The sequence below is a fragment of the Tursiops truncatus genome, chromosome 5, assembly GCF_011762595.2.
Source record: "Tursiops truncatus isolate mTurTru1 chromosome 5, mTurTru1.mat.Y, whole genome shotgun sequence".
Taxonomy (NCBI): Eukaryota; Metazoa; Chordata; class Mammalia; order Artiodactyla; family Delphinidae; genus Tursiops; species Tursiops truncatus.
Window position 1 is genome coordinate 58,972,748 of NC_047038.1, and position 144,179 is coordinate 59,116,926.

At 34.9% G+C, this 144,179-nt stretch overlaps 1 long non-coding RNA gene and 1 pseudogene across 1 annotated transcript; one reads left to right on the forward strand and one right to left on the reverse strand.

Moving 5' to 3' along the window:
• Nucleotides 1-13,147: 13,147 nt before the first annotated feature.
• LOC141278687 (uncharacterized) lies at nucleotides 13,148-93,540 on the forward strand. The gene is made up of 6 exons (XR_012331728.1): nucleotides 13,148-13,291; nucleotides 14,597-14,739; nucleotides 86,033-86,101; nucleotides 88,991-89,086; nucleotides 89,453-89,484; nucleotides 93,470-93,540. It is a non-coding gene; the product is annotated as an uncharacterized lncRNA (long non-coding RNA).
• Nucleotides 93,541-133,895: 40,355 nt separating this feature from the next.
• LOC101325563 (galectin-1 pseudogene) lies at nucleotides 133,896-134,303 on the reverse strand (annotated as a pseudogene).
• Between the last annotated feature and the right edge of the window lie 9,876 nt (nucleotides 134,304-144,179).

The following is a 144,179-nucleotide window of genomic DNA, read 5'->3' on the forward strand; positions in this document are numbered from 1 at the left end:
AAAGCAGAACCACTACTTTGAAACCTCCTCCAAATCACAAGCCCGAATATTTTAACAAGATTATACACACACCAGCACACACACCCACATATACGCACACACATATATACTATACCTATGTACACATTTGTATATATCAGGGCTAATCTATAGTAATCCATCATTTCACAATAAAAATGTTGTTCTTAATAATATTCCCTGATTTGAGATTAAGATTTCATTATAATATTAACATCCATTATATTTCTATGTAGATTTAAAACATATTTTAAATGTTTACATATATTATGTAATATCTAATTTTAATACTACTTTACACAAATATATATTCATTGTCTTTTCCATATTTTGAAAGCCACATGTTCTACAGTGAAAGACAATGAGAGAGGAAGAACAGGGATGAACCCTATTAGCCTTGTTGACCAAAGTTTAAGGAAGATGTGTTTCAACTTTATTTCAACATCTTTATAAACTATTAAATGCCAATAAATTTTTGAGATATGTAGAGTTATTTTTTAAGGCAAGAAAAAGAGAAGAAATAAAAGGAAAGTTTGATCCAATATATTCATACTTAAAATAACCAATAACACAATCACAAGTCTAACTTCTTGGGAAACCAGTCCAATACTCATATCATTTCCCCTTCCACCTCATTTTACAGCTTTGATCTTTCAGTTAATGTTTCTGTATCATTTACAGTCATTCTTTTTACATTTGAGTTTGATTTAGCTAACACATAAAAAATACACATATAAAGATTTATTCACTCAGGACACACTCTTCATTAACGAAGCCAATCAGCACTCATTTATTGAATACCTGCAATTGTCAGAAACTGAACTTGATCATTGCTTCTTAGTTCTCAGGAGCAATGCAATCTACACTGAGTGAAAAATAAAACCATGAGAAAAAAATACATATTCTATACAATAATATATATTGTATATATATGTATGTAATAGCACACATGTGCTATATGATAATATACTACATAAAATACTGTTACTACACAACACAAACTGATCATACTAAGTATGTTGAAATTCTTAAACAACTAGTCAAAAGCTATTATTATTTAGGAATTTATCAAAAAGTATCTAAACACAAAATCCTTCTTCAAAATAAGAGCTATTTAGTTAATCAAAGTTAGACTTTGAAAATATACAATGTGTTCGATAATTTCAACCTACAATAAGAGTGCAGGCATGAGTCAACTCATTGCAAATCCTGAGACTAAATGATTGAGGGGAGTGGAGCCTTTCCTTCCTGTTTTTTTCCAGTATCCATTTAAGAAACTCCTGATCATGAGAAATCCTCGTGGAAATTCAGCTACCAATTCACAAGCTTCAATAAATGATCTTGTTTTTTCTGAAATGAAAATTTGTTCTCGTGGGATAAATGGGTTTGAGATATTGTTGCTTTTATGGAAATTGCAGACATTTTATCATGACACTTCAATGCAGCATTTCTTACCTATTCATATTTATCTTTGGTTCTAAAGATCTTTCCAAGTTTGTAAGTGACAGATAAGAATCGTTCCAAATTTAATCAGTGAAATTCTCAATACTATATTAGAATGTATCTTACTGCATAGATTTGATGTATTGCCTAAGAAAAGAAAAATATATACCCTGGTTTGGTTTAATATGCCTTTTCAGAAGAGCATTTGAATTAGCTAGAAACCATTTTGACATGCACTTCAAGACTATAAATGCTGCAAATGACAGCTTTTAATCAATGTGATAAATAGCAAAGGTCTGTAAATAATTTCTAAAAATGAAAACTAATTTTCCACTCCCACTGCTAGCAAATTTGTCAACTACAGTTTGGTAGAACCAAAACATCTGCTCTTTGAAGCTGTGTAAACTCTCACAGCAAAATGATGCATTATTTTGTTTTCAGACATACATTCATCTCATTGCTAATTTAGTATGTTTATGAAGTACTAAGTCCCTGATTGAAAATTTTGTGCAGTTACAGACAGAAGTTTTGTTGATTAAAGTTTGACAGACAGAAGTTTTGTTGATTAAAGTTTGAGCTTTAGTATTTCTCTCTCTTTTTTTTTTTTTTTTTTTTTTGCGGTACGCGGGCCTCTCACTATTGTGGCCTCTCCCGTTGCGGAGCACAGGCTCCGGACGCGCAGGCTCAGCGGCCATGGCTCACGGGCCCAGCCGCTCCGCAGCATGTGGGATCTTCCCGGACTGGGGCACGAACCCGTGTCCCCTGAATCGGCAGGCGGACTCTCAACCACTGCGCCACCAGGGAAGCCCTCTTCTTTTCTTGTTTCTTTCTTACTGTGCCATAGAACAAGTGTCTTCTTTCTTTTCAATTTTTTCTTTTATTTTGAAATTTTTATTTTGAAAAAGCAAATGCATATAAAGAATATAAAACACTGAATTAGAATATAGCAAGCGTTCAGTAGTTCTTAGATATTATTATTATAAAGAATTATATTGAACATTAATGTGTTTTAATTTTATAATTAAAAATATATAGTTTTTGATAGCATGATGTTAGGATACTGTTTTGGTCAGTGCTAAATTAAGCATCTACCTTGTGCCAGGTGCCTTGTATACCAAAGATACTGGAGTACACCATGGGTATACCATGGATGTAAACATAAATAAAACATAATTGTATCTTAAGGAATTTATTTAGTAAGGGAAATGTCTCAATGTATTTTGTATATCATTATCTTGATTGAATTCTAAGAAGGATTCCTGTAATAAATAGTTTGGGGACTGGAGGAAGACTATTTCAGATAGGAAGAAGAACCTGAAAAAGGATACAAAGACAAGAACATGGACAAAAATATAAATCCAATATTTCTGGATATACACTGCACAGTGTGATATGATGGGACATTGATAAAAAATTATGTTGGGCCAGTCTACCAAGGCCATGCTTAGGGCCTTTGTATTATTTTTTTAACTGCAATGTTCTTCATCCATCTATCTTTCATCTTTCAGTTCCCGTATATCTCTGCACATTTATCACCATTTTAGAAAGGCTTTCCCAGTCATCCTATGTGACATAGAAAGTCTACTCTCTTCCACCCCTACTCCTGCCTTTTATTCTCATCCTGCTGCATTACCGTAAATGTCCTTAAAACTATCAAGCACATTATGTACTTACACATTTATATGTTTTATTGTCTATGTTCCTCAGTTAATGATCATTCCATTAAGGGAGCAACTTTGGTTTATTCATTGCAGTATTCCCTACTAGTACCTAGAGCAGCGCCTGGCAAATAATAGGCACTCAATAAAAATTTTTCTTGAATTATTGGTTTAACTTATTTACCCATTAATCAAAATTTAAGCATACATGCATAATTACCTACTTTAGTGGACACCTCTTCCCCTTTCCATTTCCCTGGAAAACTTGGATTCCCTTTTCTAGGTTATAGGTTCCTCTAGCACAATCTTCTCTTGTTCACTGCTAAATCCTGAGCATATAAATGGAACATAATAGGCACTTAAAATATATACGATGAAAGGATGAATCTACAACCATCATTCCAATGCCTTTGTTGTAAATTCTTCATCTGAGTCTGTATTTTATATACTTATACATTCTACTCAGTCATTCCAGATCTTCTTTAAAGACTATTCTTCTGAGAAGAGTACTTAATATGCAGAAAAAAAGTCAAATTCATAGAAGCAGTAGAATTGTGTTTGCCAGGAGCTGGGGGGTGAGAGAAATGGAGAGTGTCAGTCAAAGGGTATAAACTTCCAGTTTTAAGATAAGTTGTGGGGATCTAGTGCACAGCATGGCGACTATAGTTAACAATACTGTATTATATACTTGAAAGCTGCTATAGAGTAAATCTTAAGCGAAAAAGAAATAGTAATTATGTCAGGTAATGGATTTGTTAACTAACCCTACAGTGGTAATCATTTTGTGATAGATAAGTGTATCAAATAAATTATCATGTTGTATACTTTAAACTTATACAATGTCATATCAATTATATCTCAATAAAGCTGGAAAAAAGTTATAAATGTATCATATTAGTTGACATATCTTTGTTTTAAACTTAGTGAAATCTACACTTCAAAGAAATAGTGATTATATCATTGATTATAACATATATTTTTACTACAAATTAAATATAATCAATGATATATATCATATATCATAATATATATGTATCATTTGATATTTTTATGCCAATTATACCTATTCAAAAATTTGTTCTAACTAGAGGGAGGGACAATTTTAATGAAAACATGAAGCACCTTCACATTCATATTAAAGCATGCTAGGTATTCTATGCTCTCTTTAAGGAAAGGAGTAAGAAACACTTTTTTCTCTCCTTGTTCCTGACCCTCTCCATCAACTTTGTTTCTCTCTTTCAAAGAAGGCTTCATATATTGAGAAATAATTGATTCAGTTATTATGTTAATTGCTTACTTCTTTTTCCTGCATACCAATTTTCCATATATCTAGTTTCAAAACAAAATTTTTTTGTTGTAATGATAGCAACTATTATATAAAGCTTACTATGCCTGTGTTCCAGATGCAGTTCTAAGGACCTTATAGATATTAACTGCTTTAGTTCTCATAACAATCTTATGAGGTTGTTAATAGAGAAACTGAGGCAAGAAAGATTGTATAACTTTCTTAACATCACATAAGCCATTAAGTAGAATCGGGTACAACACCAAGGCATCTGCTCTTGACCTCCACAGTAAACTGCCTTTCCACATGACATGTGCTATCCATATAATTTTGGCTTTTACTACAAAACCCCTCAGTGTTTTTTACTGCATAATTTACCTGATTCCTGAAATACAGACCAAAATTAACCTATCTGTGAGGTTGCAAACTGAACATAGAGAGAGACGTGTCTGCTCCCTAGTATAAATGAGAAATGCTATTCTCAGGAGGTTAATTATTGCAAATTAGGAGCTTTCAGTGGTCTGGAAGCATCAGGAAAAAATGGTAGATTAGTACTGATAAAGTCTTATGAGCTCTGAGGAGAAGCACTTTATACTGGCATTATTGAAAAACTCAGAAGCAACCATGCTTCAGCTGCTTAGAAATTTCAGGTTTCAACATATTAAGAATTCAGTCAAATAAGACTCAAAAGAGCTTTAGGATTACAATAATTGAGTGAAAGGATGACTTTTGAATAACGGCCCCAACTTTAGGAAAATCATTCTATTTTTTTAATGCATTTTTCTGAGTAGTGTATTTATACCTAATTAAAGCATAAATAATTTTACTGTTTTAATATTAAACTTTTTTTTTTAAACAGGATTTTGAACTTTTTTTTTAGATGCTGGGGGTAGGAGTTTATTAATTAATTAATTTTTTTGCTTTGTTGTGTCTTCATTTCTGTGCGAGGGCTTTCTCTAGTTGTGGCAAGTGGGGGCCACTCTTCATCATGGTGCACGGACCTCTCACTATCGCGGCCTCTCTTGTTGCGGAGCACAGGCTCCAAACGCGCAGGCTCAGTAGTTGTGGCTCACAGGCCTAGTAGCTCCGCGGCATGTGGGATCCTCCCAGACCAGGGCTCGAACCCGTGTCTCCTGCATTAGCAGGCAGATTCTCAACCACTGCAGCACCAGGGAAGCCCCTTAAAATTAAAGTTTGATTAGAAAAGAATAATGCTTCACTTATTTATTATTTATTTATTTATTTTACATCTTCATTGGAGTACAATTGCTTTTATTGGAGTACAATGGTGTGTTAGTTTCTGCTTTATAACAAAGTGAATCAGTTATACATACACATATGTTCCCATATCTCTTCCCTCTTGCGTCTCCCTCCCTCCCACCCTCCCTATCCCACCCCTCCAGGCGGTCACAAAGGACCGAGCTGATCTCCCTGTGCTATGAGGCTGCTTCCCACTAGCTATCTACCTTACGTTTGGTAGTGTATATATGTCCATACCTCTCTCTCGCTTTGTCACAGCTTACCCTTCCCCCTCCTCATATCCTCAAGTCCATTCTCTAGTAGGTCTGTGTCTTTATTCCTGTCTTACCCCTAGGTTCTTCATGACATTTTTTTTTCTTAAATTCCATATATATATGTTAGCATACGGTATTTGTCTTTCGCTTTCTGACTTACTTCACCGTATGACAGACTCTAGGATTATCCACCTCATTACAAATAGCTCAGTTTCGTTTCTTTTTATGGCTGAGTAATATTCTATTGTATACACGTGCCACATCTTCTTTATCCATTCATCTGTTGTTGGACACTTAGGCTGTTTCCATCTCTGGGCTATTGTAAATAGAGCTGCAATGAATATTTTGGTACATGACTCTTTTTGAATTATGGTTTTCTCAGGGTATATGCCCAGTAGTGGGATTGCTGGGTCATATGGTAGCTCTATTTGTAGATTTTAAGGAACCTCCATACTGTTCTCCATAGTGGCTGTACCAATTCACATTCCCATCAGCAGTGCATACCCTTTTCTCCACACCCTCTCCAGCATTTATTGCTTCTAGATTTTTTGATGATGGCCATTCTGACTTGTGTGAGATGATATCTCATTGTAGTTTTGATTTGCATTTCTCTAATGATTAATGATGTTGAGCATTCTTTCATGTGTTTGTTGGCAGACTGTATATCTTCTTTGGAGAAATGTCTATTTAGGTCTTCTGCCCATTTTTGGATTGGGTTGTTTGTTTTTTTGTTATTGAGCTGCATGAGCTGCTTATAAATTTTGGAGATTAATCCTTTGTTGGTTGCTTCATTTGCAAATATTTTCTCCCATTCTGTGGGTTGTCTTTTGGTCTTGTTTATGGTTTCTTTTGCTGTGCAAAAGCTTTGAAGTTTCATTAGGTCCCATTTGTTTATTTCTGTTTTTATTTCCATTTCTCTAGGAGATGGGTCAAAAAGGATCTTGCTGTGATTTATGTCCTAGAGTGTTCTGCCTATGTTTTCCTCTAAGAGTTTGATAGTTTCTGGCCTTACATTTAGGTCTTTAATCCATTTTGAGCTTATTTTTGTGTATGGTGTTAGGGAGTGATCTAATCTCTTACTTTTACATGTACCTGTCCAGTTTACACAGCACCACTTATTGAAGAGGCTGTCCTTTCTGCACTGTACATTCCTGCCTCCTTTATCAAACATAAGGTGACCATATGTGCGTGGGTTTATCTCTGGGCTTTCTAACCTGTTCCATTGATCTATCTTTCTGTTTTTGTGCCACTACGATACTGTCTTGATTACTGTAGCTTTGTAGTATAGTCTGAAGTCAGAGAGCCTGATTCCTCCAGCTCCATTTTTCGTTCTCAAGATTGCTTTGGCTATTCGGGGTCTTTTGTGTTTCTGTACAAATTGTGAAATTTTTTGTTCTAGTTCTGTGAAAAATGCCAGTGGTAGTTTGATAGGGATTGCATTGAATCTGTAGATTGCTTTGGGTAGTAGAGTCATTTTCACAATGTTGATTCTTCCAATCCAAGAACATGGTATATCTCTCCATCTATTTGTATCATCTTTAATTTCTTTCATCAGTTTCTTATAATTTTCTGCATACAGGTCTTTTGTCTCCTTAGGTAGGTTTATTCCTAGATATTTTATTCTTTTTGTTGCAGTGGTAAATGGGAGTGTTTTCTTGATTTCACTTTCAGATTTTTCATCATTAGTGTATAGGAATGCCAGAGATTTCTGTGCATTGATTTTGTATCCTGTTACTTTACCAAATTAATTGATTAGCTCTAGTAGTTTTCTGGTAGCATCTTTAGGATTCTCTATGTATAGTATCATGTCATCTGCAAACAGTGACAGCTTTACTTCTTCTTTTCTGATTTGGATTCCTTTTATTTCCTTTTCTTTTCTGATTGCTGTGGCTAAAACTTCCAAAACTATGTTGAATAAGAGTGGTGAGTGTGGGCAACCTTGTCTTGTTCCTGATCTTAGTGGAAATGTTTTCAGTTTTTCACCATTGAGGATGATGTTGGCTGTGGGTTTGATATATATTGCCTTTATTATGTTGAGGAAAGTTCCCTCTATGCCTACTTTCTGCAGGGTTTTTATCATAAATGGGTGTTGAATTTTGTCGAAAGATTTCTCTGCATCTATTGAGATGATCATATGGTTTTTCTCCTTCAATTTGTTAATATGGTTTATCACATTGATTAATTTGCATATATTGAAGAATCCTTGCATTCCTGGGGTAAACCCCACTTGATCATGGTGTATGATCCTTTTAATGTGCTGTTAGATTCTGTTTGCTAGTATTTTGTTGAGGATTTTTGCATCTATGTTCATCAGTGATATTGGCCTGTAGTTTTCTTTCTTTGTGACATCATTGTCTGGTTTTGGTATCAAGGTGATGGTGGTCTCGTAGAATGAGTTTGGGAGTGTTCCTCCCTCTGCTATATTTTGGAAGAGCTTGAGAAGGATAGGTGTTAGCTCTTCTCTAAATGTTTGATAAAATTCGCCTGTGAAGCCATCTGGTCCTGGGCTTCTGTTTGTTGGAAGATTTTTAATGACAGTTTCAATTTCAGTGCTTGTGATTGGTCTGTTTATATTTTCTATTTCTTCCTGGTTCAGTCTTGGATGGTTGTGATTTTCTAAGAATTTGTCCATTGCTTCTAGGTTGTCCATTTTATTGGCATAGAGTTGCTTGTAGTAATCTCTCATGATATTTTGTATTTCTGCAGTGTCAGTTGTTACTTCTCCTTTTTCATTTCTAATTCTATTGATGTGAGTCTTCTCCCTTTTTTTCTTGATGAGTCTGGCTAAGGGTTTATCAATTTTCTTTATCTTCTCAAAGAACCAGCTTTTATTTTTATTGATCTTTGCTATCATTTCCTTCATTTCTTTTTCATTTATTTCTGATCTTTATGATTTCCTTCCATCTGCTAACTTTGGGGTTTTTTTGTTCTTTTTTCTCTAATTGCTTTAGGTGCAAGGTTAGGTTGTTTATTCGAGATGTTTCCTGTTTCTTAAGGTAGGACTGTATTGCTATAAACTTCTCTCTTAGAACTGCTTTTGCTGCATCCCATAGGTTTTGGGTCATCATGTCTCTATTGTCATATTTTTCTAGGTATTTTTTGATTTCCTCTTTGATTTCTTCAGTGATCACTTCGCTATTAAGATGTGTATTGTTTAGCCTCCATGTGTTTGTATTTTTTACAGATCTTTTCCTGTAATTGATATCTAGTCTCATAGTGTTGTTGTCGGAAAAGATACTTGCTAAGTTTCAATTTTCTTAAATTTACCAAGGCTTGATTTGTGACTCAAGACATGATCTATCCTGGAGAATGTTCCATGAGCACTTGAGAAAAATCTGTATTCTGTTGTTTTTGGATGGAATGTCCTATAAATATCAATTAAGTCCATCTTGTTTAATGTATCATTTAAAGCTTGTGTTTCCTTATTTATTTTCATTTTGGATGATCTATCCTTTAGTGAAAGTGGTGAAAGTGGGGTGTTAAAATCCCCTACTATGAATGTGTTACTGTCGATTTCCCCTTTTATGGCTGTTAGTATTTGCCTTATGTATTGGGGTGCTTGTATGTTGGGTGCATAAATATTTACAATTATTATATCTTCTTCTTGGATCAATCCCTTGATCATTAGGTAGTGTCCTTCTTTGTCTCTTCTAATAGTCATTATTTTAAAGTCTATTTTGTATGATATAAGAATTGCTACTCCAGCTTTCTTTTGTTTTCCATTTGCATGGAATATCTTTTTCCATCCCCTTACTTTCAGTCTGTATGTGTCTCTAGGTCTGAAGTGGGTCTCTTGTAGACAGCATATATATGGGTCCTGTATTTGTATCCATTCAGCCTATCTGTGTCTTTTGGTGGGAGCATTTAGTCCATTTACATTTAAGGTAATTATCGATATGTATGTTCCTATTCCCATTTTCTTAATTGTTTTGGGTTTGTTATTGTAGGTCTTTTCCTTCTCTTGTGTTTCTTGTGTAGAAAAGTTCCTTTAGCATTTTTTGTAAAGTTGGTTTGGTGGTGCTGAACTCTCTCAGGTTTTGCTTGTCTGTAAAGGTTTTAATTTCTCCATCAAATCTGAATGAGATCCTTGCTGGGTAGAGTAATCTTTGTTGCAGGTTTTTCTCCTTCATCACTTTAAATATGTCCTGCCAGTCCCTTCTGGCTTGCAGAGTTTCTGCTGAAAGATCAGCTGTTAACCTTATGGGGATTCCCTTGTGTGTTATTTGTTGTTTTTCCTTTGCTGCTTTTAATATGTTTTCTTTGTATTTAATTTTTGACAGTTTGATTAATATATGTCTTGGCATATTTCTCCTTGGATTTATCCTGTATGGGACTCTCTGTGCTTCTGGGACTTGATTAACTATTTCCTTTCCCATATTAGGGACGTTTTCAACGATAATCTCTTCAAATATTTTCTCAGTCCCTTTCTTTTTCTCTTCTTCTTCTGGAACCCCTATAATTCGAATGTTGGTGCATTAAAATTGTCCCAGAGGTCTCTGAGACTGTCCTCAGTTCTCTTCATTCTTTTTTCTTTATTCTGTTCTGCAGTAGTTATTACCACTATTTTATCTTCCAGGACACTTACCTGTTCTTCTGCCTCAGTTATTCTGCTATTGATCCCATCTAGAGCATTTTTAATTTAATTTATTGTGTTGTTCATCATTGCTTGTTTCATCTTTAGTTCTTCTAGATCCTTGTTAAATGTTTCTTGCATTTTGTCTATTCTATTTCCAACATTTTGGATCATCTTTACTATCATTATTCTGAATTCTTTTTCAGGTAGACTGCCTATTTCCTCTTAATTTGTTAGGTCTGGTGGGTTTTTATCTTGCTCCTTCATCTGCTGTGTGTTTTTCTGTCTTCTCATTTTGCTTATCTTACTGTGTTTGGGGTTTCCTTTTTGCAGGCTGCAGGTTCGTAGTTCCCATTGTTTTTGGTGTCTGTCCCCAGTGGCTAAGGTTGGTTCAGTGGGTTGTGTAGGCTTCCTGGTGGAGGGGACTAGTGCCAGTGTTCTGGTGGATGAGGCTGGATTCTGTCTTTCTGGTGGGCAGGTCCACGTCTGTGGACTTATTATGATTTTAGGCAGCCTCTCTGCTAATGGGTGGGGTTGTATTCCTGTTTTGCTAGTTGTTTAGCATAGGGTGTCCAGCACTGTAGCTTGCTGGTCGTTGAGTCAAGCTGGGTGCTGGTGTTGAGATGGAAATCTCTGGGAGATTTTTGCCATTTGATAATATGTGGAGCTGGGAGGTCTCTTGTGGATCAGTGTCCTGAAGTTGGCTCTCCCACCTCAGAGGCACAGCACTGCCTCCTGGCTGGAGCACCAAGAGCCTTTCATTCACATGGCTCAGAATAAAGGGAGAAAAAGTAGAAAGAAAGAATTAGTAGAAGTAGAAAAAAGAAAGGAAGAAAGAAAGAAAGAAAGGAGGGAGGGAGTGAGGAAGGAAGGAAGGAGGGAGGGAAGGAAGGAAAAAAGAAAAAGAAAGAAGATAAAGTAAAATAAAATAAAGTTATTAAAATAAAAAATAATTATTAAGAAAAAAATTAAAAACAAACAAAAAAACACCGGACGGATAGAACCCTAGGACAAATGGTATAAGCAAAGCTATACAGACAAAATCTCACACAGAAGCATACACATACACACTCACAAAAAGAGGAAAAGGGGAAAAATCATAGATCTTGCTCCTAAAGTCCACTTCCTTAATTTGGGATGATTGGTTGTCTATTCAGGTATTCCACAGATGCAGGGTATATCAAGTTGATTGTGGAGCTTTAATCCGCTGCTTCTGAGGCTGCTGGGAGAGATTTCCCTTTCTCTTCTTTGTTCTCACAGCTCCTAGGGTCTCAGCTTTGGACTTGGCCCCGCCTCTGCATGTAGGTCGCCGGAGGGCGTCTGTTCTTCGCTCAGACAGGACAGGGTTAAAGGAGCCACTGATTCGGGGGCTCTGGCTCACTCAGGCCGTGGGGAGGGAGGGGGATGGAGTGTGGGCGGGCCTGCGGCAGAGCCCGGTGACGTTGCACCAGCCTGAGACGTGCCGTGCGTTCTTCCGGGTAAGTTGTCCCTGGATCCTGGGACCCTGGCAGTGGCGGGCTGCACAGCCTCCCCAGAAGAGGGGTGTGGATAGTGACCTGTGCTCACACACAGGGTTCTTGGTGGCGGCAGCAGCAGCCTTAGCATCTCATGCCTGTGTCTGGGGTCCGCGCTTTTAGCCGCGGCTCGCGCCCGTCTCTGGGGCTCCTTTAAGCAGCATTCTTAATCCCCTCTCCTCGCGCACCAGGAACAAAAAGGTAAGAAAAAGTCTCTTGCCTCTTCGGCAGGTCCACACTTTTCCCCGGACTCCCTCCCGGCCAGCCATGGTGCACTAACCCCCTGCAGGCTGTGTTCACGCCGCCAACCCCAGTCCTCTCCCTGCACTCCGACCGAAGCCCGAGTCTCAACTCCCAGCCCCACCCCGCCCGGCGGGTGAGCAGACAAGCCTCTCGGGCTGTTGAGTGCCGGTCTGCCCTGATCCTCTATGTGGGAATCTCTCCACTTTGCCCTCCGCACCCCTGTTGCTGTGCTCTCCTCCGCGGCTCCGAAGCTTTGCCCCTCTGCCTCCCACAGTCTCTGCCCATGAAGGGGCTTCCTATGGAAACCTTTCCTCCTTCACAGCTCCCTCCCACTGGTGCAGGTCCCTCCCTTTTGTCTCTGTTTATTCTTTTTTCTTTTGCCCTACCCAGGTACGTGGGGAGTTTCTTGCCTTTTGGGAGGTCTGAGGTCTTCTGCCAGTGTTCAGTAGGTGTTCTGTAGGAGTTGTTCCACGTGTAGATGTATTTCTGGTGTATCTGTGGGGAGGAAGGTGATCTCCGCGTCTTACTCTTCCGCCATCTTCCCCTCGTCCAAGTGTATAACTTCTTAATGGTTCTTGGTTTATTGATTAATGCTTTAGAAAAATAGTGTCCATATAACACTCCAAGTAAAAACATGCAAGAGGGACCATTATATAGAGAGATACGCAGGCAGCTAATTGCCCTCCCAAAGTCCTCTATTGCTTTCTTCAATAGTAACTAAAGATTTAAGTGACACATGGCTGACTAACTAAACTGTTCATTCCCCAACCTCTCTTGAAATAAGTGTGGCCATATGACAAGGTTCTGGCCAATGGGTTATAAGCACAAATGATGTTTGAAACTTGGGGGCCCAGTTTTAAAAAGAAAGAAGCATACAATTCTTCTTTCCCCAATCTGCAGGTTGGAATGTTAAAGTAATGATGAGCCGTCTTTAATCACTGGACAAAGGCAGACCCTAGAGATGATAGAACAAACAGATGAAAAGTTCTTGAGTTCCTGAAAGCTTCAATTTGGCATACAACCCTAAACCAAACTGCTACCAGGTGTGTGTGTGTGCGTATCTTGTTGATCACTCTATTTTTCATTCTCTTGCTCTGGTGATCTAGCCTATATTGTTGCACACACACACTATATGTTTGTAGGTTTGTTTACAATTGTTTTTTTCTAATCTGTCATTATGGCAACCTGGATTTTTATCTGATTACAAATGATTAAATGCTTTTCGTTACTTGATATTTTCACTTTTGAATTACTTGTTTTTGAATCTAGCTTGTTTAACATTTGTCTCTCAGATTTACAGCAAACAAATATTCTATGTTCTGTTTTTGCTGGTAATTGTTTTTTTATATTATAATACTACATAGAAACAAAACAAACATAAATTGAAAATGTACACTAATCCTACTGAATAATAACAAATGACTTAAGCTATTTCTCAATTTTAGCCATTCATATATATTTATATTGTGTGGGCGTTTCCAAAACTACATATATTTTTTCTGATGAGTAACGATATAATGACGGGAGCAAGGACTTCTCATTTTCTTTTCTTTTTTTTTTAGTGATCCTATTTGTTTGTTTGTTTGTTTTAATTTAAATATAGTTGATTTACAGTGTTGTGTTAGTTTCTGGTGTACAGTAAAGTGATTCAGTCATATATATACATTTTTTTCAGATTCTTTTAAATTATAGGTTATTATAAGATATTGAGTATAGTTCCCTGTGCTATACAGTAGGTCCCTGTTGTTTATCTATTTTATATATATTAGTGTGTATCTGTTAATCCCAAACTCCTAATTTATCCCTCCTCCTCTCTTACCCCTTTGGTAACTATAAGTTTGCTTTCTATGTCTGTGAGTCTGTTTCTAATTTGTAAATAAATTCACTTGTATCGTTTTTTATATTCCAAATATAAGTGATATCATATGATATTTAATTATTCATTAATTCATTTAATATGATAATCTCTAGGTCCATCCATTGTTGCTGCAAATGGCAATATTTCATTATTTTTTTTTCAGGGGAAGAAATAGTAAGCCATATTTGAATTATTTAGAATTTATGTGTCAATTATATCAATGTGGACTTTTTAAAGACACAGTAATATAACTGGGAAAGGCAGTCTTGTGCATGCAGTCTATCTACCACAAATGGCTGCTCGAAAATGGGCCTTGGGCTTGGAACACTTACTTTACAAGAGATAAAGAGCCCACATGCCCTGAGCCAGGCTTATCACTTTGGATGGGGTTATCTTTCCTGTTTCAGGCTCAATTAATGCCGTTTGAAGCTAGAAGCTTGTATGTCATATGGCATCTGGTCAACCCCACTGTTATATCTGTCTTTTGCAGAGAGGAGACAGGGTCCTTTCTACTGAGGCACAAGAAGGGTGTGTGTAGGCAAATTGTCCTGCGTCAGCCACTGGGAGAGACTGGTTGTCCCTGGGGGACCAAAGCGCACTATTGGAGCTGACCCTGATCTGTCTCTTCTTTATGTAAGTAAAGCATTATTCCATCTATTGCTTGACTGTGTTGTGTTTTTCTTGGTGACTGATACCACGATGCAGTGGGCAGAAGCGCTTGGACTTCGTTTCCTGGTGGCTGGTACTGTGATGATTTTGCTATTCTCCCATGTAATTCAAATCCTTCCCTGGGATTGGTAACTGGCTGCATAGTGCCCTACTCCTTTGGAATTGATTTAACACGTGCAAGGAACTCTCTCTGCTCACAATTATTACCAAATTATCAGTACAAATCTGATAAAATGCAGGATGATTGCTAATATCAAATACAACATGTTGGTAGAAATCACAAAAAAATAGCAATAAATATGCTTCTAGTCTCATTGTTTGAAATGCTCAAGAAGTTTTCTATGTCATGCTTGTGAATGATGCCTTTGTGTGTTGCTGTCTTTGATGTTTGGATCTATGTCCATATAGCTTCTTCACATCATGTTGTACCTCTCATGTAACAAATAGAATATGTAGTCTTATACAGACTAGCAGTTGACTACTTTTTCATTTGGGTAGTCTAATGAGCTACCTTTACTTCTGTACTAGCCACATTCCCACAGGCATATGTTTGAAATAAATATTCAGTCCAACTTTACTTTTTATGTGGAAGTTAATGAAGAAAAGGCAATTAAATATTGTGCAACTAAAAGAGTATGGCCTAGGATATCAATAGGAGGATCAATATTCTTACATATAGACAGAAAATGAAATATTCTGGGTCTTGGTACAGAAGATGAAAGGACCCCCAATTCTTTAACATAACCCAGAGTTGCATGAGTTAACATACACCTTAAGTAACAAACTTTACCTTATGCTATTTTAATCTTTCTTCAGATCCAGATCCCCAACTCTATGAAACCAGATTGATGTTCTGATGTATCCTAAAATATTTTATTGTAGTCTATTATGTGATTGACATGGTCCAAGCCCTCAGCAATTATGTAATCAAAAAAATCCGACAAATAAAAAATAAATTTAATTTAACTTTTTAGACATGTGTTGCCAAATATTCTAAAGAGAATGCAGCAAAATTTAAAAATAAACTTTACTTTCTTTAAAATCTACTTTTGTCATATCTCACAGATGCTTCTGTATAATGCTCTTTCATAATCCATCAAAAGTTTACCCCATAGCACTGGCCTGAATGTTTTTCTCATCTTCTATTTTATTTCACCTCTCCATTTTTGTCTCCCTCTACCCATTCTCCCAAATATCCATCACAAAACACAAAGAACCTGTCTAACGTAGGAGAAAATAACAAAAAACCTATGCTGAAGAAAAGACAGAATGCTTTTTAATGGAAGGGAAAAAATTGTCTAGTACAACTCATATGTTAGTAACTTTCCTGACATAATGATTACATATATTAATAACTATGTGCAGTGGAGTTTTAATGTAAAGAGAGATCTTTATTCTTATTTTATCAATTCTATATGCAAAAAGTTTACAAATTTGAAAACTCTACTTCTTTGTCCCCTTTATTTCAACCTATAACTTCTGTATATCAATAATATATTTAAGTGATTTGCATATAAAATGAAATCACATTTTAAAATGTGTATTGACTAATATTCAATTAATTGATAAATTCCCTTAAATATTTGACCCCATTTACATACTAATTCCTTAAATTAGTTTAGCCTTTCAATCTATAATTGCAATTTAATATAGCTAACTTTTTTCAAACATCTTTTTTTTTAATTGGGGTATTTTTGCTTTACAATGTTGTGTTAATTTGTGCTGTACACTAAAGTGAATCAGCTATATGTATACATAGATACCCTCCCTCTTAGACCTCCTTCCCGGCCCCCATTCCACCCATCTAGGTCACCACAGAGCACCAAGTTGAGTTCCCTGCTCTATACATCAGGTTCCCACTAGCTATCAGTTTTAAACATGTCAGTGCACATACATCAAGCTCAACCTCCCAATTCATCCCACTCCCCCGCCATGTCCACACATCCATTCTCTACATCTGCGTCTGTATTCCTGACCTGCAAATAGGTTCATCTGTACCATTTTTCTAGATTCCACATATATGCGTTAACATATGGTACTTGTTTTTCTCTTTCTGACTTACTTCATTCTGTATGACAGACTCTAGGTCCATCCACATCTCTGCAAAAGATCCAATTTCGTTCCTTTTTATGGCTGAGTAATATTCCATTGTATATATGTACCACATCTTCTTTATCCATTCATCTGTCGATGAACATTTAGGTTGTTTCCATGTCCTGGGTATTGTAAATAGTGTGGCAATGAACATTGTGGTACGTGACTCTTTTTCAATTATGGTTTTCTCAGGGTATATGCCCAGTAGTGAGATTGCTGGGTCATATGGTAGTTTTGTTTTTAGGTTTTTAAGGAACCTCCATGCTGTTCTCCATGGTGTCTGTATCAATTTACATTCCCACCAAGAGTGCAAGAGGGTTCCCTTTTCTCCACACCCTCTCCAGCATTTATTGTTTGTAAGATTTTTTGATGATGGCCATTCTGACTGGTGTTAGCTGATACCTCATTGTAGTTTTGATCTGCATTTCTCTAAAAATTAGTGATGTTGAGCATCCTTTCATGTGCCTCTTTGCCATCTGTATGTCTTCTTTGGAGAAATGTCTATTTAGGTCTTCTGCCCATTTTTTGATTGGATTGTTTGTTTTTTGATATTGAGCTGCATGAGTTTGTATATTTTGTAGATTAATCCCTTGTCAGTTGTTTTGTTTACAAATATTTTCTCCCATTCTGAGGGTTGCCTTTTCATCTCATTTATGGTTTTATGATTTTCTTTGCTGTGCAAAAGCTTTTAAGTTTAATTAGGTCTCATTTGTTTATTTTTGTTTTTATTTTCATTACTTTAGGAGGTGGGTCAAAAAAGATCTTGCTGTGATTTAGGTCAAAAAGTGTTCTGCCTATGTTTTCCTCTAAGAATTTTATAGTGTCCAGTCTTACATTTAGGTCTTTAATCCATTTTGAGTTTATTTTTGTGTATGGTGTTAGGGAGCGTTTTAATTTTATTCTTTTACATGTAGCTGTCCAGTTTTCCCAGAACTGCTTATTGAAGAGACTATCTTGTCTCTGTTGTATATTTTTGCCTCCTTTGTCATAGATTAGGTGATCATAGGTGCATGGGTTTATCTCTGGACTTTCTATCCTGTTCCATCAATCTATATCTCTGTTTTTGTGCCATTACCATACTGTCTTGATTACTGTAGCATTACAGTAGAGTCTGAAGTCAGCTGATTCCTCCAGCTCCATTTTTCTTTCTCAAGATTGCTTTGGCTATTCAGGGTCTTTTGTGTTTCCATACAAATTGTAAAATTTTTTGTTCTAGTTCTGTGAAAAATGCCATTGGTAATTTGTTAGGGATTGCATTGAATCTGTAGATTGCTTTGGGTAGTATGGTCATTTTCACAGTATTGATTCTTCTAATCCAAGAACATGGCATATCTCTCCATCTGTTTGTGTTATCTTTGATTTCTTTCATCAGTGTCTTATAGTTTTCTGAGTACAGGAGTTTCACCTCCTTAGGTAGCTTTATTCCTAGGTATTTTATTCTTTTTGTTGCAGTGGTAAATGGGAGTGTTTCATTAATTTCTCTTTCTGATCTTTTGTTTTTAGTGTGTAGCAATGCAAGAGATTTCTGTGCATTAATTTTGTATTCTGCCACTTTACCAAGTTCATCGACCAGCTCTAGTAGTTTTCTGGTCGCATCTTTAGGATGTTCTATGTATAGTACCATATCATCTGCCAACAGTGATAGTTTTACTTCTTTTCCAATTTGTATTCCTTTTATTTCTTTTTCTTTTCTGATTGCCATGGCTAGGACTTCCAAAACTATTTTGAATAATAGTGGTGAGAGTGGACAGCCTTGTCTTGTTCCTGATCTTAGAGGAAATGCTTTCAGTTTTTCACCATTGAGAATGATGTTTGCTGTGGGTTTGTCATATATGGTCTTTACTTTGTTGAGGTAGGTTCCCTCTATGCCCACTTTCTGGAGCGTGTTTATCATAAATCTTAAGCACCGAAGAAGCAAAGTTACTCATTTAAAAGCCAGAATCTTACTAAGCCTATAAGAACACATATGTTAACTCAGAGATGAATTTAATAACTCAAATATTTAAACAACATAAAAAAATGCACATCAGATCACACAGTGATTAGATTTGTTTGTTAATTCTCCTGAATATCACAACTTAAAAGTGTTTTCTTTTTAACAATTCTGTAGTTATAAATCTATTCATACACTGAAGGCAGTAGTTCCCGAGCAGCCAAGATCAGATGATCATAACTCAAAAATAGAAAATGGGTGTGAATTAAAACAATTGGTAAAATAATTGCCACAGCACATAGGCTCTGGACAAAAGTGACTCAACAATAAAAGCAACATAGGACTTGAATGAGACCCAAGACTATACCAGCGAATGGTAATATGAGGAATTTTTACAGTTTTTTTCCTGCCGTGCAAATTAGGTTTTCCAATAACCATGCCCTTCAGCTGGGACTTAGTTAATCATGCTGTTTCCCATTTCTCAAAACTTACCCTTCCATTGAAATAATCCAAAACTAATATAAAGAATACCAGCAGAGGCTTCCTTGGTTTTCAGATGTTAATCCCCTTTTGTATAAACACTGAGTAATTAGGAACAATGAACATAGCAAAGTTTCAGCTTCCATCTTTCTTAACCAATTTGTCAATTTAATGAATATGATATTCTGTGTCTTCTAACTAATAGGCCACAATTGCAATCACTAGTTCTGAGTTATGAATATAATATGAAAGATTATCTTTCTCACTTTAATTGCTTTTGCAATAATTCTTTAAATAATCTCTTTGAGAAAAATATGAAGTTGCAGGAATTTTCTGATGCCTTGAAGTTAGAGATTTGGTAAAGATAACTTTCTTTGGCTTGAATTATTAATTACGTCATGAAAATTTGTAATTTTCTGGTTATGTATTTTAAGGGTTATATTTGATACAATTCAATTTACTTTTATTGTTTCCAAATTTTAGAATGTAAATAGAACACTTAAATATGATACATGTAAATGTCATACTTCTCTCATACTTGGTCCCAACTATCCATAGAATTTAAAGGGGAACCTGGCAGACTTGTGCTAAATGAAGTGAGCTAGTCAGAGAAGGACAAATTCTGTGTGATTCCAATAATATGAGGTATCTAAAATAGTCAAACTGATAGAAACAGTAAGTAGAATTGTGATTGTCAGAGGCTGCAGGGTGAAAGAAATGGGGAAATGATGGTTGAAAAGGTACAAAATTTCAGTATGCTAGATGAAAAATTTCTAAAGGGCTGATGTACATAATGCTTATAGTTAATGTTAACCAAGAATTCCAAGAACAGAGACCTGGTTGAAATAAAAAGGCGTTTATTTGAGGTTTGTTAGGACTGCAGCTTACGAGACACAGATTCAAGAAGCTCTTGAATTGTGTTCCACTGGACTACGTAATAGGGGAAGCTTGTAAAGGCAAAAGAACACAAGGTTACATAAATTGTCAAGAATTACGATTGGAGCTGGCAAGAAGTAAGGGCACTTGTTAAGCAAGAATTGGTAGGGATTTGAAATGATTATGTAGTTGTGAAGAGGGGGAAAACTTTGAAACTACAAGGTTGCAGCTAGCATCTGCCAGCAGATATTGTTTTGAAACAGCTGGTGGTGTCCTTGAGTTTGATATAGTTAAGAGAAAATTCATGTTCTCAGCGTTGCAGGGATGTGTCTGAGACCAGAACTTCAATGGCTACCTGACTTCATTTCTGTATGCCTGAACTATGATTACTCCATTATAATTTCAATTTTTTCTTATTAGTAATACTATATTACACATTTCACAATTTGTTAAGAGGGTAGATTTCATACTAAGTGTTCTTCTCACTGAAATGCAATTGTATTCAAACAAACAAAATTTGAAAACATTTTCAACAATGTAAATTAAATTAATATGAAAATGAAAGTATTTTTATGTATAACTATTTTCCTCTAAAACACTAAGATTATCTAAGTTAAAACAAAGTATACATTATAACAAATTATTAAAATTAAATATGATAATTGAGTTGAAAATTTAATTTAATTTTTTAAAACATAAATTATGTCATTACATATTATAAGAATAAAACCATTCACAATTCTAATGGTCAATGTGCCAAAGTTAAAAAAAAAAGTAATCATTTATGCACACAAGCCCTATAGATATATAAATATAGTGGTTGTATAAATTATTTAATATTAAAAATATTTAATAGTGACCAGGTGCAACTAATCCAAAACCTACAGTACATCATGGGTATCTTTTTCTTTCTTTCTTCCTTTTTTGTCTATTTATCCTTTGGGATATTTTTCTCTTTTTTTTCCCCTTGGATATAATTGAAATGTAACATTGCATAAATTGAAAGTGTACAATGTGTTGATTTGGTAGAATATATATATTGCCACATGATTACCACTGCAGAATTAGCTGACTTCTCCATAAGATCACATAATTATCATTTCTCCCTTGTAAGAACATTTACGACCTAGTCACTTAGCAACTTTCAACTATGTAATACAGTATGGTTAACTATAATTACAAAGCTGTAAATCAGATCTCAAATTTGTATTTTCCTTTTAAGTAGAACTCTTTGAAAAGCAGTGTCCTTTTCTGACACTGCTTAGACACACATTAGAAGGAGTGCAATCCACAACCTTCATAACCTTCAGATGCAATTGTCCCTGTTTTGGGAACATAGGGTGAAACTTGTGAGGAAGGGCTTCTCTGGAGCATAAAGTATTTTAGTCACTAGAGAGGTCCTTTTTCAGCACTGAGCACCAAATCCTGAAAGAAAAGGTACTGAGAAGATGTGGCACATATATACAATGGAATATTCCTCAGCCATAAAAAGAAACGAAATTGAGTTATTTGTAGTGAGGTGGATGTACTTAGAGACTGTCATACAGAGTGAGGTAAGTCAGAAAGAACTGTCATACAGAATGAAGTAAGTCAGAAAGAGAAAAACGCATACCGTATGCTCACACATATATATGGAATTAAAAAAAATATTGTTCTGAAGAACGTAGGGGCAGCACAGGAAAAAAGACGCAGACATAGAGAATGGAATTGAGGACACGGGGAGTGAGAAGGGTAAGCTGGGATGAAGTGAGAGAGTGGCATGGACATATATACACTACCAAATGTGAAATAGCTAGCTAGTGGGAAGGAGCTGCATAGCACAGGGAGATCAGGTCGGTGCGTTGTGACCACCTGGAGGGGTGGGATAGGGAGGGTGGGAGGGAGACACAAGAGGGAGGAGATATGGGGATATATGTATATGTACAGCTGATTCACTTTGTTATACAGCAGAAACTAACACACCATTGTAAAACAATTATACTCCAATAAAGATGTTAAAAAAATAAAAAGATGCTGATGTACTCAAATAATTTGAGGGCTGTAACTTGTGGAAACTTCTAAAGAGCAAGCCCAGAGAGGGACTCATCTATCTCAGAATTTAGGGCAATAAGAAGGAAGAAGTTTCAATTATTGAAAAATATTTTCTAATTTGTGTGTTGTTTTTCCCTTTAAAATTTTTTTAGTAAGAGAAAATGTTCTATCAAATCCTTGAAGTTAAAGTAAGAAATGAGAGTTGCTCAAATAAAATACTTGGAAAAGTTAATTTTTTGGCATGAATGAGTTTTTATTTTTAATTTTTAATTTAACTTTATTTACTTTTTTATAAGTAGGTTCTTATTAGGCATCAATTTTATGCACATCAGTGTATACATGTCAATCCTAATCACCCAATTCATCACACCACCATCTTCACCACCCCGTGTCGTTCTCCCCTTGGCGTCCATACGTTTGTTCTCTACATCGGTGTCTCAATTTCTGCCCTGAAAACCGGTTTATCTGTATAATTTTTCTGGGCTCCACATACATGCATTAATATATGATATTTGCTTTTCTCTTTCTGGCTTACTTCACTGTGTATAGCAGTCTCTAGATCCATCCACGTCTCAACAAATGACCCAATTTTGTTCCTTTTTATGTCTGAGTGATATTACATTGTATATATATACCACATCTTCTTTATCCATTCAACTGTCGATGGGCATTTAGGTTGCTTCCATGACCTGGCTATTGTAAGTAGTACTGCAATGAACATTGGGGTGCATGTGTCTTTTTGAATTACGGTTTTCTCTGGGTATATGCCCAGTAGTGGATTGCTGAATCATATGGTAATTCTATTTATAGTTTTTTAAGGAACCTCCGTACTGTTCTCCATAGTGGCTGTATCAATTTACATTCCCACCAACAGTGCAAGAGGGTTCCCTTTTCTCCTCACCCTCTCCAGCATTTGTTGTTTGTAGATTTTCTGATGATGCTCTATCTAACTGGTGTGAGGTGATACCTCATTGTAGTTTGGATTTGCATTTCTCTAATAATTAGTGATGTCGAGCAGGTTTCATGTGTTTCTTGGCCATCTGTATGTCTTCTTTGGAGAAATGTCTATTTAGGTCTTCTGCCCATTTTTGGATTGGGTTGTTTGTTTCTTTATATTGAGCTACATGAGCTGTTTGCATATTTTGGAGATTAATCCTTTATCCAATGATGCTTTTGCAAATATTTTCTCCTATCCTGAGGGTTGTCTTTTCATCTTGTTTATGGTTTCCTTTGCTGTGCAAAAGCTTTGAAGTTTCATTAGGTCCCATTTGTTTATTTTTGTTTTTATTTCCATTACTGTAGGAGGTGGATCAAAAAAGATCTTGCTGTGATTTATGTCAAAGAGTATTCTTCCTATGTTTTGCTGTAAGAGTTTTATAGTATCCAGTCTTACATTTAGGTCTCTAATCCATTTTGAGATCATTTTTGTGTATGGTGTTAAGGAGTGTTCTAATTTCATTCTTTTACATATAGCTGTCCAGTTTTCCCAGCACCACTTATTGAAGAGACTGTCTTTTCTCCATTGTATATCCTTGCCTCCTTTGTCATAGGTTAGTTGATGGTAGGTGCGTGGGTTTATCTCTGGGATTTCTATCTTGTTCATTGATCTATATTTCTGTTTTTATGTCAGAACCATATTGTCCTGATTACTGTAGCTTTGTAGTATAGTATGAAGTCAGGGAGTCTGATTCCTCGCACTCTGTTTTTTTCCCTCAAGACTGTTTGGGCTATTCGGGGTATTTTGTGTCTCCATACAAATTTTAAGATGTTTTGTTCTAGTTCTGTAAAAAATGCCATTGGTAATTTGATAGGGGTTGCATTGAATCTGTAGATTGCTTTGGGTAGTATAGTCATTTTCACAATATTGATTCTTCCAATCCAAGAACATGGTATATCTCTCCATCTGTTGGTATCATCTTTAATTTCTTTCATCAGTGTCTTATAGTTTTCTGCATACAGGTCTTTTGTCTCCCTAGGTAGGTTTATTCCTAGGTATTTTATTCTTTTTGTTGCAGTAATAAATGGGAGTGTTTCCTTAATTTCTCTTTCGGATTTTTCAGCATTAGTGTGTAGGAATGCCAGAGATTTCTGTGCATTAATTTTGTATCCTGCCACTTTACCAAATTCATTGATTAGTTCTAGTAATTTTCTGGTGGCATTTTTAGGATTCTCTATGTATAATGTCATGTCATCTGCAAACAGTGACAGTTTTACTTCTTCTTTTCCAGTTAGTATTCCTTTTATTTCTTTTCCTTCTCTGATTGTCGTGGTTAGGACTTCCAAAACTATGTTGAATAATAGTGGTGAGAGTGGACATCCTTGCCTTGTTCCTGATCTTAGAGGAAATGCTTTCAGTTTTTCACCATTGAGAACGATGTTTGCTGTGGTTTTGTCATATATGGCCTTTATTATTTTGAGGTAGGTTCCCTCTATGCCCACTTTCTGAAGAGTTTTATCATAAATGGGTGTTGAATTTTGTCAAAAGCTTTTTATTCATCTATTGAGATGATCATATGGTTTTTCTTCTTCAGTTTGTTAGTATGGTGTATCACATTGATTGATTTGTGTATATTGAAGAATCCTTGCATCCCTGGGATAAATCCCGCTTGATCATGGTGTATGATCCTTTTAATGTGTTGTTGGATTCTGTTTGCTAGTATTTTGTTGAGGATTTTTGCATGTATATTCATCAGTGATATGGGTCTGTAATTTTCTTTTTTTGTGACATCTTTGTCTGGTTTTGGTATCAGGGTGATGGTGGCCTCATAGAATGAGTTTGGGCGTGTTCCTTCCTCTGCAATTTTTTTGGAAGAGTTTGAGAAGGATGGGTGTTAGCTCTTCTCTAAATGTTTGATAGAATTCATCCATGAAGCCATCTGGTCCTGGACTTTTGTTTGTTGGAAGATTTTAAATCACAGTTTCAATTTCATTACTTGTGATTGGTCTGTTCATATCTTCTACTTCTTCCTGGTTCAGTCTTGGAAGGTTATACCTTTCTAAGAATTTGTCCATTTCTTCCAGGTTGTCCATTTTATTGGCATAGAGTTGCTTGCAGTAGTCTCATAGGATACTCTGTATTTCTGTGGTATCTGTTGTAACTTCTCCTTTTTCATTTCTAATTTTATTGATTTGAGTCCTCTCCCTCTCTTTCTGGATGAGTCTGGCTAATGGTTTATCAATTTTTTTATCTTATCAAAGAACCAGCTTTTAGTTTTATTGATCTTTGCTCTTGTTTTCTTTGTTTCTGTTTCATTGATTTCTGATCTGATCTTTATGATTTCTTTCCTTCTGCTAACTTTGGGTTTTGTTTGTTCTTCTTTCTCTAGTTCCTTTAGGTGTAAGGTTAGATTGTTTATTTGAGATTTTTCTTGTTTCTTGAGGTAGGCTTGTATAGCTATAAACTTCCCTCTTAGAACTGCTTTTGCTGCATCTCATAGGTTTTGGATCATCGTGTTTTCATTGTCATTTGTCTCTAGGTATTTTTTGATTTCTTCTTTGATTTCTTCAGTGATATCTTGGTTATTTAGTAATGTATTGTTTAGCCTCCATATGTTTCTGTTTTTTACATTTTTTTCCCCAGTAATTCATTTCTAATCTCATAGGGTTGGGGTCAGAAAAGATGGTTTGATTTGATTTCAATTTTCTTAAATTTACTGAGGCTTGATTTGTGACCCAGTATGTGATCTATCCTGGAGAATGTTCCATGCGTACTTGAGAAGAAAGTGTAATCTGTTGTTTTTGGATGGAATGTCCTATAAATATCAATTAAATCTACCTGGTCTATTGTGTCGTGTAAACTTCTCTTTCCTTATTTATTTTTATTTTGGATGATCTGTCCATTGGTGTAAGTGAGGTGTTAAAGTCCCCACTATTATTGTGCTACTGTCGATTTCCTCTTTTATATCTGTTAGCAGTTGCCTTATATATTGAGGTGCTCCTATGTTGGGTGCATATATATTTATAACTGTTATATCTTCTTCTTGGATCGATCCCTTGATCATTATGTAGTGTCCTTCCTTGTCTCTTGTAACATTCTTTATTTTAAAGTCTATTTTATCTGATATGAGTATTGCTACTCCAGTTTTCTTTTGATTTCCATTTGCATGGAATATCTTTTTCCATCCCCTCACTTTCAGTCTATATGTGTCCCTAGGTCTGAAGTTGGTCTCTTGTAGACAGCATATATATGGGTCTTGTTTTTGTATCCACTCAGCAAGCCTGTGTGTTCTGGTTGGAGTAGTTAATCCATTCACGTTTAAGATAATTATCACTATGTATGTTCTTATGACCATTTTCTTAATTGTTTTGGATTTGTTTTCGTAGGTCCTTTTCTTCTGTTGTGTTTCCCACTTAGAGATGGTCCTTTAGCATTCGTTGTAGAGCTGGTTTGGTGATGCTGAATTCTCTTAGCTTTTACTTGTCTGTAAAGCTTTTGATTTCTCCATCAAATCTGAATGAGATCCTTGCCAGGTAGAGTAGTCTTGGTTGTAGGTTCTTCCCTTTCATCACTTTAAGTATGTCAAGGCATGAGTGAGTTTTAATACCACATGAAAATCTATACACAGAAAAAATCTGTGAACAAAATATGTATATCCCAATGATGTCTGTGTCTTAGACCTAGAAAAATTATCAGCTCTACCCTATCAAGAACTGGTCTGTGATATTGGGTAAATAATTTAAAGAGTGTTCCTGTTTCTTCATCTTTATAATGAGAGTAATAGTGTATTTATTATCATTCCCATAGATGCAAAGCCACAAAAGATTCCAGGCATGAGGGAAAGCCACAAAATGTACCTTCTGCTCAGAAATTATAAGATGATGATGATGAAGATGATAATGATGAATCAGTGCCTACTATATTGTCTAGTAAAGTAGTAGTAAAGAACTATTCATTGTATAAGTAAATATTTACTAGTATTACTAGGTGCATATGATCTAAAACCCAGAAATATCTTTTTCAGAGACCCCAGAACCATCTCTCTGAAAGGTAGTCATAAGGAAGATAGCACCGCTATCCAAACTCCCTGTGGACAGCATCACCTGGGTGGTGTGCCTCACTCTAAGTTGTAAAACTACTTCTTGCCATAAGGACATGAGAATTTTATTTTTCCTTTGGATAAAGCCAGTTAACTAACACAGATTGTCACCCTAATTACCAAATGAATTTAGAATTAATTCTGTGATAAATAGTGCTGTCACGTCATCTTAGTTGAGGACTAGTTATTGTTTATCTTGAGAAGATGTATGTGATGGGTTATACTGGTTGACTATATAAAAGGGTGAGGTATCTTTCCACTTGCAATCCTTTTAGTAGATTGCCTGTGATAGCATCACATTCTGGGCTAATGCTTACCCAATCATACATTTTTAAAATTTTCTCTTTCACTTTGTGGAGAAATTTTCAGCCTTGGGGGGATATTTTGTTTTAAATTAATTTCTCCAACAATTCTGGCAATGGGGAAGTGATGTTGTTTAAGCCACACAGTCTGTGGTATTTCATTATGGCATCCCTAGAAAATTAATACAGCCCTCATCTCAAACAAATGAATTACTGGTATTTTAGAATATCATTCCAAGAAAATAAAAGTAAAAATAATTTGGATAGCTAGAAGAAAATATTGAGAGGAATGGAAGAGGAAATGCAAGAATTAAAGACACCTTCCTTTTCACAGAAGGCTTCTCCTCCTTTCTCTGCTCTATCAGCTCCCTCTTCTTTGTTTGTCTTTATCCCTCATGGCCTCAGAATGATTCTAGAGAAGGGGGAAGTGATGACCTTTTAGATAGATGGTTCCCTTCATTAAGGCATTTCCTAAAAAGAGTGATGAGGACACAACTTTGTTAGCTGATAATTTGTTCTGTTTGAGGACACAGATGTGATTACCCACTGGCTTAGCCCAGATTCCACCTCCTTATCATACCTACACCAGATAGCTAGGAGAGCAAATGTGATAAGGAGACCTGATCAGGAAGAAATTGTGAACTTGGATAAACAACTGTCCCCTATAAAGGCAACAGGATGAAGAATAGCAGCACTAGTCACTTGAAAAAAAGGCAAACAAACCAGATGTTAATCAGATGAATGTCAACACAGGAGTGGAAGCCAAAGTGCCATATAATTTACATTTTTCTTGTCTGAAAAAGCCCTTCCTATTTGGACCACCAACAAAGATGATGCTGTTGAAAAGCTACCCAAGGACTCCTGAGTCATTCCCATGCCTTCCTTATCAGCTGATGTTACTCACTTAAAGCCTTCTTTCCCTTGTGCCCCAGAAGTTTGAATTACTCCAAAGCCTTTTTTCAGTTTACTGCCCCACATGTGGAGATGTATACTGGCTACCTTATGGAAGTCTGCAATCAGCCAATTTTGCTCTTTTTATAGAGCAAGAACTTTGGGGTTCCAAAGATCACCACATCAAGGAGTTATTGTGACCAGGGGAAGACGATTATCTGTCACCCACACAAGTATGGAAGATCTGAAGGTGTTAGAGACCCAGTGAAAGGGGTGGCTAAAAGCAGTACTTGAAGTCTTATTGTTATGAACTGGAAGAAGTTGTAGCATTATACCCAGAAAAATGGGTCTATTCTCAGCTGATTTCCATTAGTAGTTTGTTGAGGCTTTCACAAAATTTATTGGCGTGGATCCAAGATCAGATCAAAATAGCCCACTAACCCTAGCCACCTTTAACTTGGCTTTCATGCAGACTCTCCAAAACCAAGTTAAGGAAAATGTGGTAGGATGGCAAAGGCACACTGGTACTCAGATTTTAGCAGCAACTACTCAGTTTTGCGATAATCTAGAGAAAGACAAGGAACACATCAAAGATTGCTGGGTTGGCTGCTCAGAACTCTTTCCTAAAGCAAATAGAATAATCCCTGCTCTGGCCAACCTACGAAGGGAATAAAGGAAGAATGGAGAATGAATGCCATTTTTACAAGAAACCAGAATATTGGAAGACGGATTGTAGAAAGAGACGCTGAAGGATGCAGGAGCAAGGGAATCAGGGAAGCCCAGAAGGCTAGGGAATAATTGGCAAACTACTAAAAGGAAACAGATTTAAGGTATCATAGGTGGGAACTGGTGATACTGGTTCTGCTTAATATGAAGTTTTCTCAGGAATTTCTCACTTTCCATTTGGTGAAGAAAGGACCAATGCAGCTGTCACGTTGTTAGTCATGTTCCTTTTCATTCTTGTTCCTTTTCCTCCTTGGTTCCCATACAGATTGGTACCCAGACTGAGGAACATGCATCATTACTTTCCTCTGATTCTCCTGTAAATCTACTGGGTCCTCCTTGGTTCCCATACAGATTGATACCCGGACTGAGGAACATGCATCTGATTCTCCTGTAAATCTACTGGGGAGAGACCTGCTGTTAGAAGGGCTACCATTTTCTGTATTTTGAAGGCCCAACAGTGGAGCATCTTAAGAAAAGGCATTTTACTTAGTTACCATATGCCTGCTGAAAGAAAAGGATCTGGAGAGAGTGGTAGTCATCCGTGCTGGAAGAGCACCCTGAGCTGAAACCAATTGATGTGTATCATTTGGGCCCTAAGGAATAATGATACTGATTTCATTTGAGATATAGAATCAGTAAAAACCATTTACCAAAAGGATAAGTCATGGCCATATGTAAAACAATATCCTTTGTTAGGGGTTCAATTAAAAATAATAAAATCAGTAATAAAAAATTTAGAAAAACAAAGGATACTTTTTAAAAGGGCACTCATTCTGTAATACTCCCATACTTCCAATAAAGAAGAAAGAGAAATTTGATAAAGATGACCCTTATATAGATTTGTACAAGATTTTAGAGAAGTAAATAATTTGTAGTTCCATTAATTCATATAGTTTCTAATTCTGCAATTCTTTTCTTCTGACTTCAGTACTATTGTCTACAAAGTTTTTCTCTGTAATTGATCTATGTTCTGCATTTTTTTCTTCCTCCCTCCCTCCTTCCCTTCCTTCTTTCCTTCCTTCTTTTTTTCTCTTCCTCTAGGATATGAATCTTGTTTCCTTTTTCTTGTGAAGAGTCCAATATTTATGATACAGGATCTCTCAAAGATTTAGGGACTCTTATTTTCTCTAGTCGTTTACAAACAAACACACAAACAAAAACCTAGAGAGATGTTTTCCTCAGGGGAATCTATAATTATTCAAATTTAGAAACTTTTTGGTAGCCTCAGAAATTAGAGAAAAATGCAAAATTGACACTTTAGCTTTGTGACATTTCTTTGCTTCACAGTAGCAAAGAGGCCCATTAGGCAAATTGCAATATTGCTTAACTGAGGGCATCTGTTGTCAGCTACAGGCCACAGAATGTTACAATCTAGACGGTAACTCACTTTGCAGATATAATCGACTACTAACAGTGAAAAAATTTAGACAATTTGGGGACAAGTACAATATTATACAGTGGATTCTAGTTTTTGCGGAGTAGGAAAAACCGCTGATTTACATGATAATTCTCCAAATTTCTGCTTTGGCCCCTAGAATATGAAGAGGCTTTTGAAACCTGAAATTGGCTATCACCTTTCTCCCAGGTTTGGGGATTCCAAATTTGGGGAATTTTAACATTTGGATATTCCAAATTTTGACCTGATTTATCTGATGCTCTGACTCACTTTGCATATTTAACAATGCTTACTCAAGAGTCTTGTACTCAGGATAAAAGTGGCTCCCTTATAACTTCCTATGCTCTGGTAACTTACAAAATTCTGGAAGCTGAAGTGTTGTCTGGAATTAAATCTGCACAAGCAGACAAGTTAATAGCAGGTAGTAGAGCTATAATTCTTGGTTCTAGATTTAAAGTGAATATATTCATTTATATATTTATGTATATTCACTTTCCATGAATAGTTATGAATTTTCATGAATTTGTTATATATATAACTATATATATGCATATAACTAATAACTATATGTTTGGTATCTGTCATGCTATAAAGCAAATTTTTTAAAAAGATTTTTACTTCAATGGGAACTGAATAATCTCATAGAAATTTGTGGGGGGCTTTACAGTTGCATGCTAAAATATCAATAATTCATTTTGCATAGAGAGCTGTGGAAGCTGTTATTAAAACATGACAGACTCCAAATTTAGAAGTTTTACTTTTAATACAATAAGAAAGATTTTTTCCATTTACAAAAACATGCTTCATAGAAAAAATAGGCAAAATGGATTATAAAAGGGGCTAGAAGAAATTTGACTGGATCATGGGAATTAACTAAAAAAACAATTCCTATATCACAGCTTGATTAGATGTTGTGTCATAAACAAAATCATCTGATTAAAAAAGGTTTATTGTAAGGAGAACGGGTGGCTTATGCTCAAAAGACTCGAACTCTCCAATGGGTTTCAGGGAAGAAGTTTTAATAGGCCAAATTTGGGGGCAGGGCTGCAGGGTGTGAAACCCTCATCTGATTGGTTGGTGGTGAGATAATAGTATGGTGTTCCTGGAATGTCAGTCATCAGCCTTCTTGTTCCAACCAGTCTGGAGTCAGGTACTTGTGTTCAGCCTGAAGTTATCATCCTCCACCTGGGGTGGGGTTGGGGGGCTGCTTAGTTCCCATAGAAGAACCCAGAGATATGTATCAAATTGTTATGTACCTCCCCTGAGGATGAAACAGGACCAGGTTCCCCATCACTGCACTATTGTTTCTTTCTGCATTCCCTCACTCTCTTAATTAGTAGCTGTTTGAATCTGCCTTTTGGAAGGTCTAGGAGGCTGAAAGCCTTTTTCATACAAATAAGAAACAGGGGGAACAGGGGACACTGAAAGGCTTTTGTGCCCGGGAGGGCCCGACAGGGTTCTGCATAGTTTCAATACCAGAGCATTTGAATCCAATAATGAAAGTTGTGTTATCTCTACTGTTGTTCAGGAATTATGCAAATGTTTGCAGATTCCTATACATTATCATACACCCTTCCTCAAATTTGGAATTTGAGGGGAGGGCTGAAGGGTATGTAACCCTCCTCTGATCGGTTGGTGTTGAGGTAACAGTATGGTCGTCTGTTAGACTAGAATCAAGTAGAATGATTGAATCAAACTTTTAAAAAATTCATTGGCTAAGATTCATCTATCTAACTGGTTGAAATGGCCCAGAGTTTTACCGTTAGCCTTGCTAGAATGACCCCTGCACACAAACACAGAATCTCTCCCTTTGAATGTATGTTTGGCAGGCCTTGAATGTATGAATTCGAGTCTGAGATCATGCCCTCTATTGGACTTCAGTGAATCTTCTCATAATCACAATCATTTTCAATACTTAAAAGGCCTTCTTTCTTCCGTAAAAACCCTGAGACTTAAAGCCATAAGGATCTGGAAGGACCTGTCCCTATGGACAGGGATATTTCATCTACACGTAGGTGTTCTGTAAGAAAGATAGACTGTTACCCTGCTGAGAAGAGCCTTTCAAGTGTTACTGATCATCCGTTCAGCTCTCAGAGTTAACAAAAACTCACAAGAATTCCTGCTTCCCCATGTAATGCCAGCACAACAGGACTGGACTGTGGTTCCCACAAAGGATTTGAAACTTAAGTTTTCAAGACTAACTGATACTAGTACTGAACTCAAATGAAAACAAGTGTTCTAGAAAACATATTACTTTTCTCATAGACTGTCTTGCTGTCATAATCACAGTGAGGTTATTTTGATTACTTTAAGAATCACAGTTTACTAGAAAACAGAAATTACTTGTTATTTTTTGTTTTCTTTCTGTCCTCCCAGTAATGGCTCCCACAGTCTCATTTCCCATCAGCTCTAAACTGTCCTGCCAGTATAAGCAGGGTCTGGACTTATAAGTCCAACAATCTGATTAATGACAGAGTAAAAGAGAGATCATCTTCATTAGTAATTTTTGATAATAACAAAGTAAAAGTGACTAACATGCCTCCAGCTACTCAATCCTGAAATGTGAAACACGAATATTTTAACTGGTTTGATTGGAAAGATGATGTAAAAATTCTAATTAATAGAAAAACAGAAATTTGGAATTGTAATATAGACATTGCAAAAGACAGGGCTAATGTTACTTGGTTAATTTCAGGGTGCAATTTCTCTCTAGTCCCAATATAGGTCGATAAATAAATATTAATGCCTGTTATTCAGGGAGATTTTGTTAACTGTTATGATAGTATAACTATTGATTTAGACCCAAAGTAAGCAAAACAAAACAAAAACACCCACAGGATGGGTTTGTCCTAAAGACTTAAAACAGTTAGAGCCATATACATTACACACTAGAATTTCAATCTGTACCTTTCAATGGGTGCCTCATAATAAGACTTTTATACTAGATGATGGCCATGGATATCATTGTGTTTCATATCTCGGGAAATTATTTGTAAAGATAGAACAATTAGTAAAGGACCTAGAATCATATAAATGTGATGGCACTTATGTAATTCTCTAAAACGCAGGAGAAATTTATTAGGCCTTGCAAGAAAAACTTAATTAAAAATTTAGACTATTAGGATACAGAGTTAAGCTACTCCTTATGCTAAGGTGGGGAAAGACTTCATAAGGATCCACCACACAATATTTAGATAGTTATTCATTGAAAGCCCAGGCAACAAAGATATCACAACAATTTGTAAAATTCATGTGTGACTAGGAAAAATTGTTATTCATTGCTAACTAAGAATTTCATTTAACCTTTTACCATTGATATGATATAGTCAAAGGTTATTTCCCAAAGGCAAATAATGTACTGAGTTTTTAAAGAATCAGTAATTCCGCTATTCCATCACAATTTTGATAATTGCTTTGCTTTATATTTCACTGTGTATTTACTGGATATTTAGATGGCTGCAGTTTTCCCAGAGAATGGTAGAAGTAGCAATGGACATAATTATAAAATTGTTACTATTTAATAGTAACACAGGCAGGAGTTGGAAAAGGCAAATAAATAAGAATTAAAAATAAGATACTTAATTCTTCATGTTGAACATAGCTAAGAGACTCCTCTGACCACGACTTCTCTCTTCTTAGAGCATTTGCTTGAGAAAACTTGTAATTATAAGCTTCTTGTTTGTCACTTTGAAATGTATGTAAGTTGTTTTAAAGCTAATTAAGCTTCTTGCCTGCTTTAAGACCCAGGAGTGTCTTTCTCAAGACCTGGGGAACATCTTTGACATGTAATCATCAAGGAAGACATCAGCTGTATCTCTGAGTTTTGTGGGAGGGTAGGAACCTAACATCAGTGGGTGCCTCACTCCAAGTTGGGAAGCTAGCTCTTGTCATAAGGATACAAGATGTTTATGTTTCCACTGGATAATGCCAGTTAGCTAACACACATGGTCACCCCATTGCCAAGTGAGTTTAGGATGAACTTGGTAGAACAGATGCTGTTGTCAAGTCTCTTACCTGAAGACTAGTTATTGTTTATCTTGAGAACATTTATGTAATGGGGAGTATCTGATTAGCTGTATAAAAAGATATTATTTCTTTCTTTCTGCAGTCTCTTTGGTGGATTACCTGTGATATATATCACATTCTGGTTTATAGTTTTCTTTCTCTTCTATCTTTGTGGAGAGGCTTTTAAGGTTGGAAGATTCTGTTTTTAATTATATTTCCTCAACTCAACCTAAATATCAAAGGATATCAAAGTAACAATTCTGATGTTCACCCCATCACTGAAATTGGGGATTTAGATTTAATCATGATCTTCCACTCAAAAATAGTTACAAATCTAAAAATGTACCACAGAATGACTACCTTACGATCTGTGAATATAAAAATCATTTTATTCATGAAAATAACTTTTCTCAAAGCTAAGACGTAATTTTTCCTCTATTAAAGAATTTTGAATCACTGAAATGTATTACCTGTATGCTCCTTATTTCCAGTAAATTAAGTTATGGAGGGAAATGGTTGATTGTAAACTTGGAAAAAAGATTTCATTTGAATTAAAAAAAAAAATATATATATATATATCCCAATATAATGTTGTTATACTTAAAATCTTATTACCAAACATAATCTCCTATAGCAAATTCAATAGTAAAAACTGAACAAAGGTAAGACACAACTATTAAGAAATAATATTGGATGATGGACAACATTGCTTACAAATGCAATTGAAATGTAAAAGAAACATTCTGTATATGATCTATTAAAATGTAATTTATGTATATAACAAGTAAGTTAGTCTTGTGATATGTTTTTAAATTAGATTTTCATTTCTTATTTATTTATCCAAAAAATTGCTAAGTCGCTCCTTATAAATCCCATTTATCTCATGTATTTTCATAGGATGTTCTGAAGAAATACTAAAATGAAAATATATGCCAGAAACTATTTGGTAGATTATGTATTTGACTTAGATATGTGTATGAATAATATTTTCAATGAATTTCAATGTATCATAAGTTCAGAGAAAAGTGTTTCAATTTAAAAAATAAATAGGTACTGGTCTCAGCATAATTTAATAAAAGCTTGTGCTTCTTTTCCATTTTATTTTAATTATTTCCTTTATGTTTCCAGATGACCTTTCGCAAGTAACTCAATTTTCCACTTTTTTATGATAAGTATTTATACTTTATAACAAACAAATATCATGCTGTTTTCTTCATTCATTCATTCACAAATTCATTTTTAAGCTACTACATACTAAATGCATATTAAATGCCACATGTTGTCCTGCATACTTTCTCACCTCTTTGGATATCTAATTGGCATTTCAAAATTTATACCAAAATTGATCCTTCTCTAACATTAATTTTTAAAGTGAAATGTTGTCCCCATTTTATAGAAAGATACTTCCAAACACCTAGTTTTTCAAACTATAAACCTGAAGTCCCAATTCCCCCACCTTTCTTTCATCACAGCCTACAAGTTATGAATTATCTAGTTCTGCCTATTTTAACCCTTAAATAATTCAAATCTCTTTGCTTTTCTGTATCTCCACCAATACCAGCCTAGACCTTTCTACCTAGTCTCTACCTAAGGAAATGTATTCTTTCTTAGTTGTTTCCCTGAGTGCATTCTTCCCTCCTTTAATTTGCTTTTCATACTGCAGCCAAAGCATGTACACAATGGAAATACTAACTCCCCCCACCAGGACCCTGTTTCAAAATTTTAACAGTTTCCATTGGTGTGGGATAAAAACTGCCATCTTAACATGAATTAGGAGAATATACATGATTTGACCCTTGCTCATTTTATTCTTTACAGAGTCTCCAACACAGCTCCTTTTCCACCCTATATTCTTCGTGACATATTTCATTGTTCCTCAAATGATTCATTCTCCCTTCTACCTAAAAACATTCTGCCATGACTTTTCCTCTTCCTGGAATGAATTTTTCTCTCTTTCTCACCTACCTTATTGCCACAAATCTTCAAAGTTCAATTCATTCATGATCTCATTGAGAAAACTTTATTCAAACCTCTAGACTTAAGTCCTTATATTATGACTGAAGTCCTTATGTTATTAAAATAAATATAATATTTATTGGCATTTTAATAAAATAATTGTGTAATTGGTTCTTCAATTTCTGTCTCTTATTCTAAACTTCAAGCTCAAAAAAGTGCTTTCTTGTCTTGTTATAACTGTAAATGCATCTATGCAAATGCAGCTATGTAAACCGTGGTAAGGTTAGCACCTTGCACATAGTAGGTGGTCAATAAATATATGAAAAATAAATATATAGTATAATATTTAATTTATTCTCATTTCACATTTTCTGCCATAAACCTGTATAGTGTAATTTATTATTCCTCAAATAAATGCATTGAGGTATGTAGACAAGAGAAACAAACAAATAGAAGAGTAATGTTTTCTCACTTTTAGGTTTTTTGTTTCTTATAATTTTTAAATTTGCTAGCATCTCACTTTTTTTTTTCCTTCCTCTCAATGCCTATATTTATGGTGCACAGCCTCAGGAATACAAAAAAGATGTGATCACAAGAGTGAAAAAGAGAGTCTTTACTTCTGTTTGAGCAGTTAAGTGAATGGTCTAATGCCTTCTAATGATGTGGATGAAACTACGTACAGTAATTGGTTTATTTTATTTTCTGAAGTGAATATTTATTTTACTAAGTAAACCATTTGATAGTTTTAACAAATCAATGAAATCAAAATATTTAAGTGGTGTTTTAATGCAGGCAGAATCTAGTACAAATAAAGGCTTTTACCTCACACCTGGGAAAAGTTGGGCCAAATATTGAAATAGGTTGTTCACTCAACACAGCCACTTCAAGATTTTTTAAAATCCAACTAATTATAAGCATGTGTCATGTGACCACCTGGTAATTTTAAAATGCCAAAATTACTGTGTTGGGCAAAATGTTTCAGCCCAACTTCTGCCAAGGGAATTTTGTTTTTCTGTAAGAAAAGATGGCCTCTGTCCTGAACTAGACAGCACTTTAAAGATGTCCTGGAATTGATTGATGAAAGAGTGCCATTTCACTTCCCTGATCATCCTTGGTACATCAAGACATGGATTGAAAGAGTTGATAGTTAAGAGAGGGTTTGTAGTCAACTGGGATTTTGTGTCCACTGATATTTCTTCTTCCTTATATTCTGTAACCCCCTAATTTTCACATTTTGAAAGAACTTGGTTGCTTTTCCTTTGGTTCTATTGCTTTAAAGATTTTCCTAGGAATGAGAATGAACAGAGAGCTTAAAAATATTAGGAAGATAAATAACAAATGCATGTTTGGGATAAATGGAATTGCTACTCATCCTAATAGGAAGCAAGGGCATGTTGGGGATGGTGGCCAAGTTCACAAAGGTGGAGAGTGACTAAAGACCTGTGCTTTATTAAGAGCTCTTCTTCTCCTTCCACCTTCCTGATAGTTCTGTCTTGGTTTTGTGTTTATATGTTTTTTTATTGGCTGGCCTATCTTCATTCACATTTAAATATAAAAGTTTTTACTTCCTCCTTTCCTTTTAAAGATTTTCTCAAGAAGATTTAGCCTTCTCTGTATTTTGATCTATATCCTTTTTACTTCATTCATTTCTAATTAGTATCTCCAGATATTATTTCTCTATTGACCCCAAAATTAGGTGTTTCAACTCATAAATCTAATAAATATATTTTCTTGAATAATACATAGACAACTCAAACTCAGTAAGTGGTATGACATGACTAGATGATTTCTTTGCACTCCTTGGGCAATCCTTGAAGCAGGGATAAGGTTAGGGAGATTTTCGCATAATCTAGATTAGGGTTTCTCTACCTTGGCACTGCTGACGTTTTGGGTCAGATAATTCTTTGTTGTGGGATTGGAGGATATTTACTATTGTCCTTGGCCTCTATCCACCAGATCTCATTAGTACCCTGCTTCTAGTTGTATCACAAATATATCTAGACACTGCCAAATATCCCCTTGGGGGCAAAACCACCCTTAGTTGAGAACCACTGATCAAGATGATAAAGATCTATATTAGGACCACAGCAGTGAAAATGGAGAAGTAATAAAAGCATCTTGGAGGAAGATGCAATGAGATTAATGACTGAGTATATGAACTTAGGGAGAAGGAAGAATCTCAGGTTGTTTTCTAGTCTGGTTATTAAGGACTTCCTAAATTTCAGTCTCATACCTTTGTAATGCTTTTATCTTCTATGCCTTTATTTTCATACTATTCTCTTTACCCAGATTTCTCTTTGATCTCCTTATATATGCCTAACAAAATTCTATTAATCTTTGTGGCCTAACTCAAATATCACTCACCACCATTGTGACTACTTTTCCACCCTTACACTCTGAGAATATTTTCATTCTTCTTTGATTCATGAGTTATCAGTAATGACCATATTCCTCATGTCTTTACTGGTAGAAACTTGCATCATTTTTATATCCCTTCACAACTTACTATACTGCATGAAATATAATAAGTGCTTTAAAAATGTTGAATGGTTTACTTAGTGAATAAGATACAAAAAAGAAATTTTTTTTTCAAAGTGAACAATTACTGTTGTTTAGATATTCAACATGCCTTAACATTATTATTTATTTTGAAATAATAGGATAACTCTGCAGTATCTGTATATTTATTTTCAAAAAATTGTTTGGATAGAGCAGGTAAAATATGAATATGAAGTATAATTTCAGGAACATAAAGTATGGAAATATAGAACAATTAAATTTATATCTGTAGAAACCAGAAGTTTATCAAGTAACCCAATAGCCATTTCATATATAGCAAAATAGATGGTCAAAAAAATGAACAAAATGAAGTTAAGTGCTTCTCTAAGAAACAGAAATCTCACTTAACATTAGTTAATACCATTTCCTTAATATTTTCATAGGTTTGAACAGAGAATATAGGCCTGGACTAAAAAAAATGCAAAGAGGGGCTAGGGATAGAGTCTATTTTCCATAGCTTCAAAAAATGAGTCTAAAAATTTAATCTATAAGTATATTTCTACATTTTCTAGAGAATATGTGAAGGGTCGTACATACACTTAGAAAAATATTTATAAAATAAAATTGTAAAATATAATCAATTCATTATACACAGAATAAAGGATTAAAATAAACTTTAGGAGCCAGATATTTCAAAGTAACTTTTACAAAGCTTTGCATCCACGTGTTTGAACCAAGGGAACTGTCTTTCTTCACACACCCTCTTATTCAGCATCCCCACTGAGCTATTGTAAATTATTTCACTAATAAACTTCATCTTGAATTTCTTTAATCCTAAAAAATTATGCTCTTCTTGTTATGAGGAATATGATGGTATTTTGTAGTTATGTAATGTCAGAGAGTACAATTTTTGAGTTTAAAAATAGTCCTTCTATTTTTAAAATTTAAAATATAGAGAAAATGTTCTAGTTTTATTGTGTTGTCTAGCAGAATTCTGGATTATCTTATCAATATTTACTAATTAACTGTTATATAATAATATTTTACATTGTTTAAATATCAAAATACAAAAATAATTACACAAACAGTGAAAATCTGAAGAATTAAATGTCTGTTTTGTCTATAAGACCTCAACAAATGAGCTCATTTGGGATGTTTTGCTGAATTTGGAAAAAACAAATATTACAATGATCTTTTATAGAAAAAAGCCCTCTGTTTACTACACAGGCACGTTATTTAAAATGATCAGAAGAGAGAAAATGAAACACTACATATTTGCATTAATGGTTAAAAAATAATTTCCTCTAGCCACTTAGGCAGAACCATATTCCTATTATGCTAATGTGGTTGTTGTTTTCCATACTCTATTTATCTGCCTCCATATAAAATTCATTAGATCCACTTCAATGTACAGATTTAAAAATCAGTCATATTGTTATTATCTCTACCATGACATATGTAAAACTCCAGCCTTCCTTTTACAAACCCTCTTCTACGTCTCACAATTCACTTTAACACATAACACACACACACACACACACACACACACACACACACACACACACACACACATATATATCTTGGCTCTGGAATACGGGGAGTCATAAGTTGGTAGTTTTTTTGTAATTAAGACCACAGGATTTATTGTTTGACTTAAGTTTGAATTCCTCCTTAAGCATTTGTTATTCATGTGGCCTTGGCAACTTGCATCACTTATTGAAGCATCAATTTTCTCCTTTTTGAAAATAAGACTTATAATTCAGTGCTGTGAGGATAAATGAAAGAGATACTACAGTTAAAGTGCTTAGCTTAATAGTTGGCTCATAGTAAGCCTTAAATAAATATTAGTAAAAATTATAATTAGATCACTGGTATAGTAAACTCTGGGGTTATAAAATCTTCCAGTGCCTGCAATTTGGAAATTCTAGTTAAATGCTGAAGTCCTACAACGTTAATGAAAAGATTTAGGCTCAAGAATCTGAAAATATGTTCATCAGATAAATATGTAAGGGACTAGGACCAGGAAAAGGAAATAGAAAACATCTTTTGAGAAGGGTCTAAAAACCAATTTTACTATATAGAGAAAAGAGTTCTTAACTCTTCAGAAGTAGAGGTTATTAGAACAATTTTCAAAGGTCCCAGGGTATAAAGGGCTGGTGAGAAGAAGAATTAACCCGTGCGAGGGAAAGCAAAGCAAAACAAACGAATCACCTCAACTGATCACCTTCCCAACTGCCATTTTTACAGTTTAGTGTGTTTCAGCTAGAATAGACTAACGCTGCTATTTCCTGACTGCTCTCTTTTACATTTTTTCTCTTCTCCATTTCATTTTAGTCATTATTGCCTGACTGATCTTCCTAATCCATAATTCTGTTTTAAAAAAAAAACACATCAGTTGTACTCCATCACTTACACAGACAATGAAAATTTTCTATCCCTGGTATGCCAGGACCTTTATTATGTGGCCTCAACTTGCCTCTGCAACATTTCTCAACTTTCTACCTTCTGTACACACTACATATTGCTTGCTTTCAGTAAGCTTTCTTTTCTATTGGATGATAAAAATCATATCATTTATAATTACAATAGAGTGTATACTGTGTACCTATTAAACATGGGTTGTGTTAAAGTCAAAGAAGATTATAATGTAAATCAGATTGGGAGAATCAAGAATGGATTCATAGGGCTAAAGCTGAGCTGAGGGCTCCTAAGGGACAGTTAGAATCTAGCTAAATTAAAAAAGGTAAGGTGGAATATGATTTCAGGTAAAGAGAATGCTTTGTATAATGGACAGCATGGCCATAGTAGGGGCTGAGGCTATATATGCACACACATAGGAGGCTTCATATATATTATATATATGACCAAGTTCTTAAAGAACATTTTGTGTTAATGTAGGAAGTTTGAGGAGTCTTTAGGATTTTCTATATATAAGATCATGTCATCTGCAAACAGAGGTAATTTTACTTCTTCCTTTCCAATTTGGATGCTTTTTATTTCTTTTTCTTACCAGGTTTCTCTGGCTAGGACTTCCAGTACTATGTTGAATAAAAGTGGTATGAGTGTGCATCTTTACCTTGTTCCCTATCTTAGAAGAAAACTTTCCAGTTTTTCACAATTTGAGTATGGTGTTAGCTGTGGGCTTGTCAATATATGATATTTAGTATGTTGAGGTAAATTCTATACCTAGTTTCTTGAGGGTTTTTAAAAGGAAAGTGTGTTGAATTTTGTCAAATGCTATTTTATTTCTGCCTCTGTTGAGATAATTATGTGATTTTTATCATTCATTCTGCTAATGTGATATATCACATAGATGAAGAGTCATTCAAAACATGTAAAGTTTCAGTTATACAAGATTAATAAGTTCTAGAATCTATTGTACAACATTGTGCCCTTAGTTAGCAATACTGTGTTGTGCATTTGTTAAGATGGAATCTCATGTTAAGTGTGTGTGTTCTTACCACAAAAGACACAAAAAATGAAAACAAACAAACAAAAGCACAAAAGGGAAAAAGGAAACCTTTGGAGGTGATGGATATGCTTATTACCTTTATTGTAGTGATGGTTTCATGGGTGTATGCATATGTCAAAACTCAACAAACTGTGTAGTTTAAATATGTGCAGTTTCTCATCAATTATACCTCAATAAAGCTGTCTACAGAAAAGTTTGAAATTTATTCTAAAGACAGTCTTTGAAGGACTTAAAGTGGGGAGTTTTGTGATAAGATTTCCATTTTTAAAAGTATCCTAGAGAAGAATGCAGAGAATAGTTTGGAAAGGGTACAGACTGATATAAGAAAGAGAAATAGAAATATTTAGTATTTTAGAAGGAAATATCTAGAAGCCCAAATTAAGGCAGCATGTTAGGAGTGGAGAAGCTGGTTCGAGTCAAAACAATCTAACAAAAAATGTTGAACAGATGCAACGAGATTTGGTGACTTCATAGATGTGACAGGGTGATGCATGCCGTTCAGAGGAAGAAGTCCAATATAATTCACAGGTAAAATTTGTTCAGGCCATGAGGTACTGACTCAAAGGATCTGGGACTCTTCTGGTATAATCTGTTTTTTTGTGTGCAAGTTTCAGGATATCCTTCTTTGTGGCGATAGCTATGTACTGGGTTGGCCAAAAAGTTTGTTCGTATTTTTCTGCAACATCTTATGGAAAAACCTGAACGAACTTTTTGGCCAACCCAATACTTGAAATAAGTGGATGATGTTAATTTCATTCCTAGAGAAAGTTCTCATGTTAAAGAAATGGCAAAAATTTATGATATTTGGAATTTAACTTTTGTCAATCAAACTTAAATGGATGAGATTTGCAACATTTCTACAATATTGATTTTTTTTTCAGTGATTCAAAATGTTCACTGAATGTTGATTTTACAGCATTCATAGCTAAAACTTTATTAACCCCTCTTGCGCTATTGTTGGGAATGTAAACTGATACAGCCACTATGGAGAGCAGTACGTATGTTCCTTAAAAAGCTAAAAGTAGAACTACCATATGATCCAGCAATCCCACTACTGGGCATATACCCTGAGAAAACCATAATTCAAAAAGAGTCATGCATATATACACTATCAAATATAAAATAGATAGCTACTGAGAAGCAGCCGCATAGCACAGGGAAATCAGCTCAGTGCTTTGTGTCCACCTAGAGGGGTGGGATAGGGAGGGTGGGAGGGAGACGCAAGAGGCAGGGGATATGGGGATATATGTATATGTATAGCTGATTCACTTTATTATAAAGCAGAAACTAACACACCATTGTAAAGCAATTATACTCCAATAAAGATGTAAAAAAAAAATCATATACCTCAGTAACAACTTATTTATTGATATTTGACTAACTACAATCATACTAAAACTAGAAGAATATTATTATTAATATTTATTATATAATAAATTCCATTTAAAATTACCTTTATTTGGCAGCACTCACCACTCAATGTTAATATTAAGGATGCTAGTAAATTCATCTAAAATTCTCAATATTGGGACATCATTCAATGTCCAAAATGCTGTATTAGGCACTTTAAGTAATATATTATGCATTTAATTCATTTGTGAGTTATTTTTAGTGAGTTTTTAAAAATCTCATTTGGTAAAACTGAGTGTACTGAGAGTATGAAATATCAAAAATACTTTCAGACAGAGTTAGCTTCAAGGAGATACAATCTGTGAAGTTGCACAAAGCCTGGCACTCAGAAAGGCCACATGTCTGAACTTTAAAAGTCACCCCCACATTCACATTTTACAATTTAAGATTCTTTGTTTCTTTCTATGAGTTTGATTTTTAAGATGCATTTTGCTTTCTAGGTCTTGAAGTAGCATTAAGAATAAGCACAGAGTTTTGAAAAATTGTGGACAATGCTTTCAGTGAACAGATTTTCCTTGGTATTTTAAAAATTTTACCCTAATAAGTTATAAAATAATTTCTTTCTGGGCTTCCCTGGTGGCACAGTGGTTGAGAGTCTGCCTGCCGATGCAGGGCACATGGGTTCATGCCCCAGTCCGGGAAGTTCCCACATGCCGCGGAGTGGCTAGGCCCATGAGCCATGGCCGCTGAGCCTGCGCGTCCAGAGCCTGTGCTCCGCAACGGGAGGGGCCACAACAGTGAGAGGCCCGCGTACCGCAAAATAAATAAATAAATAAATAAATAATTTCTTTCTGCTATAGCAGGGGTGGGCAAACCCATGGCCTACACCCATGTATTTACCTATTGTTTATGGCTGTTTTTTTTTTTTTTTTGAAAGTAAAACCATTTAATTCATTAATGCCTGTAAAATTTCATAATATAACATGAAAATAATTCAGTGGTAATTAGACAATTAAATCCATGGCAGAATTGAGCTTCATGGTGACAGCTTCACCTGGGTAGAGTCATCTAGCCAATAGGTTGACGTTTTCCTCTCCCCGTCACTCTTCTTCCCAGAAAGTGTTGCTATTGCCTCTTTTCTTACTTTCCTGACCTTTCTCTTCAGTGTTCCATGTTTGTGCTTTTGTGCTAACCTTTGGAATTATCGAACAACTTGCAACCAGAATCTGGGAAGTCATGGCTAATGTGTTTCTAGCTAATAAAGCAAAATCAAAGGAAAGCAATCCTCAGGTTATCATTTCAGCACCACATGGGCTTCCTCTGTATTCCACACGTTCAGCGTTGATGATGATTCTTTTTCTTTTTTTTCTTTTTGTTAGTGTTAGTGATTCTTTATTAGATACTGACCTCTTTTATTCAAGTAAGATGATTTATTTGATATTCTGGGGGGAAAAATTAAACCTCTTACATTTGGTTCATTTTTTTTTTTTTTTACATCTTTATTGGAGTATAATTGCTTTACAAAAGTGTGTTAGTTTCTGCTTTACAACAAAATGAATCAGTTATATATATATACATATGTTTCCATATCTCTTCCCTCTTGCGTCTCCCTCCCTCCCACCCTCCCTATCCCACCCCTCCAGGCGGTCACAAAGCACCGAGCTGATCTCCCTGTACTATGCGGCTGCTTCCCACTAGCTATCTACCTTAAGTTTGGTAGTGTATATATGTCCATGCCTCTCTCTCGCTTTGTCACAGCTTACTCTTCCCCCTCCCCATATCCTCAAGTCCATCCTCTAGTAGGTCTGTGTCTTTATTCCTGTTTTACCCCTAGGTTCTTCATGACATTTTTTTTTCTTAAATTCCATATATATGTGTTAGCATACAGTATTTGTCTCTCTCTTTTGAGCTACAACAGCAGATGTTAGTAGTTGTAACAGAGACAATCTGGCCTGCAAAACCTAAAATATTTGAAAAAGTTTGCCAGTCCCTGTACTGGAGAATGAGAAATATTATATATTTTATGTTGATGAATATTCCAGTGAGATTTTTGTTTATTGTAGGATGGGGGTCCGCAACCCCCAGTACCAGTCCCCAGCCTGTTAGGAACTCAGCCGCACAGCAGGAGGTGAGCAGCAGGGGAGCAAGTGAAGCTTCATCTGCCACTCTCCATTGCTCCCCATCACTCGCATTACTGCCTGAAACATTCCCCTCCAACCCCATTCATGGAAAAATTGTCTTCCACAAAACCAGTCCCTGGTGCCAAAAAGTTTGGGGACCACTGTTGTAGGACACCCACACAGCTGGGGTAGTCAGTCTTAGTACTTACAAGAACACAGATATTTCATGTTTGTACTGGGTTGAATAGTGTCTCTAAAAAATCATGTCCATTTACAACCTGTGAATATGACTATTGCGAATGTTGTTGACCCCCACAAAACTGGTTTGTTGAGATCCTAACTCCCAATGTGATGTTATTAGGAGGTGTGGCCTCTGGGAGGAGATTATACTGTATGGGTGGAGCACTCATGATGGGATTAGTGCCCTTAAAAAAAGACCCCAGAGAGCTCTTTCACCCCTTCTACCATGTGAGGACACAGTGAAAAGACAGCTGTCTATTAACCAGGAAGTGGACTCTCTCCAGACTCTGAGACAACTAGTGCCTTGATCTTTGACTTCCCAGCCTCCCAGGCCTGTGAGAAAAAAATGTCTGATGTTTAAACCAGCCAGTGTATTTTATTTTTATTATAGCAGCCCAAACCAACTAAGACAGTGACTTTATTTGTACATACGGTCTTTGCAGATGTAATAAGATTAAAATGTAGTCATACTGGATTAAGGTGGTCACAAAATCCAATATGATCAATTTCCTAAGAAGAGGGAATTTGGGGCACAGGCACATACACAGAAGAAAGATGATGTGAAGATATAGAAACACAGATACACAGGGAAGAAGGCTGTGTGACAAAGGAGTCAGAGATTGGAGCAATGAGTCCGCAAGCCAAGAAATACCAAGGATTGATGGCAAACACCAAAAGCTGCAAGTGGTAAAGAAGGATTCCTCCCTAAAGCCCTTGATCTGGCAGAAACCTTGATTTCAGACTTCCAACCCCCCAGAACTGTGAGAGAATAAGTTTCTGTTGTTTAAGGTGACCCAGTTTGTGCTATTTTGTTACAACAGCACTAGGAAACTAATACAATATTTTAAACAATTTTGATAAAATACTCAAGTACACTTGAACTATTGAATATTTTTTCTAAAATTTTACTGGTTTAAAGTAGAAGACTAATGGTTATTAGTATTATAGCAGAAGAGTTACACTTTGAATAGGCTTGTGCCATATGGCAATTTTACAAAATACTTTATTCCTTTTTAATATAAAAATTGTATTGCATTTTAATTATCAACTATGACTTAGTGGGTCAACATAGTCCTCCAAAGATAAAATAGGATGTATAAATGTTTATCTTAATATTCATTTAGTAAAAGACCAATCATTTTTATGATTCTTAAGAGCACACAAATTAAAGTTATGATGGAAAGTGTAGCTTAATTTCTTCCTTTTATTACTTATCTCTGTTAATTTCATAACTATTAAATTCTTTAAAGCAATTATTGCCAATCACTGCAGCTCAAGAGCAATAGCTACTTTATTTGTTAATTAAATACTTATCTAAGGCACTTCATTTTGAGTGTTAACAAATATTTACTTATTTCTTACTAAGAATAAAAAATTTATTTGTAATTCAGGAGGACAGCCTGGATATCTAAGCTACTGGATATTAAAAAATAATTTTGGAAAAATTACATAATCAAAGAAGGAACATGAGAGCATGTGTAGTAACTATGAGTGTCTTAGCACCCAATATTATCAGTCACTTATCATCTCTATTTCTCCAAGAAATACCCTGCTACATTCCAGAACGTTCTACATATTTTTGTGTTTTAAGGTACAATTGAGTGTATGTTACTACATTTGTCACCATGTAATTTGTGGATCCAGGTATTATTTCAGAACCCCAAACAGCATTTATTAAATTTGCTAAGTAATTATATTTACTCCTGATAATTTCAATTCTACAGTGCAAATCAGCACAAGTGTGTCTAGCAAGTTATATTTCTTCATCTACAGAGCCCCTGCTGTACATAAAGCATCCACTAGTAACTTTCTTTAATTCTCTTAATTGCTTGGAGCAGCCTGAGCCACTCTTTTCACCTAATCTGATACTTTCTGTTGTGTTTCATAAGAAAACATAATAGTCTGGAGAGAGGCCACTTATAATTACAAGAATTGAAATACAAGCACACTCATGTCTAATATAGATTTGGAGTCAACTTTGCAGCATTTACACGTATATCTGTGTAATACAAACATTTCGAGAAACTCTAATGGCCCAGACTCAGAGAGAGGGAAACAATAAGAGGAAAGAACTGCAAAATAAAACAGATGACTAATGTTTTGAAAAGATTATTATGCATTCTTTTAATATTGTATAATGATACTAAAATTCATTTTATAACAAATCTTTTTTGTTTTATTAGGATTTTATAATTATATCCACTTGTATTGCATTTATTTTCCAAAGAATCAGTTATGAATGTACATTCCAATGTTGTTCAACTGGGTGTTCATTGAACATGTTGTTTTTTTCCTACTACTCTTAACTTTGACATTCTGTTTCATCTAAATAAAGTGCATGAGACCAGATTTACCTGATGCTCTTAGACATGCTCAGTCTTTGATGCCTATGTTTAAAATAAATGAATGATTGGATGGATGAATATTGCTCTTAAACCTTTAAAATGCTGAAAAGGTGACCAGTAATATTTCTTGCAGTGTAATATCTTAGCTTTATGCACCACAATTAAATAGGAATTATTTAGTGAGTTCAGCTTATTTTACCTATACAGTATATAATAAAAAAATGTAAGCTAATGTTTTAAAGTGTTTAAAGAAACAGAACTCTTAATATATTCTGCAGAAATTTTACTCAAAGAAACCTAATAGAAGAAGCAGTTTCCTTCCGAAAAGCTCAATTACCATACAAAGTAAAATGCTGTTACTAAAGAAACAGGTTCCCCTAGAACAAAGCAAATGACTACATAATTTGAAATCTAGCTTGTACCTGCATGAGTGAGAGAGAACTTTTGATTCCATTAGTCTCTGTCACTCTCAGCAACATTGTGGGTATTGTGTAAAATTAAGTGAGGAAGGCAACATTGGCTGATGGAATGGCAAACACCTATTTAATAAAATCATTTTTCTTGTTTCCATTTACATTTTTAACTGATGATATTTAGACTGTGGGCCTGCATGTACCAGGAAGCTGTGCAAGCACAGAGGGCTAGCTAAAAATACTACCTATATCATTATTGAAATAGCTGAAAAATCGCCTTGGTCCAATATAAGAGACATTCTTCTATTAATTCAAACGTGTTTGTTCTTAAGATTTTGGAGGTTGTCAAATCTTTTGAGAACCTGATTAAATCTAAACACTCTGACCAGAAAAGTACATACAGATACAAATAATTTCCATATTATTTTAGAGGGGCATGTAGTTCCTAAGCTCTCCTTGAGAGGTGATACATTCCAAATAAAGATGCCTATTCAAAATCTACCTCACGAGCAAAGTGTTTATTACTGTACCTGTAGTTCACTGATATTTTATATCCGAGATTCACTCTTCTTGAGACTTCAAAGTCATTTTCTGCTTAGATAATTTCTTTCACATGGTTAGGATATGGCCATAATAAATCTCTTTTTACTCCCAATTGGCACTAAAAATACAAAAGGGTAATGAATGCATATTATTAAATATCATTTGCCAATGTTATTTTATATCTTTATAATAATTTTTCTTTTGGATATACCATAATTTACTTAACCATTATTCAGCATTTAGATATATTTTCATAAATAATTCTACAAATCTCTGTCTTTTCCCTTAGTGTAAATTCTTAGGACTTGGAATTACTTGGTTAAAAGTGTGAATGTGTTAAAATTATTGATGTATATTACTAAATGGGTCAACACAAAATAGAAACAATTTATACTTCCACCAGTGTTTGTTTTAAGATAAAGACTATTTCTATATATCCTCAGTAACTGGACAATATTCAGTTTTGCCGTTGAAAAAACAATAAGTAAAAAATAAAATTTACTGTTACTACCTTATAAAAGGCATTATCTGGGACACAGAATAATAAAACAGATAATAGATTTTATAACAATTACAAGGCAAATGAAAATCCAGTTTCATTTGACTACTTTTTCTGATGATCTTTGCCAAAACAAAAATTGTACCTGACAAATTTAAACAGGCAAGACTTTACTCAAGGTTATAGGTGATAGAGACCATTACTCAGTTTGAGCTCAACTCCAATAAAACAAAAGGCAATGCGGGCTTCCCTGGTGGGGTGCAGTGGTTGAGAGTCTGCCTGCCGATGCAGGGGACACGGGTTTGTGCCCCGAACCCCGGTCCGGGAAGATCCCACATGCCACGGAGCGCCTAGGCCCATGAGCCATGGCCGCTGGGCCTGCGCGTCCAGAGCCTGTGCTCCGCAACGGGAGAGGCCACAACAGTGAGAGGCCCGCGTACAACAAAACAAACAAACAAACAAAAAACAAAAGGCAATGGTTTTTTTCCTGTTTTTTTTTTTAATTGAAGTATAGTTGATTTACAATGTTGTGTTAGTTTCAGGTATACAGCAAAGTGATTCAGATATATATATATATATTCTTTTTTATATTCTTTTCCATGATAGGTTGTTACAAGATATTAAATATAATTCCCTATTCTAAAGCAGGACCTTGTTGTTTATCTATTTTATTTTTTAATTTAAAAAATTTTTATTTTATATTGAACAATAATTGATTTACAATGTCGTGTTAGTTTCAGATATATAGCAAAATGATTCAGTTATACATATACATATATGTATTCTTTTTCAAATTCTTTTCCCATTTAGATTATGACAGAATATTGAGCAGAGTTCCCTGTGCTATACAGTAGGTCCTTGTTGGCTATCTATTTTAAATATAGTAGTGTGTATATGTCAATCCCAAATCCCAATTCATCCCTCCCCCCCACCTTTCCCCTTTGGTAACCATAAGTTTATTTTCTATGCCTGTGAGTCTGTTTCTGTTTTGTAAATAAGTTCATTTGTATAATTTTTTTTACATTCCACATATAAGCAATATCATGTGATATTTGTCCTTCTCTGTCTGACTTACTTCAGACATTAGTATGATAATGCCATTTGAAGCAACATTGGATGGACCTGGAGATTATCATACTGAGTGAAAAGGCAATGGGTTTTTAAGCAGAGGTGAAAGTGTGAAAAAAATATGGGGAGATTTTAGGAGGGGTTGATTAATGGGAGGTGTGGAGCAGATTGAGTTATTCTTGAATATGCAAATATTTTTCTTGTTTGTTCCTATTTGCATGATCATTAGACTTTGGGACTCAGATGTCTGAACACAGTGAAACTGCAGAGAAGAAGTACAGAATCTTTCCTCAGTTGGATTCTTAAGTTCAGAGAACTTCTAAGTGACATCTGAGGCTTAGTTCAGAAAACATTCCCAGACACTTTATATTTGTGGGATCTGGATGTCCAGACAGACTCTAGCTAGATGATAAAATTTCTCTTGTCCAACATTTATGTTTCTGAGATCCTAACTCCACACTAAGCATTTGAACAGGAGATGTCAGTAATATTAAATGAACATATCACAGATTATTTTCTCATGTAGTATACAATCAGGCAGAGGTGATAAGATATGCATATAACCAGGTGCACTCAAGAAGCATATGATCTACAGATGCCACAGATAGTCATGTATTTGTTTATAATTTTAACATTTTAACTTGTGTTTCTTATTGCCGTCTTGTCTTTGCCTTTTCTATTTAACTCATTAGCTTTCATTTTTTTCTGCATACATCACTACTTTTCATAGTAATTGCTTTTCTGTGAATCTTCTATTGCTTCTCTCCTCAAGGGAAAACATGCTGTTGTCTATTCATATATTTTTGTCCTTTCCTTCAGTTAATTTACTCAGTTCTAGCTGCTATTCATTCTCAAGGTGAACTTTCTGCATTCAGGATATCTACTCTTTATTATAAAGTGACATCACACAAATATTCAACTTTTCTGGGTTATAAAAGACACAGATATTGTGCTATTATGAGGCAAGTGCATTATGCCCCTCCGCAAAAGTGCATACTTTCTTCCTGTCCAAAGAATGTTGCTACCAATTAAAGAAAAATGTCTTAAACATAGTAACTGCATTCAGTTGATATTGAAATACGCAAAGGGACAGAGTTTTGGCATCATGCTTTGTTTCCTATTTTTATTTCCCTTAATAACTTCTGATAACATTTTGAAGTAATTCTATTAATATACACTTAAGGAAAAATAATTGGCACCGTGGATATGCTTCAGTCTTTCTAGCATTTGAGTGAAATTCATTATAATGCATGTATAATGTAACTTTTTATTATTAATATAAAACCTACCTAAAATTATGTACAACTTGCAGCTTATGCATCATGTATTCTTCAAGCAAAGAGGAGACTTAAGCAGTGACCAGGCCTGATGAGGATAAAAGTAGATTTGGAGAGAGAGTGAAGCCAAGACAAGATGCAGGGGGCTCCTGCATCTCCCTTTGCTGGGCAGGCAAAATTGGCTGTCACTTTGCTGAGCATAAGCCTGGCTAAAGTGGAACCATGGAAATATGCGATGGAGGGGACTTTTCTATGTTTCCTGCCAAGTAAAAAAAAGTCTTACTATCTCCCTCCAAACATGAAGGGAAGAGTCAAATCAAAAAGGCACCAGATAAAATGTTGTTAATGTTTGCAGGTCAAGAACTCCTTTGAAAAATTCTCCTAAATGTGGGGGGAATAAATAAAAGAACATGCACTGATAAGCACTGATAATTGTTCTATCATTTCTGTAGCTAAACAAGACACCCTCTCCCCAGCAGCAGGTCGTAGACTCTAAGTTAAAACTTTCCTCATATCAGAAAATTACATGTTAAAAATGAAAATCTTGTTATTTTTTCCCCAGACCTAGATCTTTAGTGAGAGCATAAGAAAAGACTGAAAGATTAAAAGGACTTTTTGAGAAGAGATTTTTCTCACTGAGTCACTCAGTTGAGAATTTCGATGACAATATGAGCCCAGAAATTCTTTTTAAAGACTCCTTAAGTCCATTTGTTAACAAAATAATTCAGCAAAAGTACAATTTAAATCAGAATGTTATTTTCAGATACCTCAGTTGTAGAAGAATTTGTTTGCTAGAATTTAGGTATTCAATGCGCAAGCCCATTTCTACTCACTTCAGCTAGGATTTAGGCTGCTCTTTGCTTACCTAGCCAAACTGTCTTTCTGCTTGAGAGGAATTAGGTTACAAATCTCATCTGCTTGCCTTATGCATGCATTTGGCAGAGAAGTCACCTGCTTATTCCACAAAATGTACCCGGAGAAACAGTTTTTTTCTTTAAGCTTGTTTACAACCCATTATTTATGTGATAGTACCAGGGGAAGAATTTGTATAATTACTAGTTTCTTCTCTGCTTCTTTAGGCAGAATACCATAGGTGCTAAAAACTTATCCAAAATTTAACATGCAATTAAAAATATCCTCTCTATAAGATCTATAGTTAGGTCAAATGTGCATAAATTTAAAAAATTATATGCAACTCATTTGAGTGATCACGTTAAGGAAAAACGTGGTAAACTAAATGAAAGCATCCTAGGAGAAAGGAAGCTCTCAAAACTGGAGTGATTTTTGATGATCATGTCATTAATGATTTTCCAATAAGTAACACTAATTATTTTGGCACTAAGTTCCTGGTTTCCTCAAAATTAAAAGCTTATGTTCCCTCAGGGACATGAACTAAGCAGAGAGAAGTTCATCCTCACAACAGCTGAGTGGGCAAAATATGTCAAAATGTCAGACTGTAAAACTGGAGTAAAAATGTAAGAGAGGGAAATTGCCAGTCCTTGTGCTTTTGTGGCCATTAAATCACGTTTGGTATGAGAGTTGACATTCAAGAGTTCACAAATCACATAAACAGAAATATCTTTATAAAATAATAGAAGAATCCACCCAATACTAGACCAGTGTTTCCTAATTATTTTTGTTGTCCCTCTCCCAGGAGACTTCTTAAATAGTTTTTCCCCAAATCATTGCCCTTTTGAAATTTTGTACTACAGATATATGCCTATTTACTGTATGTACACTTCTGCTTTATACATAAAAAGATTGAGGATTTTTTTTTCCACACACCCTCCACATGGGCAATTTTTGGCCTCATGGGGGCAATAAACCCCGGTACAAAAGCATTCATTGACATGAAAAAATTAATGTCTGGAGGAATAAATTTTTTTCTTCAGATTCTAGATAATTGCCCTCTCAATCAATTTATCTTAGCTAAGGATGACTTTCATTAAAAATCTATTTCTCGGGCTTCCCTGGTGGCGCAGTGGTTGAGAGTCCGCCTGCCGATTCAGAGTACACGGGTTCGTGCCCCGGTCCGGGAAGATCCCACATGCAGCGGAGAGGCTGGGCCCGTGAGCCATGGCCGCTGAGCCTGCGCGTCCGGAGCCTGTGCTCCGCAACGGGAGAGGCCACAACAGTGAGAGGCCCACGTACCAAAAAAAAAAAAAAAAAAATCTATTTCTCCAAAAATTCATTTCTGATTAAACACAAAATAGGTACTTCTGTGAATTATTGATTAGCTTGTTTCCTGCAGTGTCGTTAATCCTAATATTAGTATGCAATCTGTACCATGTACCCCCTCTACTAGTAGTAGTTCTACTACTACCTACACATTAACAATTGTTAATTTTATACTTGTAGCCCAGAATCTTTCTAGGGCTGTATATTTTACTGAATGCTATACATTTTCATCTGAAGAACCCACAGGTACCCAAGATAAAAATGTACACAGTACTTCTCCTTTTATAAAAAGTTTTTAATCAAAACTTTTTTCTTCCCTTATCTGCCACTTCTATTTGTTCACTAATATCTATTGAACTCTGGGATTATAATCCCTCACATTTATTATAATCTCTCACATTTATTATAATCTCTCATGTTTATTCTTTAGCCTAATCACACACTATTTCTGTATTAGATCAACTCTCATCCTCCCACATCTACACTATTCAATCACTCTAACATTGTCTCTCTGCCTCTAGTTTTGCCTACACCAACTCAGTCATTTCCACTGTTACTTGGATAGTTTCACTAAAACAGAAATCTAGCAATATAATTCATTTTCTTTAAAATGACTCCCCATTCCTCAAGAAATAATGTTAAATCTCTTTGTCTGAACATACAAACCTGACACTAGTCTAACATATCTAGCCTTATTTTTAGCCACTTCTGTCCAATGTTAAAGCCCTATTAAGTTCATTAATTATACCAATTTCTGCAATTACTCCATGTGGTTATGATTTTCTGAGACTTTGTACATGACTGCTAACCCCTGCTGGCCTCTTTAAGTCAGCCTCCTGAACCTTCAAAATCCACTTCATGTCTCTGCTTTTGTAAAGTCTTCCTCTACTCTCTAACTGGAGTTTATTAATCAAGCTCATTTTATGCTACTTTAATATTTAGTATTGACTTCCAGTATAATAGTAATCATATTTTTCAAATATTTTTATATGTCTGCCTCCTTGATTATGCTTAACAACAAGAATAATTTAATTCATTTTTGAATCTATGTCAACTGACTCAACTCAATATATACTTAGATATGAATGAATGGATAGAACATCAACAAATGAATGAAAGAAGTTGATGAGAGGCAATATGGCTGGAATAAATGAACTCATGAAAATAAACCAAATTTCACTTGTCAGTGAGAGCTTCCAATACAGTTATTCATATGCCAATAAAATTCATTTTGGGGAAATGGTATTATTTTCCATCAATAAATTAATATAGTTTCTGGATTTTTCAAAAGAAAAAAAAAAGCCAAAGTATACTAATCAGTGAGAAACTAATCATGTTTTCCTAATGAGGAACATAGTAACCTTGTAAATGTTTCAGTTCATAAGCCAGTGAGCCATTTCACAAATTTTAACAGTGTGTTTGCTGGTTTTCTGTATCCTTTTATCATATGCTTAACACACATGAAAACGAATTCCTTAAAAATGACATCCCTTAAAGATGTACTTGAAATATTCAAGTAAAATCAAAGTATTTTCTATTTTCTAGAGTTGATTTTAGCATCTCATGTCACCCCAGAGATAAATGAGCTAATTTTCTGTAAAATCTATTATTAATCCTACCAATTATCCATAAAACAGCAAAATATCTGATATCATGCATTATCCATTTAAATTAGGATAAGTATCTCAGTCAAATAAAAGGGCTTGCTTTTTTACTTGAAGTTTGTCACTGGAGTACTTGGACCTGATGATGTTTTTTTCTCCTAGCCAAAGTCTGTCTAAAACATCTTCTCCCTAAGCCTCATTTTGATAGTTATGAGATATTTTGATTCTTCTTTTGGAAGTAAAAAAGTATCTAATGCTTGTCAAATCTCTAAAACTGTAGTCTGGTATGAGTTTCAGAAAAGAGCAGAATCTCTAGGTGTACAGATGATTAATGAGAGAAGTCTGAGCACTGAAACACAGAGGGGAAAAAGGTTAACGGTGTGTATATGCTTAACTGGAATATTATGGAGAAACTGGAAAATGTCAAATATTGAACAGATATAGGATTAATTCAGGTTTCCTTGACAGTTATTTATATGGCATCTCTTAGGTAATAAAAACATAGATGGCATAAATTGAAAGTAAAGAGATAAAATTTATAAATAAGATTGGTGATAAAGGGGAAAAGAGAAATTGTGTATTAGTAGAATACATCAAGTTTTCCTACCTAGAAAATGTAAGTGGCTTAATTATTATTTATAACACATAAACTTCCAACAGCTTTGAATTCAGAATAAGAAGAAATCTGAAGTAAAAAGCATTTGTGTGGATATAACTATCCAATCTATGTGGTCTAATTAGTTTAACTTCTTTTTATTCAATCTGAATGTCAGAATCTTTCACTCCACTAAATCTCTAGTTCACACATGTCACAAATCACTCTCCTTCCCTTTCCATTATGCCCAGAAAAACTCTGCTCTGAGAGTTTGAGTCATGAAGAGATAAAAAGTAAAGTGAAATGAACATTAGGTTTTGACCCAATTAGTGATTAATTATTTTGTTGATATTTAATATTGCAATGCTCAATTACTCCTCCCATTTTGTGCTTCTCCATTTTTGCAAGAATTTATGTTCTCTCAATTTTCAACTTATTTTTGTTGTTCTTGTCTTTCCTGTTCTGTTTTTAGAAGTGAATCATACAGCAGTGAACATAGCCAAATGTCAGGACAATTTAAAAGTAAACAAAAACAAAAAAACCTAACTGAGATGTATAAGCAATTGATTAAGATAAATGTAGATGTATTATAGATATGTATATATATATATATATATACACATATATATATATATACTCTGTCTTCCAATTATCTTTCTTTTATGACTATGTAAAACTTTCAAGCTACAGTTTATTTTTTAAATGTTGAATCAAATGTATTTCCTCTGCAACACCATGGCTTACTTTATCCACTTTCAGTATAAAACTAGTTTGACTTAATATACAGAAAGCTATGGTAGGAAGTATAGTAGAGCTGTATGTAGGAAGGGTTAACAAAAATGCCCACTGTTTGTAAGATTAAAAATGCATCCGAGGAAAAACAGGAAGATTGCAAGTAATTAGGCAGTCAAGGGTTGATTTCCTTCCTGTACCAAACAATCTACATGATTTCTAAAATCTCCACAGCAAATGTGAACAAAATTATGAGGCAGAGAAAAAGATAAGAAATAATTACACAAACACATCTGCTAGTGTATTGCAACACAAAGTACCTTAAAGAAATTCAAAGGAACTGAAACCAATATGCAATATTGTGACTAAAAGAAAATGGAAGATGACTGATAGAAGATAGTGGATTGCACATTAATAATTAAATACAGGCATTGCATATATACTTAACTCTTAAAAATTTTAAATATGACAAATTTATGTGAAAAATATGAAATAAAATGCATCATTACATTAACCAATGAGATTAAATTATATTGAGATTCATTTTCTCTATTGACAACCTAATTGGTTAAAATGCTTCCAGTTTGGTACTGAAATTCCTGAATCATATCTGGAGCTGTTATACAGTATCGGCTTTGAGGAAGGTAGGATGATCTTAAAAATAGAGAAACAATCTCACCCATTGGATTTTAAGTCAAGTATACAAACGTATAGTCAAAAAGTCATTTTAGGGAAAGTGAATTCCAGACCAAGAAAAATGAAACTATGTCATCAATCAGAAATGGTGGGTGGGGGAAGTGAATATTGGAAAATTGAGTCACTGACATAATTGTTGGACTTCTAGTGAAGAGGTCAATTATTAAATTTTCTTTAGTTTTGTAGATAACTTGACACCGACAAAATACTAAATTCATACAACTAAACTTCCTTTGATTTTCTTAAAAACTACTTTATTGAGGTATGATTGACATGTAAAAAGCTGTACGTATTTAGTTTATAGAATCATATATAGACTCACCACCATTAAGGCCGTAAACATATCTATTACCTCGCAACATTTACTCCCATCACCTTTCTTATTATATTTTTTCTGTGGTAAGAGCACTTGACATTATATTTACCTCCTTAATAAATTTTAAACAATAAAATATTGTTAGCTATTGGCACTATTCTATATAGTTGGTCTCCAGAACCTACTTTATCTTGAAAAATGGAAACTTTGTACCTTTTGACCATCACTTCCCATTTCCCCATCCCTATAGCCTCTAGCAACCATGTTTCTATTCTCTGTATCTGAGTCTGACTAATTTAGATTCTACATACGGTGAGATCATATAATATTTGTACTTCTGTGTTTGGCTTATTTCACTTAGCATAATGTTCTCCAGGTCCATTCATGTTCTTGTAAATAACAGGCTTTCCTTCTTTTTTAAGGCTGAATAATATACTATTTTATGTATATATCACATTTTCTTTATTCATTCATCCATTGTTAAGCATTTAGCTTATTTCTATATCTTAGCTATTGTGAATAGTGCTTCAATGAATATCAGAGTACAGGTACCTTTTCTAGATATTTCCTTTGGGTAGATACCCAGAAGTGGGATCGCTGGATTACATGGTATTTCAACGTTTAAATTTTTTAAAGAAACTCCATGTTATTTTCCATAATGGCTATAATAAATTATATTCCCACAAACACTGTACTAGGGTTCACTTTTCTCCACAAGCTAGCCAACACTTGCTATCTTTTGTTTTTTAGACAATAGCTATCCTTACAGATGTGAGGTGATATTTTCTTGTAGTTTTGATTTGGGTTTCCCTAATGGTTGCATCCCTGATGATTTGTATTTCCACGATGATGTTGAGCACCTTTTCATATACCATTGGTTATTTGTGTGTCTTATTTAGATAAATGTCTTTTCAGGTATATGCCCATTTTAACATCAAGTTATTTGTTTTATGAGTTTTTTGTTTGTTTTTTGTTATTGAGTTATATCAGTTGCTTATATATTTTGAATATTAATCCTTTGTCAGATACGATTTACAAATATTTTCTCTCATTCTCTTGGTTGCCTTTTCATTTTGTTGATTTTTTTTTATTGGAGTAAAATTGCTTTACAATGTTGTGTTACTTTCTGCTGTACAATGAAGTGAATCAGCTACATGTATATATATGTCCCCTCCCTCTTGAACCTCCCTCCCCCTCTCTCCTCCCATCTAGGTAGGTCACCACAGAGCACCAAGCTGAGCTCCCTGTGCTCTATGGCAGGTTCCCACTAGCCATCTATTTTACACATGGTAGTGTATTTATGGCAAACCTAATCTCCCAGTTTGTCTCACCCTCCCCTTCCCCCCCGTGTCCACATGTCTGTTCTCTACGTCTGTGTCTCTATTCCTGTCCTACAAATAGGTTCATCTGTACCATTTTTCTAGATTCTACATATCTGCATTAATATACGATATTTGTTTTTCTCTTTCTGGCTTACTTCACTTTGTATGACAGAGTCTAGGTCCATCCACATCTTTACAAATGACCTAACTTCATTCCTTTTTATGGCTGAGTAATATTCCATTGTATATATGTACCACATCTTCTTTATCTATTCATCTATCATTGGGCATTTATGTTGTTTCCATGTCCTGGCTATGGTAAATAGTGCTGCAATGAATATTGTGGTACACATGTCCTTTTGAATTATGGTTTTCTCAGGGTATAGCCCAGTAGTGGGATTGCTGGGTCATATGGTAGTTCTATTTTTAGTTTTTGAAGGAACCTTGATACTGTTCTCCATAGTGGCTGTATCAATTTACATTCCCACCAACAGTGCAAGAGGGTTCCCTTTTCTCCACACCCTCTCCAGCATTTATTGTTTCTAGATTTTTTGATGATGGCCATTCTGACTGGTGTGAGCTGATACCTCACTGTAGCTTTGATTTACATTTCTCTAATAATTAGTGATGTTGAGCATCTTTTCATGTGCATCTTGACCACCTGTATGTCTTCTTTGGTGAAATGTCTATTTAAGTCTTCTGCCCATTTTTTAATTGGGTTTTTTGTTTTTTTGATATTGAGCTCCATGAACTGTTTGTATATTTTGGAGATTAATTCTTTGTCCATTGTTTCATTTGCAAATATTTTCTCCCATTCTGATGGTTGTCTTTTTGTCTTGTTTATAGTTTCCTTTTTTGTGCAAAAGCTTTTAAGTTTAATTAGGTCCCATTTGTTTATTTTTGTTTTTATTTTCATTACTCTAGGAGGTGGTTCAAAGAAGATCTTGCTGTGATTTATGTCCAGGAGAGTTCTTCCTATGTTTTCCTCTAAGAGTTTTAGAGTGTTTTGTCTTACATTTAGGTCTTTAATCTATTTTGAGTTTATTTTTGTGTATGGTATTACGGAGTGTTCTAATTTCATTCTTTTACATGTAGGTGTCCAGTTTTCCCAGCACCATTTATTGAAGAGGCTGTCTTTTTTCCATTGTATGTTCTTGCCTCCTCTGTCATAAATTACGTGACCATATGTGCTTTGGTTTATCTCTGGGCTTTCTATCCTGTGTAATCTCATGTGTTTATTTTTGCTTTTGTTGCCTGTGCTGTTAGTGTCATATCTGAAAACATTGTCAAGGTCTGTGTTAAGGAGACGATGGATTCATTCTGAGTTGATTTTTGTGTATTGTGTAAGAAAAGAGTCCAATTTTATTCCTTGGTAAGTGGTGTTCAGTTTTCACAACACGATTTTTGTAAGAAACTACTTTTTCAATTTTGTATTCTTGGCACCCTGGTGAAGATTAATTAAACATATATGCATGATTTTATTTCTGAGCTCTTGGTTTTTTTCCATTGGTATATATGTTTGTTTGTATGTCAGTATCATGCTGTTGTAATTGCTACAGCTCTATAATGTAATCTGAGATCAGTGTGAGGGTTCCAGTTTTGTTCTTCTCTCTCAAATGGCTCTTTGGAGTCTTTTATGGCTCCATATGAATTTTAAGTTGTTTTTCCTATTTCTGTGAAAAATGCATTTAGAATTTTGATAGGGATTACACTGAATCTGTAGATCACTTTGATATATGGAAATTTTAATAATACCAATAATGAACACAGGATACATTTCCAATTATTTGTTTCCTCTTCAATTCCTTTCATCAGTGTTTAATACTTTTCAGTGTGCAGTTCTTTCACCTCCTTGGTTAAATTTATTTGCATTTCATTGTTTTTGATGTTATTGTGAATGAGATTCTTTTCTTAATTTCTTTTTTGGATAGCTTATTGTTTGTGTATACAAACACCATTGATTTTTGTTTATTGATTTTGTGTACTGCAACATTAGTGAATTCATTGATTAGGTCTACTAGTTTTGATGGAGATGTCAGCATTTTCTATATACAAAATCCTGTCATGTGCATAGACAGTTTTACTTATTCCTTTCAAGTTTGGATGCCTTTTATTTCTTTTTCTTGCCTGATTGTTCTGGTTAGCACTTCCAGTACTATGTTTAATAGAAATAATGAGGGTGTACATCCTTGTTTTGCTCTTGATCTCGGAGGAAAAGCTTTTATATTTCTGGATATCAGTTGTAATGTCTCGTCTTTCATTGATAATTCTATTTATTTGAGTCTTCTCTTTCTTTTTCTTAGTCTAGCTAAGGTTTGTCAATTTTATATACCTTTACGAAAATTAATGTTAGATTTGTTGGTCTTTTCTATTTTTTTTCTAGACTCAGTTTCTTTTATTTCTACTCTGATATTTGTTATTTCCTTTCTTTGCTAATTTTGGGCTTAGTTTGTTCTCCTTTTTCTAGTTCCTTGAAGTGTTACATTAGGTTGTTTGTTTGCAATCTTTCTTTTTACTTAAATTAGGCATTTATCTCTATAAATTCCCTTTTTAGAACTGTGTTTGCTTCATACCACAAGTCATGATATATTGTGTTTACATTTTCATTTTTCTCCAGGTATTTTTTGATTTTCCTTTTTGTTTCATCTTTTACCCATTGAGTGATCAGGAGCATGTCGTTTATATCCACATACTTGTGAATTTTCCCCTTGTCATTTATTTTGAGTCTCAAAGCAATGTGATCAGAGAGGATACTTCATATGATTTCCATCTTTTTAAATTTGTTAAGAGTTGTCTTGTGGCCCAGCATATGATCTATCCTGGAAAATGTTCTGTGTGCATTTGAAAAGAATGTGTATTATGGTGCTGTTGGACAAAATATTCTATGTGTGTCCCTTAGATCCCTTTGGTCATTAGTGTTGTTTAACTCTGCTATTTTCCTTATGGATTTTATATCTGGATAATCTGGATAGATGATTGCTGAATTGAGCCTTTTATCATCATAAAATGACCTTTTTGTCTCTTCTGACAGCTTTTGACTTACAGTTTATTTTGTTTGTTCTGAGTATAACCATTCATTCTCTTTTGGTTATCATTTGAATGAAATATTTTTCCTTTCTTTCACTTTCAGCCTATGTGTGTCCTTAAGGTTGAAGTGAGTCTCTTGTAGGAAGCATGTAGTTGAGTCTTGGTTTTTCTTTTTTAATCTATGCAGCCATTTTATATCTTTTGATTATAGAATTTAATCTATTAATACTTAATGTAATTATTAATAGGTAAGGACTTGCTATTGCCAGTTTGTTAGTTTTTTGTTTTAAAATTCTTTTGTACCTTTCTTCCTCTCTTGATGTATTTCTTTTGATTTGATGACTTTTTGTATTAGAATGACTTGATTCCTTTCTCTCTCTGTTTTGTGTCTACTACAGATTTTTACTTTGTGATTACCATGAGGCTTACATAAAACATCTTTGGGTTATAAAATCTACTTCAAGCCAGTAATAACTAACTTCTATCACATATAAATACTCTGCACTTTTATTCCCCCCTCCACATTTTATGTTATTGATGTCACAATTTACCCCTTGTTTACTGTGTATCCATTAACAAAATTTCTAGCTACAGTTTTTAATAATTTTGTGTTTAAATTTTTATACTAGAGTTGTAATAGTTAATTGTCAATTTTGTACTAGAGCTATAAAATCAGCAGTGATAGCAACTTAACTTTGGGATTTCCAATTTCTGATACTGAATGTGAAGAGCTTAGAACTTGCTACTTGAACCTAACAAGTAAAATTCTGAGAAGAATGAAAAGTAAACAACTCTTCTTGGATTCTCAAAAGCCAGGAGGACACTCCTGGCAAACTACTGTCCCCAAGATTGAAGAAATAGGTCAATACCAGGAGTTGAGCCTTACTGGAGCAGACTCTGGTGCAGAAACTGCCAGAGTAGCAAGTACTGGGGTAGGAAAACCTAATTATAATTGATGAATTGCTGGAAACTCAGTGTGGGCAAGTGAGAGAGTTAAAATCTCCAGGGGGACTTAGTCATCGGAGATGACTTTTTGTGTGATTTATAGTCATTGGAGGTGAGTTTTTGTGTGATTTACCTCCAGAGCTTGTTCAGTTTCTCACAGTAAATATCAGGGAAAAAATACTCATGTTTCTGGCAGGGGGAGGGGAAAATAAAACATTTTAAAATAAGTCAGAGCACTTGGTTCTTATTAACAAGGACTTCCCTTAGGAGAGACTAGTTAACAAGAGCCTAACCTGCTGGGGTATCATCAGAAACTAACTTGGGGAAAGGAAATACCCAACTCCAGGCAACTCTAGCCATCCTCTCCTACCAAAAGGGAAAAACAAAACCAAAAAAAAACAACAGAGAAGCACTTGGTAAGTTCATAATCCAGAGGCATAGACTCAGTAAAAGACTGAGATGTCATTATAGGACCATCGAATGCTTTCCTTTCCACCACACCTCACCACCACTTTACAAAAGGCCTATTTGCAGCAGTTCCTTTTACCCAATATGTCATGTCTAGCTATCATGGAAAAATAACAAAGCATATCAAAAGGCAAAAAACATAATTTAAAGACAGTGCAAGCATAAGAACTAGACATGGCAGGAATATTGGAATTATCAGATGAAAAATTTGAAACAACTATGATTAATATGCTAAGAACTCTAATGGATAAAATATACAGCATAGAAGAATAGGTGAACAATGTAATCAGAGACAAAAATCTTAAGAGAGAACTTAAATGCTAGAGATAAAAACCACTGTAAAGGTAATTAAAAATACCTTTGATGCACCTATTAGTAGACTGAACAGGGTTTGAAAAGAATCTCTGAACTAGAGAAGATATCAATAGAATCCTAAAAAAAAAATACAAAAGCAAAGTGAATAAAGACTGAAAATAAGATAGAACAAATTATCCAAGGACTGTGTGGCAACTGCAAAAGGTGTAACATATACATAATGAAACACAAAAGGAGAAGAAATACGGAAAGGTACGGAAGAAATATTTAAAACAATAATGGCTGAGAATTTCCCAAATTAATGTCAGACACCAAATCACAGATCCAAGGAGCTCAGAGAACACTAAGCAGAATAAATGCCAGAAAACTATGTTGAGGTATATCATTTTCAAATTACAAAAGTCAAAGATAAAGAACAATTCCTGAAAGAAGTCAGAGGGAAAAAACAGCTTACCTATAGTGGGACAAAGACAAGAATTGCATGTAACTTCTCTTTAGAAACCATGTAAGCAAGAGGGTGGAGGAAAATATTTACAGTGTTGAGAGGAAAAACAAACAAAAAAACACCAGCCTAGAATTCTGTTCTCTGTGAAATTATCCTTCAAACATGAAGGAGAAATAAAGACTTTCTCAGAAAAACAAAAATTGAGGGTATTTGTTGTCAGTAGATCTGCCTTACAAGAAATGTTCAAAGACATTCAGAGAGAAGGAATATAATCTAGATCAGAAACCAGAAACTCAGATATACATAAAGAAAGAAAGATCATGTGGCATGGACATATGTACACTACCAAATGTGAAATAGATAGCTAGTGGGAAGCAGCCGCATAGCACAGGGAGATCAGCTTGGTGCTTTGTGACCACCTAGAGGGGTGGGAGAGAGAGGGTGGGAGGGAGATGCAAGAGGGAGGAGATATGAGGATATATGTATATGTATAGCTGATTCACTTTGTTATAAAACAGAAACTAACACACCATTGTAAAGCAATTATACTCCAATAAAGATGTTAAAAAAAAAAAAGAAAGAAAGAGCATTTAAGAGATTTGGTGTGATTATGATGTGTCAATGTAGTTTCATCCTCGGTAAAAATATATCATAGTGATGAGTGATGTTGATAACAGGGGAGGCTATGCGTGTGTGGGGGCAGAAGTTATATGGGAAACTTCTGTATTTTGTTGTGAGCCTAAAATTGTTCTCAAAAATAGTCTAAATAATAACTTTGACAGTTCTTGATAAAAGCTCTACACTTTTACTTCTCTCCCAAATATGTTATTAATGTCACAATTTACATCTTTTTATATTGCATATTTATTAACAAATGATTATAAATGTAGATATGTTTAATACTATTGTCTCATATTAGAGTTAAAAGTGATTTACACACCACCATTACAGTATTAGCGTATTCTGAATTTGACTATATACTTACCTTTAGCAATGAGTTTTATACTTACACATTTTCATGTTTCCGACTAACATCCTTTCATTTCGACTTGAAGATATCCCATTAGAATGTTATATAAGGCAGGTCTAGTGGTAAAAAACTCTCGGCTTTTTTGTTTGTTTGGTCTGGGTAAGTCTATCTCTCCTTCATTTCTAATGGATATCTTTGCCGATTTTATTATTCCTGGTTGGCTGTATTTTTTTTTCTTTCAGCAGTTTGAATGTATCTTTCTACTCTCTCCGTGCCTGCAAGGTATCTGCTGAAAAATCCACAGATAGCCTTATAGGGGTTCCCTTGTCTTTGAGCTTCTAAAATTCTTTATTGTTATTAATTTTGATAATTTAATTTTAATATGTCTTAGTGAAGACCTCTTTGTATTCAATCTATTTGGATTTCTTTGGACTTAATGGATCTAGATGTTCATTTCCCTCCCTAGATTTTGGAGTATTTCTTTCACTTTGTCTTTAAATAAGCTTTCTGCTCCCTTGTCTTTCTCTGCTCCTTCTGAGACTTCCATAATGTATATAATGACTTATTAAATGGTATCCCATAAGTACTGTAGGCTTTCTTTCCTTTCTTTTTTAATGTAGGCTTTTCATTGGTTTTCTTTTTTTTTCTTGACAGGATAATTTCAAATGATCTGTCTGAGTCTGCTGATTCTTCTGCTTGATCAAGACTGCTGTTGAAGTTCTCTATTAAATTTTTCAGTTCAATCTTTGTACTTTTCAGCTCTAGAATTTGATTGGTTCTTTTTCATGGTTTCTATCACTTTGTTAAATTTTTCATTTTTTTATGTATTGGTTTCCTGATTTCATTTAGTTTTCTGTGTTCTCTTGTAGCCCACTGACTTTGTTTAAGATGATTATTTAAAATTTTGTCAGGCAATTTGTACCTCCATTTTGAGGATCAGCTACTGGAGCTATAATTTTTTCTTTTGGTGGTATCATATTTCCTTGATTCTTAGTGTTGCTTGAAGCCTTGTTTTGCTGTCTTCACATTTGAAGAAGCAATCACATCCTCTGCTCTTTATTGACAGGCTTCAGAAGAAAAAGACTTTCACCATTCAGCCTGGCCAGAGATTCAGGGAGTATCTTAGACTTTTTCTATGGATGCGCCTGCTCCAGTCCTCTTGCTCCTTCTTGGGAGAGAAGGTTTAGCAGTGTGTCTGTTTTCAATCCTGCAAAGCTGAGCTGGTTGTTGAGAGACTCGTATTTATTTTCCCTATGGCAGTACTCAGAAGTGTCCAAGGTTCTGTGCTCCTCCCAATCCAGCAGAATTGGGACTGATGCTGATATCCCTGTGCTTTCTGTGGGGGATCCCATGCACTGTCTGTGGAGGCTTGTGCCACCACCTGCAGGGGAGCACGGGGCACTGACTAAGAGAGGAAGTACAGAGTACTGGGGGTACACATCAGCTAGTTGAAGGGGTGTACAGATGAGGTAGCCTTTGGAGTTCATGGGATGCTGAGATCCATGCACCAGTTACTGTGAGCCTCTGTCCTTTTTCTTTGCTCCTAGCTGTCCCCAGACTATTCAGTCATGCCAATGCCCTCAGTATTCTAGATCGGGTGAGAAAGATTTGGCTCTCTTGATCAGAAACCCATTGGTCTGGGGAAGCTGCAGGTCACTTCACTCACCCTTTGTCCATGGGGGAAACTGTGAGCTGAGGGTCTCTTTTGGCACCAAACTGTGCCACCTGTTGAGAGGCATAATGTAGGTAAACTAAAACTGTTTTTCTTACCCTCTTCAATGTGTCTATTCTTGAATTTTTGGCTCTATTTGAGGTGCTGGAACCTCTCAACTGGACACCTAGACTTCTATAAAGATTGGTCGTTGCTAAAATTGTTGTTTTTGTCAGGATATAAGTGTTTGAACTTCATATAACACTATCTTGCTGACATCACTTCTCCTAAACTCTCTTTTATTAATTCAATATACATTAAATGATTTTCTGGTGGAAATCTGTGTCCTCATGTAGCTTTGTCTGTATAGAGAGAACACTTTTGTCAATTTCAAGTGACTATTTCAGTTCCTATGGCAATTATCTTTGTTTAACAGGTTTGAATATTAATCTCTCTGTTAGTTAGTGCTAGTTTGCCCCTAAGAAAACTAAATGATGCTTAGGTGTCTGTGCAGGAAATGCTGTCACTCAGGATCTACTAATAGTAAAATAACTAAGGAAATGACTTCTTGTGTTTCTTGACAGTCAGGACTTCACAGCTCCTGTTTTGCGAAGCATAATCTTAGCTTCCAAGATTTTGGAGCTATAGATCATCAGTAAAAGGCTATATTTATGTGCACAAACATTAAATATAAAATGTCAACATTTTAAGTCTTATTTTCTGTCATGATCACATTTCTAATTAAATGGTATTCTCAAATATTGGTATATACAGTAAAAGCAAATAATTTTTAAAAAACAACCTACATTTTCATTCATAGCTTGCCTTCTTTTCATCAAATTGGTCTCATATAATATAAATTTTTTTGTTAGGTATGCAGTGTTTCTTTGTTTTCATAACATCGTCACTCAAGTTGCTAATTACCATGGTGGACATATATGTCAATAGAATGGCTTATAGTTTAACAGACTGTTATAAAATTGGATCTTGTTCTTAAGCTCCAATGTCTGTATGGCCCTGATAATTTAGAAAATGCAGTTACCATTGTACCTAACCTGAGGAAATGAATAAATGACTGTCTGCAGTCTTGGCTTTATTTGTGCTTTTATATTGCTGAGGGCATGGCTTTGGTATAGTTTGCAGAATATGTCAAAGACTAATTGTGAAATATTTGGCTGAAAGGTGATTTGGATGTCCCTACTTATACAACATTTGCATATGAGATGATCAACTATTTTCGATCATAATTTTGTATATAAGTCCTCATTATTTAGGATTGACTTTTGACTGGAACTATGCCTATGTGCTGACATAATATTTTGAACTCTTCTCTTACATTTATTCTGCATATGAGAAAAGGATATTAATTAATTGAAAGTTATTTTCTTGTCTTGCATGTTTTAGATTTTAAAGAGTAAACTCTAAAAGATTTTAAAGAGTAAACTCTAAAAGTTTACTTACAAATATGCTAGATAACCATTTCACAGTTTTTAAAGTGAGACATTATTTTGTTTTATTTATGTCCACAGAATCGTAAAGATCATTCTGGTATTGCTATTTTCTAAAAAGTAACATTCCTTAAATGAAATACTTTTGCTAAAATTTTAGTGAAAAGCCATACATATATTACTGTATGATTCTGTATGTGCATGATTTTTTTCTTTTCGAGTATAGAAGAGTAGAGATGTAGTTGACATAAAGGAATATCTCCCTAAGTCACAGAAGTATGCCCATGAAAGTAGAATGTCTTTGATATCCCCTCAATGAGGAGCTACTGCTTCCTCACTGCAACCTTGAGATTCTAATGTCAGAGAAGATTATAGTATTTGATTCTGTGTGCAGTGATTTTTGATCCAAGTAAAATATCCATGATATGAGGATAGTCAATCAAATTGCATCTCTTAAATTTTTCAAAAGTGCTGGAGGATGTTTTATTTCTGATGGTAAAGATGGGAAGAATGAGTTTATATCTGCACATGCCATGTGAAATAAACTAGAGTAAGAATAAAGCTGATGCTTAGAGAGGGAGAGATGAGAGTTATAGATACTGTAAGCTGCCTTAGAGTCCTCTTTAAAATCTTTCCTGAGGTCAAATCTACAAATGTCTTTTCTGCTATGTGATTTTCTATCCTGGTAAAATTTCTTCCTTTGTTGCTTAGTTCAAATTAGGCTTATAAACTCTCAACTTAAATAAAAGGTACAAAATAAAAGTACTAGTTATCAATCAAATGGTATAATTAAATATAATTAAATAATCACCTTATCCATTTGAATGTATTGCTCTGAAGCTAGATTGATATTTGGAACACCAGAGGTCAACCTAAAATGGTATCATTTTACCCACAGCTCATTTTATGTTATATCTCTCTGGCTTTGACAAATGGTAAAAACATTCACACTGAAGATGTTACCTTTTCAAGATTGCCTTTAGTCTTGATAGATACCTGGGGTGGGGGATGAGAAGGGAGGACACATTGGGAAAACTAAATAATATGGCTCAGAAGAAGTACTTTAATATTTTGAAGCCCTAGCCTCAGTGTAACAACTGAATACTATAATAAAAAAATTAAATTGTATTATTTTAGATTATGACAATGACTTAAGAATCATTGTACCAATTACAAAGACTTAAAAAGTTGAAAGGATTTACAAGGCTCCATAGAGTTAACTCTTGTTCATGTTCGATAAAGGTTAAGTACATAGTGCAACAGGAAAACATACAGGAAATCATTGAGAATCCAGCTATTTCAGGCACAGTACTGTCTCCCACCCCGCTCCCCACCAGGATCCCTTCTCAGTCTCACAAAACTTCATAGGGTTTCATGAAATCCCAAGATTTGAGCCAGATATCATTGTGATTTCAGGGAAACCCAAGCAGATACTTATAGTAGGGTATTTCATACACAGTCATACACAGATGGTCACATAACTCAAGCCCAGTTGTGCAAGCTATCAAATTGAACATCCCCCAACAAGTAGAACAAGCTGTCACCAAGATTTATACAGCACATTATGATTCACAAGTCGTTCTTAACTTGCTCAAGGGTCAGTCATCACTTCCACGCATCTTCAGAGATAAGCATCAGCTGTTCCAGTCTGGCTACCTGATAATCCCATCTTACACAAGCATCAATTATAATATATGACAATATAAGATGTGTGAAGGAGGAAATTTGAAAGGAATGGGAAAGCTACATTGATTTAAGAAAGAATGAAGAGAAGGCCAGGCTATACTTGATGCCATCAAAGATGATTCTCTTGGATTGTCATTATTTTCTCTTCACTTTACTTTCTGTTATTTTTTATTGCTTCTCCCCCATCCAATAATTTTTTTTTTTTTTTTTGGTACACGGGCCTCCCACTGCTGTGGCCTCTCCCATTGCAGAGCACAGGCTCCGGACGCGCAGGCCCAGCGGCCATGGCTCATGGGCCCAGCCGCTCCGCGGCATGTGGGATCTTCCCGGACCGGGACACGAACCCGTGTCCCCTGCATCGGCAGGCGTACTCTCAACCACTGCGCCACCAGGGAAGCCCCCCCATCCAATAATTCTAATCAATTTTATTGAAGAATAATTTGCATATAACAAGTGCACACATTTCAAATTTCAAGTTTGATGGCATTTTTTCCTGATTTAAGTTTTTTTTAATATGTTGAAATATATTTGGCATGTAACATGGTGTAAATTTAAGGTGTACAACAAATTAATTTTATACATTTATGTATTGCAATATGATTGCTAAGTAGACTTAGCTAAAACCTCTATCGTGTTACATGATTATCATCTCTTTTTCTGTGGTTCTGATTTGCATTTCCATGATGATTAGTGATGTTGAGCATCTTTCCATGTTCCTGTAGGCCATTTGGATGTCTTCTTTGGAAATATGTCTATTTAGTTACTCTGCCCATTTTTAATTGGATTGTTTGGATTATTTTGTTGTTGTTATTGAGTTTTCCGAGTTCCTTATATATTTTAGCTTAGCCCCTTATCAGATATAAAGTATGCAGACATTTTTCTCTTATGCTGTAGGTTGCCTTTTCATTTTGTTGATTTCTTCTGCTGTAAAGAAATTTTTTTTGATGTAGTCCCACTTAATTGATTTTTGCTTTTGTTTCTTTGTGCTTTTTATGTCATTCAAAATCATTGCCAAGACCAATGTTGAGGAACTTCTTCCTTGTGTTCCTCTAGAAATTTTATGGTATCAGGTCTTATGTTTAAGTCTTTGATACATTTCAAGTTAATTTATATGAGTGATATAAGATATGAGTCCCATTTCATTTTTCTGCATGTGGTTATCCAGTTTTCCCAATAACATTTGTTAAAGAGATTATTCTTTTCCTACTGGGTGTCCTTGTCAAGTATTTGTTGACCTTATGTATGGGAGTTTCATTCTAGACTCTTTTTGCTTATTGGTCTATGGGTCTATTTTATGCCAGTATCATACTATATTAATAACTATAACTTTGTAATACAGTTTGTAATCAGAAAGTGTGATGCCTCTGACTTTTTTCTTCTTTCTTATCATTGCTTTGGCTATTTAGGTTCTCTTGTGGTTCTGTAAAAATTTTAGGATTGTTCTGTTTCTGTGAAAAATGCCATAGTAATTTTGATAGAAATTGAGTTGAAATAGAGATGACTTTGAGTAGTATGGACATTTTAACAATATTAATTCTTCTTATCCATGAACACAAAATGTCTTTTCATTTGTTTGTGTCTTCAATTTTTTTCAACAAGTCTTATAGCTTTTGTTGTATAGATATTTCACTTTCTTAAATTTATCTCTAGGTATTTTATTGTTTTTGATGCTATTGTGAATGTGATAGTTTTCTTTATTTCTTTTTCAGATGTTTCATTGTTAATGTTTAGAAATGCAACTGATTTCTGTATATTGTTTTTATATCCAGATTAGTTCCACCGGTTTTTTGGTTGAGTCTTTGGGATTTTCTATATATAAGATCATATCACCTGTGAATGACAATTTTAGTTCTTCCTTACCAATTTGGATGCCTTTTATTTCTTTGTCTTGCCTAATTGCTCTACCTAGGACTTCCAGTACTATATTGAATGGGAGTGGTGAGAGTGAGCATCCTTATCTTATTCCTGGTCTCAGAGGAAAAGCTTTCAATTTTTCACCATTAAGTATAATGTTTGCTGTGGGTTTGTCATATATGTCCTTTATTATGTTAAGGTATGTTATTTCTATACCCAGTCTGTTGAGGGTGCTTATCATGAAAGGATGCTGTATTTTGTCAAATGCTTTTCCTGCATCTTTCTGATGGTCTTATAATTTCATCCTTTATTTTGTAATGTAGTATATCACATTTATTGATTTGCACATTGAACCATCCCTCCATCCCAGTGATAAATCCCACTTTGTCATAGTATATGATCCTTTTAATATGATCTTGAATTCAATATGTATTTTGTCAAAGATTTTCCATCAACGTTTGTATAGGATATCGGTCTGTAGTTTCTTTTCTTATAGAGTCTCTTTTTGGCTTTGGTATCAGGATATGCTGACCTCATATAATGAGTTTTGAGTTTGTGCTTTAATTTTTTGGAAAAATTTGAGAAGTATTGATGTTAATTCTTATTTAAATATTGGACAGAATTCACCACTGAAGACATCAGGTCCAGGGCTTTTCATTGTCAAAAGACTTTTGATTGCTGATTAAATCTCCTTACTTGTTACAGATTTATTCAGATTTTTATGTTTCTTCATAATTCAGTCCTAGCAGGTTTTGTTTTTAAGAATTTGTCTACTTCACCTAGGTAATTTTGTTTGTTGGTGTACAGTTTTTTCATAGTGCTCTCTTACTTTATTTCTGTGAAATCAGTAGTAATGTTGCCACTTTTATTTCTGATTTTAGTAATTTGAGCCTCCTCTCATTTTTCATAGTCCATCTAGCTTAAGATTTGTTAATGTTCTTGTTATTTTTGAAGATGCAATGTTTTTTTAAATTTATTCTATCTTTATTCTCTATTTTGTTTATTTCTGCTTTAATCTTTATTTTCTTTTATCTGCTAGATTTGGGTTTAATTTATTCTTCTTTTGTTAGTTCCTTAATTTGTAAACTTAGGTTGTTGATTTGAGTTCTTTCTTATTTTTTAATGTAAGCATTTATAGCTATAATTACCCTCTTAGCACAGCACAAACACACACACACACACATACACACCAACACTAGTCATATTAATAACAAAGTTTAGTTTAGTAACAAAGATGATATTTTATGACAAAAATGTGTGATTATTTTTTATACAGTAATTTATGTCTCTCTTTGCATTATTTCAGGGTATTTTAAAACATATTTTTAAAAGTCTCCCCAATCTTCTTTTATATATGTATATGTAATTTTACATTTAAAGTTTTAAATCAATATGGGATTTATTTTGAGATACGGGATCCAATTTTATTTTGTTGAAGATAGATAGCCAATTCTATCTTCTTTGTTTATTTAATTATTGCATAACAAATAATTCCATAATCTAAGATGTTAAATAAAAGGTATTTTTAAAAAATATTTGAAAGAAAAAGGAAAGTGGGAATATTTTTTAAAAATATTTGAAAGAAAAAGAAAAGGAAAGTGGGAATTCACCAATACAAAATGTCTGAATCGCCTGTTGATATATTACAATATAAACTGGCAGGCAGCCATGACCTATAAGTTGACTTGGGGCAGTTGCAAAATATAAGATTAGAATAAGGAAGGTGTGTAACATTACTCAATTTTTCTTAAACAAGCAATAACAATTTCTAATTCTATTTCACATATGCATGCATTTTTTTATGATTATGAGTGTGATGAATGCCATTACATACAATGGAAGAATAGAATATATCTGGTATACTGGTTAAGATTGTTAAGATTGGTGAATGCATGAATGGAGAAGAAGAAAAGAATACAATGTATAATCTGACTTTACTGGAGTAAAGTTCTGTGTGTGTGTGTGTGTGTGTATATAACGAGATACATGAAATATAGTCATGGAAAAGTTACTGTTTATATCATAAAGTGGGGTTTTAGGTGACTTCTACTTTCATCAGTACATTTTTACATAATTTAAAAAACTCTCCAATAAATCTATTTACTTATGCAACTAAGAAACCACTCTCATTGGAGAAAAGGAAAGTAAATATATCACTTAGTTAACAGCTGTATATGTACATCTAAAACTGGTAGTCTATTGCAATAGACAATTCTAAAAAGAGACTTAAGTTTCTTATTATTTCTGTCTGCCTTTATGCACATCAATAATGACTACTTTACTAGTTTTAGACATCAAGAAATTAGAGCAAAGACTTTCTAATGCCTAATTGCTTTTAATTTTAAAACCAAAATTCAAGATGTAGTATTAACAAATATACAAACAAGTTTGAAGTTGTACCTCAATTACTAATGGGAAAATGATTGGTTAGAATGATTGAAAACAGCAACAAAAATCTGCTTAAATGTGGTCATATATTTTTCTATGCTGTCCCATGATCAATAGAATTTTTAAAAAAAGAAAGAAAGAGAGGCCTTGGGTACTGGATTATTAAATCAGTAGCTTAGCTGCATTTTCATAAATTGTCTCATGTGTTTTTATTGCTAGCAAACTAATGAAGCTGTGACAGATGTATTTCCTCAGAACCATCAAAAAGGCAGTATAGAGAGTAGGCACACGTATCATGAAATTTTCTGCATTAAATATATTTTTTTTCTCATGACATGCTCAATTTGATATGGCACAGTGATTCAGAAATTAAGTTTCTGAATGGCTTTGTGTAATTTTTTCTTGCCCTTTTAGACCTTTAACAAACAAGGAAACAGCCTGTGAAAATGATTGATAGGACACTTTCAGGTACTCTATGGAACTTTTGGCATACACAGAGAGTGCAGCAAAAACTGATTATCAACAAATGTAATTGGAGATCCATGCCTTATTTGCACACACAATGAAAATTTACATTACTAGTGTCCCATGCAACTTGAAAAAAAATCAGTAACCAGAAATGTTAATATAGCCCACATTTAGGCTAAAATTTAAGTAGAGTGGCCTAGATGAACCAGTCAAGTGTAAAATAATATTTCAAATTTTGTAATTTTTTTCAGTAAATGAACTCTCAATGACACCTATATTAACAATAGCCTTTAATTTGTGAGTATCTCAATAAACATATCTCCTTAAACAAAATAAATCATTTTTATAAATTTATTTGTAAGCATCTATAAAAGTTGCTTTTATAGATGCTGAGAGTTCCCCCCCTGCTCTGATATAATTGCTTTTTATATTATACATGAATGTGCATACTAATATTATTTTTGAATGACATTTAACATGATTTATGCCAACATTTTAGGAAAGAGAAAATTACCTATCAAAAAATAATCACGATACAAATAAACTGTATTATTAATGATATATAATATATAATAAATTTATGGCTATTTTATTAAGTCAAGAATATAAACAATTATTAGCAGTTATTAAGCACATTTATGTATCAGCAATTGTAATTGATGACCTCAGCACTATTAGGAGGTAGGGCTATTCACTCTCCCAATTTGTAGGTGAAGAGATAGTTTATCCAAAGTCACACTGTTAAAATTCAAACCCCAGTTCAATATGACAAGAAAGTCTGTGCTTTTACCTCATGATGCACGAACTCTCAAAGCCACATCTTTTATAGCTTCCTTTTTTCATATACAGTCTAATTAATATATCTCAGATGGAATCTAAATAGTGAAAAGTTTAATTACGTGTTTAAAGATTATTACTGGAAGAGGTATTTCTTCAGAAGCTTGACTTTCCATAAATGATTGCAAGTATAATTATGGACATTATTTAGTCCCTTTGAGTACAAGAGAACACTAGCTATGTGATCTTAGGCTTAATTTATCTTTATTATGTTAATCTTGCACATTAAAAGTTGTATTTATCTATGAATCTTAGTCATTGTATTGATAGGGAAATTCTGGAGAGAAGAAACAACATCTTATTAGTTTCTCTTTATTTCCCACTAAGGGTTAGCATAGTGTCTAGCAGTTAACATTCAATAAATGGTTGAATTGACTTGTTAAGTGGATGGACAAAGAGAAAGCAGAAGGCATAGGCTGTCTGAAATGCCCAGATATGTATTCCTTACCTCATCCTTCTTGAATATTAACCTTAAGAGATTCTTACTGCCAAAATAAACAAGTCAAATTGCTGTGTGATATAGCTCCCTGTGGAAGACTCACAATAATAATTAACACGTTGATTCTCTGAGAAGCCCTATCACAAACTTGGTCAAATCCAGTGTTTCCCACACCCATGTTAACTGCAGCACAAACTCCTCCTCTTTCATACTGTGGGAAATATGATAAGTACTATGCAAAATTTCAGTAAAAATCATTTCATATTCTAGTCATAGTGGTTTATCATCCTAACTTAACTAATATAAGTGAAAAATTATTAGCTGAGTGAATAGTAATTTGTCCTTCACACTTTATCTTGGACAGCAGTGTTATAATTTTGTTTTCACTCTGAATTATAGGATTAGATATTATTGGCTTAAGGTTTCCAAGAAGTGCCTTAGTCATATCATCAGTGATGGTCAAGAATTTCTCAGTATTAAATTGGAAAATACATTCATATATGTATATATCAATTAAATATTCCAAAGAAATCTAACAATAATCTTTGAAATTTAAGCCGGTTTATTTTCTGCCTTACTTTAGGTGTTCATTAGAATACCAGAAGTTGAAAAAATGTAAAAATCCCTGGTGTACCTTCATGTTTATTTGTGTTCTGTACAGACTTTTATTGTGGAATTAGCACATGCTGGAGTGTTTTTTGATGAACAATATTGATAGAGAGACCTTAGTTTCTAGTAAAGGGCTCTGCAGCCCTTGCAGAACCTTATTGAAGTGGCTTTCCTGATTAAGTTAATTTAGGGACAGAATTTTGATATTAGAATTTTGACAACACTGTGACTTGTCATTGTGGCTTTGTAAAAGGTACAGGTTTCTACCAGAGAATGTTTTCTTTTTATTTTTTAATTCACATATTTTCAGAATTATTCAAAACTTGTTAAAATGCCCTAAACATCTTTATTAGACAAAAATGTATAACAAGGAGCTATTGTACATTCATGTTTATCAAGAAAATTTGAAAGGAAGCAGCAGTGGTGACATTGTTTTCCTGTGGCACCATGTACAAGATATACTACTACAAGGTAACTTTTTCATTTGCAAACTTTTCTCTATTTTCATAAACCTTTTAAAACCAGTCTGATATATAATGCCAGTTGTAAAGAACACTTCTCTGATGTGGACTTAACATTCAAATCTTTAAAAAGTCATTGATAGGAAATGGGGTTGATAAAGCTGAACGAACAAGAAAAGGTTTTTATGGAATTGGTGACATACATTTCCTGATCTACTCATAAGTTCTCTTCCAATATTGTACATGGCCAAGGATGCCAGCTTATTCTGGTGGGTCTTAGCCTCTTCTGTTGCACTGGTCAGAGAGAAGCTATGTGGTTTTCACCAGCATAAAACCCACTGGTATAAAGGCTTCTCTTCTGGAGCTCACTGAAGATCACCTGACCTATCTGTTAAGGTTATGTTTCTGTAAACAATTAGCCATTTTCAGCTTTTAACTCCTCACTGGATCTAAATTCTGCTAAACAATTCCACTACACAAAAGTGCTAACTTAATATCATCCTCTGTCTTAAAGACATTCAAAGCAATACTTTGCTAACTTTATGATCTGTGTATAAATTTTTAAAATATCTTTTACCTTTATCTAAGTTATAGGCATAACCAACATATTTCACCTAAAAATTATACTGTGACATTATTTTTCTTCAGTGTACTTTAAGACATTGACAGATTTGATGAAAAAGTATTTATTGGGCACCTAATTTTACCCAGACTTGGATAAGCAGAGAAGCTCAGGTCATTGTGGTGAGGACAAAACAGGGAAACAAAATTTAAATTGAAAGCTGATATGCCATAATAAAAATGCATAAACGTATGGAGAACTGTTAAGTATACACTGGGAATGGGACAAAAAAGGGACTAGAGAGTTTTCAAAAAATGGCAATGCTTTGGCACTGTTTTGAAAGATAATTATTTTTTTCAGGTAGCAGGGTGGACCAGGTATTTCAGGTGGAGCCAATAGTTCAGGCTAGAAGAGACAAAAATAGTTATTAGCTAGATATTGTTACATCATAATGTGTCAAAGAAGCAGAGGAAGACTAAGATAGAAAAGCGAGCTGGGGCAAGAACATGGAGGACATGATGAGGTGTTTGAGGCATTCGCTTTGGGAAAACAAGAGTAGTTACAATGTTTTAATCAGTAGAAAGCAAGGGGAAATGTACATTTATATAGGCCATTCTAAGGGTCGTGAGAAAGTTACCCAGTTACCCAGAATGAGTACAACTCACGAGACAGTATAACACATGGACAGCTGGTGCAAGATTTTGTTTTTATATATAGCAGGTTCTTATTAGTTATCTATTTTATACATATTAGTGTATACATGTCAATCCCAATCTCCCAATTCATCCCACCACCACCACCCCACCACCCCACTTTCCCCCTGTGGTGTCCATACATTTGTCCTCTACATCTGTGTCTCTGTTTCTGCCTTGCAAACAACTTCATCTGTACCATTTTTCTAGATCCCACATATATGTGATAATACACGATATTTGTTTTTCTCTTTGTGACTTACTTCACTCTGTATGACAGTATCTAGGTCCATCCACATCTCCACAAATGACCCAGTTTCATTTCTTTTTAAGGCTGAGTAATATTCCATTGTATATATTTACCACATCTTCTTTATCCATTCATCTGTCGAGGGGCATTTAGGTTGCTTCCATGACCTGACTATTGTAACTAGTGCTGCAATGAACATTGGGGTGCATGAGTCTTTTTGAATTATAGTTTTCTCTGGGTATATGCCCAGTAGCAGTATTACTGGGTCATATGCTAATTCTATTTTTAGTTTTTTAAGGAACCTCCATACTGTTCTCCATAGTGGCTGTATCAATTTACATTCCTACCAACAGTGCAAGAGGGTTCCCATTTCTCCACACCCTCTCCAGCATTTGTTGTTTGTAGATTTTCTGATGATGCCCATCTTAACTGGTGTCAAGTGATAACTCATTGTAGTTTTGATTTGCATTTCTGTAATAACTAGTGATGTTGAGCAGCTTTTCATGTGCCTCTTGGCCATCTGTATATCTTCTTTGGAGAGGTGTCTAGTTAGGTCTTCTGCCCATTTTTTGATTGGGTTGTTTGTTTTTGTAATATTGAGCTGCATGAGCTGTTTATATATTTTGGAGATTAATCCTTTGTCCGCTGATTTGTTTGCAAATATTTTCTCCCATTCTGAGGGTTGTCTTTTCATCTTGTTTATAGTTTCCTTTGCTGTGCAAAAGCTTTTAAGTTTCATTAGGTTCCATTTGTTTATTATATTTTCATTATTCTAGGAGATGGGTCAAAAAAGATCTTGCTGTGATTTATGTCCAAGAGTGTTCTTCCTATGTTTTCCTCTAAGAGTTTTACAGTGTGCAGTCTTACATTTAGGTCTTTAATCCATTTTGAGCTTATTTTTGTGTATGGTGTTAGGGAGTGTTCTAATTTCTTTCTTTTACATGTAGCTATCCAGTTTTCCCAGCACCACTCATTGAAGAGACTGTGTTTTCTCTGTTGTATATCCTTGCCTCCTTTGGCATAGATTAGGTGACCATAGGTGCGTGGGTTTATCTCTGGGCTTTATATCCTGTTCCATTGATCTATATTTCTGTTTCTGTGCCAGTACCATATTGTCTTCATTACTGTAGCTATGTAGAATTGTCTGAAGTTGGGAGTCTGATTCCTCCAGCTCCATTTTTTTCCCTCAAGATTGTTTTGGCTATTCAGGGTGTTTTGTGTCTCCATACAAATTTTAAGATATTTTTTCTAGTTCTTCAAAAAATGCTATTGGTAATTTGATAAGGATTGCATTGAATCTGTAGATTGCTTTGGGTAGTATAGTCATTTTCACAGTATTGATTCTTCCAATCCAAGAACATGTTATATCTCTCCATCTGTTTGTGTCATCTTTGATTTCTTCATCAGTGTCTTATAGTTTTCTGAGTACAAGTCTTTTACCTCCTTAAGTATGTTTATTCCTAGGTATTTTATTCCTTTTGTTGCCATGGTGAATGGGATTATTTCCTTAATTTCTCTTCTGATCTTTCGTTGTTAGTGTATAGGAATGCAAGAGATTTCTGTGCATTAATTTTGTGTCCTGCAACTTTACCAAATTCATTGATTAGCTCTAGATTAATTTAGCATCTACTCCTTTGTCTCAGGAATTAACTTTGAAACTTCAGTTTTTTGTTTTGTTTTGTTTTGTTTTGAAAAAAAAAGCATGTTGTGTAACAGCAGAGCTATTCCAACAGGACATGAATGATAGCACTCATCCTACAGATTCTCAGTATGTGAGTATGCTGTGTAGATGATTTATGGTAAGAAATGTTCTTAATACTAGCTTCCATGTGTTGAGCACTAGCCGTGAGCTAGAACCCACTATAAATGCTTTTCTTGTGTTAACTAATTTATCCCTGAAAAAGTACAATGAAGTAGATACTATGATTATCTACATTTTACAGATGAGAAAACTGAGCCCTAGAGGGAGGGATTAAATAAGCTGTTCTGAATCACAAAATAGTAGGTAAATAAAATGTGGCAAATTTTAATAGGCTCTTAACCACTATACATACTACCCTACAAATGTTTTATTACATGAATAAATTTCATTATAATTATAGATATTGGCTCTTTTCAAATTATAGGAAATGGGATGTTCTTTTCTACCTTTTCAAAATCAACTTATTTACCTTTTACAGCTCAAATCAAGAGCCATCTCTTCTAGAAAGTTTCTTTGGCACTGTTCTCTAAAACTCACAGTTAATTTCTCCTTCAGCATTTGCAGATTGCAATGCATTTATTTTTAAAATTATATTTATTTATTTTATTGTGCATTGCAAAGATTTTGTTATTTATTAAATAGACATTTTTTAGTGCCTTTTGAATATGTGTTACTATGGTAGGTTCTAGCTTCTGTGGAAGAAATACAATTAGCACTAAATGGGAGGCTTATCCCTTTCTGTCACAGGAATGTAAGTGCCATATTTTATATTATATTCCTTTAAGTAAGAGAAATTTATGTGTGGTAATAAATGTGTAAATAATAAATTTTATTGAATACATAAATTCAATTCATTCCATTAGCCCAGTTACCCAGTGCGGGAGGATGACCTCAAGATTGGCCTTGGATTAACTCATAATAGGTGATGTTGCTTTGGTCTGTCAGACTTTTTTCATAGGAGAAAAGCACATCAAAGAATTGTAGCTACTTGGCTGTATCTACTTTCTTATAAAATATTGTTTTATTTCTTGATCCAATTCTTATTTTATCAGTTATGTCTTTATGCTTGTATGAATCTTTTCAGCTCCCTTTTCATATTATGGTGAATATTGAGGTACTATCTTGTATTGAAATCATGTTTAACAGAATATTTAAAGCAGGCTCAGACACATGTACTTGACCATCTATGACTAATGCATTATCATATTAACAGACCTATTTAAATTACTGAAATTTAATATAAAATTTTAGTAGGGTTTTTCTCCTCAAGAAAGCTCACAAATTAGAGAAAAACAAGTACACATAGAGTTTGTCCTTTGTCTACATCTGCATTGGGCATCTTACCTGGGTAAGTTTTCTGTGTAAAATTATCACATTAACTTTATTTATATACTTGACTTTTAAAGACTTACAGTTTGGAATAATAATCCCATGAGGAGATTCATTTATTTGACCTAAATATTTTCAGCAATAGATGAATCCATCTTCTGAGTGTGTATGAAGAGGTGAGGAGAAAGAAATAGGCTGTTTGAGGCTAGTGGGAAGTTTGTCACAGCTGCATTAGAGATTAGGCCTTGGAGTAAATAAAAGAAGAATAAAAATGCAAAACAATTTAAAAGGCCAGCTATTACAAATACCAAATATATGTATTCTATCTTCTGTGTACAACTTCATCACCTCTTTCTAGTTAAAGAAAACTAGTTGGTCATAAAAAAAAGACAACTCTATCTCTCTGCTTGATGTACTACAACATAGATAAAGTATGAATAGCAGCTGGGATTTTATGTTAAAATTGGTCTAAAGAAAATAGGGAGGAAATAAAGTTTGATGCATTAGGATAGAGGATAATAGCCAATGGTTTCATCACAAAGAACAAAGGGCATGATACAAGAACACTAAAGTGATGATGACTAGTCATCAATTCATCATGAATTTTAAGCAACTGCCATATTATCAAGTACTCTATAAGTCTTGTGACATATAAAAAAAAATAAGACAAAGTCACAGCAATCAGTGCTGCAACTAGAAGAGAGGTAATACAAATGACTAAGATTCAGAGCTGAAAGAAATAAATTTTAATCTTCCATTAAATTTTTAAGTCACAGGATATGAGACTTAGATGAGTACTTACTTGTATATCTTTCAGAAGATCTTCCTTGAGTGTAATTCAATCATTCATCACACATTTTAAGCATCTGTAATACTATTGAAAAATCTGTGATGAGTTTTGTTGACATATAAAAGTTATCAAAGTTTGAAGGAAGTAGTGAATAATTCATACTGGAAGGGATGTAAAAAATTCAAGAAGTAGGGCATTTCAGCTCAGCCTTGAAAGATGAGTTATAATTAGAAAGAAAAGAAGGAAAAGGAAATTCCATGATAAGGGATCAATATGGACAAAAGCACAGGGGTTGTCTTGAAATTTCATGCCATGGTAAGTGGCATGAAATCAGAGGGCACATGGATGAAAGTATCTGTAGAAGATATTAAAAAGGAAGTCTGGACCCAAATCATGAAGAGCTTTGTATGACATGGAAATAATTAACAACTTTATTCCATAGATAGAAGCCTAATAAGATTTTATTGAAATCAATGTGATATTTATTAAGTTGTCTCTGTGGACTGCGGCACAAATATAAGGGTAGATACTAATGCAAATAATAATGGCATCAGTAAACTGGTTGTGGTACTAAGGGATGCTGTCCTGAATTTCTGTAACTGTATGTCAGATCCTTCATAGATCTATACACAATCATATAGAATACTATGATTTACTGCAGTGGTAGGCAAACTTATATATGCAAGGGGTTAGATAGTGTATATTTTAGGCTTTGAGAGCCATAAATTCTGTGTTCTCACTAAACTGTCATTGTAATGCAAAAGCAGGCACTGTCAATATGTAAATGAATGCCTGTGGTTTGTGGCAATAAAATTGCATTTACAAAAACAGCCAGAAGGTCTTATTTGTCCTGTATTTGCTGATTCCTGATTTAGTCCAATGAGAAGATCCTCTGGAATCTTTCTTCACCCAGTATTATAAAAAAGCCAACATAGTATAGGGTCTATCTGTAGATTTCAGGAAATCTCTAAGGCCACCCTCACTTCTGAAACTATTACAAGATTAATGGTTTGCGAAACCACCCTTGTTTAATAATTCACTAGAGGGATGAACAGAACTCATTGAAAGCTGTTATACTCATAGTTATGTTTTTTTTATAGCAAAATGATACAGATTTACATCAACCCAGGGAATGTGTATGAGTGGCAAAGTCCAGGAAGAGTTCCCAGTGTGAAGCTTCCTGTTCTCTCCCAGTGAAACTATAAATAGCACTAACTCCTCCCATCCTAATGTGTGACAGTATTCACAGAGTATTGCCAGTGTTCTCAGGAAAGCTCACCTGAGTCTTGATGTCCTGTGTTTTTACTGGTGCTCAGTAATACAGTTATACCTTGCTTTATTGCAATTTGCAGATACTACTTTTATTACAAATTAAAGGTTTGTGGCAACCATGAGTTGAACATGTCTTTTTAAACAGCATTTGTTCTGTTCATGTCTCTATGTCACATTTTGGTAATTCTCACAATATTTCAAACCCCCCACCAGCAAAAAGATTACAACTCACTGAAGGCTCAGGTGATGGTTAGCATTTTTTAACAATAAAGTATTTTTTAATTAAGGCATGTACCTTGTTTTTTTAAGACATAATAATATTGCATGTACCTTGTTTTTTTAAGGCATGTACCTTGTTTTTTTAAGACATAATAATATTGCACACTTAATAGTGTGCAACATAGTGTAAACATAACTTTTATAGGCACTGGGAAACTAAAAAATTCATGTGACTCACTTTATTGCAATATTCACTTTATGGTGGTGGTCTGGAGCTGAACCCACTGTATCTCCAAGGTATGCCTGTGTAGACATGGTTGACTGCTCACATAGCTGACCTTAGTTTCCAGGTCTTCAAGAGATTGAGCTGATATTGTGGGGCCTAAAGGATCCCCATAAATCATATTACTAGCATAAGCTATCTGTCATGACCCAAGGCTCCCAAGTAAACAAAGATACTTCTTATCAGGCAAGATATTTCAAGAGTTTAAAGATCATCTTCCAGGAATTGTGGGCAAAGGACAGACCTCACCTTGGACAAGGTCAATTCTTTACGACATACTACCTTTTATTAGCTTTCTGTCATGACAAAATACCACAAACTGGGTGGCTTGGAACATACAGACATTTGTTTTCACACAGTTCTGAAGACCAGAAGTCTGAGATCAAGATGTTGGCAAGACCATGCTCCCTCTGAAGGCACTAGGAGAGAGTTGGTTCCTGCCTCTCTCCTAAATTCTGGTAGCCTCAGGCATTTTTGGCTTCTAAATGGCCATGTTCTCCCTGTCTCCTTACACCATTTTCCCTCTGTGAATGTCTCTGTGTTCAAATTTCCCCTTTTTATAAGGACACCAGACACATTGGATTAGGGCCCACCCTAATGACCTTATTTTAACTTGATACACTCTGTAAAGACCTTTTTCCAAATAAGGTCATATTCTGACGTACTGAGCTTTACGATTCCCACAGATCTTTTTGACGGGACACAAGTCAACCCACAACAACCTCATTGATTTGTTGTGAGGATTACATAAATTAATATATGTTAAAAACAAAGCAGGATGCCTGGCAAATAGAAAACAGTTTGTAATTGAAATCTTACAATTAGAACAAACCCAAGAGTATTTGAGGCCTCATAAATGTTAGTTTGTCAGAGAACTGAGTGGAACACACACCAAGATAATAGTCTTTGATATGGATGTATATATCACTGAGTAGGTCATGGATTGATAGAGTAAATTATAATAAAATAAGTGCTTCAATCTTTGAGGGTAGTACAAGTGCCCTGGAAATCCATGGATAATAATAAGGATAAGGAGATTCTGTCAGATGGTATTGACTTAAAAAAAAGCCAGATTTTTTTGTGACGCATTTCTTCAGTTATACGAACATTTATCACATTTTATTGTAATACTATATTTGTTTGTTTACCCAGGATATGCCATGTCTTCATAAGCATCAGGAACCAGGTCTGTCTTGGCTATTAATGTATCCCCAGTTCATGGTAAGTCACACAATTTTGTTTTTTTGAATGATTGATTGAATAAATGATAATCATAGAGCCTTGGATATGACAGACAATAATCACTTTTCTTTTGTAAAGTAGGAGTTAAAAAGTATTAATTATTATAGGAAAAGGTGATTAGGTAAATTATATAAAAGTCAAAACATGCTTTGGCAAAAACATGGAGGTGGGTGTCTCCTTTGTAGAAAAAGTCATGGAAAACCATGAGACATAGAAAGAGAAATAATTTTGTCTGTCATCAAGTCAATTTTTTAAACATTTTATTGATGTTGAAATTTAGAAGAGAGGATGTAAGGAATTTGTTCATGTTTTTGCAACTAGTTGGAGGTACCATGATTCCCTGCTCGGTTTCAAATAAATACATTTTATAAATGGGAAAAATGCATGCAAACATAGTTTATTTTTGCTCTGTGGTATCCACCTCCTATTTAATTTTAACCATATGTTTTGTTTACATGGATTATAATCATCATTTTAATTGAATATCTTGGCATGAGATTTCCCTGTTGGCAATTACCATTCAGCCTATAACTTTAAGATTGTTAAAGCAAGTCAGTTAAAATTTATTGTGTCTTTTATTTGCAAACCACTATGCTAAGCTATTTGATGAGATAATCAGAGGGAAGAATAGCCAATCCTGTACTTTAAGAAATTTAAATACATTTATACATACGAAACATACCCAAAGTAGACAATTCATTCAGTGTTAATCTAGATAGAGTGCACAGAGAGCAACCATATACTTTTGAATATATTTCAATATCCCTGAAGGTCACATGATCCTAGACCTTATTCCTTGATCATAAATGATATAATGCAAACTGTCTAAACCTAGATTTGAGAGCCCACAAGTCCAGGTACCTCTCTCTCAAGTCCTCAATTACAGTGGTCCATTGAGTTTTTGAACAAGTAAACAATGGTTCCATAGACAATAAACTATATGCATATGGTAGAGTCAGATAAGGAAAATTTCAAGAAGAAAACAATATAAGGACTAGTTTTGCCGACTGTAACAAGGACTAGCTTTGCAGACTATAAAGGGAAACATAATTTTTGGTACAGTTAATTTTGATTTTCAGCCTTATTTTCTCACCTAAAAGCTGAGGAGTCTGATTATGTGATGTCCCAAGCAAGAGTCTTCAAAGACAAACTGAGATGTATATACTCCTGTGAATATTTAAAATCTCTGTAGGAGATATACACACGTAAATAATCTTTAGGAAATTATTTTTCAGATATCCAGCTTCCTACTTCAAAAAACCTATGGTCTCCTGGCTCTGCTTTCCAATATTTCTTTTTACCATGACCTGTCTGTTCTCATTCCGCAAAATTAAGACAAATTTTCCATCTTGAATCACATTACAGAGCCATCCTAGCCATATCTTGCATCTGATTGAGGGTCTAGTAAGAGCAAAACAAGGCATATTGAGGGGGTCAGTGCCTTATTTCACTCCCAATATAAGCTCTTAGCAAATTTCCTGTTGAACCTATGTAGTATTCTATTATAGAAATTCAGAGGAAGTGAGATGAATCATGGAAGCATGCATTAACAGGCTTTTAAGAAATAAATCAAATCAGACATTTTTCTGACATAAAGTTTGCTTTGACTGATTGACTTTACGAATTAGCTTTTCTAATTAGATTACAGTGGTCGTTGTCTATAAAAAGAAAATTCACAGTTCTAAGATTTGATGAAAATATATTTGAAGCACATAAAAATGTACATTATGCTTTATGAAAAATCTACAGTTATGATAAAATATTTAGATTTCAATTCAAAATGTGCTATGGCTACATATTTTCCCAGGATTATTTTAAGGGGTGCAGAAGCAAAAAGGTTTGAAAACCGTCCAGTTTCTTCTAATATGAATGCAACTATTATTGTATCAGGCAGAGAGGGAGTGGGTAAGAACATACTAATATCTTTTATGTTAAAGAGAGGAAACAGAAATGTAGCAAACATTTTAACCTTAAGACTCTGCTTTACCTCTCTCTCAATGCATGTGATCCTTTTCAAGTGTAGGAACCACTGTGAATTATCCATTTCCTGGGTGTCTTTATGTTTTATATATTTATATTTTTCATCTACAAAACATTATAACTAGCATTTTCAGGTGAGCATCCCAGCAAGCACAGGCAGACAGTTGTAGTTCGGAAGGCAAGGCTAGGTCACTTATGATCTATAATCAAATATATCAAAAATAATAATCAGACAGAAACCTTCCTTTGGGGAGAGGGGAAATGTTTCAAAAAGTTTCTGTGAAACAAGACCACACTAATCCACCTGTTAAGACCCAATCTAAAAGCATTCTCTTCTTTCTTTCTGAAATGTATTGATGTTCTTTCAGTGATGTAGACTTAGAGTAGCAGTGATTATATAAAATTTCTCTTTGAAAGATTTTGAACTATGCCACACAGGCTGTGTTAATAATGAAGCTGTAGCTACTGAGGTGAACTAATCTAACTTATACAAGAGCCTTAATGTAAACAGCCTACCAAGAGAGATACACAGACATGAAAATATTTGCAGGGGAATTTATTACATTCTCTATGGGAAAACAGATTAAAGTGGAGGAAAATGTACATAAGCCTTTCAACAGTGAAAAATATCAACTAAAAGACAAAGCTGTCAAAAACCATATTCCCAAGAAGCTGGAGGATGATTTCAGGTTCCCAGAGCTGCAAAGTGAATCAAATAAATTTCATTTTGTTATTTAGTTGCTGAGAATGAAGTCTTTCTAGAAGATCAGGAAATATTTCCTTCCCTATGTTTTATTTATTTGAGGCAGGTGTTGGGAAACAATGAAATTTGGAGCCTAGTTGAGGATAATAGATTTTATTAACAACAAATTTATTTGCATATACCAGCATAACAGACCCACAAGGGAAATCAGTGAACTAGAAAAGCTTGAACAAAAGAAGCATGTGTATAGACCGCATGGTCTTGAGATGGTTCATTTCCAGGTATGATACTCAGATTTATCATTATTAACTTTCTTGCTAATATAATGATTCAATTTAATTCTGAATTTTCAAGTGAGATGGATAACTTAACTGAGCTGCTTATTGCTGTCACTACTCTGAAAGACAGCCTTCTGCTTGTGGTGATCAATTTGGCTACATATTCTTAAATTCACATTTTCGTGTAACATCTGATACTAAGACATGTCTGTACCAGTTTGATCATTCCGGGACAATAGACAATATTTCAATGCCTAAGTAAAACAGATTTAATTGCTAAACAAGATTTCAAGGAACTGAACTTCATTTTAATCAGAAACAAGCTGCAAGACAATTTTCAATTACAGCAAGCTTTTTATTTTTCTCCAGCTGTGTGTCCCTGCTGATTCCTGAAATTACATGTAAGTTGTCCCAGATTTTGAAGTAGTGTACCTACTGAGGTTTTTCTTTTGTCAGTTGATGAAGTATCTGTGATTAGAACCTAAATAAATTGGCATTTATAAGATGCATTACCCCACCCTGTATATTTCAGGACATGATGATTGAGCATGAAGAAGGTCTGTACTATCCCCTAGTGACAGGAGTGTTCCTAATTAGGCTGCTGGTGTTACAAGTACTCACCTCTTCCACAGGAACATCAAAAGATAATGTGGGAACTAAGCCCTTGAAAAAGTAATCTGTTGGGTATTAGACAATCAGGTCAATAATGCATTGTATTTTCAAAGTTCTACAAAGTTGCAGCTTTTAGAGAAGTTTGCTGTGTGAGACCCAGAGTTTATTAATTATTATCATCTTACTACAAAGCCTGACTGTAGGGGAAGTTGAAACAGATGTCCTTAATTTTGGAGGGTCAGAAGAAAATCTGGCTTTTAAGAGAAATCAAGGATAGCATCATTTAAAGACAGAGGAGAACAATGCTAATGGAACACAGAAAAGAAAAAAAATGTTTTATTTCAACTTGCAGGATTTATTTGTTTTCCTTACTAACCTAATTACCATTACTATTACTAATTACTATTTTTTCTGTTGCGTCTTCTTTGACCCTTTATTTATTCAATAGTCACTCACCAAATATGTAACTGACAGCTATGATATGAAAATTTTTACTGCTTTTGCTAAGTACTGATTCACACAAAGATATTTATAAAGACATAGGGGGATTGCAATAAAAGGTGAGATCAAGAATACCAGACAAGGCAAAAGGTAAGAAAGATTTCAAGTAGAAGAGAAAAATGATATCAGATCACTCCTAGTCAAATTTGTATAATTTTATGAACAGATGTAAGGGGGTAGCTTATCCTAGAAATGAGAGAATAATATAAAGGCACAAAAGAAAAAAGAAATCAGCAACTGGGTCTCAGGATTATAAGTAATAACTTTTGGATCCGTTTTAGACTGGTAAAGATAGGTCAATGTAAAACTGTGAAAGACTATTCTCTTGGCAATGAAAGCAGTTGGAAAGCCTTAACGAGAGCACTGCATTAAAAAAAAAAAGCTTTGAGAAAATTAATGAGATGAAATATTTGAATATATTTACAAGATTGAGAAAGTGGGGGCAAGAAAATCGCTTGAGGGAATTTTGCTAAAATTAGAGATATTTAATGGCTGAGGTGGGCATAGACTCTAAGACTTACTCGCTGCTGGAGGTGTTGACTGTGAGACTTGAAGATAAGCTTTGAAAATTGGAAAATGTGTAAAAAAATAATGAACTGGAAGGATATGTTGATGGGTTGGGAAACAATGCGAGTTAAATGAAATTAAATTTTAAAATTGGCTTAAACTTAAAAATCCAAAAGTATTATTTTCTTTGTAATAAACTGCTTTGACTGAACATTGTGATTTGGGGCTTCAATAAAAAGCATACAAACATTTATGTAACATATATGATCTTTCACAAGTTATAAATTTGGAGATGCAAAAAACAGTAACTATTTTTCCCATAACCTTTCTCTATCAAGTTTCTCTACCCATTAACACACCATCATCACTGACAACGACAATTTAAGAGATACCTATAAGAACATTGATAGAACGATTGTGTGAAGATTTACACCTTTTCTAAAGAAGATTTCATTACACTGAAGTCAGCTCAACTAATTTTGCAGAAATGCTCATCATGTCTGTGAATTTTAATTTATGGCAAAATTTCTGATCTTCAAAGTGACCGCGATCCTCTTGCACAACTGCTGTGTTGTATCACTTTATTCTCATTTCCATGTAACTATGAATCCTATTCCTTTTTAATCGCTAACGTGTGACATATAGTTTCATATCTCACTATCTATTGAACGTCTATTTCTTAATAGCCATTTCTCATTTCATTTGATAATCTTATGGATTTAGACACACAACCATATCACATATATATGTGGGTATGTGTGCAGGTAAAATCCTAGTGGGATGACACAGGAAAGAGTGCCTAAAGAAAGGGAAGAAATCACTGACCACCTGCCACACAGTAGAATATTTCCATTTAGCAGAATACCTATTAATATATCTTTTTTCCTTGTAGCCCAGTTAGTTCCTCCTTGTCTCCCTAGATCTTTTCAAGTAATCTCAGTTATTGTGAATTAGTTCAGCTCAAAGGCAAATTTAAACTGAATGTAAAACCTAAAATTTATTATAAATAATTATTTTAACTTATAATTAATAATACTTTAATTTAAAACATAATATAAACTGATTTGTAAAATAGTGCTCATGGATATTTTATTTTAAAAACATTGCCCTTTGACATTACATGACTCTTATTTCTTTATTCTGTGCTAAACCACTAAATATTTAATACATATTTAGATATTCATGTTCCCCCTGTTTAAAAAAAAAATTCAACTGAGTAAATTTGAAGATCGTATTGACTTTATTCAACAATCCATGAATCAGGCAGCATCGCATCTAGTAAGAGAAAGGCCCTGGAAGGAACTATACAAAATGGAAGGTTTTTATAGAAAAGGGGCTGGACAAGGAGGTTACTAGCAAAAGAAAAGGGAAGATTGTTGAACCAATGTCACCTTCCCTTAGGGGAAAGGACAGGGGGTCTTATCATGCAGATCACCTCACCATGGCTGACTGGGAAATTCCAGAGTGATTTATTTAAAATTTCACTCCTGAGAGAGGCAGAAACTGCAATTAGGTTATGTACTAAGTCTTGGTGATATTTCCACATGTTATACAGTAGGACCTTGTTCTTTATCCATCCTACATAAAATAGTATGCATCTGCTAATCCCAATCTCCCAGTCCTTCCCTCCCCCACCCCCTTCCCCTTGGCAACCACAGATATGTCCTAGATATCTGTGAGTCTGTATCTGTTTCATAGGTATGTTCATTTGTGTCGTATTTTAGATTCCACATATAAGTGATATCATATGGTATCTGTCTTCCTCTTTCTAACTTCACTTAGTGTAATAATTTCTAGGTCCACCCATGTTGCTGCAAATGGCATTATTTCATTTCTTTTTTTTAACGGCTGAGTAATATTCCATTGTATATATATACCACATCTTCTTTATCCATTCATCTGTTGATGGACATTTAGGTTGTTTCCATGTCTTGGCTATTGTGAATAGTGCTGCTATGAACATAGGGGTGCATGTATCTTTTTGAATTATAATTTTGTCTGGATATATGCCAAGGAGTGGGATTGCTATGTCATATGGCAACTCTATTTTAAGATTTTTGAGGAACCTCTATACTGTTTTCCATAGAGGCTTCACCAATTTACATTCCCACCAACAGTGTAGGAGGGTTCCGTTTTCTCCACACCCTTTCCAGCATTTATTGTTTGTAGACTTCTTAATGATGACCATTCTGACCAGTGTGAATCTTGTAGTTTTGAATAGATCTACTTCTTACCTATCATTTTGCCTCTCATTAAATTCCTTCTGTGCCAAGACATAAAGAACCTGAGCTTCATTAAGTCCTGAGATGAGTTGTGTGATTTCAGTTGGAAGATTGTGTATTTGAGCCCCATCTGAGGTGTGGTATCAGAACCACTGCCTCAAGATTCATAGTACCTAACAGGAGCATCTTATTGTTCAAGGCTAGAACAGAGCCCTGTGACCAGGCTAATCAAGGAGAGGAAATAATGATCATTTTCCATTTGAACTATTTAGTCTAGGAAGAATACTAAATCTGAAAAATGATGCCTAGTTGTTTACAGGAATGTTAGATAATGGGACACTGATGAGTGCAAAGAAGATGAGTATAATTAAGAAAAAAGAAAATGAATGTTACTTCAGCTAACTGGAACACTGATTATTAAAAGGGTGTGAAAAGACTTCTGGTTTCAGCCCCACCATGTGAAGAGTTTAGTGGTCATTTCTTCCATCTTTACAACAAATAAAAGATGAACAAACTCAGAATCAATGACTTTTTTAACCCACAGGGCAAGATGCCACCTCAAAATCTGGAAAGATGAGTGAATTCAGACAGTCACAAATGAGATCTGCTTACCAGGAAAAGCTACTATAGCCATAAACTGGTAGGAACAAATAAATGGTAATCTTAATGAATTGCTAGAGGCTAAGTGTGGATTAATATGAGAGTGAGAAACTTCTGGGGATCAGGTCTTACAGAGCCTCACATACTTTTGTGGGTTTTAAGATCAGAAATCCCACCTATTTCTCACAGTGAAGAGCCTAGAAAGATCAACTCTTGGTTCTCACAGTGGGAGAGGAAGAGTGAAATTGTGAAATGAATTCATGAGCATTCTCTATAACAAAGTCCTGCTCTCCTGAAAAACAGTTTACTAGAGATTACCCCACCTGCGGGAAGGGTATTTTTCATACTCCAGCCCCACCCAGACCCAGACTCACTTTCTCACTTAAAGAGGTGAGGGGGAGAATGGAAGCTAAGAAACAGTTGTGAAGTTCACATCTCGGGGACCCAGGCCCGTTATGATACTGATATTCATCATAACATTAGAGAAGTTTTCTATTTCCTCACACCTTACCACTAAACTAAGAGGGCTCTGCTATAATACCAGTGAATTACAACAGAAATAGCTGCAAGATACAACATCTCTCAGAAGAGTAGTAAGTAGGGAAGCACAAAGTCAGCACAAACAAGGACACTAGAGGAAATTGAAACCTCCGTCACTTACAGCTATATCAACCATTAAGCACACTGGAACTCCCATTCATATTAATATGCAACCACACACTAACTACCTATTTACCTCCTGAGATATTGCAGTTTGTAATAAGAAATATATATATATTTGGTCTTTGCCCCCATTTCTGGCACAGAGCTCTGAAACTCTTAGACTTTCCAAAGTAATAAGAGCAGTGGAAGCACCTCTGTTTTATAATATTTGGTCTTTTGTCATCCTTTCCTGAAATAGATCCAGAGGCATAAAGATGAAATGGGTGTCATAACAAGCTGCTTTCAACCACACCTGAGTTTATGTTAATGGGATAACTTTTGGAAAGCCCTGAAAGATGGGGACTGGTTGCCAGGGGAACCAATCCATATTAGAGTGTTGGAACTTTCAGTCTCACTGCTTGACCTCAGGGAAGGGGAAGGAGCAGGAGGTTGAATCAATCACCAATGACCAGTAAATTAACCAGTCATGCCTATGCAGTGAAGCCTCCATAAAATCCCAAAAGGACCAGTTTCAGAGAGATTCCAGGTTGGTGAACACACGGAGATGAAGAGAGTATGGCTGCATGGAAAGCGCATGAAAGCTGTTTGATCCTTCCCCTACAACATGCCCTATGTAGCTCTTCATCTGACTGCTATTTTGTAGCCTCTAATAGAGATTCATAATACCCTAGTAGTCTAGTAAGTAAATTGTTTTCCTGAGTTCTGTGAGCCACTGTAGAAATTTAATCAAACCCAAGAGAGGCCCATGGGAACCTCCAGTCTATCAGAAGCACAGGTAACAACCTGCATTTGTGATTGGTGTCTACAGTGTGGGGTGGGGGTGGGGGATGTCAATGAGAAAAATCAGTAGTCAATCTAAGAAAGAAATGGGAAATTGTATGCGAGCCAACGTGCGGATTATAACCTGGAGACAGTGTTTCAGAAAGCTCTAAGGACTGTTCTGCTCATTAGAGGTCAAAGCAGTTATATAAGCTTTTGAGACAAAGGGTTATGCATCAAATGACGTATTGTTGATAGTTTACACAATCCAGATCTAAACATACAAAGTAAGTAGTGGGTCATGGGTCATCCTGGCCCCTTACAAGATTAAGAAGGAATGTTATCTCCTAAGGAGGTCTAATTAAGGCAGATGCACAGTACACTCTAAAGGGAAGGGAGTAGGCCAAAATGGGCAAAGAAAAATTTTGTGTTTAAATTTTGCCATAAAATATAAATTTTATTTCATCAGGGGCAATCTTGTAAGCCTGAGTCCTTAACCTCCAGGTAGACAGTGTCAGAATTGAGTTAAATTGTATGACATCGATCTGGTGTCACAGATTAGCTTAATGTGTGAAAAACTTACACATCTGGTGTCAGAAGTGAAGCAGTTGTTGTAGAGTAGTATTGACAGTGAAGGAGACACATAAGAGTATGTTTTTTTCTTTATACCTCCATTACTATAATCCAATACATCATGACTGGTTTTCAACAAAAAATTACAAGTAATGCTAAACAAGGAAAAATCACAGTCTGAAGAAGCAAAGTAAGCATCAGATTTGGACTCACATATGTTAGATTTTGGAATTACCAGACAGAGATTTTAAAATAACTATGATCAATGTTAAGGGCTATAATGGAAAAAGTAGACAACATATAAGAACAGAGTAATAATGTAAGCAAAGAGATGATTCTAAGTAAAAAATTCAAAAAGAAATGCTAGAAATAAAACATACCTTAACAGAAGTGAAGAATGCCTTTGATGTGCATATTAGTAGACTGGACATAACCAAGGAAAGAATCAATGACCGAAAACTGGTCAGTAGAAACTCCCCAAACTGAAATGCAAAGAGAGAAAAATGAAAATTAACAACAACAAAAACAGCATCCAAGAACTATTGAAAGATTTCAAAAGGTGTAACAAACATTTAAGTGTTGCCAGCTCTCTTTTCAACACTGAATTCCTTATTGCTTTAGTGAACAGAATATCCTCTGGGTCCTCCCATTAAAAAGAATTGGCAGATGAGTTTTATTAGTATATTTATTCTAATAATCCCACTTTTCTGAACCTTATCATCCTTTTTTCTACCATCGGCCATGCATTTGTGGCTTATCAATTTCACCATGGAATATTGCTTCTCCAAGATTCCCAAAGTCATCTTAGCAGCATGTTAGCACATTTCCCAGAATTCTCATCAGGGTGTTAAATCCTGCGTTCTGAGAAAGTGCTGCCATATCAAAGAATTTACCCAATTTTAAATTACTTCCCAGCATCCTCAGGAGTCAGTGTCACATGTGGTTTCATAGCTCTAGCCAGAACATTTTGGATAACTCCTGCAGCTTCTTCATCACAGAGTCTCTTCTTTATTCAGACTGAGCACTTGCTTATCCACATTCTGTTGTGTTTTGATCTCAGTTATTCCTCTGGTAGTCAGGAGGGCAGGTGGGAATGGGGTAAGGCATGTTTTATTTTAAAATAGGGACTCTGTATTGTCTTTAAATAAGGGGGAACTAACATGGAAGAGTTGGCCACTTTGGTAAATCCAAAGTATTCCTGGGAATCTAAGGATTCATGATTTTTTAGGACATCATTCCTCATGCTCCTAATCCAACTCATACAGTTCTCATTTTCTCTATAAAACACCTAATCTTGGCATAAAAGATTTACTGGATTTGAGGATTTAAACTTTGACACTCTGCTACCCTCTTAACGAAATCCTGGGACTGCTTCTTATTTCCTTCTGTCTTCTTGTTAAAGGAGATGATTATCTCTTAATAAGCTATCATTTAGTTAGTCCCTCTAGTTTTCATATTTTTCCATAAACTGGTGATTATTTACCTTCAGGCTTTTACTGTCTTTAAAGAATCTGTTGACCTCAGCCATATTTTTACATGGTCCTTATAATCACTAATTCTCTTGTACCTCACAATGTTCTGAGATACTACACCTGACAATTCATATACTTACACTGACATCTCAGCCAAGTTCATCACCAGTCACAACTTTAACATTTGTACCATGACAATACACCTGGAGCTATCTATATTTCACTTACCAACAATGACAGGGTCCCCTTGCCAGCCTGCTACAAAATCCTACTTTATAATTTGCTTTCTCAAGCCAGTCGAGACACCAACTTAGTTTGAGTTTTACAGGAAACAGACTTTTAAATGGAGATTTGCATGCAATAAGTTTATCTGGAGTTACCGTTGGGAACAGCATCTCTAAGAGTGAAGGAAACAGATATTGCTAGGATAAGCTGAACTGTGATGCATCTGCAACAGAGGTTTTAGCCAATCCTACAGGTAGCTGTGGAGCAGGGATGGCCTTTCAGAATTACATGCTAATATAGACAAGAAGCCAGGTCTTATGACGCACCCTGCTGACCAGTTATTGTATGAGGAAGTATTCATAATATTAACGGCCAAAGACACAACAGTCAAATTTATTCTCCATTATTAACAGTCTCCATTTTTCTTAAGTTTAGAAAAATAAAAGAAAATCAAGTCCCGACTTGTAGTGTTTGCAGACTTCTGTGGTGTGTATGTGTATATATATATATATATATATATACACACACACATATATGTATATATATATAGGAATATATATATATAGGAATATATATACATATACATATATACATATACATATATACATATACATATATATATATATATATATATATATATATATATGTTCCTACCATGGCTGATTTTAAACTTTGGTGTAATGGGGCCTACCACAGAGTTGGGAAGAGATGTATAGTAACATGTACTTACAGAAACGCAATATATATAAAGACAACAGCACAAATAAGAGGAAAATGAAATGTAGTAAAATAGTTGGGACATGATGACTTTTAAGAATTTAAAACACTTTAAGAATATAATTTAACTGTAACTACATAATTTAACTTTTAAACATAACTGTCGGGCTTCCCTGGTGGCACAGTGGTTGAGAGTCTGCCTGCCGATGCAGGGGACACGGGTTCGTGCCCCGGTCCGGGAGGATCCCACATGCCGCGGAGCGGCTGGGCCCGTGAGCCATGGCTGCTGGGCCTGCGCGTCCGGAGCCTGTGCTCCACAACGGGAGAGGCCACAACAGTGAGAGGCCCGCATACCGCAAAAAACAAAACAAAACAAAACAAAACACATAACTGTCAAAAGCTAGATCACAAATTTTCTGAATATTTACAAATTGTCCCTTACAAGCTACCACAAGCTGGCTTGAACAAACTACTACCTCCCACCATTAGGCTCAATGAATATATGACCCATATTAAACTTAAATGTAACATATTAATTAGCATTTTTCTCAGTTGGCCGCTTGTTTTGGAAAACTAACACGCTATAAAGCCATGCTAAATGCACCTTTTGCATTTCTCTATGTAACTGAGTTCCTAAGGTTTTCCTCTAGAACAGAGACACCTGGAAGGGAGTCTGGTATGAACACTAAAACTTTTGTCCAAAAGTTGCATGTTTTATTGCCTTTTCTTCCTATTTCAAGGGGACATTCAGTATTATTCTAACTTTTTAGCTTTATACTCCTTCCATTTATGTCTTAGCAGTAGAGGAGAACACTTGCAGCCTGTGGGTCAGAGAAAAAGGCAGCCAGAGATGAGGCCTGAGAACTGGGGGTGAACAACAGGTGTTAGTCCTCTTGTCTGACATTATAAGAGTTCACATTAATTAAGCAGCTATCAAGAATTACACAAAACATGTTACATGCATTATCACAATAAATGTTATTATTACCCACATTTATTTATGAGGGAATAGAGGCACCAAAATATTAAGCAAATTGTCCAAAGACACACAGTTCTTATTGAGCAGTGGAACCAAGATTAAGCCCAAGTTTTATAAGTTCAGAAGCTTACCAATTTCATGGGTTAACTACTTTAATTAAACACACCATTTGTGTAGGTCTTAATCATGAAAATAAATGTATTTTAAAAAATTCATGTGGCATGATTAACAACAGCATCGAGTTCAGTGTTATGCTTTAAGTAGAAGCCATTATTAGTGTAATATAGCTGCCTTAACGTATGGTTTATAAAAATAATAGCAAATACAGTGATCATTTGTGCTTCTAAGTATTTACAAATAAGGCAAACAGAATAGGTAACATTTCTACATCTGCTATCATGGAAACTAAAGAGAAAACACCAAAGTCAGGACTAGTAAGCTATTTACTAACCAATGTCTGGGACATTTTAAACAGGTAGCTTAAATAAATCCTAGTTGATTCAGCAGTAGACAATGTTTTTGAAAAGTTAGATCAATATCATTGTTGATTTGCTCAATTGTGTAAATTGTAGTGATTAATCTTATTTAAAAAAAATGTATTGGGGTAGGTAGAACAGAGGGGCATACAGCTTATAAAGGTGAATAATACAGACAACATTCTCTAATAAGGAATTGTTAAGAATTCCTTATTAGAATTGTTAAGAATTGTTAAGAATTTATTTTTCCCTTGATAGTGTATTTGTGGAAATATTTTCAGATACTCATAGAAATGTAAACTTTAATTTAAAAAGAAATATACTATCCTTCTGCACATAAAGCATCACACGTTTCACCATAGTGACTAATCAATGTGGTGATGACTTTTGAAACACGTTAGTAAATAAATTAAATTAATTTACACACCCTCAGGAAAAAAAATTACCTCAGATTCAAATTTCTAAGAACTCTGTTGAAGATAATTAGATATAGGTGAGTATAGAATATTAATTAGCACATAAAAATTTTTTAAAGAAAACACTGATATTTTATCCTTTGTTATAATCATCTATTTATCCATCAAATACATAGTGCTATCAATTTATCAAATGCAGATACACATCATCAACAATTGTCATTACCTCAAATACATAAATAAATGTTCATATAATATATACTTTTTTATATATGTTCATGTACCTGTTCACATATCCATTTTAGAATTATTCATAATTTTCTTATTAAAAGTAGATTTTGTGTGAGTACTGTAAGTACTCTGAGTTCTCATCCCACCCATAGCTCCCTTTTGTGTCAAGTGCCCAGATATAGTTCCATGTATGTAGGTTGCCATGCCTTGGGTCTGATGACCAGAAGGATTTCCTCAGACCTGATTGCGCTATAGATTGACGACTGACCAAAAGTTACATTGAATATAAGGGAGGCCAGTGGCTTTATGAGGAACGCTGATTTAGACACTCTGTTAACCTACCCAATCAAATCTCTTTTTGGGACTTGGTTAACATGAGATAGACAAGGGATTTTTTTTTTTTTTTTTTTTTGCGGTACACGGGCCTCTCCCTGTTGTGGCCTCTCCCGCTGCGGAGCACAGGCTCTGGACGCGCAGGCTCAGCGGCTATGGCTCACGGGCCCAGCCGCTCCGCGGCATGTGGGATATTCCTGGACCGGGGCACGAACCCGTGTCCCCTGCATCGGCAGGCGGACTCTCAACCACTGCGCCACCAGGGAAGCCCGATAAGGGATTTTTGTAGGCAGTTGAGTGGAGCAAAATCCAAGTGATACATAGTGAAAGTATTCAGAATAATCCATTTCACAATAAAAACCAAGAATAAAGAGAAGTGTAAGGGTAAAGGTAAAATAGAAAAAAGAAAGTAGAAATATGAGAAACAGATGCAGTGGACACCACAGCAACCAATTTGCATGACTTGAGTCATGAATTATTTTGGTGATGTTAGACCTGATATGCTATCATACATGATATTTCACTTGACCTTGGTGCTTTCATTTTATTTGTTAAAGCATTTTACTTCTCTTATGCACAGTTGTACAGTAAAATGCCCACACCAGTAGAGATAAGCTAAACATATTACTGTTGCTTCTTACCTGAGTCAAGCTAGTACAATGCGAATGTACATACATAAAAATGTTTGTATATATGTATACAAAAATTTACTAAGCAATTTACATCTTTTTTCTCCTTTCATCTTAAAATGATTATATGTTCCTTGTTCTTTCTGTTTTTGGAAAGAACTTCAAAGGCTCTTTTGAGAAGTTACAGAGAACCCAATTTTTAAAATGTTCACAAAGGAAGTGGCAGGCAGTTATAAGTTTCTCATCACCAGATAGTTATATTCGCAGAAAAAAAATGTAGAAATTTACATCCATACTATGTACTGATAATAGAATTTCTTTCTACCATTCTAAGGCACTTCAGCTATCTTTGAAGCATAGGGAAAAAGTGTGATTTCTAGAAATAAAAGGAGTAAAAGTTGCTTGTATCTCTATTGGATTCATTAAAAATTACCACACAATTAGTATAATTTAGTAAACTGTGTCTTTATGGAATACAGACTGATTCAAATATTTTTGTGCAAAATGTTCTTTGCAGTAATGAACGTATTCAACCAAATTTGTGTGGGTAAGCTTTTCTAAATTTCAAAAATTCTAATTTTATGATTATATTACAAAGCAGCACTCTGTTGATGTTTTTGTATTTATCTATCATCTTACATCAATTGGTTTTCCAGAAGGATTTTCTAAAGCCAGGAAAAATGGTAGTCAAATCAATGTGAACATATTAACAAAACTTCAAATGCATTCTACATGCTCTATTAACCATTATTCAATTATTTTACTCATTTGAAAATACATTTTACTCATCATTTTGTCTCAGATAAAATTTCTTCTTTCAAACAGTGTTATACTGTTCCTTATAATTGCCCCTGGGGATTATAATCAAAGGGAGATATGAGAAATGCAACATGCTTTGGAACCATCCACGCATTCAGTGTTCAGTCTACTGAATAAGGAACACTGAACAGATATGCAATTAAACACAATAACAGCTGTGCTCATGAAATAGGAAGAAGATTAAAAAGTAATCCTGGATACTCATTTAATTTTTTTAGATCAAATATGAATGTAATTAGAATACTGTGATGTAACAATTTTAAATATAACTTGAAATTTGACATCAGTCTAACCCCTTGAAGATAAATTTATAGAAATCAAAGACAACCTTGAATATTTGAGGATTTGTTCTACATAGCTTTGAATATCTATTCAGTCATTCATTTCTTTTTCATTTGCTCAATATTTTAATACTTACCTAATCCATTACTGGAAAACATTATACTAACTTTTGGGGTGAAAAAAAACAAGAGAGGAATAGACATGCCCTATGAAATCAAGTAAATCCAATAGAGCCAAAAATGCTATAAAGAAAGGCTACAAAAATGGATGACTTTCAATATTTGTTTTGTTAATGTTTTATAGTTTGGTACTTAATTAATTCAATTATTGTATGTTTATGTTGTATCTCTAGATTTAATATCTTGTGACATGTTACATTTGGGGTGCCAGATGAAAATGTATATTTGAGTATTAGCAATAATCATTTTGAATAGAAAGAGTACTTCTTGCCAGCCCTATATGAGTAAGTAATTTAATTTCTCTGACCCTTACTTTTCTCTTCTGTAAAAAATAAAAGAGCAACAAATAAGGTTTTTTTAAACTTAATTTTATTTATTTTTTATACAGCAGGTTCTTATCAGTTATCTATTTTATACATATGAGTGTATATATGTCAATCACAATCTCCAAATTCATCCCGCCACCACCAACACCCCACCCTGCTTTCCCCCCTTGGTGTCCATAAGTTTGTTCTCTATATCTGTGTCTCTGTTACTGCCTTGCAAACCACTTCATCTGTACCATTTTTCTAGAGTCCACATATATGCATTAATATACGATATTTGTTTTTCACTTTCTGACTTACTTCATTCTGTATGACAGTCTCTAGGTCCATCCACGTCTCTACAAATGACCGAATTTCATTCCTTTTTATGGCTGAGTAATATTTGACCTGGCTATTGTAAATAGTGCTGCAATGAATATTGGGGTGCATGTGTCTTTTTCAATTATGGTTTTTTCTGGGTATATGCCCAGTAGTAGGATTGCTGAGTCATATGGTAATTCTATTTTTAGTTTTTTAAGGAACCGCCTCATTGTTCTCCACAGTGGCTGTATCACTTTACATTCCCACCAACAGTGCAGGAAGGTTCCCATTTCTCTACACCCTCTCCAGCGTTTGATGTTTGTAGATATTCTGAAGATGCCCATTCTAACCAGTTTGAGGTGATAAGTCACTGTAGTTTTGATCTGCATTTCTGTAATAACTAGTGATGTTGAGCAGCTTTTCATGTGCCTCTTGGCCATCTGTATGTCTTCTTTACAGAGATGTCAAGTTAGGTCTTCTGCCCATTTTTTGATTGGGTTGTCTGTTTTTGTAATATTGAGCTGCGTGAGCTGTTTATATATTTTGGAGATTAATCCTTTGTCCGCTGATTTGTGTGCAAATATTTTCTCCCATTCTGACGGTTCTCTTTTCATCTTGTTTATAGTTTCCTTTGCTGTGCAAAAGCGTTTAAGTTTCATTAGGTCCCATTTGTTGTGTTTTTTTTTTTTAATTTTATTTTCATTACTCTAGGAGGTGGGTCAAAAAAGATCTTGCTGTGATTTATGTCCAAGAGTGTTCTTCCTATGTTTTCCTCTAAGAATTTTGTAGTGTCCAGTCTTACATTTAGGTCTTTAATCTATTTTGATTTTATTTTTGTGTATGGTGTTAAGGACTGTTCTAATTTCATTCTTTTACATGTAGCTGTCCAGTTTTCCCAGCACCACTTATTGAAGAGGCTGTCTTTTCTCCGTTGTATATCCTTGCCTCTTTTGTCATAGATTAGTTGACCATAGGTGCGTGGGTTGCTCTCTGGGCTTTATATCCTGTTCCATTGATTTATATGTCTGTTTTTGTGCCTATACCATATTGTCTTGATTACTGTAGCTTTGTTTTATAGTCTGAAGTCAGGGAGTCTGATTCCTCCAGCTCCATTTTTTTCCCTCATGATTACTTTGGCTATCCAGGGTCTTTTGTGTTTCCATACAAATTTTAAGATCTTTTGTTTTAGTTCTGCAAAAAATGCTATTGGTAATTTGATAGGGATTGCATTGAATCTGTAGATTGCTTTGGGTAGTATAGTCATTTTCACAATATTGATTCTTCGAATCCAAGAACATGGTATATCTCTCCATCTGTTTGTGTAATCTTTGATTTCTTTCATCAGTGTCTTATAGTTTTCTGAGTACAGGTCTTTTACCTCCTTAAGTAGGTTTATACCTAGGTATTCTTTTTGTTGCAGTGGTGAATGGGATTGTTTCCTTAATTTCTCTTCCTGATCTTTCGTTGTTTGTTTATAGGAAGACAAGAGATTTCTGTGAATTAATTTTTTATTCTGCAACTGTACCAAATTCATTGATTAGCTCTAGTAATTATCTGGTGGCAACTTTAGGATTCTATATATATAGTATCATGTCGTCTGAAAACAGTGACAGTTTTACTTCTTCTTTTCCAATTTGTATCCCCTTTATTTCTTTTCCTTTTTGATTGCCCTGGATAGAAATTCTAAAACTATGTTGAATAATAGTTGTGGGACTGGACATCATTGTCTTTTTCCTGATCACAGAAGACATGCTTTCAGTTTTTCACCATTGAGAGTGCTGTTTGCTGTAGGTTTTTCATGGCCTATATTATGTTGAGGTATGTTCCCTCTATGCCCACTTTCTGGAAAGTTTTTTTTTTTTTTTTTTTGCGGTACGCGGGCCTCTCACTGTTGTGGCCTCTCCCATTGTGGAGCACAGGCTCCGCACGTGCAGGCTCAGTGGCCGTGGCTCACAGGCCCAGCCACTCCACAGCATGTGGGATATTCCTGGACCAGGGCATGAACCCGTGTCCCCTGCATCGGCAGGCGGACTCTCAACCACTGCGCCATCAGGGAAGCCCGATCAAATGGATTTTATTCTTCAATTTGTTAATATGGTGTGTTACACTGATTGATATGCATATATTGAAGAATCCTTGCATCCCTGGGTTAAATTCCACCTCATCATGGTGTATGATCCTTTTAATGTGTTGTTGGATTCTGTTTGCCAGTATTTTGTTGAGGATTTTTGCATCTGTATACATCAGTGATATTGGTCTGCAATTTTCTTTTTTTGTAGTATCTCTGTCTGGTTTTGGTATCAGGGTGATGGTGGCCTTGCAATGAGTTTGGGAGTGTTCCTTCCTCTGCAATTTTTTGGAAGAGTTTGAGAAGGATGGGTGTTAGGTCTTCTCTAAATGTTTGACAGAATTCACCCGTGAAGCCATCTGGTCCTCGACTTTTGCTTGTTTGAAGATTTTTAATCACACTTTCAATTTCATTACTTGTGATTGGTCTGTTCATATTTTCTATTTCTTCCTGGTTCAGTCTTGGAAGGTTATACCTTTCTAAGAATTTGTCCATTTCTTCCAGGTTGTCCATTTTATTCTCATAGAATTTCTTGTAGTAGTCGCTTATGATGCTTTGTATTTCTGTGGTGTCTGCTGTAATTTCTCCTTTTTCATTTCTAATTTTATTAGTTTGAGTCCTTTCCCTCATTTTCTTGATGAGTCTGGCTAAAGGTTTATCAATTTTGTTTATCTTTCAAAGAACCATATTTTAGTTTTATTGATCTTTGCTATTGTTTCCTTCATTTCTTTTTCATTTATTTTTGATCTGATCTTTATGATTTCCTTCCTTCTGCTAATTTTGGGGGTTTTGTTCTTCTATCTCTAATTGCTTTAGGTGTAAGTTTAGTTTGTTTATTTGAGATATTGTTTCTTGAGGTAGGATTGTATTGCTGTAAACTTCCCTCTTAGAACTGTTTTTGCTGCATCCCATAGGTTTTTGATCGTCGTGTTTTCATTGTCATTTGTCTCTAGGTATTTTTTGACTTCCTCTTTGATTTCTTCAGTGATATCTTGGTTATTTAGTAATATATTGTTTAGCCTCCATCTATCTGTGTTTTTTACATTTATTTCTCTGTAATTTATTTCTAATCTCATAGTGTTGTGGTCAGAAAAGATGCTTTATATGATTTCAGTTTTCTTACATTTCCCAAGGCTTGATGTGTGACCCAAGATGTGATCTATTCTGAAGAATGTTCCATGTGCACTTTAGAAGAATGTGTAATCTGCTGTTTCAGCTGGAATACCCTATAAATATCAATGAAATCTATCTGGTCTATTATGTCATTTAAAGCTTGTGTTTCCTTATTAATTTTCTGCCTGTATAACATGCCCATTGGTGTAAGTGAGGTGTTAAAGTCCCCCTCTATTATTATTATTATTATTATTTTGTGGTATGCAAGCCTCTCACTGCTGTGGCCTCTTCCATTGCGGAGCACACGCTCCGGACATGCAGGCTCAGTGGCCATGGCTCACGGGCCCAGCCTCTCCATGGCATGTAGGATCCTCCTGGACAGGGGCACAAACCTGTGTCCCCTGCATTGGCAGGCGGACTCTCAACCACTGCACCACCAGGGAAGACCCCCCTCTATTATTGTGTTACTGTCGATTTCCTCTTTTATACCTGTTAGCATTTGCCTTATGTATTAAGTTGCTCCTATATTGGGTGCATATATATTTATAATTGTTATATCTTCTTCTTGGATTGATCAGCTGCTCATTATGTAGTGTCCTTCCTTGTTTCTTGTAACATTCTTTATTTTAAAATCTATTTTGTCTGATATGAGTATTGCTACTCCAGCTTTCTTTTGATTTCCATTTGCATGGAATATCTTTTTCCATCCCCTCATTTTCAGTCTGTATGTGTCCCTAGGTCTGAAGTGATTCTCTTGTAGACAGCATGTATATCGGTCTTCTTTTTGTATCCATTCAGCGAGTTTGTGTCTTTTGGTTGGAACATTTAATCCATTCACATTTAAGGTAATTATCAATATGTTTCTATTACCATTTTCTTAATTGTTTTGGGTTTGTTTTTGTCCTTTTCTTCTTTTGCATTTCTCACTTAGAGAAGTTCCTTTAGTACTTGTTGTAGACCTGGTTTGGTGGTGCCAAATTCTCTTAGCTTTTGCTTGTCTGTAAAGCTTTTGACTTCTCCATCAAATCTGAATGAGATCCTTGCCAGGTAGAGTCATCTTGGTTGTAGGTTCTTTCTTTCATCACTTTAAATATGTCATGCCAGTCCCTTCTGGCTTGTAGAGTTTCTTCTGAGAAATCAGCTGTTAACCTTTTGGGAGTTCCCTTGTATGTTATTTGTCATTTTCCCTTGTTTTAATAACTTTTCTTTGGCTTTAATTTAGTCATTTTGATTACTATGTGTCTTGGCATGTTTCTCCTTGGTTTTATCCTGTCTGGGACGCTCTGTGCTTCCTGGACTTGTGTGGCTATTTCTTTTCCCATGTTTAGGAAGTTTTCAACTATAATCTCTTCAAATATTTTCTCGGGTCCTTTCTCTCTCTCTCTTCTCCTTCTGGGACCCCTATAATGTGAATGTTGGTGCATTTAATGTTGTCCCAGAGGTCTCTTAGGGTGTCTTAATTTCTTTTCATTCTTTTCTCTTTATTCTGTTCTGCAGCAGTGAATTCCACCATTCTGTCTTCCAGGTTACTTATCCATTCTTCTGCCTCAGTTATTCTGCTATTGATTAATTCTAGTGTATTTTTCATTTCAGTTATTATATTGTTTATCTCTGTTTGTTTGTTCTTTAATTCTTCTATGTCTTTGTTAAACATTTCTTGCATCTTCTCGATCTTTGCTTCCATTCTTTTTCCAAGGTCCTGGATCATCTTCACTCTCATTATTCTGAGTTCTTTTTCTGGAAGGTTGCCTATATCCACTTCATTTAATTGTTTTTCTGGGGTTTTATCTTATTACTTCATCTTATACATAGCCCTCTGCCTTTTCATTTTGTCTATCTTTCTGTGAATGTGGTTTCTGTTCCACAGGCTGCAAGATTCAGCATATAGTTTTAAATAATATTGCCACTCTCTTTTGAATAAAAGATGCAGCAACTTTACAATTTCTTGTTCCAGAGATTATAGTAAAAGTAAAAGCTTCAGAAATAAATATCCTTAAAATCACCATGAATGATTTGATGTGCAATTTCTGGAATGCTTTCAACAATGGAAGAAGACGGATGTGTTTTGAATGATTTTACAGTTTTATATGGATTGGAGGTAGGGGAGGATAAAGAAATCAAAGGGAATTAGTCAGCTTTGTTAAGAGGGGTTCGTATGAAGGAGAAAAGTTGATTAAAGTGAATCTGAAGTTTGGAAGATGAATGTAGTTTGATTCTACAAAACAATTGAAGAACTTTAGAAGAAACCTTATGAACTATAAGAATAATAATGAAGTCAGTGGCAGGGAGCAAGAGATGATTATGGTTTAATTAATAAAACAAATTTGAATACATATTTTCATTCAAATTCAATAAATTTAAAAATATATATAGGTAATATTTTCTCATCTAAGATTATTCTTAAGTAAAAAGCATGAAAACAGGAATAAAAAACAGCTGTAACCCCATCCTGAAATATAACCACCATTAACGTTTTGTTGCTTGCTCCTCCATATGTATTTCTACTCAGTAGAAAAACATGAGCCCTTTTTTTTCTTATGTTTTATAAAAAAATGGTATGAATCTTTAGCTACAATTTGAACACAAATTGTTTCACTTATTTTTCACCAATCACTTTTTTTATAAGGGGATTAATTTTGCTGTAACCATCTCATAAAATACTTATTGAAAGGCAGCATTCTGCCCATGTGTGTATACAGTAATGGAAGTTCTGATATCAATTCTTACATTAAAAAAGAAAAAAAACTTTTCAATATATTCTTGAAATATTAACTCAGTGTGTTAGAAATCTGAGTTGCTTTAGTTAGCTTGCATTACAAACTGACCTAAACTAATTTGTTTTTTAGATCTATGAGAAATTTTGAGTAACCATTGGTAGCTTCCAATTGCTAGAGATAAGTTGGAGCTGAACATTTTCTCTCCAAGAAACTTACTCCCACAAGGGATGTTACAATAAAAATCAGCCTCAGTTCAAATTCTGTCACATTTTTTAACAAGCATATGTGCACATGTGAACATGTACACACACACATACAATCTCTTCTGCAAACCTGGTGAAGTTTCTATTCTATGCCTTTTAGGCAATTCAGTAAGTTCCTTGTATGGAAAGACTTTAGGATTTAGTTATCTCTGGAGAAGGATCAGATGACAAAATCTTCTGTTATTTGAACAAAAGAGGGGCGAGATTGTAAACCTAGGACTCCATTCTGAATGGCACTGCCATATTCACTAGATTCTTTCACTCTTCTTATCAAAATGGAAGTTCTTACAAGTATTTCTTCATTAACTGAATATTTTTACTACAGCTTATTTTACCAGTGAAAATCACTTCTAATAATCACTGTGCTAATTTACAAGTTCTTTAATGTTGAGTGGATATAAAGATAGATCTAGTGGTTATTTCTGGAGTAGAGCTTTGTAATTATATTTTAAAATGCTAAATCAGACCAATGAGGAGATGATTTACAACTATATCATCTATCATTATTTATATATCTATCTACCCTTTATATTGAAATATTTTAAATTAAATTATAGATAATATGATAAGAACTGCTTGTTTATTTCTGTTCCCTTAGGCTAAATTTGACCTTCACTCAAAAGTCATTGTTGTCACACACAAATAAAGGGATATTGTTCTTATAATTTCCCAAGAATCTGCTGTTAATTTGTATTAGGGGAAATTCTACTCTATAAGATTTTCTTTTTTCTTTTTATAAATTTATTTATTTATTTTTGGCTGCATTGGGTCTTCATTGCTGTATGCAGGCTTTCTCTAGTTGTGGCGAGTGGGGACTACTCTTCATTGCAGTGCACAGACTTCTCATTGCGGTGGCTTCTCTTGTCACGGAGCACAGGCTCTAGGTGCATGGGCTTCAGTAGTTGTGGCTCACAGGCTAAGAGTGCAGTAGTTGTGGTGCACAGGCTTAGTTGCTCTGTGGTACGTGAGATCTTCCGAGACCAGGGCTCAAACCCATGTCTCCTGCATTGGCTGGTGGATTCTTAACCACTGTGCCACGAAGGAAGTCCCATATAGGATTTTTGTAAAGAGTTAGCACCTTATATCCACTCTGTGCTGAACGTTGTACAGCTTACCAAGATTCTTATTCAGAAGAACTCTTCTCCAGAGCAGTGCGTTCAGTGGATAACCCTCAGCTGTTAGCCATTTCGAGAGTTGAATCAATGAAGACAAGCACCTTAGCCAATGCTGCACTGCCTTCCTGTGGTGGCCATAAGTAATATACATCTAAAATAAAGGTCTGGCCTTCTTGTCCCTACTCAGGACAACTCTTGAGTCACTCTAGCTTCACTGCTTTTCTAGGGGCTGGCTGAGGCTGTCATTGGGCCTACATTGCTGTTCAGTTTCTCCATCTGGGCAAATCCTGCCTCCTTCTCCCTTGCATGGGTATTGATCCCATGGATGATCCATACTTCATCTTTTCAGATAACCCAACAGATGATCTACTTCTTTGCCATCATGACCTTTCCATAAGGACAATGCATTTCAACTCATGGAGTTAAAACATTGTTACATAACATAGGATAGTAGTGTCTGCTTTTCCTGTAGTGTTCCATGTCCTTCTCCTGAGATCAACACAAGCTTTTTGAAAACTGTGATGAAATTCTTTTTTACATCTCTTGATGGCTTAATATAAGTTTCATTATTGGTTATAACCAGTCATGCATTTTTAAATTTAATGTTAATAGTAGTAATATATATTTATTTATTATTATTTCTATTTTGGAAAAGGTGTAGAGAGGTTAAAAAATTTCTTGCAGGTCATCTAGTTAGTAAATATCTGGGCTGGAATAAACATTATGATATATTACAGAATCAAGATGGAACTGGAGTACAGGTAGAACTTTATTTAAAACTAGAAATATACATTTAAATTCTCAAATATTTGTCAAATGAAACATTAAAACATCAGGTATGTGTCTATCATTCTCTTTTCTGTGTATCATTCTTAACAGAATTAAGGAACTTGATATTTTAAATAAACAAACAGAAAAGTGTTTTTAGCTGAGGATACAGCTTTGTGTTATTTAGTTAGACACAGAAGTTGCAGTAAAACTATTTTGTCCAGTATTTTTGTCCTCACAGCAAAACTATTCTGCTAGATTTTATGTCCTTCTGAGAGAGATTGTTGGTATATTTAATCTACTGAACAGAGCAATGTATTTTTATAGTGGACTACTAATATTAATAGTAAATCAGAAACAAGAGATGTACCTGGAAAGAACGAGTAAATCAGAATATGCCCAAGCAGAAAAGAACATAGAAGAAGAACTTGAAAGCTCATCTGGGTCCAGTCCAAGAGAACAGCACTGATCTGAGAGAAACTCAAGGAGAAGGACCAAAATGAGCAACCTGCTAGAGCAACCACCCACGTTCCTTTAGGACGCAGTGTTTTGCTTTTATTTCTCCAGTTTTAGAAAATTAAGGTGTAAAGTATTTTTGAGAAACTTTGAAATCAAACGGCTTAATTTAAATCATGGTAGAATTCAGCACAAAATACTCTAGAATATAAAACACACACACATTTAGGCTTGAAAGCTTTGAAGTTTTGAGTTCTCAGAATAAATTATAAAACCAAAGGGAGACATTTTAAATTGTGTAGAGTATATTTTAATGATTAAGAAATAATAAAATCAGTTCAATCCACATATTTGTGTGCATATGCACACACACATATTCATGCCACACAACCACATACACAATATGTACATGTTGTACACACACACACACACACACACACACACACACACACACACACATATATATGTTCAAGATACTAGGGATTTTCAAAGGCCATCAATTTTTTCCACACGGTTTTGGAGTCAATTGATATATACAAAAGCATGAAAGAGGAGATCAGATTATCAGCTTTATTAGTGATAAATGTTAGATTAAAATACATGGCTCAGATGCACACTAAATGGACTTTATAACCCATTCATAAGTGTGGGACAGCAGACCTGAGTGCTTATTTTATACAGGTCAACTTTCTTAAAGAAAACAATAAAGGATTGATCTGAACATGCCCACACTTTTCATCCAGTGAAATTAATCAGGTAGCTCACATCTCCTCTAGGAAAAGAATAGAATAAAAGTTGACTAAAGGCCAACAGTTAGATTCCAAATAAGTTTCTTTACATGGAACATGAGGAGTCAAGTATAATTGGTTGTGTCTGTGTATATGCACATACTTTTACAGACATAAAACTGCTCCCAATGTTTTCAATGTTCTCCTTTTTGTTTCAGAATTCTTATTAATATGGTTAAGTATAGCCTAATTCAGAGAGCTTTGTAAAAAATACATGCTTATATTTGTTATTACTTTATGAACCATCTTGCTGTCCCTTTTCAGTGTTAATTATGTGAAATCACAGTATTGTAAAAGGATATTACAAACCATTTATCTCACCTGTAAGCAGATTAAACATTAAATGAATGTCAGTAGGCCATGTGATGGCCTTTGTTCATGACTGCAATTTTTAGTGTTGAGTGGCATATATGTTGCCTCACTTTTAAAAAGCAAAATGATTTTTGAACAAAAGAAACTCAAAAGATAAAACCTGGGGCTTCCCTGGTGGCGCAGTGGTTGAGAGTCCACCTGCCGATGCAGGGGACACACGGGTTCGTGCCCTGGTCCGGGAAGATCCCACATGCCGCGGAGCGGCTGGACCCATGAGCCATGGCCACTGAGTCTGCGCGTCCGAAGCATGTGCTCCGCAACGGGAGAGGCCAAAACAGTGAGAGGCCCAAGTACTGCAAAAAAAAAAAAAAAGGTAAAACCTGATTAATGCACATACAGGGTTTCAGAAAACTGTGACTATTTTAACATCAATAAATTTATTTATTCCTCAACAATTGTTGATTCTCTACTATATTCCAGATACTTTAGCAATCACTAAGAATACAAGAGTAAAGGATATAATGAGATATGTTACATAAATACAAGATTGTGATATAATCTGGTGAATTCTGAAAGGAATTCTTATTTTTTCATATGTTATAAAAGGACTCTACTTCATTCCTATAAAGGAATGCAATCTACTTCATTCTAAGTAAGGGGAGTTCTGAAATGAATATAACGATACTCTTTCCACCCCCTCACTCTTCCACATAATTAAGAGCAATATGAATATGAATGGCCAGAATCTAAGATGTTTACTGAGACATGTGTTTATCTGGAGACAAGGTCACCAACTTGTAAGCCCATGGGTTTTATTACATTAACTCTTCTGCCAGAAACTGGATGCTAATTAAGTATTCAACACACCAAGGAGCTGGATAGTAACTAATTGGAATGAATCTACTGTGCAGATCAAACTCAACCTACTTATTGTATACATTTAGGCATGGAATAAGAGGCTTTAAAATGTGTGGTCTTTGACCTGTTTTATTAAGAATCACGGTAGGTCAGGGGTTATTAAAACTCGGCTGTGCAATAATAAAGCCAATAGTTTGAGTCTTATTAGGGTTCTTTTATTTCCCCTCTTTATATTTTATTCGTTAGAAGGGAGCATGATTCACAAGGAAAAAAATTATAACTATGTGTGGTGATGGATGTTAACTAGAATTATTATGGTGATTATCTTGCAATATATACAATATTGAATCATTATATTGTACACTGGTAACTAATATAATGTTATTAGCCAATTACCTCAGAAAAGAAACAAAAGAAGAGAGGATGAGTAATTTGTAACACAAATTACAACATACTAGGGGACAAACATGAGAGGTTGAAAGTAAAATTGAATGCGTGTGTCTATTATTTTAAGCAAGGTTTCTTTGTAATCTTAGCTTTGAGAACCAGATGTACCTGGAAATGGTTACAGAACTTGAGTGGCAGCTGAAGTATTTTAAAAAATTTTTATTTTATATTGGAGTATAGTTGATTAACAATGTTGTGTTAGTTTCAGGTGTACAGCAAGGTTCAGTTATACATATATATGTATCTATTCTTTTTCAAATTATTTTCCCATTTAGGTATTACAGAGTATTGAACAGAGTTCCTTGTGCTATACAGTAGGTCCTTGTTTGTTATCTATTTTAAATATAGCAGTGTGTACATGTCAATCCCAAACTCCCAATCCATTCCTCCCCTCTACCCTTCCCCTCAGTAACCATAAATTCATTCTCTAAGTCTGTGAGTTTGTTTCTGTTTTGTAAATAAGTTCATATAAGTGACATTATATAATATTTGTCTTTCTCTGTCTGACTTACTTCACTTAGTATGATAACGTCTAGGTCCATCCATGTTGCTGTAAATGGCAATATTTAATTCTTTTTTACGGATGAGTAATATTCCATTGCATATATATCACATCTTCTTTATCCATTCATCTGTTGATGGACACTTAGGTTGCTTCCATGTCCTGGCTATTGTAAATAGTTCTGCTTTGAACATTGGGGTTCCTGTATCTTTTCCAATTAGAGTTTTCATCTTTTCTGGATATATGCCCAGTAGTGGGATTGCTGGGTTGTATGGTAGTTCTATTTTCAGTTTTTTAAGGAACCTCCATACTGTTCTCCATAGTGGCTGTAATCAATTTACATTGCTACCAACAGTGCAGGAGGGTTCCCTTTTCTCCACACCCTCTCCAGAATTTATTGTTTGTAGATTTTTTGATGCTGGCTGTTCTGACTGGTATGAGGTGATACCTCATTGTAGTTTTGATTTGCATTTCTCTAATAATTAGTTATGTTGAGCATCTTTTCATGTGCCCCTTGGCCATCTGTATGTCTTCTTTGGAGAACCGTCTATTTAGATCTTCTGCCCATTTTTGGATTGGGTTGTTTGTTTTTTTGATATTGAGCCACATGTGCTGTTTGTAAATTTTGGAGACTAATCCCTTGTCGGTTGCATGTTTTGCAAATATTTTCTCCCATTCTGTGTGTTGTCTTTTTGTTTTGTTTATGGTTTCCTTTACTGTGCAAAAGCTTTTGAGTTTAACTAGGTCCCATTTGCTTATTTTTGTTTTTATTTCCTTTACTCTAGGAGACATATTGAAAAAGATATTGCTGTGATTTATGTCAAAGAGTGTTCTGCCTATGTTTTCCTCTAAGAGTTTTATAGTATCTCACTTAATTATAATAGCTTGTTTACTCTTTACAACACCTTAATAAGGATAATAATATTGATAGAAGCATTTTGATGGATATTTCAAATGTCCTAAGACTATTCTAAGTGATACACATAAACTATAGCATTTAGTTCCTGGGAGAACTCTGTTAAGCAAATACTATTATTATCTCCATTTAACAGATGGGGTACTGAAGCATAGAATACTAAGTAAATTGCCAAAGATTATGCAGTTTTTATTTCTAAGATGTTCTGATGCCAAAATCTCTACTTTAGAATATAATTCTTTATCAGCTCTCATGAAGAGAGAACTGTAGTACAATAGATAAACTTAGCTTTAGAAATGGCAGTGAGAAATCCAGAGAAATATCAGAGAATGGAGGAAGGCAGCAAGCTACTTTGAGAACTTGAAGGCCAAACTAGTCTTATGTGAAAAGAAAGAGAAATGGAACAAGAACAATATATCTGGAACTAACGGCTTTGAAATGTGGAGTATAAAAGAGGAAGATATTTTATTCATGACAAAATCAGTGGGGATTACTAGGGCTCAGAGAGCTCTAACAAAGGGAAAAAAGTAGATCTCAGAGAGTAAACAAAAATGTTTCCCTAGTGGAAACCCTTTCCAAAAAGTTTACTGAGAGACTGTTTCTTAAAGTTAAGGTAGGAAGTCAATAACAGAGCAAGAGACTATCTAGTTACATGACTGGGATAGTTACATTTAGTATTTATACCAGCTCTGAATAGGTCTGTGGAGAGAAGACTGGGAATTCCAGTTAGAATATCTCAGACAGCAATCAATGAATATAAAACTTGTTGGAGACTCATATTTAAAAAGCATAATGTGATCTAGGAAACTATATAACAAATGAGTGAAAATTTGGACTGATGGGGGTGTTCCCTATGTAGGAATATCCTACAAAGGCAGATTATAACAATAGGATTTGTTTGAATAATAGACATTTTGTGCTGGCTTTGATGTCACATTTTATATTATGAAATAATTAATTAGGCTATTTTTGATGCAGTATGCTGACGAACTTGTGTTTTCTTTTTTTCTCTTAAAACACTAAGAAATTCAAAGTATCTTCATCTTCAGAGGTTTGAATAATGAACAAATATACAGACCAAAAAAGGTCCAAGGAAGAAGAGAGGGCAATATTCAAAGAGGAAGAGTAGATCAAATGACTCTGATAAAAGAATATAGACAATAGAGAACCAAAAACTATCAGATAAACTGTTTTAATTAGGGCAGGTACCTTAAGGTTCGCCAGAGAAACAGAATCAGTAGGAGATATGTACATTTATCATGACAGTTTGGTTCATGCATTTATAGAGAATGAGAGGTCCCACAATCTGCCATTTGCTGGAGACCTAGGAAAGCCAGTGGTATTGTTCAGTCTGAGTCTAAAGGCCTGAGACTCAAGAGAGCAGATGGAGTCTCAGGGCTGGAGAAAATGATATAGCTCCACTTAAGTAAGCAGGTAGGAAGCAAAAAGGGATGAATTCTTCCTTCCTCTACTTTTTGTCCTATTTAGGCCTTGAAAGGATTGGAATGTGCCCACCTACACTGGGTAGGACAATCTATTTTACCGAGTCATTAATTCAAATGCTAATCTCGTCCAGAAACAACCTCACTACCACATCCAGAAATAATGTTTAGTCCACACACACTGTGGCCAGTCAGGTTGACACATAAAATTAGCCATCACAGCAAGTGTTAGTCAGTTGGTGCCAAAGTAATGCCATACATATGTAATGTTCTAATGTACAAAGATTCAAAATCTCAGTAGCTTACAACATAATCATCCATTCTTATGCTCACAGGTCTGCAGGTGGACTGTGGTTCAATTGACTAAGGGTTGGTTTGACTGGATGACTCTGCCTTAGGTTGTGGATCAATTGTCTCACACTAGGCTGCAATTAGTTTCATTCTAGGCTCTAGATTGAAGGGAATGCAGCTACCATGAGCATAATCTTCTCACAGCACAAAACCAGATTGCAAATTTATTTAAGATTCTAATTTGAAAAATGTGTTACCATTGCAGTAGTCAAAGCAAGTCAAATATCCAAGCCCAATATCAATGGACAAGGATATACACACTACTCTCAGTGGGAGATGGAGGTGAATGAATATTTACTAATACTCCAGACTATTACAGGACAATACTGGGTTAAACAGTCATTAAATTTCAAGAGCTCTAAGACCATGATTTTTTTAAGATCTTATAGATGTTCTTGATTAGAGGAGCTCCTCTCTCAGAAGACAGAGTCATTGGAGCTAGTATGAGTCACACTAATTTGGAAAATAGAGTTGCAAATGGAAGAAATACAAGGCCCACTGATATATCAACAAATTAGTGTACGCAAGACTAGTAAGACTTGGGCTTCTTGATTCTAGTAAATCCCAGAGCCATGAATAGAAACCTGTATTTGGAGGGTACAATAGTCTGGTTCTGTGGGTTTTAAATTTTGCACAAGTGCTTCAGTTAGCCTAATGGAGTATACCTTACAGAGAATGAGAATGGTGGTTGAATGAGAGAGTGAGACATACAGGGAATAAGTGAGGATATCCCATTAACAGAAGATAGTTCAAATTAGAATTGAGGGTGGGTAAAGATAATATTGACTGGACTTCTGGGAACTTATGCAAATTAATAGTTTTTGGTGATCTGAGGAAATTCAATATAAATATATATTTACTTAATAGGCATTTATTTATAGATTTGCCTGCATTAAGAAACTTTCATTCATTAAATACACATATGAAGAGTGGAAAGAGAATTCAAAATGAAGAAAATGGTATTTGTAACATATGTTACCCCCCCCCCCTACAAAAAGAAAGAACTAATTCTAGAATATATAGGAACACCTGCCTTTTGGGGGAACAAGCTAGACAACTAAAGAGAAAGATAAATTACTTAACAGGTAACCCATGCATACACATGCACGTGAACACACACACTCAAAAGCACACACATTTAAGAAAATTAATAACATATGAAAAAATATTCAATTCATTAATAATCAGCAAAATGCAAAAAAAAAAAAATTGAAATAAAATAGCATTTTACACTGATCAGATTGAGAAAAATGTAAAAGTCTGACAGTGCCCAGTGCTGGCAAAGATGATAATTAATAGGAATTTCCTTACATTATTGTGGAAACTTTTGCAGCCATTTTGGAAGATTGTGTGGCATTGTCTAGAATATTTGAAGATGAACATATCATATGACCCAGAAATTCTACTTCTAGGTATTTGCCATAGACTTGCACTGTCCAGTACAGTAGCGAGTAGCTACATGTGGTGGTTTAAATTCAAATTTAAATAAAACCAAGCTAAAAAAATTTGATTCCTCAGTTACACTAACCACATTTCAAATGTTATTTTGCCAGGTATGACTAGTAGCTACCACTTTGGACTGCAGAGATAAGAACATTTCCATTATATGAACCCCAAGAGACATTTACAAAAATAACCTTTGCAGTTCTTTGTGATAGCCATAAACTGGAAGTAACTCAAAGTTCCAACAATTTTAAAATGGATAAAATGGTTATAGTATATTCATACAATACTATACTACAAAGAAAATGAAAGAATTAGAGCTACACCCAACATATTAGATAAATATTAAATGAATATATTTGGTATGATTCCATTTATGTAAAAGTCAATCCAAAACAAACAAACCAAAAAACAAATTTGTGTTATATTGATTGAGGTGGCATACATAGAAAATCATAAAGAAAAGTCAAAGAACTGACACACCTAGATACGTACACACACACACACACACACACACACACACACACACACACATTACATACACAGGGAAGTGGGGAAGAGAATGAATAAATGAGTGAGTGATTATGAGAAGGACCAATGTTATCCTAAATTTTCCAGGTTCAGACAACCGTAGGGAATAAGAAAGGAGGGAGAAATGAGAATCTTTCATCAGATATATTATATTTAAGGAAAGATTAGGATATCCAAGTAAAAACATCCATTAGGAAGTTGTACATTTAAGGCTGAAATCACTGAAATTAGTTTGGGCTGAAACAATAGGTTTAAGAATCAACCATATGAGGATAATAGTCGAAGCTAGAGATTAGGTGAAAGCCTTAGGAAGTTGGCTACAGGGAGAACAAAACATACAAGCAAAGAAAAAGCAAAGGAAAGAAGGAAAGACAAATCCTCTCTAATGGACTTGTGGCAGCCTGCCCAAAAAAATTAACCCAGCATGGATACAGTGCACCAGCCATAGCTTTCCTATGTTGCAATGAAATAAATTAATCTGAATCTCCCCTGATTCTGAAAAGAAATCCTGGCATTAATTCTCTGCATGTTCGGCTCTTACCTATTTTAGAGATGAGAAATAACTGCTAATCTTTCAAATGTCAGCTGAAACGTCAGTTATCTAGGTAAGCTTCTGTTGTCCACTGCCCCCTGGCCTAAGTCAGGCACATTGATAAACTCTTTCATTCTCTACTTTCTCTTTGTAGCAATGATTACAGATTGGAATTATAAATCTACAGTATGCATATGGCTGCTTTATTATAATTACCTCCTCCATTAAATTCTACAAAAGCAAGAAATGTTTTAACTCACCATTCTGTCTCTAGTTCCTATACAGAAGGTATACAAAACGTGTATTTGTTGAGCACAGATTGAATAAATGAATGGATGAATTAGAACATTTTTATTTGCACTGGTGGTATATGTCTCTGAATGATTCTCACATCGTGTGTTGACTATTTCACAAAAATGTGTAACAGGGATGGAATGAAGTAGATCCTTTCTTTATTTCTGAGTTCCTTCTAGACTTTTTCCATAATCATATACATATATACATAAAAATCTTCCATCTATAAGACACCACACAGAGACATTGATGCACAAATGTCAAAAAGAAGGAAACTAAGTCTAGGTAAAAGTCTAAACTATCAATAAATTGAGGCCAGCAGCAATTATCTCCTCTTTCTTTGCCCATATCTCTACATTTCAAGAGTGAAATACTCAGTCTCCAGTTTTCTTGAATTCTATTCCACCCATTATATTTTCATAAAATATTTGATGGTGCCTTCAAGTGAATTTATTTCAAAGTGCTATCAGTCCTAATGGCATTTTATCTTACGACTTTAATCGTGGAATAGAGGGTATTGAAATAATCAAGCATTTATGGTAACTGGACTTTGAATTCACATGAAGGATTCTTTCTCTAGGAAGAGGAAAAGTAGTTGAGGTACATTGAATTCATTCATTCTTTTATTAAAATGGATTCTGAAAAGAAAGGACATTGGTCTTAGAATTTTGGAAATGTTCTTCATTTTGTCTTCCTTTTGTATTTTCAGGGAAACTGTTGTTAATTGGTGTGTTAAGCACTAATCATTAAAGATTTGCACAATTAAATGTGAAGATTAGGCAGTTACCAATTCCCAGATTTAGATATTAATCCAGGATGTACAGAAATTGAAATAGCATATACATGTTTTCAACTCTCCCAGATGTTCTGAGAAATCTTTGGAAATTTAGGGATTACCACCAGCATATTGATTTGGTGGAACTCATTTGGCTCGATAGGTCAGAGTAAATATGTTTATTCAGTATTATTTGACACAGAGAAATATAGAAAAATTCATATAATCTTACACTGCATGTCTTTTAAGGCACTTTGAATTCAATTTTTCTCACATCAGATAACTTTGAGTAGTTACCAAGTTGGTTGAAAGACATTTAAACTTTTGGAAAAGTATGAATAATATTAAGGCTGGATGGGCAGACTTTTTTGCTGGGATATTCTGGGTTTCTACAAATTCTAGTAAACCTGGAACTTTCAGATAAAGTTGATTAATGAAAGAGCCAATTAGGTTACGTAAAAAAATTTAAGGCAGAATAATCAGCTGTTGTATTTCTCTGTTTTGAAGTTAGAGAGAAATATCTGGATATTTTCTTAGATGTTGGCGAAGACAATGAAGCTAAATAACATGTAATATGACCCCCTTGAGAGGAAATCATATAAAATTGTGGGCAAGAGCTTGGGCATTTTACTTCTAGGAATCCTGTTTTAAACTACTGGATCAAGTTTTAGGTCCTTTTAATACTTAAATCTCTCATTGATTGGTTACCAGTAGCAACAGGAAATTGTAAGAGAACCAGAGACATGTTTCCTTACCAAGTATTTAGACCCTTTCTTAATCACAGTTAAGTCCGCCTGATCTAATGTGTTTTGCCAGCACCAGAAGCAAATGCAATAATACAGGGTTCCCTAGTAATCCTGCCATTTGATAATTGTTCACTTGTTTTACCTGTATATTTACTTCTAACTTTTCATCTATTTCTGAAAATAATTTGAGACAACATAAACTTGGAGGAAAAAAGTCTGAGGAAAAGAACAGGAAACAGGTAAAAGGTTTACTCTGAGTTTCCTGGTATACAAGTTAAGAAAGTCTATCAGCTACGCATATGAGATCATTATACTCCAAAAATAGTAAGGAAAAAGTCTCAAGTAAATCTTTACATGCAAAACATGTTATTATCAGTTTTCAATAATGCTGTTATGTAAGATACAATTTTTAAATGATCTCAATATGTGAAATTCAATGAAACTTATTTTACAATTTATCATAGAGTTCTCTACACATATTTGCAATGTCTTTTTATTGTAAGTTAATTAGGGGGAAAGTAAATACGCATTCCTTCTTTTTTACTTCTATCTTCATACCACAAAGTATGTTTGGGTATATTAGGTGTGTACCTAGAACCTAAAATTAGAGTTGAAGGAGATGATAAAAGTTTGGAAGTGTTCATTTCCTCATTATACCAGATGTTAAAATTTCTACGTAATACTTGGGTCACTTTTTTATGAATACGTTAAGATATTGTCTATGAAGGAAATCTTTGTGTTTACTGGGAGACGCTTATTACCAGAAAGTAAAACCTAGTTGCAATAATAGTAAGTTTAAGAAATTTTTTTAGTTATAGAAGGTAATGAAGAAGAGAGGTTAATTTGGAATTATTAACAGCAAGCCCTAGCTGTTTAAAAGTTCAAGCAACTTTTTTAAGGGCTGTAACTTATCTGAAGCACATCAATTTACTTTCCTTAGCTATTTCTAGTATAATTGTTAGTATTATAGGTTTATTAGTTAATGTAACTTCAGTTAAATCCCAACGTATCAAAATTGGATAAAACATCTTAATTTTTCATGTAAGAAGTAAATCAAAGGTTACAGAATGGCCATTAAAATTATTTAAAAAAAATAGACCAGTCAAAGGCTACCAGATTTACCATATATTAAAATATAATATAAAGTAACTGCCAATAAAACTATGCAGTACTGTTATAGAATTGACAGATATACTAATGCAATAAAATAGAAATCTCCCAAATATATACCCACATATACATGGATGACAAAGTTGATTATTTTAATTCAGTGGAATATGTAGTTTCATTTAAAAAAATATGCTGGCACAAGTGATTATGAATCTTGAAAAAAACAAAGTTGGATCTATTCTTTACACTGTACATTAAAACTAAATTCTTGATAAATTAATGGATTAAATCACATTAACACCAACCATTAACAATTAGCAGTCTTAGAATAAAATTTAGAATATTATATGTATATGCAAAGGTTTAGGAAGAAATTGTTAACAAGAGAGGGAACTCAGAAAATTAAAGTGTGTTTGTATCTATCTATTATATATATTTATAGATATATATAGAGATCTTTATAAATAAAGTTTACAAATAGAATTAGTTTTAAAATGTTTTTCCTAAATTTAATTCATGAAACTGTCAAAGTCATATCTTAACATGCCAACATTTCACACAGTTTCCACAGAAAAAGATAAATATATTAAGTTGTTATTTCCAGTATTAACCAATTTTTTTTTTACTTCAGCCATGAAGAATTTAAAAGAAATCCAAGCCAAGTAGGATTATATTTAGTTTAGTTATATGTAAAACTATTTTAAATAGTTCATGGAAATTAATTTATCTATACTAGCCCTGCCTCCCAAAATGTTAGAGTACTATTTTTAAGATTAAAAGGGTCAATGATATTTCTTGTTCAAAAAGCAGTGTCTGTCTCCTTATGTTATTTTAAGTCTACCAACTTTAGCCACATATTTTCCAAAAGTAAATGCAAGGTCTGACATAGTACTTTTCAAGCTGAGTCATAAACACTTAACTTTCTATGGTGGAAGTTCAGGATAGTTACAGGCATTTTTATATGTAGTTCAAACATTTCCACTGAAACAAATTCTAGCACTTAGTATAAGGGAGATGGAAGTGCATTCACTGTAATATTGGGAAGGAAGTATGCATTAACACTGATGAATAATTCGTTCAGTTAATAACAATACTTTTAAAATGTAATTTTGGAGAAATCAAAATACATTTAGTTTTTTGAGTACAAATTCGGCATGCATAAATATTGCATATTTGAAAAGTCATGTAATACTTTGTTCAGAAAATTATAGGTCTTTTCTATTATTGTAATCATGATAGTATTTAAACTAAGGATTATTGTCTGGCATAATACTATCATTCTTAGAAATACTCAGACAGAGATTGATCAGCTTATATTGATGTAATACCTTCTGGAGAAAAGGATGCAAAGGCAAATAGGAAGAAAAAGATATTTTTCTAATTATTTAGCTGAATGTAGCTGTAGGCTAAACAACTGATGTATTCTATTGGAATGGCTAAAAAAACCCCACACAAAAAACACAACAAATTCAGACATAAAGAGGCTGAAAATGACTTTCATTCACCCTGTCTTCATTTACTCTTTATGTCAAATACCCTTTGCTAGAAGCACATTTGGGATAGTCTTGGTAAGGTGTCTGACAGAATTCTGATGTAGGTGATTTTATTCCTGGGGCACACCCATCTTCCATTGTATTACTCTATTTTACCCACAGGCATTATGACAGAAAGTAGGGATGAAAACTGTGTCACACTTACATGGAGATTTATCAAAACTCCTCATTTCTCCATCTTCTCATTGCCAAATCCAGAAGTAAAAGCACACCGTATGACATTAACTATTGGAAAGCTTAACAAGCAGCATCACATTCTTAATGTATAAAAAGAGGGATGGCCGTTTATGCCATTTCAGAGTATATATTCTTTACACCCCAGAGGTATTGAACTACATATACAAGAATCTATAACATACTGCAGACAGTGTCTTTTTTCAGAGCTCAGAGAAATAACAAAGATCTCTTTTGTCCCTACATTTCCACTTGCAAAATAATAGGTAAGGAAAGCTTTTGTTATTTTGTTATAATCTATGACTCCAATATAGCTGGGATTGCATTTACCATTTTTTGTTCTCCTTACTTTTGTACAAAGGCCAATAGTTAGCAGATTTTATTTGAGCTGTAGGGCCTTAGTAATAAACGTCTTTGGATTCCCCTTTTGACATTTATGACATGCCAAGTCAAACCACAGTTTTATTAAAGGCTTCATGTTCACTGCTTTTATTTTATTCATTTGCTTCATTTTTATAATTTCAAAAGGCACCTATTCAGTAGAATGTCTTGATCCATATCTAAACTGTTAAGTTTCATTTTTAAACTTTTGACTTCATGTGTTTTTATGATCTAAGCTCAGGTGACAAATCACAGAAAGGTGTGCCACCCCGACTCGGATTTTCAGTTTTATGTAATTTTGATGAACTAGAATTACTTTCTGTTTTTCTGAAAATACCGAGCCCTTCAACCTCCCAGGGATTTTGCCAAGGAACAACAGTCACTCTGCAGTTTTCTGCTCTTGCAACCAATGGAGAATGCCTCTGACAAAACAGGAATATGCTATTATTGTTTTCACTTCTGACTAAGTTCCTGTAAATCAAGTCTCTCTCTCTCTCTATCGATCTATTTCTATCTCTATTTCTCTTTCAGTCCATGAATTATAGTTCCACATCTGGAGTTGCATGTTAGAGATTTATAACTGGATGCCATACAAACCTGACACAATTTTCTCCAAAATAGTCTAAATTGAAACTCATTTTAAAACATTCCTAAATCTACTCCTAATCCTGTGTCTTTCTTTTTCTGTTGAGAGAAACAATCCCTATGGATCAAAATCTCAGTTCTAACCCAGACTTTTTCCTTTACAGAGACTATTAAAATCACCTCTGATCTTATCTTTACTATCCTCACATTCCCTTCTTTTCATAACATGAGTTTTATACAGCTAAACCCTGCTACTTGTAATATAGGTATGCAGATATAGACACAAATTGTGAATTTTTACTAAGACACCAAGTTTGAATACAAATTTTGTCATGTATTACCGTTGCAATAAGTAACTTTACTTTGAATCTATGTAGAAAACTTTTCACATTCTTTTGTTTATTCACGTAAGAAGTATTTATTTAATAGACTACTACTAAACCCATGGTCTATTCTGGGACATCCAGTGAAAGCAAATAGGCAGGATTATTGCCTTCATAGCTCTTGCAGATAATGGGTAGAGAGAGATTAAATAATCAGACAAAATATGTAATTTCAAAAGAATAATAAGTGCTATAAAGTTGTAGCATAGGATGTAACAAATACATATGACATTTAGATTAGTCCTCACTGTGGAAGAGATAGTTAAATTAAGACCTGTGTGATTAGATGGCAGTAGTTAACTGGACAAAACAGCAGATAAAAAAGGCCTCAAGGCAAGAAAATTCTTGGCACATCTGATGACTGACATGTACTGTGCCTGGGACGAAGCAAACGCAAGTAGCCCCTCCATAGTGTGGAGTTTTGTTCTTTTTTTTCCTTGGAGTTTTGAACTTTTCTGTGATGAGTACAAATATTCTTGAATGACCTCTTTCTAGAAAGAAATTTAGTCTACCACAATAAAAAAAAACTTACTTAAAAATTAATCTAATTAATTAATCTGAAATTAATATTACTCTAAAATATGCAGGTAACTATGTTTTTTTTCTAATGAAGACATTAAAATTTTAAAGTGAAACTCAAAATTAATACTTCATAAGAGTCAAATAAAGCATACTGCTGCTTATATGTAGGTTTCAAGGACTCGGCATACTGTATAAACAAACACTATAGATATAGATTTCACTATATTTAAAATTCAGTACTTAATAAGGCCCTTAACCATACAATGTCTTTTACACTGCAAACTATGTAAAGGAACATTAAACTGCATAAATGAGCTTAATGTATCTATGCTGTAGAACAAAACGGAGTAAACTTAAAACATATATTATACTCTTGACAGTAAGAGTAAGACACTGTACCAAGCTGGGCCGAGAGAAAATGAGAACACATAGGGAACACCCAACAGTTATTTCAAGCAAAAAGTAGATACGTTATCACATATTCCCTTTCTATACATTACTTAGTATTTATGACTCATGAAATCTTTAAAGAATGTGTTGTGATATGTAAACTTTAAGTAGTGAAGTCATGGACTTTAAAGAGTGTTTTTTACATTCAGTACAACTTATTTTAGAACAAACAGATTATGTCAGATTTCTAAATCATATTAAATAATACAATGTAAATTTACAAAGTTCTCACTAAAGTCTGACACTGATTCAGACATTCTTTTAGTAACTAAACATATATTAAATTAGCATAGTGTGCAGCACCTGAAGACGTTTTACGAAAATAACTTTGAAAAAGATACTTAAGAGAACTGTGATTTCAAAATAACTGGTTTTATGTGTTTATCTTTGTAAAACAACTGATGGTTCAGTGATAAATATCTCAGGTTATTTGAACTTGTTTTGTCAAAATAGCTAGTGTAAGTGATCCACTAAATACAATTATTGAAGAAAAATTCAATACATCACACACTACACTGGTAAGCACTGTATTTATCAATGGAATCATGAAGATTAATTATTATAACTGATAGTTTTGGAAACCAAATTGTTCAAGTGGGTCATCAGGGTCTCTGCATTGTAAAAATCAAGTTGAGATAAATGAAATTCCTACTCTTTCCCTCTGTGTTCCACATTTTTCTAAAAATGATTCTTGTAGTAATGACTCTCAAACTTCTGTAAATTTGAGACAATGATACATATTAATTATTCCTTTTGACATCATTAATTCTTTTGAATCTTGGAATCATTTACATGTATTTTCTAAAAATTTGTAAACTACTTTTATAACTAAAATATAATTTCATCCATAATTTCATACTTTTAAATTAATCTTTCTTATCAAATTTTTCAGATGTCTATCTTTACTTATTAATATCCTTAATTCCTTAAATATTTTATTGCACTTTACAAACACTATATGTATACTATACGTACAAAAATAATTAGGTAACTTCAACTACCAAAATTTTATTTCCAAACACTAAGCTTTCAGTATAATTTAGGAGCATGTGCGTTCCCATTAATTGTCAGAAACAATTGAATACAAAGAGCAGCAAAGACATATAGAATAAATTCCAGATATAAGTGTGTGTATGTATAGTCTTTGCATGTTTTTTCTAGAAGACAAATATATTTAATTACTTAAATGCAATTAGTTTGTAATTTTTAAAATGCAATCATTAAAAACTCTGTTTATCTGAATTTATAAGCTCAATTTTAAAAGTAAGCTTGAAGGCTTCCCTGGTGGCGCAGTGGTTGAGAGTCCGCCTGCCGATGCAGGGTACACGGGTTCGTGGCCCGGTCCGGGAGGATCCCACATGCCGCGGAGCGGCTGGGCCCGTGAGCCATGGCCGCTGGGCCTGCACGTCCGGAGCCTGTATAAAAAAAAAAAAAAAAAAAAAAAGTAAGCTTGAAAGATACTGTCCTTTAGTAATATCTTTAGTTTTATTTATCAAAGACTGGATTTCTTTTGTTCCTTTTATTTTTACTTTTTTAATTTTTTTTAACCGTCTTATTACAGATCTTCAGAAGCATTTTGCATTTTTTTAATTTTAATTTTGGCTGCACCACGCACCGTGGCTTGTGGGGATCTCAGTTCTCCAACCAGGAATTGAACCCGGGCCTCTGCAGTGAAAGTACCGAATCCTAAGAACTAGACCAGGGAACTCCCCCTTTCTTCTTTTTATCTTTTCTTTTCTTTTAAGGAGAAAGTGAGGAGGAAGCTATGCCTTTTTCTCTTTGCTCATGCAATTACCCAGGAGAATACAATGCCCACAGATCTGTAGAATACTGAACCATCGGTATTTTTGTCTTTTATGCAGAATCAATTACATAAGCTAGTCTAACATAAGCTCCCGCGGAATTAGCCAGGTTCTTCAAAAATCGCATAACTCACTATAGCGTAGTGGATTAAGTTTGAAGCTGCTCTGGTCTTCATCCTGGATTTGTCATTCTTGCTCTGTGTATAATCCAGGTCAGATCACAACATACACTTGCTTGAACATTCACAGCTATAGAAAGAAACTGCTCTTATGGATGCCTTATACACTGTGAGCATTTTGAGATGATGGTGAAGTCAGCCCATCATCTTTGCAACATAATATTTAACATTCAAGTAATACTTCTGGTAGAAATTTATATAAACTGTCTCTAGCGTAAAATTAAATAAACTCAAGTAATACAGAGAAGCTTGCTTACTAAATATCATGACTTTAAAAAGTGACTTTCCTTTGAAAGATAATAACCATATTAAAAAGATTAATAGGCTTTTAGGTATTATTTTGATATTTAGATGAAAAAAATATTGATTGTAATTTTTGTCCAGTATTAGGTTAATGATTTAAATATGGAAAACCATATTTTCCTGTTATTCTTAAAGAGAAAAAGACAAGTTAGAAGCACTTACATATTTTTCCCATGATCTAATAGGTGGCAAATTATAAAAGGAAGAATTGAAATCCAACACTTTCTGAATCAAGAGCCTATGATGTGTGTGCTTCCCAAATAGATTACTAGTTTGGGTTGATTTAAGTTGAACATATTTTTTCTTCTTTCCCATTTAACTATGCTACTAATTCTTATACTATTCTTTAATATATAGCATAAATCTTCTAGGGTCTAACTAACACATAATTTAGTAATTATATGTATTTTTCACATTTCACTAATGTCTTCATTTTTACCTCCATGAATATGCATTTAAATACCACAGCTAAAATTTTCAGAATTTCTTCTCTTCTAATATAGTGTGCCTATTGATTCTTATTCTCACCACAGGGCCTGCAGGTTGACAAAACTGTCTTTTAATATCAAATTGAAATTATTATCAGACTTGTTAACACATTAACATCTCTTAACTCTTAAATCTTAAACAATGATGTTAGATCAGATATTAGATCAGATAATAATAGAAAGATGAGATATATGTGTAGTGGTCAATAGCTCCTGTTATGGATATGTTAATACTACATCAGAAGTTAAAACCTACTTAAGTAGAGTTAGACAACTGGCTACAAAGTCTCTCCAAAGTGCCAGTTCCATACTGGGTTTCAGACTTCTTTCCTGAATTCCTAAGGGAATGAGATCTATTTTTACTATTAAAGTATCAGTTGTTGCCCCTCGGAAAAGAAAAAAAACACAAGATCATAGTTAAGAAAGATTAATTATTACTCTCCCCTCTATTCCTGTTTTATGTGTTCTCACTATTCCCATTGACTGCAGAATAAGATCTCGCCTCCTCATTTATTATTTGGTCTCCATCTTCCTTTACATCTTATGTTTGCCAGCTTCTGCCTTATATTATAATCTAATAAGCCTAAACTACATATATTTTCCTAAGGAGTCCATGATGTTTCCTGTTTGCTGTTCCATTTGGCTCTCACTGGGGGATTATACTGGGTTTATTCACCAGTAAAGTGGGAATCTTGGCAGCCATGTTAGAATCCTGCCTACCTCACTTCTCTTAAAGCTTTACCATTAGTATAGAATGTAAAGGAGATGAAACAAAGTATTTTTCAAGAAATTTTGTTACTTCTAAAATTATTTATTTAATTGAATTATAATTAACATACAATATGATATTTGTTTCAGGTGTCCAACATAGTGATTTGATATTTTTATATATTACAAAATAATCACCACAATAAATCTTGTTACCATACAGAGCTATTACAATATTATTGACTATATTCCCTATGCTGTACATTATATCCTCATGCCTTGTTTATTTTATAGCAATAAGTTTGTACCCCTTAATCCTTTCTACCTAATTCACCCATTCCCCCCAACCCCTCTCCCCTCTGGCAACCACCAATTTTGTTCTCTGTGTCTTTGAATCTGTTCTGCTTTGTTTTGTTTGTTCATTTGCTTTGTTTTTTAGATTCCATATAAATTGAAATTATAGGTGTCTGTCTTTCTCTGACAGACGTATTTCATTTAGCATAATACATTCTAGGTCCATCCATATTGTCACAAATGGAAAGGTTTCTTCTTCTTTTTTTTTTTAATGGCTGTGTAACATTCCATTGTATGTATATGTACCACATTTTCTTTATCCATTCATTTATCCTTGGACCCTTAAGTTGCTTCCATGTCTTGGCTATTGTAAATAGGGCTTCAATGAACATAGGGGTGCATGTATCTTTTTGAATTAGTGCTTTTGTTTCCTTCGAATAAATGTTCAGAAGTAAAATTGCTTGATCACTAGTGGTAGTTCTATTTTTAGTTTTTTTAAGGAATCTCCATACTGTTTTTCATAGTAACTACAATAGGCATTCCTACAGACAGTGCATGAGGACTTTTCTCCACACCCTTACCAACACTTGTTTTCTGTCTATTTTATAATAGCCATTCTGACAGGTATGAGGTAGTACATCCTGGCTTTGATTTGCATTTCCTTGATGATTAGTGATGTTGAGCATCTTTTCATGTGCCTATTGGCCATCTCTATGTCTTCTTTTTTTTTTTTTAAATTAATTAATTAATTAATTTTTGGTTGCATTGGGTCTTCGTTGCTGTGCATGGGCTTTCTCTAGTTGCGGTGAGCGGGGGCTATTCTTCGTTGTGGTGCACAGGCTTCTCATTGCGGTGGCTTCTCTTGTTGCGGAGCATGGGCTCTAGGCACCTGGGCTCAGTAGTTGTGGTTTGTGGGCTCTAGAGCTCAGGCTCAGTAGTTGTGGCACACAGGCTTAGTTGCTCCACGGCATGTGGGGTCTTCCCGGACCAGGGCTCGAACCCGTGTCCCCTGCATTGGCAGGTGGATTCTTAACCACTGCACCACCAGGGAAGCCCTCTATGTCTTCTTTGGAAAAATGTCTATTCAGGTCCTCTGTCAACTTATTAATTGGGTTGTTTCTTTTCTTGATATTGAGTTGTATGAGTTCTTTATATATGTTGAATATCAACCCCTTACAGAATATGTCATATTCAAATATCTCTTCCTATCCAGTAGGTTGCCTTTTTTGTTTTGTTGATGTTTTACTTTGCTGTGAAAAAGCTTTTTAATTTGATGTAGCCCCATTTGTTTATTTTTGCTTTTATTGCCCTTGCCTGAGGAGACATATTCAAAAAATGTTACTAAGATTGATGTAAAAGATCTTCCTGCCTACATTTTCTTCTAGGACTTTTATGATTTCAGGTCTCATATTTAAATTTTTAATCCATTTTGAGTTTATTTGTGTATATGTGGTAAGAAAGTGGCCCTGTTTCTTTCTTTTGCGTGTAGCTGTTTTCCCAACACTACTTATTGAAGAGATTGTCTTTTGCCCACTGTATATTCTTGCCTCCTTTGTTGTAGACTAATTGACCATTAGTACATGCGTTTATTTCTGGGCTGTCTATTATATTCCATTGATCTATGTGTCTGTTTTTGTGTCAGTAACTTACTACTGTAGCTTTGTAAAACAGTTAGAAATCAAGGATTGTGATACCTCCAGCTTTGTTCTTTCTCAAGATTGCTTTAGCTGTTTGTGATCTTTTATGGCTCTACACAAATTTTAGGACTTTTTTTCTAGTTCTGTGACAAATACCGATTTTTTTTTGTTTTTTTTTGTGGTATGCGGGCCTCTCTCTGTTGCAGCCTCTCCTGTTGCGGAGCACAGGCTCTGGACGCCCAGGCCCAGTGGCCATGGCTCATGGGCCTAGCCGCTCCATGGCATGTGAGATCTTCCTGGACCGGGGCACGAACCCGTGTCCCCTGCATCGGCAGGCGGACTCTCAACCACTGCACCACCAGGGAAGCCCCACCATTGGTATTTTGATAGGGATTACATTGAATTGGTAGATTGTTTTCGGTAGTATGGACATTTTAACAATTTTGGTTCTTCCAATCTATGAGTACAGTATCTATTTCCATTTATTTATTTATTTATTTACATTTTGAACACATTCCAAAGCTTTATATTTTAACACCTCCTTAATTTTATATTTTTGATGACTCATTTTACATCTTTTTATTTTATGTATCCCTTGAATAATTATTGTATTTTTAATTAATTTTACTACTTATGACTTTTACTTTGCTACTTGTTTTATAAGAGATTGATTTACTATCTCTAGCATTTATTTATTTACCTTTTCTGGTGAGAGTTTTGCTTTCATATGTTTTCTTATTAATTAGTACCTTTTCTTTTTAGCTTGGAGGAGTCCCTTTAACATTTCTTATAAAAAGCCAATTTAGTGGTGATGAACTCTTTTGGCTTTTGCTTATCTATAAAACCTTAATCTGTTCTTTAATTCAGAATGATAACCTTGCCAGGTAGAGAATTCTTGTTTGGCAGTCTTTTTCTTTCAGCACTTTGAATATGTCATGTCACTCCCTTCTGGCTTGTAAAGTTTCTGCTGAAAAATGTGCTGATAGCCTTATGGGTTGTCCCTAGTACATAATAAGTTGCTTGTTTTCTTGCTTCTTTCTTTTTACAATTCTCTCTTAATCATTAACTTTTACCATTTAAATAACATGTCTCAGTGTGTTGCTCTTTAGGTTTGTCTTATTTGGAACACTCTGGGCTTCCTGGAACTGAATATCTGTTTCCTTCTCCAGATTAGGAAAGTTTTCAGCCATTATTTCTTTAAATACAAATTAAAGAAATTTCTCTTTCTGTTCCTCTTCTCCTTTTGAAACCCCCATAATGCAAATGTTATTCCACTTGATGTTGTTCCAGGATCCCCTATGTTATCCTCATTTCTTTAATTCTTTTTTTACATTGTGCTGCTCTGTCTGGGTGTTTTCCATTGCTTGTCTTTCAGCTTGTTTTGTGCTTCTTTTTGTTTTTAGTTGATTAACAATGTTGTGTTAGTTTCAGGTGTACAGCAAAGTGATTCAGTTATACATATACATGTATCTTTCCTCTTCAAATTCTTTTCCCATTTAGGTTATTACAGAATATTGAGCAGAGTTCCCTGTGCTATACAGTAGGTCTTTTTTGGTTACCTATTTTAAAAATAGCAGTGTGTACATGTCAGTCCCAGACTCCCAACCTGCTTCTGTTTTATCCATTCTGCTGTTGAACCCTTCCAATGTGTTTTTCATTTCAGTTATCACTTCTCTTCAGTTCTTTCTTATAGTTTCTCTTTGTTGTCTTCTTGCTACGTTCATCCCTTTCTTCTCCTGAGATCAGTGAGTGTCTTTATGAACATTATTTTGAACACTTTGTCAAGTAGATTGCTTATCTCTGATTCATTATTTTTCTGGGGATTTGCCTTGTTCTTTGATATGGACTATATTTCTCTGTCTCCTTGTTTTGTCTGTCTCTCTGTGTTTGTCTACATGTATTATGGAAAGCAGCTACCTCTATCAGTTTTTTTCCAGGGGGAGCAAAGGCAGCTGCCTTTATTGCGGGCCATGGGCTGGCTGGCTTCACTCAAGGGCCGTGCACTTGATCTTGAAGTCGCCATTGGCTGCCAGGTAGTTGATGGCCTCCAGGTTGAGGCAGTTGGGGAATTTGAATTTGTATCCACCAGGCAGCTGGATGGTTAGCTCTGCCTGGTCGAAGCAGATGCATACCTCCACAACACTTCCAGGCTGAAAGGGGAAGACAGACTCCTGCTTCTCAGCCCCCCAGGCCCCGCCATCCTTGCTGTTACACACGATGGTGTTGGTGTCCCCGTGCTCATTGAAGCAGGGGTTGAAGTGCAGGCACAGGTTGTTGCCATCTTTGCCCAGGTTCAGCACAAAGCTCTTGGCATCCAGGGCCACCTTGCCCAACACTCTGAGGCACTTCCCAGGTTTGAGATTCAGGTTGCTGATGACAACACCACAAGCCATGATTGAGGAGAGGAGGATGTTCCTGGGACTTTGGCACCAGTTGTCTGAAGACTCTACCGGAGAGCCTTGGTCTTGAAAGAGTGGTATTCTTTAGAAGCTGTTCTGTGTGGCCCAGAAGTGCAGTCTCCTCTGGCCACCAGACCCAGGCATTCTATGGCCATCCCTCATGTGGGCTGTAGGTGCCCGCCAGCTGTGATAGGGCTGTGACTGCTGTATGAGGAGGAGAGGGTTGGAGTCACTTGCCCATCCTGGGTGTGGATTGATCTATGTATGGGCTGGTTGGAGCTCAGGGCACTCATCAGGCTCAGTTGTGGGTCAGCTACTGCATGAGGATGAAAGGACTCTGTAATCCCTGCTGACCTCCAGACCAGAAGATCCGTAGGTATCTCCTTGGCTGTGGTTGCAAAAACTGGGGCTCCTGGTGAGTGTATAAGCTCCTTTCTGAGGAGCCTCATCAAGCCCTAACGAGGCCAAGGGGGTGTGCAAGGATGGTGTCTCCCCGCTTACAGTCCCTGGGAGCACCTCCTTAGCCTCTAGGTATGTGGGAAACCTGAAGCCTGTCCCTCAGGATGAAGCTCCAGGCTAAGTAAATAAGCCTTTTTCATATAAGATGGGGTTATGTTTCAGTCTGCTGTCTGTGCAGGGCCCTGGGTATGGTGGCCTGCCAAGAGCTGTCTTTTCGATTGCTCCAGTGTCACGAAGTTCAAGAACACCAGCCCCCATGGCCACCAGGGCCAGACCAGCCAGTAGTGTTCCCTATGCGGATTGCATGCACCCACTGGCTTTAGCTAGGTAGCTGGAGATTATAGGGGGTGGGACTTGCTCTCTTGCTTCAAGAAGGCAGTAGGAAAATGTCTTGACTACACCCACCCCTGGGCTTCAGCAATGCAGTACAAAAGTGCCTTGTCTGTGCACATGAGTCAGCCGTTAGGCCAGGAGTGGGAGAATATTATGACTGCTTGTGTTCTCCACTCCCAGCCAGCAATGCAGTACAAAAGTGCCTTGTCTGTGCACATGAGTCAGCCGTTAGGCCAGGAGTGGGAGAATATTATGACTGCTTGTGTTCTCCACTCCCAGCCAGGGGGGGCAGGGGAATGTCACAGCCACCCACACTTGCAGACTTTAGTTAGGGAGCAGGAGAATGCCATGGCTATTTGTGCCACCCCAGTCAGGGCGTGGGGGGATGCTGCAGCTGCCGGAGCTCTCCAGCTTCAGCTTTGTGGCAGGGTAGTGCATCCAAGCTCTCAGGCCTGTGCTAGCAGGTGAGGTGAGGAACACAATGGCCTCTGCCAATGCCTCCTACAAGTATTACCACCATATTACACCCCCTGCACCCCCCCCCCCAACCGATGCTTTTAGACTTGCAAACAACTCTCCTTCACAAAGAGTCTCAGCAGTTTTCAAACCGCTGATATTTTTCAGGGTCTCTGAGTGAGAAGGATTGCATGTGAGCCCTTTAAGAGGGGAGTCTCAGTTTCCAATAGCTTTTTTGGACCCTTGGACATTAGCCCCATTAGTTTTCTAAGCCAGGCGTTTTGGGGACTCAGCTGTCTGTTGTAGAATTCTTGGGCGCGTGTGTCTGATGTGGGGTCCCACACTTGCTCCCCCAGGAGAAAAGCCTTTCTAATAAGATCCCTCTGTATTGTGTGCGGCCAGGCCAGGGGTGGGGTTTTGGGTGAGATCTTTTCTCTGCCCCTCCTACCCATCCTGATGTAGTCCTTTGTATTCTTTGTTGTGAAACAGGTGATCAACTAGTTTTCAGGTTCTCTTCTGAGGGAATTAATCCACATGTAGGTATTTATCTCTGGGAGGAGATAAGTTCAGGCTCTTCCTTCGGCGTCTTCTTAAAATGCCTTCTTAGTTGTTTATTTTTAACATATTCCTATCAATATTTTTTGTGATGGTCAGATTTCTCATAAATTTGATATCTCATACATAAATTCAATCATTTATTTTTAGAAGTTTAGAGAGTTCTTACAATTCTAATTACTTGAATTTTCTAAAAAGAAACTAAGGTACTAGTGACTTTGGTGACATTTAACTTAATAGGAAAGGAAGGTGGATTCTTTCTACTCACTGGTTCTTTCAAAAGGGCAAAAATCACCCTGGAAATATCTAATTTTCAATTCAAAAATATAATTATTACCAAACAGATTTGAGCTTTCAGTGGGTAGGATGTTTTATTAAATCACCTGAGTTATTAATAAAATTTCACCAAGTCTTGACAATCCCCTTTTATGTGCTATTCTCAAATAATGCACTTCCTTTCAAACACTTTAAATGGCTCTGAAGCTAATAATCATGTAAGATGCCCTCTCTTCTCACACAAAGAAGTATTTCAAAATGAATAACACAGGTCAGGTATATTTAAATCTTGCACTATGCATGCATGTTTTCTAACTCTAAAGCAAATGCTACCATTTTACTTAGTATCAACTGAATATTTGTAAAGTGTCAATGTCCGATTTCAGAGTCAAATGGATACTGATAGTGAACGTTTCAAGGTTTGAACCTCTATATTTGTTGTTAATTCTATAAATAGTTTTACCTTTAAAACTATTTATACAATTAATAAATTGATAATTTATAGAATAAATAAATAAAACTATTTCACTTTCCCACAGAAATCTTCAAGAGATATGGCAGTGATAAGATATAAAGTAAAAGTCCTTACTCAAGTGTTCACCTAAACAAAAAAGAACCCCTTTGAAATTTGAATTACAATGATTTTATCTCAAATAAAGAAAAAAGTATGAACACAAAGCAACACTGCATTCTACAGTGTGGAAAGAGTGACCAATGATGTCTGCCTGGGACTTGGATGCATATTTTACTATATGATGTCCAGGAAAGAGCATATTAATGATCTCCAAAAAAAAAGGAAACTGGATAGTCCTAAGGATATTTCCTGGGACCACATACAGAAATGCCCCTGGTCACATTGATTTTTAAGGCAAGCAGTCATTTTAAGTCTAGTGCTACATATATTAAATTTCACCAGTTAAATATGACTTATGGACTGGATACTCAGAACACATGGACTATACAGCATTAGCATTAACAGTGCAAAATTAATTCTGTCAAGAATGACTTTGTAGAGGAGATTTAGACTGTCTAACCATGTGACTAGAAATATCAAATAAGCTAGCCTTTACTGAACACTTACAAGCCAGCACTGTGTTCATGTTTTTCATGCATTGTCTCATTAACACATAAAATTCCATGAGGTAAGTAGTGCTATTATCCTCATTTTATGGATAAGGACTGTAATGTAACAAAATGTACCAAAAATGATGTAACAGTTAGCTAGTGTTAGAGGTGGAATTTGAACTCCAGATCATCTCCCTTCTAAGAACATGCCTGAGCTTACCACAAAACCACATTTGTGAGAAGCAACAAATACGAGAAAGTCTAGGGATACATTTTAACTCCATTTAACAGGAATAATCTTGAAGCAAATATTCCCCGCAGGGATCAGTTTTCCTTCTGCAGGATACAGAGGAAGAATCGGGCACCATGGGGGCCCTATAAATTCCCCCAATTAAAACACAGAATGAAGATCACACCAGGTTTTCCTTCAGCTGGATCAAATAGATGCTTGAACCTTATAAACACTGGCACCTCCAGGGAGGTATGGAGTCATGTGTTTGGTCTGTTCCGAGTTACCTATTCAATATTGTCTTATCTTTTGTTGTTTCACCCATGTTGGAGTTGCTTACCAAATTTACCACACCTTCTATCCGTATTAGACTTGCCTGAAATAATATTCAACTATTACCCAGAGTAGTCAGTGTGGTGTTGTAATATTTTCCACTGTTTGGATATTTGAAAGACCTAGCAGATTCCATAGAGTATATTCACGTGAGAATTTTATTTAAATATAAAACATACAGAACAAGAGAAGTAGGTTTCAGGCAGCCATCAAAGGTCTGAGAGACCATCTTTGTGCCCTTGAGTTGTACTGAGCCTCTGTCTGCACTGCCAAGTTTGCATGAGAAATCTTAGCTTCAGGAGAGCAGCTAGAGGAAACTCTAAGAAGTTCTTCAAGTGGCCAAACCAGGCTTGTCAAACTATTTGAGCTAGTTGAACCATTGGTAGAGAAGCCAAGCCTGGGTGGAGTGGGATCACCAGAAAAGTTTCCAGCTTTAATCAGCACATCATAAATGCCACTGCCTTTATCTCAGACAAGAGTCAAAAACCAGGCATCTCCAGAGACAGAAAGCTTAGCCATTCCAGCTGTAAATTAGCTATCTTTAGGTGTCCAGCCCTATATTCTGAAGCCATTTGACAAACATTATTTAAGATTGGACTGTACCTGTGTAATTGTTTAAAATCAATAATCTCTACATTTAAAACCGTTGAGAATTCCAGGCCTGAGTGTGAAAAATACTTGAGTCATGATGTTAACAGAGAGTCTTAGAATTGTGAATGATTCTTGTTTAGCTTATGGGCCTCATTGATAATGTATTACTGTATTTCAAACATGGATCACACATGTGGACTTTACTATGATTCTAAAATATAATATGTAGCCTCCAGTTTTGATAGATCAATAAGACATTGATCTGATCCTAACTGAGCATAAGGGTTAGGACTAATGCTTTTAAACACATGTTGAAAACTATGTTTGGCTGAAATTCTGAATCTCCCCTTCCAACTGCCAAGAAAAATCTCAGAATTAAGTTCTAATATTTAACATGCTACCATGTTCTTGTTTTGTATACATTGTTCTTGCATTTTCAACTTTAATTTAAATACATTAATAGTAAAATTGTTATGTGGTCATGACCAAAACCAGCACAAAGCTAAAACTCAGCAGGAAATATTCAAAAGCAGTCTAAATGATTATCTTTCCCGAAATGTGAAGTTAATTATACCAGGTCAAAAAGAATAGTAATCTCATTGCTACTTGAATAAAATTTAATTATAGGCCAATCTTCACAAACTATTAATATGCTGACACATATTTAAATCAAGATTCACAAACACTGAAGAAGGGAGCTACAAATATGGAAAAGGAGAAAACTAGAATAAACTCTGTTCTGTGATATACATTAAAGGGATCAGTACAAACTTGTAGGCTGTAATATAATTGAAAGATATACAGTCATTACAGATGTATGTGTATGTGTTGTTTTCTGCCTCTATCTGCTAAGAGCACTTGGAAGTAAAGAAACTCTGATACAATGAGCACACCTAGCCCACAGATCTTGGTTTCTATATACCAGGGATCCTTGGAGACATGGCTGATATGAAACATCTACACACACAAATATAAATTCATTTTTAAAAGGAAGAAATAAAGGATTATAGAGGTTATGTCATTTACATAAAGTCACAAGCAAATAAGTGATAAAGAGAGCATGAAAAGGTAAATGCTGGATCAGACTATCTGGAGTAAGATCCCAACATCCTTCATTTACTAGTTTTCTGGGCAAGTCTGTCAACCACCTGACCTTAATTTCCTGGGCAGTAAATCTGTATAACAACAATAATATGTACCTCATAAGTAGGGTTATTGTGAGGAACTAAATGAGATAATATTAGAAAACATTGCATATTGTAATTACACACTTTTTATCGCTATCATTTTTATTTTAATGACGATTTTTATTATATGAAACCATGTCTGGTTGACTTCACAATACTCCCACAGATACAGAATTGGAACAAGTATATTACAATGATGAACACTGTATCAGAAAATGGACTTAAAAACCTCATGGTGTATTTGTGAGAAAATAAGGAGGGTGACCTAAATAGTATAAAGTGTAAGAACTGAAGAAGAGTGGGAAACATGGTTTGACAGAAATGTTGAGCCCAGATTATACTGATCGTTGAGTTTGGAATGTATATGACTTTTGGAAGTGCATTTTTGCGGGAGTTTAGGTTCTTCATATCAGTATGCAAGATATTTTGGGTGAAGGAAAAAAAGAAATTGTCTTTTTGCTCTATATGGGTAAAGGATAGTCCCTGAATAGTTAATAATGCCTAAATTGTACTGGAAAAAATAAAGGGCATCATAAATTCAAAATAATTAGAGATGAATTCAGATAAAAAATAGGAACATGTTGCAACTGTAGAATATATAAATTAAATTAATTTTAGCTTTAAATTGTAATTTAAATTGGTCTAACAAATGATTTCACATAGAGACTCTGTAAGGAGTGACTTTAATTGATACATGTCTAATTTGTAAGTATTAGAAATCCATTGTTTGATATAAATAATTGATGTGAAATTATTGTAAGTTTTCTATTAGGTTTTTTTTTTTTTTTTTTGGCGGTACGCGGGCCTCTCACTGTTGTGGCCTCTCCCGCTGTGGAGCACAGGCTCCGGACGCGCAGGCTCAGCGGCCATAGCTCATGGGCCTAGCCACTCCGCGGCACGTGGGATCTTCCCGGACAGGGGCACGAACCCGTGTCCCCTGCATTGGCAGGCAGACTCCCAACAACTGCGCCACCAGGGAAGCCCTATTAGGTATTTTTTAATTGTCTCCTTTGGAATCTTTATCCTGTTAATTTACTTAGCCACGCAAGGAAAAAGCTACAAATACAAACCAAGTGATCAAAAATTGATGTAATTATTGCAATATAGCTTCATTTTAAAAAAGCTAGAAATGACAACACAATATTCATTTATATTCTATATTTCATCATTTTTCCTCTCCAGTTTCTGCTGGCACAATGCAAAGTCCAAAAATATTAAGACTAAGGAAAAGGAAGAAATAAAGGTTAGAAATAATGAGCAAAATGGACAATCACTTCTGGATAATTGAGAGTGAACTGTGTATCGCTCTTAAAGTAAGGGGCAACATCATTATCCCCATTTTCCTGTAAAAATATGTGTGGTCAGTAAGCAGTATTGCTACTCTTACTTCTTAAAGCATGAGCCACTGGTCTCTAGAGGAGCATAGCTAAATTTGGGGGTTTAATGAAGGTTTAAATGGGAATAAAACTTACCAAACCTTGCATATGAAATTTCACTTGACCCAGAAGCACTGTTCCTAATTCTGCAAAGTTAACAAAAGGCATGAGAATGGGGAGGAATGCATTACTAGACACAATCTGTTCCATCAGTTTTTTTGAATTCCTGTCCTATTTCAATCTTCTTTGTACAATAGATGTAATGTCAAAAACATTGCTAATTAAAGGATATTTGTAGTAGCCAGATTCTCAGAAAGAACCACCATAAAACTAGAAGAAAAGAAGAGAAAAAAGGCGAGACATAGCTATTGTAATAAAAACAGCCTATTTCTTAAAAAAATATTACAAATACTAACTGAATAGTGTAGCCATTCCTAAGGATGATTATGGATTTTAACGTGTTGTGACACCTATAATGCCTCTATGTCCTACTCTCTTATTTTCACTCTGTTGTAGTCCTCAGAAAGACGAGTTGACCAATTCCACGGCTTCAACAATAAAGGCAAATGCAATGTAAGAAATATTGGATCTGTTGGAAATTTTCAGTTGCCTTTATAACAACTCATAAAAATATGAAATCTAATCTAATCACCATTGATATTATCACCTGTGGGGGGTTTGTGTGTGTATATACTTCCAGCTAGGGTGATATAATTTTTTAATTTAATTTATTTATATTTTTATACAGCAGGTTCTTATTAGTCATCTATCTTATACATATTAGTGTATACATGTTAATCCTAATCTCCTAATTCATCACACCCACACCCCCACCCCTGCTTTTCCCCTTCGGTGTCCATACTTTTGTTCTCTACATCTGTGTCTCTATTTCTGACTTGCAAACCAGTTCATCTGTACCATTTTTCTAGATTCCACATATATTCATTAATATATGATATTTGTTTTTCTCTTTCTGACTTACTTCACTCTGTAAGGGTGATATAATATAACATATAAAACACTAAGTCACTTCAGGCAGTTTTCTTCCTACTTTTAACTATTTTTTTCTGTCATGTTTAATAAGAAACATTCAAAAATCACCTGCACTGTGAACATACTTTGTATGAAGGTAATTACAGATAGAGAGGAGAGTTTGCTTTGATCAGCACTGAGCGACTGAGCAAAACAATGGCTATAATTTTGAAGTAGTGTTGAGAAATTCAATCCAGGAAAGATTAGTTTTGATAATTTTGACAGAAAGTGAGATGAATTTCTACTTGTAAAGTAGACATGAATATTTTGCTAGTTATCTTAAATCATCTGTTTTTTAACAGATCCAACTGTTTTTGAAAGATTTGGCTCAGTCCCATCCCATCCCATCCCATCCTTCCCTCCCCACTTATTAATAAGTGATCCAGATGCTGGGCTAGGCTTGGGAATATCAAAGCAATGAATAAGACCTTCCTTTAGAAGACTCAAGTCACCTAAGAAAACACAAAAAGCCCCCAACAAAACGGATAGTTAACAAAAAAGTTGAATAAACGAGATGCTATTGTTAGCTACAGAGTTTTAGGGGAGCATGGGTGCATGGCACTAACTGAGATGCTATAGAAAACTTCAATGGAGAAGAAGAAACCTGAAGTTTGATGAGCAAATAGAAGTCAAAAGATGGGAGAGAGACAAGGAAGAACTCTAGGCAGAAGAGCCTATAAGCAAAAGATCTGGGACATGAGAATGCATGGTATGTTAGGTACATCGAAGAGGAATTTCTTGGCTGTAAGATAGGGAGTGTTTTCACATATATTACCTTACATAGTGTTCAAAATAAACTCACCAGACAGAAAGACTTCTTTTCCCATTTTAATATAATAAAATGACAATTTGGGGAGGGATCTGAATGTTATAAAACTCTCTAATGCTAATAATGGATTTTGAATTCATTTCCTTCGATTACAGTGAAAACATGCCAAGTATAGTAATAAGTACTGAGTCATGTCAAAGAGGATTCTACAACACAGCACAGGACAGAGTAATAAAAGTTGATACTTATATAGTGATTATTTTATGTCAGGTGCCAATAGGGCTTCCTAAGTGTTATTTTAAACTCATCAAACCCTTGCCACCTACAAAGTTAGCACTATTATTATCACCATTTCATGAATTAGGAAACCAAGGTAAAGAAAGATAAATCTTCACTAATTTCTCATGGCTAAATAATTGGCAGAACTAAGGCATAAAATCAAATAGTCTATCTCCAAATCCCACACTCAACTGCTAAACCACTGCTTCTCTATGTTACTATATTATTCATGCAAGAAGTCAATGATTAAAAAGCAGTATAAAATAATGACAATAAAGGGGGAGAATTTTTGTACGTGATCTATAAGATATGGAGAGGAGGGGATTATTGTTTGGGGTCAAAAGTTTGGTTTGAAAATAGAAAAGAATTAGCAAAATAGTTGACAGTCCTGGGTACTGTGGTGCCCTGCTTAGATCTCCCTTCAGGCATTCATTGCTCCCTCCACTGCTGGGAGGGCTGCCTGCTGAAGATTGGGGTCATCTCTTTCCTCAGGAATTGCCCATATCTGAAGGGAGCTGCCTCACCCAAAGTTAAATCCCCTTCTGAAAATTAGCCCACAATGATTGAGTTCTACAGACAGGTTAGGTAAATTACCTTAGGTCACAAAGATTCCACATAAAAGAATATGATCCCATACTTGCCTTATTCAAACTCTAAGGCATTTTTCCTTTACCAGGTTTCCTCCCGTATATAAACTTTACAGATCAAAGTAGGTGTTTTATAGGAACTGGCAAATTTATTTATGCCCATTTCATGCAATCTTTAGACTACTGTCATTTCAGTGTGCTCTCATAAATAAGTTTGTTTCAATATCTTTAACATAGACCAAAAATATAAAAGAAACCAGAAGCAGTATAAAAGGAGAAAACTATTGGACATTGAAACATGAGATTATAAGTGATATCCTGTATTGTATATTAAATATATGTA